We start from the raw sequence: 144,179 nt of genomic DNA on the forward strand, positions 1-144,179 counted from the left end.
TCTTCTTTCTCTCCCCGATATTCTTCTTCTTCTCATTACTCCTCATTCCTCTTGTATGTATTTCCTTTGCCTTGATCTTTTTTTCTCTCCCCGATCTTCTTCTTCTCATTACTCCTCATTCCTCTTGTATGTATTTCCTTTGCCTTGTGGCGGGCACAAGGGTCAATAATTCCGCGCACCAGTGGGTGGCACGAGCGTCCAGGCGGGGAACTGAAATACATGCCCCGCCTTTCGGCCGATCGGCCATGCCTGGGGGCAAGGCGTGACCTCGGGACATATATGCGGGCTCTAAGCTCGAGCCCGCCCAGTGCTGATATGCGAGCTTGTAATAAAGACTCTTGTTTGTATCCATGCGTTGTGGCCTACCTCTCTGGCAATCGAGTCGTGTGTGCACAGCACCACACTGGTGACCCCGATTGGTTCAGCCGTTGCTGACCCCTGAACGCGCCATGGCTACCAACACCGTCGCAATCAAACTCCCGGAGTTTTGGGAAGCGCAAGCCGACGTTTGGTTTGTGCAGGCCAAAGCTCAATTCCAACTCCGGGGCATCACGGCGGACGAGACCAGGTACTACCACGTGGTCGCCGTCCTCGGGCCCGGCACTGCCGCCCGCGTCGTGTCCATCCTTCGGTGCCCGCCGGGCGACCACAAGTACGAGGCACTCAAACGTCTCCTCCTTGCCACGTTCGGGCTCACTGAGGTCGAACGTGCCGACCGCCTCCTGGACCCTCCCGCCCTCGGCGACACACGACCATCCGTCCGGATGGACTTCATGCTGTCCCTGCTTGGAGACCAGTGCCCGGATTTCTTATTCCGAGCACTTTTCCTACGCCAGCTACCTGTACAGGTGCGCCTCACGCTGGCCGGTTCCAAAATAACAGAACCCAGTGCCCTGGCTGGAGAGGCCGACAAGTATTTCGCGGCCTGCGACACGCGGTCGGTGTACGGTGCTGCCATAGTGGATCCCAACGCGGAGGCTACAGCGCCCCCTGCTTCCCTCGTGGCCGCTGCTACGCCCTGCCCACTACCGCCGCCGCCACCACCACCGCCGCCACCACCACCGCCGCCAGCACGACCGCCACGGGGGCCACCGCCGCAAACCTGGTGCTACTACCATGCCAGGTTCGGCCGCAAGGCTAAAACGTGCCGCCCGCCGTGTTCTTTTGACGGGTCGGGAAACGACCGGGCCGGCGCTCACTTGCGGCCATGAGCATCGGCCATTCCGGCAGCCTCCTGTTCATCATGGACACCTCGTCCGGGCACCGTTTTCTTTGTGACACGGGAGCGCAGGTAAGCGTCCTCCCTGCCTCCGCGTCCGACAAGCAAGCCGCGGGCTGGGGCCCCGCTTTGCTTGCCGCCAACGGTACACCCATCCGCACATTCGAGAAGCGTTGCCTCTCACTGCGGTTCGGAAGGCAGCGCTTTCAATGGTCGTTCGTCACCGCCATCGTGCCAATGGCCCTGCTTGGCGCGGACTTCCTATGTGCGCATGGGCTGTTGGTCGACGTTAAGAGCAGACGTCTCGTCCAGGCCGAAACCTTCAGCTCGCTCGCTTGTTCGCTGAGCGGCTCGTTGAGCAGCTCGCTGAGCGGCTAGCGAGCGGCTTGCCAAGCGGCTTGCTGAAAGGTTCTGTCCCGGCGAGGTTAGTCTGTACGCTTCCGGCAGCGGACGAGTTTACCCGCCTCCTCGCCAGTTTCCCGGCCCTCACGCGGCCCACCTTTTCAGCGGTGGCCGTCAAACATGGGGTGGAGCACCATATCCCCATGATCGGGCCGCCGGTCTACGCCCGGGCACGCCGCCTCGACCCCACGAAGCTCGCCGTGGCGAAAGCGGAGTTCGCCACGCTGGAACGGCTGGGTATCGTACGGCGCTCCAATAGCGCTTGGGCCTCTCCTCTGCACATTGTGCCGAAGCCCGGCGGCGGATGGCGGCCGTGCGGTGACTACCGCCGGCTCAATGATGCCACCACCGCCGACCGCTAATCCAAGACCTTTCCGCCCGGTTGGCAAACACGACCGTGTTCTCCAAGGTGGACCTCATCCGGGGCTACCACCAGGTCCCCGTACAACCGGACGATGTCCCAAAGACGGCCGTCATCACCCCTTTCGGCCTCTTTGAGTTCCTGCGGATGCCTTTTGGGTTGAAGAATGTGGCCCAGGCGTTCCAGCGGCTCATGGACAGCGTCTTGCGCGATTTACCTTTCATCTATGTCTACCTGGACGACATCCTAGTCGCGAGCGCATCCCGGGAGGAGCACCTGCTCCACCTCCGCACGCTTTTCGAACGCCTGGGCCAGCATGGCCTGATCATCAACCCCGCAAAGTGCCGCTTCGGCGTCGCCGCCATTGACTTCTTGGGGCACCGCATCACCAGGCACAGGGCCGTCCCTTTACCGGCCAAGGTGGAGGCCGTCAAGAGTTTTCTGCGCCCCCGCACAATCAAGGGGCTCCAGGAATTCCTGGGCATGGTCCCCGCGTCGCCCAGCTCCTCCGCCCCCTGCACGAGGCCCTCTGGGGGAAGCCGGGCAAAGGTGACATCGCCTGGTCGGAGCCGAAGGCCGCGGCGTTTGCAGGCGCAGAGCTGGCCTTGGCCAACGCCACCATGCTGGCGCACCCGGCGCCCGATGCACCGATCGCCCTCACCACCGACGCGTCGGACTACGCGGTGGGCACGGTGCACGAGCAGTGGGTGCGTGGTGCTTGGCAGCCCCTGGCGTTTTTTAGCCGGCAGCTTCGCCCGCACGAACGCCGCTATAGCACCTTCGACCGCGACCTGCTCGGGCTCCACCTGGCGATCCGACACTTCCGCCATCTGCTCGAGGGCCGCCCGTCCACGGCTTTCGTTGATCACAAGCCCCTTGTGTTCGCGATGGCCAAGGTCGCCGAGCCATGGTCGGCCCGGCAGCAACGTCACCTCTCTGCCGTGTCCGAGTACACGACGGACATCCGTCACGTCGCGGGTAAAGACAACCCGGTGGCGGATTGCCTTTCCCGGTCCGTCGCACACGCGGTCCACCTCGGGATCGACTATGCCCGGATGGCGAAGGACCAGACCGCCGACCCCGGCGTCCACGCCTTGCGGACCGCCGTCACGGGCCTCCGCGTCACCGAGGTGCCGTTCGACGTCGCGGGCGCGGCCCTCCTGTGTGACGTCTCCCTCGGCCGGCCTCGCCTCATCGTGCCCGCTGGCTGGCAGCACCCGGTTTTCGACGCCATCCACGGCCTGTCCCACCCGGGCACGAAGGTCTCCCAGAAGCTCATCGCAGCGAAGTTCGTCTGGCATGGCCTCAGGAAGGACGTCCGTGACTGGGCTAGGACGTGCCTCGCGTGCCAGCGCGCAAAGGTCCATCGCCACACCCAGGCCCCGTTGGCCCCGTTTACGGTGCCCGAGCGTCGGTTCGACCACGTCCACGTCGACTTGGTGGGACCTCTGCCCCCCTCCCGGGGGTTCACCCACCTCCTCACCATGGTGGACCGCACCACACGGTGGCCGGAGGCCGTGCCATCGGCGGCGACGTCTGCAGCTGATGTGGCGCAAGCCTTCATCGCCACTTGGGTTGCCCGGTTCGGTGCCCCCTCGGACATCTCGTCCGACCGCGGCCCCCAGTTCACCTCGGAGCTCTGGGGCGCCATGGCGCAAGGGCTCGGCGTCAAACTGCACCGCACCACGGCCTACCACCCCCAGGCCAACGGCCTGTGCGAGCGCTTTCATCGCTCGATGAAGGCCGCGCTCCGGGCCAGCCTCCGCGACGGCAGCTGGGCCGACAGGCTCCCCTGGGTCCTGCTGGGCCTCAGGACGGCGCCCAAGGACGACCTGCGCGCGTCCTCGGCGGAGCTGGTCTTCGGACAACCGCTGCGGGTACCGGGGGAATTTATCCCCGACTCCACGGCTCCTTGGTCCGCGGCGCAACAGCGCTCCACCGTGCAGGAGACCGCGCGGAGGTTCGCCCCGGTGCCGACGGCACACCACGGTTGCCCGTCCTCCCACGTCGCCCTGGGGCTTCGCACGGCGGAGTACGTTTTCGTCCGGCACGACGCCCACCGGGCACCGCTAAGGCCCCCGTACGACGGGCCCTTCCGCGTGCTGGAGACCGGGGACAAACATTTCACCGTGGACATCAGCGGTGCCGCGGATCGTATCTCCGTGGACCGCCTCAAGCCGGCCCACCTCGATCTGGACCACCCCCCGCAAGCAGCTCTGCCTCCGCGTCGAGGCCGCCCCCCGGCGGTCAGATCCCCCAGCCCACCAGCCCCGCTACCCCCCAACCCTGCACGCATCGCCAGAGGGCGTTTCGGCCGGGTCATCCGGCTTCCCCGCAAGCTCACTCTTCAGGTGCGTGGGAATTCTGGGGGGGCGCGTGTGGCGGGCACAAGGGTCAATAATTCCGCGCACCAGTGGGTGGCGCGAGCGTCCAGGCGGGGAACTGAAATACATGCCCTGCCTTTCGGCCGATCGGCCACGCCCGGGGGCAAGGCGTGGCCTCGGGACATATATGCGGGCTCTAAGCTCGAGCCCGCCCAGTGCTGATATGCGAGCTTGTAATAAAGACTCTTGTTTGTATCCACGCGTTGTGGCCTACCTCTCTGGCAATTGAGTCGTGTGTGCGCAGCACCACAGCCTTGATTTTCTTCTCTCCTCGCTCTTCTTCTTCTTCTCATTACTCCTCACTCCTCTTATATGTATTTCCTTTGCCTTGATCTTCTTTCTCTCCCCGATCTTTTTCTTCTTCTCATTACTCCTCACTCCGCTTGTATGTATTTTCTTTGCCTTGATTTTCTTTCTCTCCCCGATCTTCTTCTTCTTCTGATTACCCCTCACTCCTCTTGTATGTATTTCCTTTACCTTGATCTTTTTTCTCTCCCCGATATTCTTCTTCTTCTCATTTCTCCTCACACCTCTTGTATGTATTTCCTTTGCCTTGATCGTCTTTTCTCTCCCCGCCCTTCTTCTTCTTCTTCTCATTACTCCTCACTCCTCTTGTATGTATTTCCTTTGCCTTGATCTTTTTTCTCTCCCCGATCTTCTTCTTCTTCTCATTACTCGTCACTCCTCTTGTATGTATATCCTTTGCCTTGATCTCTTTCTCTCCCCGATCTTCTTCTTCTTCTCATTACTCCTCACTCCTCTTGTATGTATTTCCTTTGCTTTGATTTTCTTTCCCTCCCCGATCTTCTTCTTCTTCTCATTACTCCTCACTCCTCTTGTATGTATTTCCTGTGCCTTGATCGTCTTTCTCTCCCCGATCTTCTTCTTCTTCTCATCACCCCTCAGCCCCTCTTGTATGTATTTCCTTTGCCTTGATCTTCTTTCCCTCCCAGATCTTCTTCTTCTTCTCATTACTCCTCACTCCTCTTGTATGTATTTCCTTTGCCTTGATCTTCTTTCCCTCCCAGATCTTCTTCTTCTTCTCATTACTCCTCACTCCTCTTGTATGTATTTCCTGTGCCTTGATCGTCTTTCTCTCCCCGATCTTCTTCTTCTTCTCATCACCCCTCAGCCCCTCTTGTCTGTATTTCCTTTGCCTTGATCTTCTTTCCCTCCCAGATCTTCTTCTTCTTCTCATTACTCCTCACTCCTCTTGTATGTATTTCCTTTGCCTTGATCTTTTTTTTCTCCCCGATCTTCTTCTTCTTCTCATTACTCGTCACTCCTCTTGTATGTAGTTCCTTTGTCTTGATCTTTTACCTCTCCCCGATCTTCTTCTTCGTCGAATTCCTCCTACAGTGCATTGCAGTCCAGGAATAACACTCGGTGACTCGTTGACGTCGTAAACCCTCCATTATCTCCATTTATATGGCGGAATGTTTTTATTGGTTTTTTTTTTCAATGAAATGCCCAAAAAGCAAAAACGAAATAGAAAACGAGATATGGGACAGCTATATATTATACAAAGCATTGATTCGTTGTACACTTGTGGGGAGGCTGTAAAAAATGTGCAAATTCGCCATGGTGACGGTTCAATGTTCACACGACAGACTCAAAGCCCGCCTCGTCGGAGCGACCGCGTGACGTCATGGCATCGCGCACAACCTCGGAAGGGGAAGCCGGAAAGGAGCGATTCTTATCGACGGGGTTACCTGCCGGGGTGGATGGTTCGGCATCACAAACGGGTCCTGCCTCCTGAGTGCCGACATCGAAAACGTCTCGATTCGAGACACGGAACGCCAGCGGACAGCAGAACACAAACAGCCGGCGAACGAGGCTGTGAATAAAGCGAGTAAGTGACGTCACGCCGTTACGGTGCAGACACAGCTCGGTCATTACGGCGCAAAAAATAAAATAATCGACGTAAACCGGGGATTTATGTCAAGAACGAATAGTCTTTATGGTGCAACACAGCTCGTGCGGTTACTGTTTGCTTCGTTGTCCTTCGTTTGACTCGTTTCATTGCAAATTGACTATTTGCTCGACACGAGGGTTCCCGCCTTTCATGGGGCTGGGCTCGTTGTCATGCGGCGCACGACGACAAACAGGAAAACACGTTCATTCGCTGCTCTGCCTGGTATTTTGATTCGACGTTCTTGCTGAGAACGTGACACGCATGGAACACCGCAAAGCGAACACACACACACACACACACACACACACACATACACACATACATACATACTTACATACATACATAATTATATATATATATATATTTATTTATTTTATATATACAGACTTGGCATTTAATATGGATTTTTTTTTTTTTCTTGACTTGGATTTACTTTCTTAACTCAGTATATCAATCTTGTGAGTTTCTTTTACGCTTCCGTGATTTCTTTGTTAAAAGAACCATGTCACTGATTGTCTGTCGCAGCAAGAAGTCAATAACAGGATTATATTACAGGTGGCGTGACAAAATGTACGGACAGGTACATTTGACGATTGGCTTCACAATCGGGTATATAAGGGTTGTTGCGTTCTGTATTAGTGGAAAACAACTGCTGCATGTCTACAAAAGTTATTGCCGCTTCCCCTGGAGATGGTCCGTCAACTCGACAATGCTGTTTGTCATTTAGTGGTGGCTTTATGAAATTCCGGCATGAAACAGCGTGCTATTGCTCGGTAGTATGGCATCACTCAAGGTCAGGTGTCAAAGATCCTGAAACGAAATGCTCAGAGGGGTGTCCCTACTCCAATACCGAGGTCAGGACGTCCCCGCAGAACCACAAGGAGGGATGATCGCCAGCTGCACCGGTTAGTCCGCAATGGCCGTACCAAGTCAGCTAATCGGCTTAGGGCTGAGTGGCAGCAACTGACAAATGTGCCTGTATCCAGAAGGCTAGTCGACCAACGACTGGTTCAAGCAGGCTATCGTGCCAGGCGTCCCCTGAGAAAGCCATGTCTGACCAACCAACACTGCCAGCGCTGATTGCAGTGGGCCAGAGAGCACTGTCAATGGCAGCCAGGACACTGGAATCACGTGATCTTCAGTGACAAGTCTATATTTCTGGTCTATCGTCAATATAGCCGCGTCCGAGTGCACAGACACGTGCATGAAGCCTACAACGAAGATTGTATAGTGCCAAGGGTCCAAGCTGGAGGTGGTGGGTTGACCGTTTGGGCTGCTTTTCATGCAGGGGGCAAAACTGACCTGGTGGTTCTGAATGGAAACCTGAACCAGTTCAAGCACAGGGCCATTCTGGAAGAAACATTGCTTCCATTTGTTCGTGCAGCCTTTCGAGGAAACTTTGTCTTCCAAGATGACAATGCACGGCCTCATCGTGCTCGCATGATCCAACAGTTTCTTGCTGACCGTGGTGTAGAGCATATGGAGTGGCCTGCCATGTCCCCGGATATGAATCCGATAGAGAACTTGTGGGCAGAATTAACGCGTCAAATCGACCACTTGGACCAGCAGCCGACCTCTGTGCGTGAATTGCAGCAGGCTATTGTCACTGCATGGCAAGCGATTCCTGTCCAAACCTTGGCAAATCTCGTGAACAGCATGCCTCAACATGTACGTGCTCTCCTGAATGCTCGTGGGGGTTACACGAAGTACTGAACTGTAATTTTACTGTCTGTAATCCCAGTCGTAATTTAACTTTTGTTTTTGTTAAAAAACATTTTTGGCTAATGTGCAAAATAAAGAGTTACTTCTGGAAAACGCACAGAAGTTTAACACAGTACTGTCCGTGAATTGAGTTCGATATCAGTTTACATCACTTTCAAGGATCAATTTATTTGTTTCGAAATGTCAAATGTGGTTTTTGTTTCTTTTAAAGGTCACATTAACAAAATCTAGAATAATTTCAACATAATTCCAATGAACTTTTGGTTCTAAGTCATCTTGAAAAATAAGTTCACCTCCACAAAAAAAAATATGCCATATTAAATGCCAAGTCTGTATATAAACCAGTAAACTTGAAACTTGACATATATATTATATATATATAAACTATAAACTCGTCACCAGTAAACTTGAGATTGTGGGGGTTGTTGCAGGAGGAGAGATGTTATTTGTGTGGAGGTGTGGGAACAGTGCAGCATGCACTGTGTGCATGTTCAGTAGCATTGGCAGAAGGACAATATAGGTGGCGACATGATCAGGTGCTGGCAGTGGTGGTGCAGATGGTGCAACAAGAGGTGCTGAGGTCAAGAGAAAGAAGAGTGGAGAAGGAGACTGATGGGGGAGAGGTGTGGTTTGTCAAAGAGGGCCAATTGGTAAGAGGTGGAAAGAGGAGGAGGTGGAAAGCAAGAGGGCTGTCAGATGCTTGTGATTGGCAGGTGGTGGCAGACCTAAAGCCACAATTGGTATTCCCAGAGGAGATCTGTGTGACAAGGTTGCGGCCTGACATTGTCATTTGGTCAGGTGCAACAAGACAGGTCATCTTAGGGGAATTGTCGGTACCTTGGGAAGAGAACATGGAGGAGGTTCATGAGAGGAAGAGAGGAAAGTACAGTGAGCTGGAGGCAGAGTGCCGGGAGAAGGGTTGGCGAGTTTTGCGTCAGCCATTTGAGGTGGGGTGTAAAGGGTATATTGGCAATTCCTTTTCTGCATTTCTTCCTAGGCTGGGAGTGTGTGGGACAGAAAGAAGGAGGATGTGTGACAAGGTGGCCCAGATTGCCTTGAAAGGCTCATTTTGGATATGGAGGAAGTTTATGGAGGCACGTCGAATGGTGTAGGTTGGTTGTGTGTGGTTTTTTTTTTGGTTTTTTTTGTTACTATTATTATTTCTTATTTTGTGTTTATGAGTGAGTGGGTGAGGGTGTGTGTTTTTGCATGAATTAATTTTTGCATGAGTGTGTGTTTTTGTATGTTGAGTGGTGTATGTTGTAAGGGTAGGTGGTTGGTTGGTTGGTGTGTGTGTGTGTGTGTGTGTGTGTGTGTGTGTGTGTGTGTGTGTGTGTGTGTGTGTGTGTGTGTGTGTGTGTGTGTGTGTGTGTGTGTGTATATGGGTGTGAATGAATGATCTGGTGTGTTTTGTTGGTGATGGTGAAGGGTATAAAGGTGGGTGTTTGAGTGTTCCAACATGTTTGTTTGGTGCTGTGGATTCTGGATGCGGAGGTGTTGTTGTTATAGTCTGCGTTCGCACTGGCTGGGGGTGGGGGTATGTATGCATCCAGGTGTAGTTGCTGCATGTGGATGTGTATGTGCCCCTGCTGGCCCACCTTAGCTGACCGTATCGAGGTTGAAGGGCCGAAACGGGATGATGCTGAGGACCTCGACTGAGGACCCGGTCAGTGCGGCACACTTGTGACCAGGTGTGTTTTGAACTTTTTTATATACATATATATATATATATATATATATATATATATATTATATATATATATATATATATATATATATATATATATATATATATATATATATATATATATATATATATACATACATACATATATACATATATATATATATATACATATATATACATATATACATATATATACATATATATATATATATATATATATATATATATATATATATATATTATATATATATTGCTACGGGTCGCGGACAAGATGTTATATTGACCGAGCGGTGGTGTATTACCGCGACCTAACAGTTCCCCCGATTCTTCCCCAACTCACCCGATTCACCCCAAACTTTGGCCGTATCGCACCGCAGCTGCCCAATCTGGAAAACTCTAAAACGACCGAATGCAAAGAGGAAAAGGAATAAGACGAGAAGACGGACAGAAGAGTAATTGGATTTATTATTTACACATATAAGTAGGAAGCAAGCAGTCACGTTTATTTACAGGGACATCAGACGCAGTTGACACAGTGCAATCTTTAGCTTATACAGACCTATTGTTACTACCCAGGACAGCACGAACAAAACAAACTCACGTACGCAAATGGATGGAAATTGCAGGCAGGAATGACAGGAGGTGGGTGGCTGGAGGAAGGCCCGGAGCTGGCTGGAGTTTGATCCCGCACGGGACGTCGGGCTGGACCTCGACGGCCGCCGATGCCACCGATCCTGTCGTGTGCGCGGGGTAGTGGGTCGGAGCTGCTTGGTGGAGCCAAGCCAACGCTGCTGGTGGGGGGTCTGGCGTGACGGGTTCTCTCGCGTGACGGGTTCTCTCCTCTCTCTTTTGTTTGTCCAACCACTCTTTCTCCAACGCAACCACTCAACGCAACCACTGACCACCCCTGACGACCAACTCAGCTCTTGTCATGGACCTCTCCACGCGCTCTTGCTCTGACGACCCAGCTCCTTCCCCTGTACTCGTCTCTCCTCTGTAAAAGCTCATCTCTCGTGGGGGCGTCTCTCATGGGTTATATATAGCCCCACCCTTGAACCTTTGCGAACCTCCCCGATCGCTCTTCCTCCGCCCTCTCAAACCAAACCCCTCGTGCTCGGTTGGTTGTTCGGGGCTGGCTCACTCCTCCCCTCTATGACGAGGTGGAGACACGCCTTTCTTCCCCAACCCTGCCTCGTGGTCAATGGCGGATGAAGGGAAAACTGCCCAACATGCAGTTGGCAATGCGAATTGCAATTGACGAAAAGGGGGGAATGGAAGTGTTGGGAGTGGGAATGAAGGGAATCTATCTCTTTCACTGGTGCAATGGAGTATTTCAATTAATGGGAGACACAGCCTTACCCTAAAACACAGAATAAGAGATAACTATCAACAGGGGTATTCTATTATTTGGCTGATGTGTATGCTTGTGGACTAATTATGGGATGCCCTTTCACCTTTACACAGCTCCGGAGGCAGGAGGCGCAGAATAACAATAATAATAATAATAAAGCACACAATCAAAAAAATATATACAGTCCTCACATCCGCAACAATATATATATATATATATATATATATATATATATATATATATATATATATATATATATATATATATATGTATATTGTTGTGGATATGAGGATTGTGGTTTTTTTTTATTGTCTTATTGTGGACCCTCCTGCCTCCAGTCTGTGTATAAAGGTCAAAGGTCGTTCCGTAGTTATTTCATAAACATCCACCAGCCAATCATAGATTTCCTTCTTGTTGGTAGTTATTTCCTTATTCTGTGTATTAGGCTAAGGATTTGTCTTCCATTAATTAATACTCCATTGCACCGAATTCAAATAGATAGATCCCCTTTCATTTTCATTTCACAAAGCCTCAATTGCCAACTGCATTCACCGCGACTCCATTAGCCATGAGGTAGGCTTGGAGAAGAAGGGGGAGGAGCTGCCGAATCCTGGGCGTGCCCGCCCATCGTCATCAAGGGTGGAGCTAGAGGGCCCGTGCCGACCAATCAGGGCCGAGGCGAGCTCACCGATGGGTCTGTTCTAGAGGCCGGCGGCTTGATCGCCCGCGGGCGTTATAAAAAGCGCGCGCGGAGGCCTTTGACAGGAGTGATGAGAAGGAGGCCAAGTGAGAAGTGCAAAGAAAGGGTTGCGAGAAGTGCGAAACCAGAAGTGCGCCAGAGACGGCAGAGGAGGCCAAGTCCAGAAGTGCGAAACCAGAAGTGCGCCAGAGACGGCAGAGGAGTCCAAGTCCAGAAGTGCGAAACCAGAGTTGCGCCAGGGACGGCAGATGAGCTTAGAGTCCACCACCACCACCACCAGCTTTGAGACCACGCAGTTTTGACCCGCTGCGACGCGGGGGCCAGATTGCGGTGGCATCGGTGGCCGTCGAGGTCCCGCCCGACGTCCCGTGCAGGATCAAGCTCCAGCTCCGGTTCCCATTGGACCTTCCTCTCCTACCAGTCCTTCCATTCCTGCCTGCCATTTCCCCATCCGTGTGAGTTTGATTGTCGTCCGTTTTGTGTGTCTTGTCCTGGGTTAATTAAGACTGTAGGTAAGCTAGCATTGCACTGTGTCTCCTTGATTTCTTCTGTAAATTATTTTATTATCCTTCCTCCTCCTTGGTTTCTTTCAATTGTGTAAATAGTAAATAAATAATAGTAGCATTTCCAACCTTTTGCCTTCGTCTTCCTCTTCTTCACATCCATGTCGCCTTTGTCTTTTCCCCATTGAAAACCTGTGGCACGATTTGGCCCACGTTTAAGGAATCGGGTCTTAGTCATTGTTAATAGTTCGGGCCGCGGCCGCCATCCGCTCGGCAAATCAACACCTTATCCGCGGTCCGCAACAATATATACACACATACATATATAGACATATACATACATATACATATATATACATATATACATACACACATACATATATGCATATATATACACATACATATATACATATATACACACATACATATATACATATATACACACAGACATATATACACACATACATATATAGACATACACATACATATACATATATACATATACACATACATATATAGACATATACATACATATCAATATATACATACACAGATACATATATACATACACACATACATATATACATATATATATACACATACATATATAGACATATACATAAATACATATATACATACACATACATATATAGACATATACATAAATACATATATACATACACACATACATATATACTGTTATGTCTGGCGGGTAGTGATATGTAGAGCAGAATAGAGCTGAATAGGTAACATGCTTCGAGATGTCGCGGTAAGGAAAACTACCTGTAATAAGTTCATGTGTCGGCGTTTGTCGGTTAAGATGTTTACTTGTGAATCTACCAGGAGGTTCGAGTGATAGGTAGTGTAGGGATTAAGAATAAGCCCCTGTGTGTCCTCACCTGGTTAGCCGTTCTTTGTCCCTTTTGGCACCGCACACCACATAGACATTCTGACGGGTCCTTAATGCAACACTAAATGACGCCCTCCCCCCTGACATGACTTAGGAAGAAATCAGGCCAGGACACCGCCGAATGGCCGCCGCCATTTACACCTCCGAGAGGCCTATCCACCTTGAGTACCACGCCCAGGAGGGCTGTGCTCGTTTGGCGCGAATGGGCGCGGGAGGAGCAAAGCGGGTCGACAGAGGGCGGGAAGTTACGAGGCTCTGATTGGTTGGCAGAGCGCCAAAGCGGATATCACCGGCCGGCAGATATTAATGAGGCCGGACGCCATTTCGGGCAGAAGAGTAGAGGGCCGTTCGTTTGAGAGTGCGTGCAGTCGAGTTGAGAAAGGAGTTCGTTTGGGCAGTTGGATCCCGAGTTGGACTTTTCGTGTGCAGAGTTGAGTCACGAGCGCCGAACGCCATCGGGGCAGTTGGTTTTGATCCAGCGAGTTGAGTTCGCAGAACCGAGGACTGTGGTTCAAGTGAGTGAGTTGCGCAGCACGAGTTTGGTTTTGAGAAGCGAGTTGGAAGGACGAGACGTGCAGTCACACCTGCGTTCTCTCCGTTCCTGTCTTCCCGTGCTTCGTGTGGAGATCGACCTCGTGTGGAGCCGCTGGCCTGCATTGGACTTGTGGCACTTGGAGCGAGGGACCTCGTCGTGTGCGGGCGGAGTGGGCGTTGGCTCGGGCCTTCGCGTTGCTGAGAGACTTGGAGCGAGGCCTGGTGGCGGCCGAGAGGGGCCGTGTTACAAGAAGAGGATGACGAGACCAGATAAGACCGAGCTCCGTGTTCACGATAACATAACGAACGTTTTTCTTTTGGTGATTCAGATTCCCTCGTTTGTATTTGATATCTGGTGTGCGGGATCCCGATTTAGGATATTTCATTACCGGCGCGTGCTTTTCCTGTCCTTGCTTTTCATTTAATAAACCCTTATGTTATTTTTGTACATATACCTGAACGCAGTTTTCCGGGTGGTTGATTTAATAGGTAAGTGCTTTCGCCACAGCCTCCATTTTCCTTCTTCCTCCCGCGCAGCCATAGCTGAATCCGTGTTTGGGTAGTTGCCTCCAAATAAGACCGTTTAGGCCATCCGCAACTCTGGTGTTAATCGGAGTTGCACGACAATACATATATACACACATACATACATAGACATATACATACATATACATATATACATACATACACACATACATATATACATATATACACACATGCATATATATATATATATATATATATTTGACTAAGGAAGCACACTAACCCTATGACATGAGGCTGAAATCATGTACATAAATTATACCAACACATCACCTCCAAACTAGGAGGCAACCACGTAGTACTCACGTCTTTGCAGACTGAGATTAAAGCTCTATGGTTATGTCATAGGGTTAGTGTGCTTCTTTAGTTAAATTTAATGTTCCTGACTGCAAACCTCCTGATTGTCGTGGAGCAGGGCAGAGACAATGTGTACGCATGGCAGGCGGCACTTGGTGCCAACAGGTTGTGCAGCAATTGCTGCGGTGACTCAATCTGTGCCTTGCTTCCCAGTCAAGTTAGGGGGTTCAACCTGTGTATATTAAGGGCTTAGATTGGTCACGAATAAACAATTTGCAGGATGTTGTCCTGATGAGGAAAAAAAATAAGCCCTCATCGGGACGACATGGTGTTGAAGTCGTGGGGACTAACTCATATGGAGGAGGGGTCCAATTGTATGACCATGCGTTCTGGCCCTCCAGGATCAGGATGCATGTGTTTTTATTGACCATGTGCTTCAGCCCTTGGGTTGAGGTGCATGTGTATGCCAATGGGACAATCTTGATAGACGGTGTGCCTTGGCCGTGGGTCAAGGTGCACGTCCAAGGCTGTTTAAATGTTTGATTTTTTTTACCTTCTTTATTATAAAAAGGGCATGTCCCATAAGGGTGAAATCTAGATCGACATCTCTGCCTTTGTCTATTTGTGACCACAGAGCTTCAATCTCAGTCTACAAAGACTTGAGTACCACACGGATGCCTCCTAGTTTGGAGGTGATGTGTTGGTATAATTTATGTGCATGACGTCAGTGTCATGTCATATGGTTAGTGTGCTTCTTTAGTTAGTTATATATATATATATATATATATATATATATATATATATATATATATATATATATATATATATATATATATATATATATATATATAACTGTATGTGTGTATGTATGTATATGTAAATGTGTATGTATGTCTGCATGTGTGTATATATGTATATGTATGTATATGTGAATGTGTATGTATGTATGTATGTATGTATATGTAAATGTGTCTGCATGTGTGTATATATGTATATATGTACATATGTATGTGTGTACGTATATACATATGTATATGTCTATGTATGTGTGTATATATGTATGTATATGTGTGCATGTATGTAAATATATCATGTATGTAAATGTATATTATGAGACTTAGTGCCCCACTAAAATGGAATGAAAGTGTGGTCGGGGTGGCGTCGGGGGTAAACTACAAGTTGACTAAAATCACGGTAAACTAAAAGGTAAACTAAAATCTAACTGATATAGATTTTAGTGTTTGGAAATTGTTTCGGGTTCTTGAAAAAAAAAAATCACCCGATGTAAAATAAACGAGGCACTCTGTAAACAGTATGTATATATATATTTAAGATGAAAATTGCACGCCCACATATTGTGTGTGTGTGTGTGTGTGTGTGTGTGTGTGTGTGTGTGTGTGTGTGTGTGTGTGTGTGTGTGTGTGTGTGTGTGTGTATATTAGCTTGGCTCGGCTCGGCTCGCTGCGCTCGCCTCACCACGCGTCGTTACTGAGGAACGGGCTTATTTTAGCTGAGAATAATGACTGTACCTGAGTTGCTGTGTTGTCATGATTTACACCAATCATAATACAAACAATTACTTTGCACAAAATTTATTTGTAGTGTTTGTGATATTACATTTTTATAAGCAATTTAGGTTGAAGATTTAGGTTGAAAAAATATATAAAATTCAAGAAAGAACCCCTCAGCACATACATAGGGGAGGGGTAGATGCAGACTGGAAGTTTGGGCCGATTACACCTCACCACCACGTAATTTAAAAACACCTCACCACCACGTAATTTAAAAACACCTCACCACCAAGTAATTCAAAAAACCTCACCACCAAGTAATTCAAAAAACCTCACCACCAAGTAATTCAAAAAACCTCACCACCAAGTAATTCAAAACACCTCACCACCAAGTAATTCAAAACACCTCACCACCACGTAATTCAAAACACCTCACCACCACGTAATTTAAAAACACCTCACCACCACGTAATTTAAAAACACCTCACCACCAAGTAATTCAAAAAACCTCACCACCAAGTAATTCAAAAAACCTCACCACCAAGTAATTCAAAACACCTCACCACCATGTAATTCAAAAAACCTCACCACCAAGTAATTCAAAACACCTCACCACCACGTAATTCAAAACACCTCACCACCACGTAATTCAAAACACCTCACCACCACGTAATTCAAAACACCTCACCACCATGTAATTCAAAACACCTCACCACCACGTAATTCAAAACACCTCACCACCATGTAATTCAAAACACCTCACCACCACGTAATTCAAAACACCTCACCACCATGTAATTCAAAACACCTCACCACCACGTGATTCAAAACACCTCACCACCACGTGATTCAAAACACCTCACCACCACGTAATTCAAAACACCTCACCCCCATGTAATTTTAAATACCTCACCCCCACATAATTTAAAGCACCTCACCCCCACCAAATTTTAAACACCTCACCGCCATGTAATCCAAAACACCTCACCACCAAGTAATTTAAAACACCTCACCACCACGTAATTAAAAACACCTCACCCCCATGTAATTTTAAATACCTCACCCCCACATAAATTAAAGCACCTCACCCCCACCAAATTTTAAACACCACCGCCATGTAATTCAAAACACCTCACCACCAAGTAATTCAAAACACCTCACCACCAAGTAATTCAAAACACCTCACCGCCACGTCATTCAAAACACCTCACCACAAAGTAATTCAAAACACCTCACCACCACGTAATTCAAAACGCCTCACCACCACGTGATTCAAAACACTTTACCCCCATGTAATTTTAAATACCTCACCCCCACATAATCTAAAACACCTCACCACCACGTGATTGAAAACACCTCACCACCACATGATTAAAAACACCTGACCACCAAGTAATTGAAAACACCTCACCACCACATAATTCAAAACACCTCACCCCCATGTAATTTTAAATACCTCACCCCCACATAATTTAAAACACCTCACCCCCACCAAATTTTTAACACCTCACCACCATGTAATCCAAAACACCTCACCCCCATGTAATTCAAAACACCTCACCCCCATGTAATTCAAAACACCTCACCACTATGTGATTCAAAACACCTCACCACCACGTAATTCAAAACACCTCCCCACCACGTAATTCAAAACACCTCACCACCACATAATTCAAAACACCTCACCATCACGTAATTCAAAACACCTCACCACCACGTGATTAAAAACACCTCACCATCATGTGATTAAAAACACCTCACCACCACGTGATTAAAAACACCTCACCACCACGTGATTAAAAACACCTCACCACCACGTGATTAAAAACACCTCACCACCATGTGATTAAAAACACCTCACCACCACGTGATTAAAAACATCTGACCACCACGTAATTCAAAACAACTCACCACCACGTAATTCAAAACGCCTCACCATCACGTAATTCAAAACACCTCCCCACCACGTAATTAAAAACACCTCACCACCACGTAATTAAAAACATCTCACCATCACTTCATTCAAAACACCTCACCACCACGTAATTAAAAACACCTCACCACCAAGCAATTAAAAACACCGCACCACCACGTAATTAAAAACAACTCACCATCATGTAATTAAAAACACATCACCACCACGTAATTTTTTAAAACCTCACCACCACATAATTCAAAACACCTCACCACCACGTAATTCAAAACACATCACCACCACGTAATTCAAAACACATCACCACCATGTCATTTTAAAAAACCTCACCACCACATAATTCAAAACACCTCACCACCATGTAATTAAAAACACCTCCCCACCATGTAATTAAAAACACCTCACCACCACGTAATTCAAAACACTTCACCACCATGTAATTAAAAACACCTCACCACCACATAATTAAAAACACCTCACCACCATGTAATTCAAAACACCTCACTACCACAGAATTAAAAACACCTCACAACCACATAATGAGAAACATCTCACCACCACATAATTTAAAACACCTCACCACAATGTAAATAAAAACACCTCACCACCACATAATTAAAAACGCCTCACCACCACATAATTAAAAACACCTCACCACGATGTAATTAAAAACACCTCACCACCACGTAATTAAAAACACCTCACCACCACATCATTAAAAACACCTCACCACCACGGAATTAAAAACACCTCACCACCACGTAATTCAAAACACCTCACCACCACATAATTCAAAACACCTCACAACCACGTAATTCAAAACACCTCACCACCACGTAATTCAAAACACCTCACCACCACGTAATTTTTAAAAACCTCACCACCATGTAATTCAAAACACCTCACCACCACGTAATTCAAAACACCTCACCACCACGTAATTTTAAAAAACCTCACCACCATGTAATTCAAAACGCCTCACCACCACAAAATTCAAAACATCTCACCACCACGTTATTCAAAACACCTCACCACCACGTGCTTCAAAACACCTCACCACCACGTGGTGCAAAACACCTCACCACCATGTAATTCAAAACACCTCACCACCACATATTTTCAAAACACCTCACCATGACGTAATTCAAAACACCTCACCACCACGTAATTCAAAACACCTCACCACCACATAATTCAAAACACTTCAGCACCACGTAATTAAAAACATCTCAGCACCATGTAATTAAAAACACCTGACCACCACGTAATTAGAAACACCTCACCACCACGTAATTAAAAACACCTCACCATCACATAATTAAAAACACCTCACCATCACATAATTAAAAACACCTCACCACCACATAATGAAAAACACCTCACTACCACGTAATTAAAAACACCTCACCACCACGGAATTCAAAACACCTCACCACCACGGAATTCAAAACACCTCACCACCATGTAATTCAAAACACCTCACCACCACATAATTAAATACACCTCACCACCATGTAATTAAAAACACCTCACCACTACGTAATTAAAAACACCTCACCACCACGTAATTAAAAACACCTCACCACCGCATAATTAAATGCAGCTCACCACCACATAATTAAAAACACCTCACCACCACATAATTAAAAACACCTCACCACCATGTAATTAAAAACACCTCACCACCACATAATTAAAAACACCTCACCACCATGTAATTCAAAACACCTCACTACCACGTAATTAAAAACACCTCACAACCACGTAATGAAAAACACCTCACCACCACGTAATCAAAAACAACTCATCACCATGTGGTTCAAAACACCTCACCACCACGTGGTTCAAAACACCTCACCACCATGTAATTCAAAACACCTTACCACCATGTAATTCAAAACACCTCACCACCATGTAATTCAAAACACCTCACCACCACATCTTACTATAATTCACCAAATGTCTGTCTGTCCATTGGAAGGTACCGTAAAAACTGCTGAACCGATCGCAAAGATATTTTGGGTGGATAATCCTGGGATCCCCAGGAGTAAAATAGGCTATTTAGTTTTCGCAATTTCAGCGTTGGTCTCCAGCATTCTCAGGTTTGGACTCCCGCATAACATTCGCGTTTGCATGACGTTCATTGTGACGTCTTCTTACGTCGAGCAACGGTACCCGCCCTATGGGCGGGACTTCAATTGAGAGGCCCAAATGAAAAGGCTAAATATTGGAAATTGAAGGCTTTTTTTTCTTTTCAACGATTTATATAAACATCCGTTAAATCTCGATCGGTGCAGCCGTTGTGCGGCACCCGGGAAAATAACGTCATGCGGGAGCAAGTATCAGCAGGATGTGGGAGTCCACGTTTGCACCGATCGCTGCACCGTGTGCCGCACAAACGACTGCACCGATCGCTGCACCGTGTTCCACACAAACGGTTGCACCGATCGCTGCACCGTGTGCCGCACAAACGACTGCACCGATCGCTGCACGGTGTGCCGCACAACGGCTGCACCGATCGCTGCACTGTGTGCCGCACAAACGACTGCACCGATCGCTGCACCGTGTGCCGCACAAACGACTGCACCGATCGCTGCACCGTGTGCCGCATGAACGCCTGCACAGATCGCTGCACCGTGTGCCGCACAAACGACTGCACAGATCGCTGCACAGTGTGCCGCACAAACGACTGCACCGATCGCTGCACCGTGTGCCGCACAAACGACTGCACCGATCGCTGCACCATGTGCCGCACAAACGGCTGCACCGATCGCTGCACCGTGTGCCGCACAAACGACTGCACCGATCGCTGCACCGTGTGCCGCACAAACGACTGCACCGATCGCTGCACCGTGTGCCGCACAAACGACTGCACCGATCGCTGCACCATGTGCCACACAAACGACTGCACCGATCGCTGCACAGTGTGCCGCACGAACGCCTGCACCGATCGCTGCACCATGTACCGCACAAACGACTGCACCGATCGCTGCACAAACGGCTGCACAGATCGCTGCACCGTGTGCCGCACAACGGCTGCACCGATCGCTGCACCGTGTGCAGCACAAACGACTGCACCGATCGCTGCACAGTGTGCCGCACGAACGCCTGCACCGATCGCTGCACCATGTGCCGCACAAACTACTGCACCGATCGCTGCACCGTGTGCCGCACAAACGGCTGCACCGATCGCTGCACCGTGTGCCGCACAAACGACTGCACCGATCGCTGCACCGTGTGCCGCATGAACGCCTGCACCGATCGCTGCACGGCTGCATCGATCGGATGTGGCATGAAGGAGGATCTGCACTTCGGCATGAAGGAGGATCAGATCTAACAGATCGCTGTCGCCATCGATCTTGCGAAGGCCGTCACACCTATGGGCTCAAAATCCTTTTAACTGTTGATTTGGTACAGTTAGGCTGCTGGGCCATAGACGTTCACGGTTCACGTTTCACGGTTCACGTTCACGTGAACAATCGGACCCTGGGCCATAGGATTTCACGCTTGGCTAGTTGGCTGTTCACGTGTTGCGCGCCAGTTCTGCTTTGGCCGAGTAACCGTCAACATGGACTCTTCGGATGAAGAAGATTGCCTCATTCTGCTTCTACTAAGACGGAGGAAGAGAAAAAGGCACAGAATTTGGAGCCGAGAGCACTTCCTTCTGAGAGAAACCCGTGGTGAATTCCACCGAACATTCCGTTATCTGCTTGACAATCCCGATGAAGAACTGTTTTTCAATTATACCAGGATGTCATACAGGACTTACGATGCCTTGAAGACCCTCGTCCTGGAACATCTACAGCCAGGTCAAACAAACTGGAGAAAATCGATCGAAGCAGAACAAAAGCTCATCATTACTCTCAGGTTGGTACCTATTAATTTGGATAATGTGGTGTTGGTCGTGATGATCTAGGCTAGGGTAATTTGTCTAGTAGTCTAGCGAGTCTACTTTTGAAAACGTTCAGACTGGGTGGTGAGACCTCTCTTCTCTTGCGCTTACAAAGTTATATTTGTTTTCATTAAATTCAATCTATAGATTTGTGTTGTCATAAACTCAGTCTTAATTTTTTTCCAAAAGACATAAAATGACGACTTAAAGAAGAAGAAGAAGAAGAAGAAGAAGTAGTATAAGCTGGAATGTAATTAATTTATACGCACATAAAATTTATTCAAACACACACACACAATTAAACAAACACACACGCGCACACACCCGAAAACAATAAACCTTAACCTGTCGGTGAATTCAGACGCCCATTCAAGTTCTCCCAAACTTGTGCCTTCTGGTCCTTGTCTTTGTAATCCGCCACACGCGGATCCCACAGCAGGGGCCTTGCTCTCACTAACTCGATCAACTGTTCTCGGTAGTCGTCCATTTTGTTTCGGAAGTTTTGCCCGGATGTCAGTCTAAAAATAATCAGGTCGACCGAGATCTCCGTGTTCACGCATAGAAAAAGTGTGCATGTTCATTCCGCCTTTCACGCGTGAAACGTGACACGTGAAACGTGAAACGTGAAACGTGAACCGTGAACCGTGAACTTCTATGGCCCAGCAGCCTTACACGTTTCGGGAATTTGGTACACGTATCGGGAGCACATACGACATAGCGATTGTGAACACGATTATCGATCACGATACACGATTATCGATCACGATTCACGAACACGATCATCACGATCATAGTGTATCGAACACGATTTGAAACACGATGGAACAATATTTACCGATATTCTAAAGATACTGTTTAGATTTTGATGATTTGCGTGTGATATGATTTAACGGATGTTTATATGAATCGTTTAACATAAAAAAAACCCTTCAATTTCTGATATTTTCCCATCGCCATATGCAGATTCGCTACGGACCCACGATTGATGTTTCTCTAAGTGAACGTACCCGTTTGTTTGCGAACGGGTACGTTTTTCATTGAAGTCCTTCACGAACTTGCTGTCCATGTCTGACGTGCGACTGAAGGTGCTACAGGAATGTGGAATTTATTGGTTTCATGCTTTCGCATTCACCGTATCTGCATTGCCTGCTTGCTTCTGGCCTCCTGTGTCTCATCTGTATCTCACTAGTAATTCAAAACACCTCACGACCACGTTATTAAAAACATTTCACAACCACGGAAACAAAAGTTTGAGGGAGTAGTTCAGTGACAAGACAAGACTTCACAGACTGCACAGACAAAATCTAAAGGTGGGATATGTTAAAGTTCTGTTTATTTGTGTGTGTGTGTGTGTGTGTGTGTGTGTGTGTGTGTGTGTGTGTGTGTGTGTGTGTGTGTGTGTGTGTGTGTGTGTTAATGGTTGCCTATGTTTTTGACAGAGCCTCCTTCACCACCCACAACTTCCTGAAATCATGGTGAGGCTAGTCGAAGCTGAAGACCGGACATTAAAGGCGAACGGACCCTGGTCTACCGAGGGGTTGCGCCAACGCCATCGCTTGTCGGACATCAAGGCCTTACCTTGTGAGAATGCGCATGGGACACGGACCAAAGACTGCAACACCGCAGGGTCTCCCCTTAACGAGAGGTCACAGGGTGAGCTCGCCGCACTCCCGCTGAGACACCGCTTGTATTGGTACGCGATGCAGGGCACCACCATCGACGTGCTGCTCTCGGCCGCAGAACACTTTCGATATACGGGAGACCGGCGCCTCCTGGGCTTTTCATCGCCATACCTGGCGCTTTGCCACGCATTCATCGGCTTCACCCTCGAGAAGACCTACCTGTTACAACGGCGGCTCTTCCCCGGAAGTCCGTTTTGGAGCAAGTTCGTCCTGTTCGCGCTCGTTTTCGCCGTGAGTCGCGTGTCCCTGTGCAAGCTGCCTCCAGGGAGGTTGTCCCATGGCGTCGAACGACCCTCCGGTCCGTCCGTCCCTCTGTGCCTCGCTCTGGCCCTATTCCACTCCTTCTTCCTCGATCGATTTCTACGGCTCCGGCTCGTACGGGACGCCCCGGGATGCGAACCTCGTCGGTCGGCCCTCAGGTACGCTCGGGGCTCCGTACCTCAACACCTGCACCTCCTCTTCTTCGGGGCCCACGGCCTGATGGACGAAGTCTTTTTTACGGCCTTCTTCAACCTCTTCGAGAAGGGCGAGTGGACCCTGGCGGGCCACACGTCCTTGTGGTCTTTCGCCATGTACGGCTCGTGTAGCATGGTGATCGAACGTCTGTACGTCGAGCTGGCGGCGCAACGTGGATGGAGCCTCCAACGTCGCCTGCCCGTGTACATCGCGTGTGTGTACATGTGGGAGTTGTCCTGCGGCCTAGTGCTGCGATCATTCGGGGCCTGCTCGTGGGACTACTCGCACTACCCTCTTAACTTCCAGGGACTCATCACGCTCATGTATTTCCCGGGATGGCTGGCGCTCAGCCTTTATCAAGACCTGCTGTCCGATGTCCTGCTGAGACTGAGAAACATGGAGGAGGCCGCCATGGTATATTAGAGCATCCATTCCATCTCCCCCTTCTAACCCTATCCTCATGTAGACGAGGTAATTTTGCATATTCGCACAACAAAAGATATCTCCTTGTTACGGATATTGTTGCTAAGATTTTCTGCAACTGTTATTTTATACCTCTAGACAAATCAGATTAATCCTTAAATTATATTACTATATGACATTTACACCGTGTACAAACTCCTGTCAAGGTATTATTACTCTTTAATGTACATGCCAATTTGTACTTGAAATCCAACGTTGTAGTGTAAACTTTCACACTTGTATATATGAATAAGGAAGAATCCATATTTGATGTGCTTTATGATATCTAGGGGAGATCGGGTGTTGGCAGGATCTTCTTCCTCTTCTTCCATAAGCAGCACGAGGCTGTGCGGTGGCATCATTGGTCGAGGGCTGTGCCGCTGATGCAATGCCCTCCATATAGGTTTCGGCAGGAATTTGTAATTCATTCGGGGTAGTAGGGATAGCTCGCCTACTCTTCGCGAAGGACACAGTGGCATCTTTAATGTCCGCTGACTAAATGCCGGTTTAACATCCATCCGAGAGACGGTGCACACATTGATGAATCTCCCCACCTGTGAAACACCGGGATGATGGTTTATGGCTGGGTCAGGATTCAAACCCAGGCTGGACAGTTTAGAGGTGAGTGTACCTACCTGTAGGTCATCCTGTCTGCAGCATAGCCTAGAACCTGGACGAAGGCACACTCGCCTCTGAGCTCTCTCGTCTTGGTTCATATCCCCACCGAGATATAAACGGTCATCCTCTTTTTTTTCTTCACAGGGCGACACATGAATGTCTGTGTGGTCCCTCAGATGGACGTTAACCGGGAGGACCCGTCTGCCAGTACCGGTAGCTGGTGGACATTGAAAACCCTCGGGTGTCTTTCGTGAAGAGGTCAGTTATCACCGGTACCCTGAACGGATTCCGCATTCTTGCCTTCATTTTCTCACAAACCCGGAATTGGCAAACATAAGGACTCGTTCGAAAACGAAAACGTCATCGCCAACACCAGATGAACGAGGCCTTCGTCCTGCAGTGAAGCAAAATCAGGCTCATTACGATGATGGCGATATCATGGGCTGGAGGTTCCATGTGATGTCGGTCATGTCGGTAGGTTTTGAAAGAAAGAGTTTCAAAACAAACGGTAGAATAGGTAATCATCAAATCCAATTTACTAATTACATACATAGTAGGCCTCATCATGCTGCTGGGATGCAAGAAGTGCTTTCGACATCTATGACAATGTTGATAATGTTTTGTATCCATAATGATGCTCATTCCTCATAATGTAGGAAAAACAATCGTCTTTTGGTTGCCATAACATACAACCATGTTTTCCAAAAGGTCGACTTAAAAAGAAGAAGAAGAAGCAGAACCACATCGGCATCACATCATAAATACAGTAGTTGTTTGCTTCATAAGCATTATCACTAGAACTTTGTAATACATCACGAACAACAATACTGTCGGAGAGAGGAGGTGTATATGTAGCAGTACGCTGGTCCAATTGCATATTCTTGCATGTCTATCGGGTTTAACAATCTGCCTCATTTAGACTCATCCTTGTCTGTAACCTTTCCATTTGTCCCCTTCTGACTTCATGAATGAGTCTTGCATGATGAGAGATCGAATCATAATGTTCATGTGAACTTGGTGGTAACTTGCGCATTTTGTCCGTATCTTCAAACAAGTGATAAAAGGACATTGTACAGAAAGAAAAAGAAGAAATCAATGATTGAGTGCGTTTTCCAGAATGAATGTTAATATTTTACAGTTTGAGCAACCAGCTGAGAACGTTTACTCCTGTACACTGAGCTTTGCAACTGAAAAAGTACCTTTGTGATGTGGTTGCCAGATGTTGTCTCGAAGAAAATGCTTGACCAGCCCAACAGGATGGTGCAGGTGTAACACACTTACCTTTGAGCCGTGTTTGACAATAAAATATCAGGATGGTTTTTCGAAGACTTCAACGGGCACGCCGTGCTCAAAATGTCACGTTATGCTCAAGCCCAATCTGCCAGCACAGCATCAATTGGTGCTGCACGTTAAACATCCCATGTTGTCCTTGGTAGGGAGAAGGCGATTGCTGTCACGAATCGAGCAGTGAAAAAAGTGTAAAACCCACAACTAGCTGTGAAAAAGGTATAAAACCCACAACTAGCTGTTAAAAAGGTATAAAACCCACAACTCGCTGTGAAAAAGTGTAAAACCCACAACTAGCTGTGAAAAAGTGTAAACCCACAACTAGCTGTGAAAAAAGTGTAAAACCCACAACTAGCTGTGAAAAAAGTGTAAACCCACAACTAGCCGTGAAAAAAGTGTAAACCCACAACTAGCTGTGAAAAAAGTGTAAAACCCACAACTAGCTGTGAAAAAAGTGTAAACCCACAACTAGCCGTGAAAAAAGTGTAAAACCCACAACTCGCTGTGAAAAAGTGTAAAACCCACAACTAGCTGTGAAAAAAGTGTAAAACCCACAACTAGCTGTGAAAAAAGTGTAAACCCACAACTAGCCGTGAAAAAAGTGTAAACGCACAACTAACTGTAAAAAAGGTGTAAAACCCACAACTAGGTGTGAAAAACGTGTAAAACAAACAACTAGGTGTGAAAAAAGTGTAAAACCCACAACTAGGTGTGAAAAAAGTGTAAAACCCACAACTAGCTGTGAAAAAAGTGTAAACGCACAACTAGCTGTGAAAAAAGTGTAAAACCCACAACTAGCTGTGAAAAAGTGTAAAACCCACAACTAGGTGTAAAAAAAGTGTAAAACCCACAACTAGCTGTGAAAAAAGTGTAAAACCCACAACTAGCTGTGAAAAAAGTGTAAAACCCACAACTAGCTGTGAAAAAAGTGTAAAACCCACAACTAGCTGTAAAAAAGGTGTAAAACCCACAACTAGGTGTGAAAAAAGTGTAAAACCCACAACTAGCTGTGAAAAAAGTGTAAAACCCACAACTAGCTGTGAAAAAAGTGTAAAACCCACAACTAGGTGTGAAAAAAGTGTAAAACCCACAACTAGCTGTAAAAAAAGTGTAAAACCCACAACTAGGTGTAAAAAAAGTGTAAAACCCACAACTAGGTGTAAAAAAAGTGTAAAACCCACAACTAGCTGTGAAAAAAGTGTAAAACCCACAACTAGCTGTGAAAAAAGTGTAAAACCCACAACTAGCTGTGAAAAAGTGTAAAACCCACAACTAGCTGTGAAAAAAGTGTAAAACCCACAACTAGCTGTGAAAAAAGTGTAAAACCCACAACTAGCTGTAAAAAAAGTGTAAAACCCACAACTAGGTGTAAAAAAAGTGTAAAACCCACAACTAGCTGTGAAAAAAGTGTAAAACCCACAACTAGCTGTGAAAAAAGTGTAAAACCCACAACTAGCTGTGAAAAAGTGTAAAACCCACAACTAGCTGTAAAAAAGGTGTAAAACCCACAACTAGGTGTGAAAAACGTGTAAAACAAACAACTAGGTGTGAAAAAAGTGTAAAACCCACAACTAGGTGTGAAAAAAGTGTAAAACCCACAACTAGGTGTAAAAAAAGTGTAAAACCCACAACTAGCGGTGAAAAAAGTGTAAACCCACAACTTGCTGTGAAAAAGGTATAAAACCCACAACTAGCTGTGAAAAAGGTATAAAACCCACAACTAGCTGTGAAAAAAGTGTAAACCCACAACTAGCTGTGAAAAAAGTGTAAACCCACAACTAGCTGTGAAAAAAATGTAAACCCACAACTAGCTGTGAAAAAAGTGTAAACCCACAACTAGCTGTGAAAAAAGTGTAAACCCACAACTAGCTGTGAAAAAAGTGTAAACCCACAACTAGCTGTGAAAAAAGTGTAAAACCCACAACTAGCTGTGAAAAAAGTGTAAAACCCACAACTAGCTGTGAAAAAAGTGTAAAACCCACAACTAGCTGTGAAAAAAGTGTAAAATCCACAACTAGCTGTGAAAAAAGTGTAAAACCCACAACTAGGTGTGAAAAAAGTGTAAAACCCACAACTAGCTGTGAAAAAAGTGTAAAACCCACAACTAGCTGTGAAAAAAGTGTAAAACCCACAACTAGCTGTGAAAAAGTGTAAAACCCACAACTAGCTGTGAAAAAAGTGTAAAACCCACAACTAGCTGTGAAAAAAGTGTAAAACCCACAACTAGCTGTAAAAAAAGTGTAAAACCCACAACTAGGTGTAAAAAAAGTGTAAAACCCACAACTAGCTGTGAAAAAAGTGTAAAACCCACAACTAGCTGTGAAAAAAGTGTAAAACCCACAACTAGCTGTGAAAAAGTGTAAAACCCACAACTAGCTGTAAAAAAGGTGTAAAACCCACAACTAGGTGTGAAAAACGTGTAAAACAAACAACTAGGTGTGAAAAAAGTGTAAAACCCACAACTAGGTGTGAAAAAAGTGTAAAACCCACAACTAGGTGTAAAAAAAGTGTAAAACCCACAACTAGCGGTGAAAAAAGTGTAAACCCACAACTTGCTGTGAAAAAGGTATAAAACCCACAACTAGCTGTGAAAAAGGTATAAAACCCACAACTAGCTGTGAAAAAAGTGTAAACCCACAACTAGCTGTGAAAAAAGTGTAAACCCACAACTAGCTGTGAAAAAAATGTAAACCCACAACTAGCTGTGAAAAAAGTGTAAACCCACAACTAGCTGTGAAAAAAGTGTAAACCCACAACTAGCTGTGAAAAAAGTGTAAACCCACAACTAGCTGTGAAAAAAGTGTAAAACCCACAACTAGCTGTGAAAAAAGTGTAAAACCCACAACTAGCTGTGAAAAAAGTGTAAAACCCACAACTAGCTGTGAAAAAAGTGTAAAATCCACAACTAGCTGTGAAAAAAGTGTAAAACCCACAACTAGGTGTGAAAAAAGTGTAAAACCCACAACTAGCTGTGAAAAAAGTGTAAAACCCACAACTAGCTGTGAAAAAAGTGTAAAACCCACAACTAGCTGTGAAAAAAGTGTAAAACCCACAACTAGCTGTGAAAAAAGTGGAAACCCACAACCAGCTGTGGAAAAAAAGTGTAAACCCACAACTCACTGTGAAAAAGTGTAAAACCCACAACTAGCCGTGAAAAAAGTGTAAGCCCACAACTCGCTGTGAAAAAGGTATAAAACCCACAACTAGCTGTGAAAAAAGTGTAAACCCACAACTAGCCGTGAAAAAAGTGCAAACCCACAACTAGCTGTGAAAAAAGTGTAAAACCCACAACTAGCTGTGAAAAAAGTGTAAAACCCACAACCAGCTGTGAAAAAAGTGTAAAACCCACAACTAGCTGTGAAAAAAGTGTAAAACCCACAACTAGCTGTGAAAAAAGTGTAAAACCCACAACTAGCTGTGAAAAAAGTGTAAACGCACAACTAACTGAAAAAAGTGTAAAACCCACAACTAGCTGTGAAAAAAGTGTAAACGCACAACTAGGTGTAAAAAAGTGTAAAACCCACAACTAGCTGTGAAAAAAGTGTAAACCCACAACTAGCCGTGAAAAAAGTGTAAACCCACAACTAGCTGTGAAAAAGTGTAAACCCACAACTAGCCGTGAAAAAAGTGTAAACCCACAACTAGCTGTGAAAAAGGTATAAAACCCACAACTAGCCGTGAAAAAAGTGCAAACCCACAACTAGCTGTGAAAAAGGTATAAAACCCACAACTAGCTGTCAAAAAAGTGTAAAACCCACAACTAGGTGTGAAAAAAGTGTAAAACCCACAACTAGCTGTGAAAAAAGTGTAAACGCACAACTAACTGAAAAAAGTGTAAAACCCACAACTAGCTGTGAAAAAAGTGTAAACGCACAACTAGGTGTAAAAAAGTGTAAAACCCACAACTAGCTGTGAAAAAAGTGTAAAACCCACAACTAGCTGTGAAAAAAGTGTAAAACCCACAACTAGCTGTGAAAAAAGTGTAAAACCCACAACTAGCTGTGAAAAAAGTGTAAAACCCACAACTAGCTGTGAAAAAAGTGTAAAACCCACAATTAGCTGTGAAAAAAGTGTAAAACCCACAACTAGCTGTGAAAAAAGTGTGAAACCCACAACTAGCTGTGAAAAAAGTGTAAAACCCAAAACTAGCTGTGAAAAAGTGTAAAACCCACAACTAGCTGTGAAAAAAGTGTAAAACCCACAACTAGCTGTGAAAAAAGTGTAAACGCACAACTAGCTGTAAAAAAAGTGTAAACCCACAACTAGCCATGAAAAAAGTGTAAACCCACAACTAGCTGTGAAAAAAGTGTAAACCCACAACTAGCTGTGAAAAAAGTGTAAAACCCACAACTAGCTGAGAAAAAGGTATAAAACTCACAACTAGCTGTGAAAAAAGTGTAAACCCACAACTAGCTGAGAAAAAGGTATAAAACTCACAACTAGCTGTGAAAAAAGTGTAAACCCACAACTAGCTGTGAAAAAAGTGTAAAACCCACAACGAGCTGTGAAAAAAAGTGTAAAACCCACAACGAGCTGTGAAAAAAGTGTAAAACCCACAACTAGTGTGAAAAAAGTGTAAAACCCACAACTAGCTGTGAAAAAAGTGTAAACCCACAACCAGCTGTGAAAAAAGTGTAAACCCACAACTCGCTGTGAAAAAGTGTAAAACCCACAACTAGCTGTGAAAAAGTGTAAAACCCACAACTTGGTGTGAAAAAGTGTAAACCCACAACTAGCTGTGAAAAAAGTGTAAAACCCACAACTAGCTGTGAAAAAAGTGTAAATGCACAACTAGCTGTGAAAAAAGTGTAAAACCCACAACTAGCTGTGAAAAAAGTGTAAAACCCACAACTAGCTGTGAAAAAAGTGTAAAACCCACAACTAGCTGTGAAAAAAGTGTAAACCCACAACTAGCTGTGAAAAAGTGTAAACCCACAACTAGCTGTGAAAAAAGTGTAAACCCACAACTAGCTGTGAAAAAAGTGTAAACCCACAACTAGCTGTGAAAAAAGTGTAAACCCACAACTAGCTGTGAAAAAAGTGTAAAACCCACAACTAGCTGTGAAAAAAGTGTAAAACCCACAACTAGCTGTGAAAAAAGTGTAAAACCCACAACTAGCTGTGAAAAAAGTGTAAAACCCACAACTAGCTGTGAAAAAAGTGTAAACCCACAACTAGCTGTGAAAAAGTGTAAACCCACAACTAGCTGTGAAAAAAGTGTAAACCCACAACTAGCTGTGAAAAAAGTGTAAACCCACAACTAGCTGTGAAAAAAGTGTAAACCCACAACTAGCTGTGAAAAAAGTGTAAAACCCACAACCAGCTGTGAAAAAAGTGTAAAACCCACAACTAGCTGTGAAAAAAGTGTAAAACCCACAACTAGCTGTGAAAAAAGTGTAAAACCCACAACTAGCTGTGAAAAAAGTGTAAAACCCACAACTAGCTGTGAAAAAAGTGTAAAACCCACAACTAGCTGTGAAAAAAGTGTAAAACCCACAACTAGCTGTGAAAAAAGTGTAAAACCCACAACTAGCTGTGAAAAAAGTGTGAAACCCACAACTAGCTGTGAAAAAAGTGTAAAACCCAAAACTAGCTGTGAAAAAGTGTAAAACCCACAACTAGCTGTGAAAAAAGTCTAAAACCCACAACTAGCTGTGAAAAAAGTGTAAACGCACAACTAGCTGTAAAAAAATTGTAAACCCACAACTAGCCGTGAAAAAAGTGTAAACCCACAACTAGCTGTGAAAAAAGTGTAAAACCCACAACTCGCTGTGAAAAAAGTGTAAACCCACAACTAGCCGTGAAAAAAGTGTAAACGCACAACTAACTGTAAAAAAGGTGTAAAACCCACAACTAGGTGTGAAAAACGTGTAAAACAAACAACTAGGTGTGAAAAAAGTGTAAAACCCACAACTAGGTGTGAAAAAAGTGTAAAACCCACAACTAGCTGTGAAAAAAGTGTAAACGCACAACTAGCTGTGAAAAAAGTGTAAAACCCACAACTAGCTGTGAAAAAGTGTAAAACCCACAACTAGGTGTAAAAAAAGTGTAAAACCCACAACTAGGTGTGAAAAAAGTGTAAAACCCACAACTAGCTGTGAAAAAAGTGTAAAACCCACAACTAGCTGTGAAAAAGTGTAAAACCCACAACTAGCTGTAAAAAAGGTGTAAAACCCACAACTAGGTGTGAAAAACGTGTAAAACAAACAACTAGGTGTGAAAAAAGTGTAAAACCCACAACTAGGTGTGAAAAAAGTGTAAAACCCACAACTAGCTGTGAAAAAAGTGTAAACGCACAACTAGCTGTGAAAAAAGTGTAAAACCCACAACTAGCTGTGAAAAAGTGTAAAACCCACAACTAGGTGTAAAAAAAGTGTAAAACCCACAACTAGCGGTGAAAAAAGTGTAAACCCACAACTAGCTGTGAAAAAGGTATAAAACCCACAACTAGCTGTGAAAAAGGTATAAAACCCACAACTAGCTGTGAAAAAAGTGTAAACCCACAACTAGCTGTGAAAAAAGTGTAAACCCACAACTAGCTGTGAAAAAAATGTAAACCCACAACTAGCTGTGAAAAAAGTGTAAACCCACAACTAGCTGTGAAAAAAGTGTAAACCCACAACTAGCTGTGAAAAAAGTGTAAACCCACAACTAGCTGTGAAAAAAGTGTAAAACCCACAACTAGCTGTGAAAAAAGTGTAAAACCCACAACTAGCTGTGAAAAAAGTGTAAAACCCACAACTAGCTGTGAAAAAAGTGTAAAACCCACAACTAGCTGTGAAAAAAGTGTAAAACCCACAACTAGCTGTGAAAAAAGTGTAAAATCCACAACTAGCTGTGAAAAAAGTGTAAAACCCACAACTAGGTGTGAAAAAAGTGTAAAACCCACAACTAGCTGTGAAAAAAGTGTAAAACCCACAACTAGCTGTGAAAAAAGTGTAAAACCCACAACCAGCTGTGAAAAAAGTGTAAAACCCACAACTAGCTGTGAAAAAAGTGGAAACCCACAACCAGCTGTGGAAAAAAAGTGTAAACCCACAACTCACTGTGAAAAAGTGTAAAACCCACAACTAGCCGTGAAAAAAGTGTAAGCCCACAACTCGCTGTGAAAAAGGTATAAAACCCACAACTAGCTGTGAAAAAAGTGTAAACCCACAACTAGCCGTGAAAAAAGTGCAAACCCACAACTAGCTGTGAAAAAAGTGTAAAACCCACAACTAGCTGTGAAAAAAGTGTAAAACCCACAACCAGCTGTGAAAAAAGTGTAAAACCCACAACTAGCTGTGAAAAAAGTGGAAACCCACAACCAGCTGTGGAAAAAAAGTGTAAACCCACAACTCACTGTGAAAAAGTGTAAAACCCACAACTAGCTGTGAAAAAGTGTAAACCCACAACTAGCCGTGAAAAAGTGTAAACCCACAACTAGCTGTGAAAAAGTGTAAACCCACAACTAGCCGTGAAAAAAGTGTAAACCCACAACTAGCTGTGAAAAAGGTATAAAACCCACAACTAGCCGTGAAAAAAGTGCAAACCCACAACTAGCTGTGAAAAAGGTATAAAACCCACAACTAGCTGTCAAAAAAGTGTAGAACCCACAACTAGGTGTGAAAAAAGTGTAAAACCCACAACTAGCTGTGAAAAAAGTGTAAACGCACAACTAACTGAAAAAAGTGTAAAACCCACAACTAGCTGTGAAAAAAGTGTAAACGCACAACTAGGTGTAAAAAAGTGTAAAACCCACAACTAGCTGTGAAAAAAGTGTAAAACCCACAACTAGCTGTGAAAAAAGTGTAAAACCCACAACTAGTTGTGAAAAAAGTGTAAAACCCACAACTAGGTGTGAAAAAAGTGTAAAACCCACAACTAGCTGTGAAAAAAGTGTAAAACCCACAACTAGCTGTGAAAAAAGTGTAAAACCCACAACTAGCTGTGAAAAAAGTGTAAACGCACAACAGCTGTGAAAAAAGTGTAAAACCCACAACTGGCTGTGAAAAAAGTGTAAAACCCACAACTAGCTGTGAAAAAAGTGTAAACGCACAACTAGCTGTGAAAAAAGTGTAAAACCCACAACTAGCTGTGAAAAAAGTGTAAAACCCACAACTGGCTGTGAAAAAAGTGTAAACGCACAACTAGGTGTGAAAAAAGTGTAAAACCCACAACTAGGTGTGAAAAAAGTGTAAAACCCACAACTAGGTGTGAAAAAAGTGTAAAACCCACAACAAGCTGTGAAAAAAGTGTAAAACCCACAACTAGCTGTGAAAAAAGTGTAAAACCCACAACTAGCTGTAAGAAAAAAGTGTAAAACCCACAACTAGCTGTAAGAAAAGTGTAAAACCCACAACTAGGTGTGAAAAAAGTGTAAAACCCACAACTAGGTGTGAAAAAAGTGTAAAACCCACAACTCGGTGTGAAAAAAGTGTAAAACAAACAACTAGGTGTGAAAAAAGAGTAAAACCCACAACTAGGTGTGAAAAAAGTGTAAAACAAGCAACTAGGTGTGAAAAAAGTGTAAAACCCACAACTAGGTGTGAAAAACGTGTAAAACCCACAACTAGCTGTGAAAAACGTGTAAAACCCACAACTAGCTGTGAAAAAAATGTAAAACCCACAACTAGCTGTGAAAAAAGTGTAAAACCCACAACTAGCTGTGAAAAAAGTGTAAAACCCACAACTAGCTGTGAAAAAAGTGTAAAACCCACAACTAGCTGTGAAAAAAGTGTAAACGCGCAACTAGCTGTGAAAAAAGTGTAAACCCACAACTAGCTGTGAAAAAAGTGTAAACGCACAACTAGGTGTGAAAAAAGTGTAAAACCCACAACTAGGTGTGAAAAAAGTGTAAAACCCACAACGAGCTGTGAAAAAAGTGTAAAACCCACAACTAGCTGTGAAAAAAGTGTAAAACCCACAACTAGCTGTGAAAAAAGTGTAAAACCCACAACTAGCTGTGAAAAAGTGTAAAACCCACAACTAGCTGTGAAAAAAGTGTAAAACCCACAACTAGCTGTGAAAAAAGTGTAAAACCCACAACTAGCTGTGAAAAAAGTGTAAAACCCACAACTAGCTGTGAAAAAGGTGTAAAACCCACAACTAGCTGTGAAAAAAGTGTAAAACCCACAACTAGCTGTGAAAAAAGTGTAAAACCCACAACTAGCTGTGAAAAAAGTGTAAAACCCACAACTAGGTGTGAAAAAGTGTAAAACCCACAACTAGCTGTGAAAAAAGTGTAAAATCCACAACTAGGTGTGAAAAAGTGTAAAACCCACAACTAGCGGTGAAAAAAGTGTAAACCCACAACTAGCTGTGAAAAGTCCAACCACTGAGTTGGGCCAACACCCCATCACCATGCGCTGTGGACTAATGGTCTAATGCAGAGTCTGCAACATGACAGGAAGAAATATTGAACCATTTTTTGAATAAAAGGTCATTAAATATCATCAATGAAAACTACTTTCAGCTTAAATGTTCATCATCATCATGGTCATCACGTACAATGCTCATCAATGCATCATCATGGTCATCACGTACTCAGGACAGAATGCTCATCAATGCATCATCATGGTCATCACGTACAATGCTCATCAATGTAGAGCATTGGTGCTGCCGAAGCAGTAACTTGGCTACAGTTTTGGTAGGGTCACCACTCTGACTCAGGAAGTCAGGGCAGGAAGTTTATAATTTGTTTAGGGTGTCGGTGTCACGAAACAGATCCGCCCCCGAAACAGATCCGCCCCCCGGCGATTCTGTACCGGTACATTACGGTATCAACAAATTTTTTTTTTTTTTTTTTGTATACTGAATCGAGGCTCGTGAAAGAGCTAACATTTACTTCACAAACAAATCAACCAGACAAACAAAATATATAAAAAGAGGGAGCGGAAAACAAGATGGGGAGAGAAGAGGAGCACACAAACACAACATTTGAGAGCAGGGAGATGTGTGGAAGGGAGAGGGCTTGGGGGGAGGAGGCGTGGGAAGGGGGGGGGGGGAGGGAGAAGTATAAAACACAAGGACACCAAGGACTTCCAGGACAGAAGTTGGTATTTCAAAAAAGTGGAATTGGGGTGAAATTAGCGGGGGTAGAAAAGATCAAGGTTTTGGATGGGGGAAGATAAGAGATGGTGGTGAACAGCTGTTTTAAAGACCTGGAGGGTGGAGTGGGATTGAAGAGAGTGAGGGAGTTTGATCCAGTGGTGGGAGAAAAGAGGAATGAAGGAGTGAAGGTGAGCAGAGAGTCTTGATTTTGGCAGTTTGACCATAAGAGGGTTGCAGGCAGATCTTGTGCGACCTGTAGGAATATTTGCGGGACAGAGCCCAGAGAGAGCTGGGGGGGGCAAGGCCAGAGAGGAGTCGGTAGAAGACGGAATTTGATAGATAAAGGTGATATAATATAACAAATATCATGAAACATTTACATTTTTTAGTCCATTGTATAATTTAAATAAACATAAATGCAAATTTCACATGTGGAAAAAGTAAGTACACCCTTGGCTCTAATAGGTGGTATTGCCCCCTTTGGCAGAAACAACCTTAAGTAGGCATTTTTTATAACTGTCTACCAGTCTCTGACATCGACTGGGAGAAATTTTTGCCCACTCCTCCATGCAGAATTCTTTCAGCTGTGAAATGTTTGAGGGGTTTCTTGCATGCACAGCTCGTTTCAAATCCCCCCACAACATCTCAATGGGATTTAGATCCGGGCTTCGTCTTGGCCATTCCAGAACCCTCCATTTCTTTCTTTTCAGCCATTCCTTGGTGGATTTACTGGTATGTTTAGGGTAATTGTCAGGTTGCAAGGTCCACCTTCGGTTGAGCTTCAACTTTCCGACAGATGGCCTCACATTATCCTCAAGCACCCTCTGGTACAATGAAGAATTCATAGTGGTTTCTATGATGGTGAGCTGCCCAGGCCCTGATGCAGCAAAGCTGCCCCAAACCATAATATTTCCACCACCATGCTTTACAGTTGGTATCAGGTTCTTGTGGTCAAATGCTGTCTTTGGTTTTCGTCAAACATGTCTTCTGGTACTGTGGCCAAATAGCTCTACCTTTGACTCATCTGTCCAGAGCACATTGTTCCAGAAGTGCTGGTCTTTGCCGAGGTGTTCATTGGCAAACTTTAGTCTTGCCTGGATGTTCTTTCTGGACAGCAAAGGTTTCCTCCTGGCACACCTCCCATGTTGATCAAATTTGTGCACCCTCTCTCTAATGGTAGACTCGTGCACTTTGACATCAACAGTGGCAAGAGCTACCTGTAGGTCCCGTGATGACATTCTGGGGTTCTTACAGATTTCTTTCAGCATCTTGCGGTCTGCTCTCGGGCTGAACTTGCTGGGCGGCCTGGCCTGAACAAGTTGGCAGTTGTTTGAAATCTTCTCCACTTGTAGATGATCTTCCGGACAGTCGAATGATTGATTTCAAATTGTTTGGAGATCTTTATAAATCCCTTCCCAGACTCGTAGGCATCTATAACCTTCTTTGTGAAGGCCTCAGAGAGCTCTTTTGATGGAGGCATGGTGACGCCGCACACTTTTTTTTTTCCTTTTTTCCCTTTTTTTTTGTATACTGAATCGAGGCTCGTGAAAGAGCTAACATTTACTTCACAAACAAATCAACCAGACAAAAATATATATATAAAAAGAGGGAGCGGAAGACAAAATTGGGAGAGAAGGGGAAGCACACAAACACTTGAGAGCACACAACATTTGAGAGCAGGGAGATGTGTGGGAGGGAGAGGGCTTGGGGGGAGGAGGCGTGGGAAGGGCGGGGGGGGGTGGGAGAAGTATAAAACACAAGGACATCAAGGACTTCCAGGACAGAAGTTGGTATTTCAAAAAAGTGGAATTGGGGTGAAATTAGCGGGGGTAGAAAAGATCAAGGTTTTGGATGGGGGAAGATAAGAGATGGTGGTGAACAGCTGTTTTAAAGACCTGGAGGGTGGAGTGGGATTGAAGACAGTGAGGGAGTTTGTTCCAGAGGCGGGGGAAAAGAGGAGTGAAGGTGAGCAGAGAGTCTTGATTTTGGCAGTTTAACCATAAGAGGGTTGCAGGCAGATCTTGTGCGACCTGTCGGAATATTTGCGGGACAGAGCCCAGAGAGAGCTGGGGGGGCAAGGCCAGAGAGGAGTCGGTAGAAGACGGAAAGACCACCAACCTGCCTGCAGTGAGTGAGTGAGAGGCCCTTGGAGTTAGCTTCATCGCGGGAGATTCCAATGATTCTGAATGCTTTGGTTTCAACAGCATGAAGACGAGCTAGGTGTGAGGCAGGAGCACCAGCCCAGAGGGGAGAGCAGTATTCCTTTGAGCTGCGGATGAAAGCCTTGTATGTGGTGAGGAGCTCAGGTGTGCCAAGGAAGGACTTCGCACGACGGAGGATGCCCTGTCGGCGACTGGCTTTGGAGGCCAGATTTGAAATGTGGTTTTCCCAGGAAAGATCATGGCAGATAGTGAGACCCAAACGCTTGAGTGACAGAACTTCTTGGAGAGGATTATTCAGAAAGTGGATGGGAGGGTTGTCCAGTCGGTCTTTTCGGAGAGACATCGTAAGAGTGTGAGATTTGTCAGGATTGAAAGACATGTTCCACTTGTTTGCCCAGTCTGTGATTTTGTCCAGGTCTGCAGAGAGTGAGGAGGCTGCAGACTGCCGATCTGAGGGATGAAGAATGGAGCGACAGAGAGTAGAGTCATCAGCAAAGAGATAGAGAGGATTTTCAAGAGAGTCAGAGAGATCATTGATGAAGACTAGAAAAAGCACAGGGCCCAGAACACTGCATTGGGGAACTCCAGCCTGAACAGGAGGAGGAGACGAGAGAAACCCATTCAGGGCCACACGTTGACTACGACTAGAGAGGAGATTTCCATGGATACCAAAAGAGGAGAGTTTGGTGAGCAGAGCGGAGTGCCAGACCGTATCGAAGGCACGTGATATGTCAAGGGAGACCGCTCTAATTTCCTGTTTGGCATTGAGGACCTCCATCCATTGTTGAGAAAGCAGAAGCAGCATGTCCAGAGTAGAGTGACCAGGTCTGAAACCAAATTGATGATCAGAGATCAAGCCATTGGAGAAGAGGAAAGATTTCATATCTGAAGCAATGATGGATTCCATGACTTTGCTGATAATTGGGAGAAGGCTGATTGGTCTGTAGTTGCTGGGATCTGTTTTTGCACCTTTTTTGTGCAAAGCGGTGATGTTGGCAGATTTCCAAGCAGATGGCAGATGACCTTGAGCAAAAGAGAGGGTGAAGAGAACAGAGAGAGGGAGTGAAAGAGCGGAAGAACAGGATTTTAGGACCCGTGGGCTGATGCCGTCAGGTCCAGTTGCAGAATCAGAGTCGAGGGTTGACAGAAACTTTTCCACCTTGTCAGGAGGAAAGGACACAGAATCCAGGAGCAGCTGGGTACGACTGGGTATGGTGGGTACAGAGAGGGATGGGTTTTGGACACAAGATTTAGAGGCAAACACAGAGTTGAGGCATTCAGCTTTTTCACGTGCGGAGTCAGCCGTGTGGCCGTTTGAGGTGAGGGAGGGGATGGAGGGGGAACAAACACCAGAAACAGATTTGACCAGATGCCACCAGGATTTGGAAGAGGGAGACAGATAAGAGAGTTCGGTCCTGAGAACGGAGAGATATTGTTTCCTAGCTCTCCTGAGGGTGGACACACACTTGCTTCGGGCTTTGTGAAAGGAAATGAGATTTCCTTCCGTTGGATTTGCTTTCCAGGAGACGAAAGCAAGTTGTTTCTGGGCAATAGCCTCACCACAAGATTCCGTGTACCATGGACGGGAGGAAGGGTATGACAACTGAAGACGAGATGGGATAAATCTGTGCATGAGAGAGAGCAATTTACTTTGGAAGAATTCCCAGGATGAGTTTATGTCAGAGGCGGTAGAGATGGGAGACCAGTCCAGATGATTGATGGCTGCTTGAAGACCGTGCCAGTTGGCCTGAGTGAAATGCCAGACTCGTCGACGCTGAGGAGGCTCTCTGAGAATTGTCAGAGAGATGTCCACTTTAACAAGCACATGATCAGATGAGCCAATTGGAGCAGAAGAAGAGCAGCAGACATTTTCAGCGAAGTCATAACCAAGTTAGTCATAACCAAGTCCAGAAGAGAAGATGCTCCGTTGACTGAGATCCGGGTCAGGAAATTGACAGATTGTGTCAGTCCCAGTGTGTCACAGAAGTCCTTTGCTGAAGAGTCATGGCTGGTGAGAGAGGTACCCACACCCAGCCAACTGGCATGGTGACAATTGAAATCACCACATACGAGGAAGAGAGAGTTGGGATGGGTAGATAGAAGTTGGTCCATATTATCAGACAGCGAGATGTAGATGGAGTCATCACTGTTTGGTGGATGGTACAACACACATATGAACAAAAGGTGGGAGCGAAGGGGGAGCCGTAGCCAAATGTATTCCAGGGGGTGAGGTGGAGAGAGGGCAGTGCAGGGCGAGTGAGTAAGAGAGTTTTTTATAAAGATAGCAACCCCCCCCCCCCCCCCCCCCCCCCTCCAGGACGAGGCTCAGTTCTATCATACCGGAGGAGGGAGAAACCTGGGAGAGATACCAAGGAATCAGAGACATCATGAAGGAGGAAAGTTTCTGTTCAGCAGATCACGTCTGGTTTGTCAGAAGCAACCTGTATGGAGAGATCAGTCAAGTTTGAGCAAAGGCCCCGGATGTTTGAGGTCCATACTGTTAAAGAAGAGGAAGGGGGAGCATCGGATACAGAACAGGGGGGGGGGAGCGGTAGGGTAAGATGTGGAAGAGGGGGAAGAGGTAGGGAGAGCTGTTGAAGGTGTGTCAGAGATTTCAGAATAGCTTGGAGAAAGGGAAGAATCGGGCGGACAAAAAGTTTGATGGTGATTGGGTGAGACGCAGTGAGGTGTTATTTGAGGAGGGGGAAGAGTGAGGCAGAAGGTTGAGGGAGATGAAGGTGAAAGTTGGAAGGGGGAAGAAGCGGGGAGGACGCTTTGAGGAGGAGGGGTGAGAGGGGAGTCTAGGAGGGGAGGAGTGAGGGAGAGTCTCGGAGGGGAGGGGTGTGGGGGGAGTTTAGGAGGGAAGGGGCAAGGGGGGAGATCTGAAAGGGATGGGTGATGGGGAAGATTTGGAGGGGAGGGGCAAGGGGGAAGATTTGAAAGAGATGGGTGATGGGGATGATTTGGAGGGGAGGGGCAAGGGGGTAGATTTTGAGGGGAGGGGTTATGGGGAAGTTTTGGAGAGGAGGGGTGATGGGGAAGTTTTGGAGGGAAGGGGTGATGGGGGAGATTTGGAGGGGAGGGGCAAGGGGGAAGATTTGAAAGGGATGGGTGATGGGGAATATTTGGAGGGGAGGGGCAAGGGGGAATATTTGAAAGAGATTGGTGATGGGGAAGATTTGGAGGGGAGGGGTGATGGGGAAGTTTTGAAGGGTAGGGGTGATGGGGAAGTTTTTGAGGGAAGGGGTGATGGGGAAGTTTTGGAGGGAAGGGGTGATGGGGAAGATTTGGAGGGGAGGGGTGAGATTGGATTTTGGAAAATGTACGATTAATGGGAAACGAACATTTATTGCAAAATGAGTTTCTTGAGACCTTTGAGTCAAAAATACGTTTGAGGACGCTGAAGGATGGGTGGAGTTCTGGAGAGTTTAGGGAATGTATGAAAGAGGCACTGTAACTGTAAGAGATGGAATTTTTTTTTGGAATCAATAGATTTGGTGAGCAAGTCGAAAGCATCCTTTTATAGAAGAAGAAAAAGGTGTTATAGTATATGACAGAATACAGTTCTTCAGGGGACAGTTGAAACATTTTTTAACGACGTGAACACGTGATCACGAACAACGTGGTCGAAGAACGAACGAACAAATAAGAACGAACAACGGATAAGAACAGAGAAGGGAATTTTTTATTTTTTTATTTTTTTTTGGAGTTGAGATTAAAACAGAGACAGAGACCGAACGTGAAACGTGAAAAATAGAGACCGAAAGTAATTGCGAGCGCAATCGAAGAACCACTGAGACAGAAACAAAGCCTCAAGCCAAGATCAGACACGGTAGCCTACTAGTACTACACTAGGCCTCAGAATACGCGACACAAACTAACCGACGATTCTGTACACAGGTATGAAAAACCAACACCAAGAATACTATTAAAGACACACCAATAGTTACACACACCGAAAGAAAGATACAGTTTCGACAAAAACACAATTGTGAAAAGTTACCTAACTTCGAAAGCGTGCGCACATGGACAGCTTTGAAGAGACGTGACCTCCAATCTTGCACATGCGCAGCAAAACATTTGTTATATTTGTTTGTGAAATACTTGGTGCAAAAACTTTCCCTGACCGATCCCACAAGAAGGTGGAAATAATTGTTGCCATTAAAGTAGTCGTCGACCTTAGTAAACAGGTGAGTTAATGTACTCTCCATGCACCTTCCTTTGTACCGTATCAATGATACCGAATCATACTTCCTTGATCAATTGATTAGTTGTTGCTGTCAGGCCACAGTGTCGTACGGTATATTTGGTGGTGTATAGCAACAACATCCTGCTTTAGTAAATTGCTTGTGCTGTTAAGTTTTTATTACTTTGAAATACCTGTCTAGAATTGCATCCCTCTGGTGAGGTATGACGAAAACAGAACGAGCACCAAGCAATATGGAGGTTCACTTGCACTACACTCAAGACAACAAACACAACTAAATCCGACTCCCGAAACCCCCTAACCCATGCCCCCAATTTGACTCCCCATGCGGCCTACACTATCCTTTAAGAGTTTGGTCATGATCAATTAAAGGGTTAAATAGATTACCCTTATCCCGAACCAAATTCCCCCATAAATCTCAAAATCTATAAAAGCAAATAACTTTCTATTTCCAAATCTATTAAAGCTAATGCTTTCTATTTCTTAAAGCTAAGATTTAGAATAACTTTATACGTCCCAAAATGTATTTCTACTTTCAGTTCCGGGTTTGCTGCACATGGACATTGGGTTGGCAGTTAGTTTCCCCTTCCAGTTCATCAAAGCTATGTCTTCTGGACCAGATCCGTCATTTATTCCTGTTATACGGTCGGCCGGACCCCGCTATTCGCGGTTGATAAAATGCGACATGTTTCTCTATTCGCGGGAAAATCTCCTGCAAATTGGCGGGGTTTTTTGTTTTCGCGGCTGCGTTCTGCAACTTCGCGGTTTTTGTTCTTTTCGCGACTGTGTTCCATGAAATCGCAGTTTTGTTTTCTTTTTGCGGCTGTGTTCCGTGAATTCGCGGGTTTTTTTTCTTTTTGTGGCTGTGTTCCGCGAATTCGCGGGGGGTTTTTTCTTTTGGCGGCTGTGTTCCGCAAATTAACCTTTTTTTCTTTATGCGGTGGTGTTCCGCGAATTCGCGGGTTTTTTTCTTTATGCGGCGGTGTTCAGCGAATGTGCGGGGGTTTTTTTCTTTTGGCGGCTGTGTTCCGCAAATTAGCAGGCTTTTTTCTTTACGCGGCGGTGTCCCGCGAATTCGCGTGTTTTTTTCTTTACGCGGCGGTGTTCCGCGAATTCGCGGGTTTTTTTCTTTACGCGGCGGTGTTCCGTGAATTCGCAGGGTTTTTTTTCATTTGGCGGCTGTGTTCCGCAAATTAGGAGGCTTTTTTCTTTACGCGGCGGTGTTCCGCAAATTTGTGGGGTTTTTTTCTTTTCGCAGCTGTGTTCCGTGAAATCGTGGTTTCTTTCCCCCCTATTCGTGACCATATTCCGCAAATTCGCGTGTTATTTTTCTTTTCGCAGCTGTGTTCCGTGAAATCGCGGTTTCTTTCCCCCCTATTCGTGGCCATGTTCCGTGAATTTGCGGGTTTTTTTCTTTACACGGCTGTGTTCCGTGAATTCGCCGGTTTTTTCCTTTACGCGGCTATGTTCCGTGAATTCATGTGTTTTTCTTTTCTCGATTGTGTTCCGTGAAATTGCGGGGTTTTTCCCCCCTATTTGCAGCCATTTTCCACGAATTCGTGGTTTTTCAAGGGCGCAAAAAAAAATTCACGAGCCGCTAGCTTGACACATTTAGAAAACCCATCTTTTACCAGCCATGCATAAAGCAGATGGACGTACGTACGCAAAACAACTTCTGCGAGCCGCAAGCATGACCTGCTGTGTGATATGAGTTTTCATGGCTTTTGCGGCCGCAAATTTTAGCCGCACTATAAGCGAGCTTTGTGGGATATTCCACAAGATGTGTAAACAAGTCAACTGCGCGAATTATACAATGCAAACGCTTCATTAAATCGATTGCAGTTTGCAAATTTCGGTAAAGCATCATCAGAGATGTTACACAATGAAAACGCTTCCGCGGATGTTCCAACAGCTACGAAAACATATCAACCCTGCGAATTATAAAATGCAAATACTTCATTAAATCTATTATTGAAATTAGCAGATAGGTTCAATACCCACAATGCTCGCAATCCTTCATATACAGACTGTCCTCAATTTCGATCATTGTTCTCGTCTCGTTGCATTGACCTGTGTTTTTGACTGGCTCTGCTCTTCGTTCAATAATGGCTCCCAAGCAAGAGCAGTGCCGGAGATGCGTCGACTACCAAGCAGCAGAAGAAAGTCATGAATCAGCCTTAGCCATAAAGTGGAGCTGCTTGACCGGCTTAAGAGAGGAGAGAGTGAGGCCTCTATGGCCAGGCATTATGGCATTAACGAATCCACCGTTCGCTACATATGGAAGAACGAGAAGGCGATTTGTGACAGTATCTCAGTGAGCGCTGTGTCAAGTATGCAGATGGTAGAGGATGGAGAAGGCTCTCAGCATATGGATCGAGGGCAATGTGCAGTAAAGTATGCCTTTGAGTGGACCTATCATTCGCGAAAAGGCCAAACAAATTTACGATCATCTGCCTGGCGCGGGTGGTGCCAGCACGAATGATGCGCCGAGCGATGATGGTACAAGCAGCGCGCCTTCATTCACTGTAAGCAGAGGATGGTTCCATCGTTTCAAGGAGCGGTACTGTCTCAAAAATGTGAAGCTCTCAGGGGAGCGTGCCTCCACGGACCATGAGGCGGCAAAAGCGTTCCCTGCTCAACTCGCGAGGCTGATCGAAGAGAAGGGATACCTCCCACAGCAAGTGTTCAATGTGGACGAAACCGGCCTCTTCTGTAAAAAGATGCCCACGAGAACTTTCATCTCGAAGGGCGAGGAGACAGCATCGGAATTCAAGGCTGCCAAGGACCAGGTATCTCTTCTCCTCTGTGAAAACGCAAAAGTGGACCTCATGTTGAAACCCATGATGTTGTACCGTTCCCTGAACCCACGTGCTGTCAAAGGTAAGAATAAGCAAACTATGCCCATGTTTTGGAGGGCCAACAGGAAAGCCTGGGTGACGGCAGCAATCTTCCTGGACTGGTTGCATAATTGTTTCGTCCCTCATGTGAAGAGGTACATGGTGGGCAAAAACCTTGCGTTCAAGGTTCTCTTGCTCCTGGACAACGTTCCTGGCTACCCCGTGAACATAGACGTGGCTCACCCAAATGTTGAGGTGATCTCCCTGCCGCCCAACACCAATGACCAACACCAATGTGATTTCAACGTTTAAAACATATTACACCCGTCGCACCTTTCGCCGCATTTTGGATGCAATGGACCCAGGGCTCACCGTCGGGCAGTGTTGGAAGGATTTCAACATTGTCCACTCCATCGGCGCCATCAATAAGTCGCTGGATGAGGTGAGAGCCTCCACCGTCAATGCGTGCTGGCACAACCTGTGGCCACAGACAGTCAAAAACTTTACTGGCTTTCCCGATAACACTGACGAGAGGCATGTGATTGTCGGGTTGGCACGGCAGTTGGGAGGGGAAGGATTTTATGACATGCAGCCTCAGGAGTTGGAGGATCTCATTGCCTCACATGGCGACAACCTCACTGAGGAGGAGTTGGAGGCCATTATAACGGTTTCCGTGGAGGTGGAGGCGGGCAATGATGAGGAAGAGGTGCCGAGTTCTAACCTAACAGTCCAGTTCCTGGGTGAGTTGCTGCATGGCATGTGGGTGCTTGTCGACAAGTTGGAAGATGCTGACCCAGTCATGGAGAGGTGCCTCAAGTTCAAATGGGGCTTAGATGATTTGCTTCTCCCCTACAAAGAGCTGCATCGAAACCTGCGGCAATCTGCCAGGCAGCTCTCCATTACCAATTTCTTTCACCCTGCTTCCTCCACCTCAACACCACCAGCATCCTCCTCTCCTGCTGCCCTCTCAGTGTCCTCACCAGCGGCCTCACCAACACCCTCAACTGCTGCCTCTCCTGCCTCTCCCTCAGTGCACGACGTTGCAGGACTATCATTTGGGTCATCCTCCGAGTTCGAGGAATTCATGGGATTTTAATTAATCACCATCATCATAATCATTTGAAAGTTGCGTGTTTTTTTTTATTTATTTTTTTATACTGAATCGAGGCTCGTGAAAGAGCTGACAACCACGAGGGAAAGACAGCACAGGGGGAAACATTCATTAAAACACATTCAACAAAAAGACATCCAGGAACACAGCACAGGGGGACCGTGAGGGAAAGACAGTACAGGGGGAAACATTCATTAAACACATTCAACAAAAAGACATCCAGGAACACAGTACAGGGGGACCGCGAGGGAAAGACAGTACAGGGGGACCGCGAGGGAAAGACAGTACAGGGGGAAACATTCATTAAAACACATTCAACAAAAAGACATCCAGGAACACAGTACAGGGGGACCGCGAGGGAAAGACAGTACAGGGGGAAACATTCATTAAAACATAACATAAAACATTAAAACATTCATTAAAAAGTGTGTTTGTAAAATAAAAATTTTGAACGTTACATGATGGTGTTGTGGGAGGTTTTTTTTTTCCACGGACGGTATGATTGAGCACTTTTAATAAACTGGAAATGGTACCTGGTGTTGTTTTTTTATTATTTTTTTTAGCATTTTTTGTGAAACTAATCATGTGCATTTGCGGGCAAAAACATTTTGAACTTTAAAAATTTTCCTCCATGAATCAGGAACCGCCGGGACCCTATAACGTATCCCCCTTTTCCCCATTGAAACAATGCCGCGGTATGCATTCACGGGATTTTCATCGACCTCCACGGATTTTCATCGACCTTCGTGGATTTTCATCGACCTTTGTGGATTTTCATCGACCGTGGATTTTCATCGACCTTCATGGATTTTCATCAACCTTCATGGATTTTCATCGACCTTCATGGATTTTCATCGACCTTCGTGGATTTTCATCGACCTTCGTGAATTTTCATAGACCTTCGTGGATTTTCATAGACCTTCGTGGATTTTCATCAACATTCATGGATTTTCATCGATATATTCGTGGGTTTTCATCGACATTCGCGGGTTTTGTGTCACCATTTTCGGGACTTTCATAGACCTTCGTGGATTATCTTTGACATTCTCAGGATTTGCGTCACCATTCGCGGATTTTGCCTCGCCGTTCGCGGTTTGGTCCTCTCTATTCACGACTCGGGAACCTATCCCCCCCTTTTTCCATTGAAACAATGCCCCGCTATTCGTGGATTTTCGAGGAACATATACCCCACAAATAGCGGGGTCCGACTGTATTTTCATCCCAGTGTTGCTGTTTGTGTTTTTGTCCAATTTACCGTGTTAAACCGCACCTTGTTCTGTGCTGTATTGTCGAATTAGTTTCCATGTAAACCAGTCCTAGTTCTCAGCTGATTGGCCTGAAATTCTGTCCCTGTTCCGACGCCATGTGCCTCGTTTCACTTCTTTTCTCCCAAGTATTGCCCCTCCAGCCTCCTCAACTTTATCCTATTTCACTTTCTCACTTCAAAAAAAAACTAGAACGACACTCTTTGACGTCACGACATCGACTGATATGCCTCCGCCCACATTATTACATCATTATACATACCTGTACCAAGTTTAATTCAAATCTATTCAGCTGTTCTCGAGGATCACATTTTTACCTGACATGACCTCTGACCTCACCAAAAAATCACAAAATGACCTCACTCCTCACCTTTGATGCCAAAATATAATCAGTTCATCTTTGCATCATAATATATACTTATACCAAGTTTGGGTAAAATCCCATCACTGTTTCACAAGTTATCAGGGTAACAGGATGTTTACCGAACATGTCCTTTGACCTCTTAACGCAAAAATGTAATCAGTTCATGCTTATGTACATCATTATACATACTTGTACCATGTTTGATTTAAATCCCTTTAGCTGCTCTCAAGTTATCACATTTTTACCTGACATGACCTCTGACCTTTGATCTGTTTATGCCATAATCCAATCAGTTCATATTTTCATCATACATGCCTTTTGCAAGTTTGTTCAAAATCCCATCACTTGTTCACAAGTTGGCATGGCAACATAAATTTTACTTAACATGATCCCTGACTGTTGACCAATTGACTCCAAAATCTAATCAGTTCATCTTTGCATCATATACATTATATTTATACCAAGTTTGTTCAAAATCCCATCACTGGTTCACGAGTTGGAGCGGTGACATAATTTTTACTTAACATGACCTCTGCCTTTTGACCTCTTGACCCCAAAATCTAATCGGTTAATATTTACATCATTCTACATACCTGTGCCAACTTTGAATTAGATCACTTCAGCCATTCTCAAGTTACGGACCTATTACAGACTTTGACTTTTGACCTCGTGACCCAAAAATCTAATCAGTTCATCTTTACCTCATTATACATACCTGTACCAAGTTTGACTCAGATACCTTCAGCCGTTCTCAAGTTATCGCGGCAACTAAAACCTATCACGGACGGACGACAGACAACCAGCCAGATGGACAACCTGAAAACAATGCCTCCGGCGACCTCGTCGGCGGAGGCATAAAAGTTTCATCTCAGATCCCGCTTCTACAACCCCTACCCACACCTATACAAAACCATGATCTTCCTTACCTCCATTAACGCTTTAAGGACGAAGCGATACACTTGTCTCTAAACTTTAAAGTGGTGTATCTCCGACATTTTCCCTGCAATTTTTGGTTACTTTATTTTTGCACATTACAAACATTGTAGCTAACACTGGGTAAGAGCTTATGTCGTTTCACAAAAAAATATTTGTTGTTGTTGATGAGAAAACCTGTATTTTTCACTGAGATGGGAGTATTGTGTGGAGAGGGTTATCAGTAAGGTGGGAGGGGGTGGGGGGCGGGGAGTGGTTGGAGAGTGGAGGTGGTTGGAGAGTGAAGAGAGTTGGCTGAGGACAGAAGGGAGTGGAGGGGTGTTGTGATCAAGGCAGGGCAGGAGCTTGTAGCGTAGGATCCCCTCTCTCCTCCACACAGGTGTCCCTGGCAGGTAATAAAATAAAATCAAAATACGGTGTAAAATAAAATCAAACTAGTTCAGATACATTCAAAGTACACCTCCCCCATGCCAAATAAATAAACAACATCCTCCGGCGCCCGGCGATACTGCTGTGCAGCACATAGAGAGGGTATTGGGAGGGAGAGGTGTGCAATAATTGATTGATTAATTGCAAAATTAAAATCAATAAATGGTAATTGTAAAATAATTTATTGATCAGATGGCTAATAGCATACCTCAACCACCAGTGTTTCATCCGAAGCTGTAACTTTCCAAGAATTACTTAAATATCATTAATCGAAAAAAAATAAACAATTAATTGATTAATTGACTAATCAATAAATAATAATTAATGTATTACTTGATTAATCAATAAATCAAAATATTCTTTATAGCCACATCACTTGGTCACTGTCGTGTCCAATTAGCTTCCGCGCTCAAAAAGTGCCTGAGATATTGCCCAGATGAGAAAGAAAATAAATAAGCGATTAATAGCAAAAATAAATAAATAATAATCGTGAAATAATTGAATTATTAAGCAACTGGCTAAACTAATATGTAAACCACCCCCTTTGATCCAAATCTGTAATTTTGAAAAAATATATGAAGTCATTAAATAATTACTCGATTAATTGATTAATTAATAAATCAAAAATATCCTTTATATCCACACCACTTGGTCACTGTCGTGTCCAAATATCAGCTTCCTTGCTCAAATGGTGCCTGAGATATTGCTCAGATGAGAAAGAAAATAAATAAATGATTAATAATGAAAATAAATAAATAATAATCATAAAATAATTAATGAATTGGCTCATAGAATACCTAAACCCTCACCGTTTAATCCAAATCTGTAACTTTAAAACAAGACCAAAAGTCTAACAGCGGCGAAGCCGGGCTTGTAAGATATTATAAACCACAAGCACACATGATTAGCTTTTTAAACAGTCGCTAATGCTGTTTGTAACATTAAACAAAGAAATTTGGAGGAATCCCGACATCAGTGAGGTAAGTTTTACTTACAGAACTGAGGGAAGATCTACTGTAATATATGTACCCCACAAGGGTTGGGGGTGTGTTCATTTACCAAGCAGCTAGCTAGCGCTTGCCAAGCCAGCCGTTCCTTAACGGTTTTCAATGGAGTGCTTGCTCGAATGCTTAAACCACTTGGCGATCTCTCCACAAGAAACTTGCTAAATGAAAACACACCCAATGTTCTGGAGACCCGACCATAGATAAACTGTAATCTATATACCCCAAAGATGAATGGCCCTTCCTGCCCCCCCCCCCCCCCCCATCGTGACCGGGTGTATGCCTACTAGTAAATTAATATGTTGGTCGGTGCAGTCAGCCATCGTAATGACATCACAGACGTAATGACGTAACAGACACAAAACTGCCGCTACTTTAATATGTAGAAGATGATGTATTTTAACTTCCAGTAAGTTTGCAGTCACTACGAAGGGATTAGTGTTATGATTAGATTTACTATAATATTAACGTTACGTTATCATTATTTCGAAAATGTTATTACTATCAAAAAAACCGAGGCTAATTCCTTACTTCCGTGGTTATTAATATTAGTGCCGAACAATGTTCATCATTGATCATGAACCATACACCGCTTCAATCCATAAACCTTCCATTCACGACATTGGGATTAAAGTATTATGGTTATATTTACGATATTATTATTATTATTATTATTATTATTACGAAAATGATACACGATACTACTGAAACAATACACTACTTGACTACTGTATCAACAAACCTGGGCTTAATTTGTCCGAGGTGGTCTGAAGGCGAGGCATGAAGCCTAAGGCCTATACGTACCGTATTGTTGGAAGAGACGTAACGCCGATGCTTTCGATATTTGATGGTCATTTTAACAATCGGTTTGTTTGTGTTTCACACTGAATGAAAAACGTGAAGGTAGAGCATGGCGATTGTGATATATGACAGGTTCGACGATATGTTCGGCCTGAACGAAATTGGAATCAAAATGGTGGAGTGTGGGGAGTCAGCGGCCGTGCCGCCGTAATGACATCAGACTTAATCACATCACCCTGTCATGTGACCAAATCCTCAGCTCTGATTGGTATACGTTTGAGGGGACATACATACATACATACATACATACATACATACATACATACGGATGGACAAACACTGATCTCGACGGCTTTGCCCGATGGGCTAAGCCGTAAAAACCAACGTCAAGTGGTTAAGCCATTTGGCTTCATGGTGATTCGGCGGCTCGCTACTCCATAAGCACATGGCAGGAATTATAAGGCAAAATAAATTAGAGGACAAAAGCAACGGGATAGCATGATGTCCAAGAGGTATGCACACTCACCTCTAAGCCGTCTAGCCTGGATTTGAATCCCGACACAGCTATAAACGGTCCTTCAGGTGATTCACAATCAGGGTGATTCATCACTGGGTGTGCCACACCTCTGATGGACGTTAAACTATATGCCGTGTCTGAGGGCATTATTTGGTGGATGTTAAATATCCCAATGTGTCCTTTGCAAACAGTAGGCGAGCTCTCGCTGGCACTCTGGCAGAATTCCAAATCACTACCCTAACTGCTGGGAAGGTAATGGCAAACAACCCACGATAACCCTTGCCAAGAAACTGCTTCAGCAGCGCTAACGCTCTGTAACAAAGTATGTTTGGTACATCAGAATCAGAAATTCCATGATTCGTGTGCATTACATTTATTGCGACACCATCTCAAAGAAATAAGGTGAACAGCCCTCAATCTTTCAGGTTAAAAACATTGATTTTCATCTTATTTGAATAAGCACAAAATAAAGCTCATCTCGGTGCAAAACCTTCTTGCAAAAAGAGGGAATTAAACAAAGTGGAATGCAAATGCAAGGTTTTGAAGTAAGACATTGACTGTAGCTCTCATATCAGTATATTTAACATTAATAGGTTTTTCTAAGGGAATGAGGTACAGAGTAAGGAAGTATTGGGATTTCCACTAACCCCTTAAACATAGTCTTCCTATTGTCCTTTCCATCCCAGATTCCTGCTTTGCATACTTGGGCATTTCAAAAAGGCTGGTCAAGGCAATATAGGCACCAGATTTCAAGATCAGAGGATTTCAGAACAAAAAAATGAATCTAACCTTTTGGGATGAGGGGTGAAGGATTTAGTGGGGTTGTAAAAACGGGTAATTTTAGAGAAAAAAAAGAAAACACCTATGCATGTCATTATGGACATGCTACAAGCCATACATTATGGACAGCCAAGTGAGGTCATCGAACCTTCGAGAAGCTTTATCATCGCATGCCAAACAGACCGACCGACCGACTCTTGGGTGCTTCGGTCAGATACAATCAATTTCTTCGTGAAGTTTATCACATGTTGCAATGTGTCCATCTCGTAAACTCAAAAAGAAAGCAGGCCACCATACAGCTGCGACTCATCTTCGGCTGTCAGGGCAATGCTGGAGTAGCCACTGCAGAGTGATATCTGTCAAAACATTAAACAAATAAAAACTGTGAGCAGTGATGTTCCGGGGACTACTAGGCCCCATTCTGATTGGACAAGTGTGCGACAAGGTCCTTGACAATGGCAGACCAGACCCGATAATGTAAAGTTTGAACTGAATCGATAGAAAAATGAAGGAGGTGCATTATAGAGGTTTTTCATGAAATCAAATATGGCCACCATGTCATGTGACCTATGACGTCATCCTTAGGATATACATTAACTCAATTGGCATACTATAAGTGGTCCAGGTTTCAACTCAATAGATCGAAAAATGAAGGAGCAATGTGTTTCAAAGATTTTCATAAATCCAATATGGCCGCCATGTCACGTGACCTATGATGTCATCCAGAGGATATACATCAGGTTAAGTGGCATACGAGAAGTGGTCCAAGTTTCAACTCAATCGATCGATAAATGAAGGCGGATATGCATTTTAAAGGTTTTCATGAAATCCATTTGCTCGAGAGCAAATATTGCTCGCGAGATCTCGGAGACGGTGGGAGGGATTTTCGAAGCTCCACACGGTCTCCACGTTTTTCGAAGTTAAGTCTGTTCACAATTGTATTTTGTCGAAACTGTATTTATCTTTCGGTGTGTGAAGTTATTGTGTGCAACTTTGGTTGTTTCTCGGTGTTTATCTTTCATAAATTGATCGTCTGTTTGCCGTGTCGCGAGCAAGGCCTTTGCCGCGTCGCGAACGATTTGAAATCGAAGTTAAGTGATTGTTCCCATTTGTATTTTCGTTAAAACTGTATTTATTTTATGGTGTGTGTACGTATATTGTGTCCCAAGGAAGATTTTTCGGTGCAAATCTTTCATACCTGTATTGAAAATCGTGTTAATTCGTGTCGTGTCTTGAGGCCTTGTACAGTGTACACTGTACAACCTTGAGGCTTTGTTTTTCTCTCAGCGGTCCATCGTTTGTGATCCAATAACTTTCGTTCTCTGTATTCCCAGTCTTTTCACCCATAGCCTACTTCCTTGTGTAAATCTCAACTCAAAAAAAACAAAAAAAAAAACATTTCCTTCTCTGTTCTCATTCGTTTATTCATTCTTATTCGTTCGTTCGTTCTTTGACCACGTGTTTCTCCCCCATTTCCCCAGATAGTTTTCACTGTTATTAACCTTCAATGTTTACACTTTCCCCTCAAGTTATGTATTCCGTCATATTTTATAACACCTTTTTCTTCTTCTTCTTTAAAAGGCTGCTTTCGACTTGCTCACCAAATCACCAAAAAGGTACACTGAATCTTGTGGTGAGGCTGTTGCCCTGAAACAACTTGCCTTTGCCTCTTGGAAGGCTAATCCAACTGAAGGAAATCTCAGTTCCTTCCACCAAGCTCGGAACAAGTGTGTGTCTACCCTCAGGAGTGCCAGGAAGCACTATCTCTCCTCACTCAAGAATGAACTCTCAAACCTGTCTCCTTCCTCCAAATCCTGGTGGCGTCTGGTCAAATCCGTTTCTGGTGTTTGTTCCCCCTCCATCCCCTCCCTCACCTCAAATGGCCACACAGTTGACATCGCACGTGACAAAGCCGAATGCCTCAACTCTGTGTTCGCCTCGAAATCCTTAGTCCCAAACCCATCTCTCTCTGTTCCCACCTTTCCCAGTCGAACCCAAATGCTCCTGGACTCTGTGTCCTTCTCTCCTGACAAGGTGGAGGAGTTTTTGTCAAACCTCGACTCTGATTCTGCAACTGGACCAGACGGCATCAGCCCACGGGTCCTAAAATCCTGCTCTGCCGCTCTATCTCACCCTCTCTCTGTTCTTTTCACCCTATCTTTTGCTCAAGGTCATCTGCCAGCATCCTGGAAATCAGCTAACATTACCGCTTTACACAAAAAAGGTGCAAAAACAGATCCTTGCAACTACAGACCAATCAGCCTGCTCCCAATTATCAGCAAAGTCATGGAATCCATCATTGCTTCGGATATGAAATCTTTCCTCTTCTCCAATGGCTTGATCTCTGATCATCAATTTGGTTTCAGACCAGGTCACTCTACTCTGGACATGCTGCTTCTGCTGTCTCAACAATGGATGGAGGTCCTGAATGCCAAACAGGAAATCAGAGCTGTCTCCCTTGACATATCAAGGGCCTTTGATACGGTCTGGCACCCAGCTCTGCTCACCAAACTCTCCTCCTATGGTATCCATGGAAATCTCCATGCATGGCTTGCGGACTTCCTCTCTGGTCGTAGTCAACGTGTGGCCCTGAATGGATTTCTCTCATCTCCCCTTCCTGTTCAGGCTGGAGTTCCCCAAGGAAGTGTGCTGGGCCCTGTGCTTTTTCTGGTCTTTATCAATGATCTCTCTGACTCTCTGGAAAATCCTCTCTATCTCTTTGCTGATGACTCCACTCTCTGCCGCTCCATTCCTCTTCCCTCAGATAGGCAGTCTGCAGCCTCCTCACTCTCTGAAGACCTGGACAAAATCACAGACTGGTCAAACAAGTGGAACATGTCTTTCAATCCTGCCAAATCTCACTCTCTTACTATGTCTCTCCGGAAAGATCGACTGGACAACCCTCCCATCTACTTTCTCAACAATCCTCTCCAAGAAGTTCTGTCACTCAAGCTTTTGGGTCTCACTATCTGCCATGATCTTTCTTGGGAAAACCACATTTCCAAGCTGGCCTCCAAAGCCAGTCGCCGACTGGGCATCCTCCGTCGTGCGAAGTCCTTCCTCGGCACACCTGAGCTCCTCACCACATACAAGGCTTTCATCCGCAGCTCAATGGAATACTGTTCTCCCCTATGGGCTGGTGCTCCTGCCTCACACCTGGCTCGGCTTCACGCTGTTGAATCCAAAGCTTTCAAAATCATTGGAATCTCCCGCGATGAAGCTATCTCTGAGGGCCTTTCACTCACTCACCGCAGGCAGGTAGGTGGTCTTTCTGTCTTCTACCGACTCCTCTCCGGCCTTGCTCCCCCAGCTCTCTCCGTGCTCTGTCCCCCAAATATTCCTACAGGTCGCACAAGATCTGCCAGCAACCCTCTGATGGTTAAACTGCCGAAATCTCGGCTCTCTGCTCACCTTCACTCTTTCATTCCTCTTTTCTCCCGCCTGTGGAACAAACTCCCACACTCCCTTCAATCCCTCTCCTCCCTCCAGGTCTTTAAAACAGCTGTTCACCACCATCTCTTATCTTCCCCCATCCATAACCTTGATCTTTTCTACCCCCACTAATTCACCCCAGATCCACCTTGTTTGAAATTCCAACTTATTTCCTGGAAATCCTGGCAGTGTCCATATGTTTATACCTCTCCCACCCCCCCCCCTTCACATGCCTCCCCCCCTTCACATGCCTCCCCCCTTCACATGCCTCCCCCCCAAAGCCCTCTCCCTCCCACAGATCTCTCGATGTCTCCATGTCTCTCGGTCCCTGCTCTCAAATGTTGTGTTTGTGTCCTTCCCCCTCTCTCCCCATCTTGTCTACCGCTCCCGATGTTATTTGTTTTATGTGTCTGTTTGTCTTTCTGTGTGATTAATTTTCGCTCTTTCACGAGCCTCGATCTTGTATACAAAAAAAAAAAAAAAAAAAAAAAAAAAAAATCAATTCATCCCCAAAAAAATATCCATCTCCTATAGTGCCTTTTTTCTACATTCCCTAAACTCTCCTGCACTCCATCCTCCATCCAGCGTCCTTAAACGTATTTTTAACTCGAAGGTCACAAGAAACTCATTTTGCAATAAATGTTCGTTTCCCATAAATCGTACACTTTCTAAAATCCAATCTCACCCCTCCCCTGCAAATCTTCCCCATAACCCCTCCCCTCCAAATCTTCCCCATCACCCCTCCCCTCCAAATCTTCCCCATCACCCATCCCTTTCAAATCTCCCCCCTTGCCCCCTCCCTCCTAAACTACCCCCTCACCCCTCCCCGCCAAGACGCCCCCTCCCCCTCCCCTCCTAGACTCCTCCCTCACCCCTCCCCTCAAAATCTCCCCCATATCCCATCCCTTTCAAATCCCTCCCCTTGTCCCTTCCCTCCCAAACTCCCCCCTCACCCCTCCCCTTCAAATCTCCCCACCCTCATTGCTTCTCAATTTCCCCCCTCTCACTCCCCCTCCTCAAAGCGTCCTCCCCGCTTCTTCCCCCTTCCAACTCTCACCTCCATCTCCCCCAACCTTCTGCCTCGCTCTTCCCCCTCCTCAAATAACACCTCATTGTGCCTCACCCAATCACCATCAAACCTTTTGTCCGCCCCATCCTTCCCTTTCTCCGAGCTATTCTGAAATCTCTGACACACCTTCAACAGCTCTCCCTACCTCTTCCACCTCTTCCACATCTTACCCTACCCCTCCTCCCCCCTGTTCTGTATCTGATGCTCCCCCTTCCTCTTCATTAACGGTATGGACCTCAAACATCCGGGGCCTTCGTTCAAACTTAACTAATCTCTCCATACAGGTTGCTTCTGTCAAACCAGACGTGATCTGCTTAACAGAAACTTTCCTCCTTTATGATGTCTCTGATTCCTTAGTATCTCTCCCGGGCTACTCCCTCCTCCGGTATGATAGACCTGAGCCTCGTCCTGGAGGTGGGGTTGCTATCTTTATCAAAAACTCTCTTCCTCACTCGCCCTGCACTGCACTCTCTCCACCTCACCCCCAGGAATACCTCTGGCTACGGCTTCCCCTTCGCTCCCACCTCTTGTTCATATGTGTGTTGTACCGTCCACCAAACAGTGATGACTCCATCTACATCTCGCTGTCTGATAATATGGACCAACTTCTATCTACTCATCCCAACTCTCTCTTCCTCATATGTGGTGATTTCAACTGTCATCATGCCAGTTGGCTGGGTGTGGGTACCTCTCTCACCAGCCATGGCTCCTCAGCAAAGGACTTCTGCGACTCACTGGGACTGACACAATCTGTCAATTTCCCGACCCGGATCTCAGTCAACGGAACATCTTCTCTTCTGGACTTGGTTATGACTAACTTCCCTGAAAATGTCTGCTGCTCTTCTTCTGCTCCAATCGGATCATCTGATCATGTCCTTGTTAAAGTGGACATCTCTCTGACCATCCTCAGGGAGCCTGCTCAGCGTCGACGAGTCTGGCATTTCACTCAGGCCAACTGGCACGGTCTTCAAGCAGCCATCAATCATCTGGACTGGTCTCCCATCTCTACCACCTCTGACATCAACTCATCCTGGGAATTCTTCCAAAGTAAATTGCTCTCTCTCATGCACAGATTTATCCCATCTCGTCTTCAGTTGTCATACCCTTCCTCCCGTCCATGGTACATGGATTCTTGAGGTGAGGCTGTTGCCCAGAAACAACTTGCCTTCGTCTCCTGGAAAGCAAATCCAACGGAAGGAAATCTCATTTCCTTTCACAAAGCCCGAAACAAGTGTGTGTCCACCCTCAGGAGAGCCAGGAAACAATATCTCTCCGTTCTCAAGACCGAACTCTCTTATCTGTCTCCCTCTTCCAAATCCTGGTGGCGTCTGGTCAAATCCGTTTCTGGTGTTTGTTCCCCCTCCATCCCCACCCTTACCTCAAACGGCTACACAGCTGACTCCGCACGTGAAAAAGCCTCAACTCTGTGTTTGCCTCTAAATCTTGTGTCCCAAACCCATCCCTCTCTGTACCCACCATACCCAGTCGTACCCTGCTGCTCCTGGACTCCGTGTCCTTTCCTCCTGACATGGTGGAAAGGTTTCTGTCAACCCTCGACTCTGATTCTGCAACTGGACCCGACGGCATCAGCCCACGGGTCCTAAAATCCTGCTCTGCCGCTCTATCTCACCCTCTCTCTGTTCTCTTCACCCTCTCTTTTGCTCAAGGTCAACTGCCATCTGCTTGGAAATCAGCCAACATCACCGCTATGCACAAAAAAGTTGCAAAAACAGATCCTAGCAACTACAGACCAATCAGCCTTCTCCCAATTATCAGCAAAGTCATGGAATCCATCATTGCTTCGGATATGAAATCTTTCCTCTTCTCCAATGGCTTGATCTCTGATCATCAATTTGGTTTCAGACCAGGTCACTCTACTCTGGACATGCTGCTTCTGCTGTCTCAACAATGGATGGAGGTCCTCAATGCCAAACAGGAAATTAGAGCTGTCTCCCTCGACATATCACGTGCCTTCGACACGGTCTGGCACCCCGCTCTGCTCACCAAACTCTCCTCCTTTGGTATCCATGGAAATCTCCACGCATGGCTGGCGGACTTCCTCTCTAGGCGTCGTCAACGTGTGGCCCTGAATGGGTTTCTCTCATCTCCTCTTCCTGTTCAGGCTGGAGTTCCCCAAGGCAGTGTTCTGGGCCCCGTGCTTTTTCTGGTCTTCATCAATGATCTCTCTGACTCTCTTGAAAATCCTCTCTATCTCTTTGCTGATGACTCCACTCTCTGCCGCTCCATTCCTCTTCCCTCAGATCGGCAGTCTGCAGCCTCCTCACTCTCTGAAGACTTGGACAAAATCACAGACTGGTCAAACAAGTGGAACATGTCTTTCAATCCCGACAAATCTCACACTCTTACTATGTCTCTCCGAAAAGATCGACTGGACAACCCTCCCATCTACTTTCTCAACAATCCTCTCCAAGAAGTTCTGTCGCTCAAGCTTTTGGGTCTCATTATCTGCCATGATCTTTCTTGGGAAAACCATATTTCCAAGCTGGCCTCCAAAGCCAGTCGCCGACTGGGCATCCTCCGTCGTGCGAAGTCCTTCCTCGGCACACCTGAGCTCCTCACCACATACAAGGCTTTCATCCGCAGCTCAATGGAATACTGTTCTCCCCTATGGGCCGGTGCTCCTGCCTCACACCTAGCTCGGCTTCACGCTGTTGAAACCAAAGCTTTCAGAATTATTGGAATCTCCCGCGATGAAGCTATCTCTGAGGGCCTTTCACTCACTCACCGCAGGCAGGTAGGTGGTCTTTCTGTCTTCTAGCGACTCCTCTCCGGCCTTGCACCCCCAGCTCTCTCTGTGCTCTGTCCCCCAAATATTCCTACAGGTCGCACAATAGCTGCCAGCAACCCTCTGATGGTTAAACTGCCGAAATCTCGGCTCTCTGCTCACCTTCACTCTTTCATTCCTCTTTTCTCCCGCCTCTGGAACAAACTCCCTCACTCTCTTCAATCCCACTCATCCGTCCAGGTCTTTAAAACAGCTGTTCACCACCATCTCTTATCTTCCCCCATCCAAAACCTTGATCTTTTCTACCCCCGCTAATTCACCCCAGATCCACCTTGTTTGAAATTCCAACTTCTTTCCTGGAAGTCCTGGCAGTGTCCATATGTTTTATACCTCTCCCACCGCCCCCTTCCAATGCCCCCCCCCCCCCAAAGCCCTCGCCCTCTCTCAGATCTCTCGATGTCTCCATGTCTCTCGGTCCCTGCTCTCAAATGTTGTGTTTGTGTCCTTCCCCCTCTCTCCCCATCTTGTCTACCGCTCCCGATGTTATATGTTTTATGTGTCGGTTTGTCTTTTTGTGTGATTAATGTTCGCTCTTTCACGAGCCTCGATCTTGTATATACACAAAGAATTAAGTTAAGCACCCCTACACAACGAATTAAGGTAAGCACCCCCTAATATATATTCTTTGTGTATATGTATACATTGGCATATATTCTAAGGTATGTGAGATCAAATAATGATTGGTATGACATTAGCAATTATCCATTGATGAAATTGAGTGATCAAAGTGAAAAAAAGTGATTGGTTGAGTCAGTGATCCGATCACGTGGGTCCTACACACGTTATTGACGCAAAGATCGCTAGAGGTCTTCTCAGAACAATGACTGTACGTTAGAAAACATAAACGTCATCCACACTGTCCGTGATGGACCTATAGCTCCATACTTAAATTGAGGTGAAAATATGCCTAAAATTCCCAAAAAATTTCACCTTAAATTATTCAGAATAAAATATTGAAAACGGCATGATTGTTATGTTTTTATGTGACCATAATATCACTTCTCCAGAAAATATAGCAATATCATGGGTATATTACACTGTTTTGACGACAACAAACTTGTAATGTGCGAGGTTGTAAAAAAACGGGGGGGTGCTTAACTTAATTCTTTGTGTATACAAAAAAAAAAAAAAAAAAAAAAAAAAAAAAAATCCAATATAGCCGCCTTGTCATGTGACCTGACATTATCAATTTTTTTTTTTTTTCATTGCCAGACCCAATCAAAAAAAACATTCTTATTCAAGTTCTTATTGATGCGTCGATGCCACAAAAATGTTGTGTTAATCGGAGAATTTTTTTTTTACCTCAACGTAGCCCACCAAACCACTTCACCGATGACGTCATCTTATACAACTTTTTTGTACCATGTGTAGTCGATCATAACCTGACAATAATCAAATCGATAGCATTTGCGGCTTCAGAGAAGAAGATTTTTAAATTTTCGCTTTAATCCAAACCTGGTTGCCATGGTGATTGCAAACTCAAAATTCGAGAAAAAAAATACAGCATCAATTCCCATTGGCCCCAACATTCATGGAAAGTTTCAACTTGATCAGAGGAACAGTGCCGACGCTACAGCTTACATAAATTTCGGTGGAAAGAATAATAATAATAATAATAATAATAATAATAAGTCCAATAACAAAAGGAGACCCAGTCTCTTATAGACTTGGTCCCTGAAGAAGTCTAATAGCAATAGGAGGGAGACCCAGTCTCTTATGGACTTGGTCCCCTACTAACAACATTACATATATATCATTGTTGGATGCCATTACTTTGGCAACGAAACAGAGCACATCTGAATGTATATTGTTACAGACGTGGCTTGGATGTTATTTACCGAGCGGTTTTATGGTATGACCACGTCTGCACAAGTTACCCGATTGTGCCCGAACGTTGACTAGTCGCGCGATGCTGGCTCAATAAGAAAAAGAAGACACCCGGCTGGATTACAATAACACAATACGACACCAATGTTTCGATTCTCAATTATATTCGTACGGAAAGGTTAGATTACAGGGGCTAGAGGTATATTACAGGAAGACAGGCACTTAGACACACTCTTATATTAACCCCGGACAGACGACAGACAAACGGGACAACGGCTGACTCACACGGGGGTTTGATGGCTAGGAAAGGCAGATAGCGATGGCTCAAGGTGCACTCTTGGCTCAAAGCAGGGTACTGTACGGTCCGGTCCGGTCCAAAGATGCGGGGAGGTATCGTCGCGCTGGGGGTGGCGGTGGATTCTCTCTCCAAGCTGAGGCGCATCTGACGTCACATCCGGCGCGGGGCCGCGTATATCCGGCGGGGAGTGACACGCCCTCGGCTCGTTAGCTCCGCCCCAGATGGAATCGGCACGTTGCTTCTCATTGGGTGCGTGGGGGGGTTACTGGCTCCGCCCCTGACGAGGAGCTGACAGCCAGCCCCTTCGGGGTAACGCCGTGGAGCGCATGATCATGGCGGGTAACCGAGCCGGTGTGAGGACGCACACTCCCCGCCCCTCTGTTGTTGTAGTCGTAGTTGTAGTTGTAATTGTTGTTGTAGTTGTTGTTATTGTTGTTGTTTGGGGAAGAAGATGGGAGGAGGTATGGGAAAGGTCCTAAACTCACTACTGATGCCATATAATCACATTCTGGTGCAACGAAGAGTCATAATTAATGGAAACGAGGCCTTAACTGACATAGATTAAGAATAACTAGGAAGATGTCCGAAAGTTGTCTACGTGTGGTGCGGTGGACCTGGGCACGACATTTAATGGGGGAATAAGGGGAAGGTCGGCTCTACTGATTGTTATTTACATGCAATGGGACTAGGGAATGGGGGATTGGGGAAAGTTGGGGAGTATTGGAGAAAATAGGGGAATATTTACAAGCGGATATGGAGGCCAAATTCCATATTCGCAACATTGCACCCTTCTCTACCCTCGGGGCGTCCCGACCCGATAAATTTTTACCTACTTTAGTGTGGCACGCAATGTAGTTCCCTCTACTATTAACTCTACCCTGAGTGCGACAGTTTTACAGATATTCACAAATGAGTAAATATGTCCCCCTGCGACGTTGCACCCTTCTCCTCACAGAAACACACCCACAGGATAACCGAATCCGGAAAGAATTCTCAAACTAAACATACAGCCGGTAGGGAGCATTATTTACAAGATTACGCTGATATCTACACTACGATCCAGGACCTGTCTTTGGAGGAACACATGCAGATGTTATGCATAGAGAGAGCGCGCTTGCCAACATCGATACACCAACCCACGAGTGCTCTGTGGCCGACGGCCTTTAATAACGTGCAGAGCACCCTTTCCCAGCATCAAAAGCACCACCCCACCACCAATCGGTGCAGTCACCATTGTTCATTGGAATAAAAATAAATTCGACAACCCCTAACCCTGCAGGTGTCTCTTGCTCTTCTTGTGGTGCACTTGGTGGTGTTAACTATTAGTGGTTCACCTGTATGGCATAGGTGCCACGTTGATCCATAGGTCCATCCCCGGGTGGTGCTTGGCCGCAAACGAACTGCGGTCCATTGTGGGTGGCCACAAACATTGCGGTCCATATGGTGTATCGATCCCGGCAGCAAACAGCGAAAGTGCAGGCCCACAACTGCGCAGCCAGCACCTCTCTCTCCTCTCTCTCTACCCCAAAGCCAGATCCTCGGAGGTGGGAGACAAAAGAAGAAACAAGTGAGTAAGGTGGTAAGGGCGCAAAAGTGCACGCAATGTAAGGTGATGCACACTGGGGGCACATGGGAACCAGGTGAGACAGGTACGTTCCTATCGTACGCCCCCCCCCCCCCCCCACCAGGTAACCTACATGGCCCCTCCCTTACCCCTTACTGTGTCCACACAACACAACACTACCCATAAACATCTACTTTACAAATCAACAAACATCCCTACTGTCTTCCCCGTTCCTCCCATATACCAAATTCGTCTTCTCTCCCTCCTAACCAATCAAATTTGCCATTTTCAACTCTCATCAAAATTTGCCATCTCCAACTCAACATCAAAATTTGCCATCACCAATTCATCATCAGTCCCTCCTAGGGAGGGAGAGATGGAATCACCCCAATGTCTCATCCACGTCGTGATGCGTCTCACAAATCCAACAGCAATTCTCATTTCTGCAACACAACAAAGAAAACACAGGTGTGGAGTCATCATCATCACCTCAGGTAAGTGGCTGCGTATGGTGCGACAGGTTCATCAATCCTAACTATTTCCTAAATGACTTTAACAACTTTACACTACCCGGGGTCTTTCTCCGGCCAACCCATTGGCCCTCTTACACTATGGGTTCTAAAAACCAACTCCCATTGGCCAAACTGTGGTGCTTTTCAATTTGGGGTCTCACTCCCCCGATTCATCTCCCGGTGCCCTCGCACAATTTCTGGGCTGTGGCGTGTACCTCTCCCAGTGGGTCTACCCACCTGCACACCTCCACCACTGCAGTTGCCTCCGAGCTTACCTGCTCCTCACCCTAACCTAACTACCTGGGGAAGGCCCTCTGGCACTCTCCCCACTCGGTGCCCTCTCTGGCACTGGGCTACCCGGGTCCGTCCTCCGGATCCTCGGGCTCCATCCACAACTCTACCGGCTCCCAGAGCCCACCTGCGGCCTCACCTGGCCGACATCCTCACAGTGGTGGAGTGCCCAACCAACTACACGCACTAACAGGCTACACGCCCAGCCATTTCCACAACACTAATGCACCCATTCACAACACCATTCTGCAACCGCACCACAAATGCCAATATCCAACCACAATTTACCTGCACCCTCTACCTAACACTTACACTACCCGCCCCGGGTACTCGTGAAAGGGGGTCCACTCTTCCCCCATCCACACCTTCGCACCATGCACACCACTCCGTACCACTCACTCCAACTCTCTCCACACACCTGTACCTGCACACCTGTGCTCTCACACCTGGTGCCACCTGCACCCTTCTCTCCCCAAGCGCATTCGCGCTGATCCACAACACTCACTACTCATACACTGCTCCACACACCTGTCCAGTTGCACACCTGTGCAATCACACTTGTTCAATCCTCACACACACAGCATCATCTCAGCTAACTACTCCCTTCTGAAACTTGCGCTTCCCAGTCGTCCCTTTAAACTATTGCGCTCCCACGTCATTATCATCCACACTAATCTACCTGCGTCCCCACTACAGGTATCAGTCACTAACTAAACTTAACGTTACCTAATGTCAATCTCTTCTAGATCCCTACTAATAACCTAACCCACCCGGGCTAGTTTCCACTGCCATCAACCCCATAAGCTATTGCTCCTTTGCCCCCACTGGGCAGGGTGGCAGGGATGCCACTCTTACCCACCGGGCACATCGCTCCTCAATCCCCCAGTCCTCTGGCACTAATAAGCCCCCCTTATTCAGAGGTACTGGGTCCCGCCTCGGCATCTAAAGCCGAGGCAATCCACGGGGGCGCCTGCTCGCCGGTGTAAGGTCTTATCCGGTCGGCGTGGACGATCCGAGGGAGGGCTCGTGGCCCCATTTTGATCTTAATGACCACGTCACAGATTTGCGACAGGACGACTCCTGGGCCTTGCCAGGGGGAGGTGAGTTTTGGGCACCTTCCCTTCCGCCTCCGGGGATTAAAGAACCAAATCTTCATCCCCGGAGCGTATTGACTCCCCTGGCTCCGGTCGTCGTACCTGCGCTTCATCTTTTCCCCCGCCAGATGGAGTTGGCGGCGAGCGAAGGCATGGACTAGCTCCATGCCTTCCTCTAGGTGACGTGCGTACCCCTCCCTCGGCGGGTTAACCACTGTGTCTGGCACGGGACCGCATAGCAAGTCGGCGGGAGCCCGTAACTCCCGCCCATACATAAGCAACGCTGGACTGCATGCGGTGGCCCCGTGCTGGCTGGTTCGGTAGGCCATGAGCAGATAAGGGAGATGTTCGTCCCAGTCATCCTGACGGGTGGTGGTGAACAGTGCCAGTTGTTGGATTAGAGTTCGGTTGAATCTTTCCACCATCCCGTCAGATTGAGGTCTTAAAGGCGTTGTCCTGGTTTTTCGAATTGACAGGAGACTGCACACATCTTTTAGCAATTTGCTCTCAAAATTTCGTCCCTGGTCGGTGTGCAACTCCTGTGGAATCCCATGCCGGCACACAAATCCTTCCACGAAGGCCTGCGCTACCACCCCTGCTTCTTGGTTGGGGAGGGCGTAGGCCTCCGGCCACTTGGTGAAATAGTCCATTACAACGAGGATGTACTTATTACCTTGGCGGGTGCGGGGCAGCGGTCCTAGAATATCCATAGCCACCCGCTCAAGGGGGGCCCCCACCTGATGTAATTGAAGGGGGGCCCTCATCCTCCGTGCTGGTCCCTTTTTGGCAGAACAGGCGTCGCATCTCCGACACCAGTCCTGTATGTCGCGCCCCATATTCACCCAATAGAACCTCCGGCGGACCCGAGATATTGTCTTTGTCCTGCCCAAATGGCCGCCGGAGCGGGTACCATGCACCTGTTGCAATATGACGTTCTTGAATTTGTCAGGGACTATCACCAGCCAGGAAGTTCTATCAGAGGGAACCTCCACCCACTTGCGATACAAGATGTTGCCTTTCAATTCCAGGGTCTGCCACTGAGCCCAATATGCCTTTGTCTGCGCCCCGAGGGGGGTGACCTCTTCCCCCTTTGGTCTTTGCCCCAATTTGACCCATTGGAACACCGGCCCCAGAACAGGATCCTCCTGCTGGGCCGTGCTCCAAGCCAACTCTCCAAATTCCTCGTCCGCGGTTAGTGGCAAAATTGGCCCTCTCACCCGGGTTGCCCGGACAACGAGGGTCGGGTCCGAATCGCCCAATTGTTCCCTCTCCTCGTGTCTCGCACAAAATTTGCAGTTTTCTCCCAGACAAGGACGCCGAGAGAGTGCGTCCGCATTACCATGGGCCTTCCCGGCCCTATGGGCCACATCAAAATCGTACTGCTGCAACTTTTCCAACCACCTTGCAATTTGGCCCTCCGGTTCCTTGAACCGAAGGAGCCATTGCAAGGAGGAATGGTCAGTTCTAACCAAAAATTTCCGCCCGTACAAGTACGGGTGGAAATGGTTCATGGCAGCCAGCATAGCCAATAACTCTTTGCGAGTGACGCAATAATTTCTCTCGGGCCTACTTAAGGCCCGACTATAATAACCAATCACTCTCTCCACGCCCTCCTGTGTCTGAGACAAAACTGCGCCCAATCCTTCCTGGCTCGCATCCGTGTCCAGGGTAAATGTCCCGTCACTAGTGGGGTAAGCTAGAAGGGGTGCGGATGTTAGACACCCCTTCAATTTTTGGAAGGCCTCGTGGCACTCCCGTGTCCAATTAAATCGCGTCCCCTTCTCCGTAAGCCGGTGGAGGGGACGGGCCAACTCCGCAAATTTCGCCACAAAGCGCCGGTAGTAGGAGCAGAGTCCCAAAAATCCCCGCACCTCTTTGATGGTACGTGGTGCGGGCCACTCCTCTACCGCTTTAATTTTGTCTGGGTCTGTTTTTACCCCCTCGCGGCCAATCACGTGACCTAGATAGGCCACCTCTCTTGCAAACAAAGTGCACTTACTCGGGTTCAGCTTCAACCCTGCCTGTCTGAGGCACCCGAACACCTGGTCCAAATTAGCTACTGCCTGGGGGAACGTTTGGGCATGTACCAGGACGTCATCCAGGTACACCAGGCATGATTGCCATGGCATGCCGCCTAGTACATGCTCCATTAATCTCTCAAAGGTGGCGGGGGCGTTACACAAACCAAACGGCATCACAGTAAACTGATACAGTCCCTTACCTGTGGAAAATGCCGTTTTCTCCTTCCCTGCCCTATCCATCTCCACCTGCCAATACCCACTCTTGAGGTCCAAAGTTGTGAACCAATTTGAGCCCGCAACGGCATCGAGGGTGTCATCAATCCTTGGCAGGGGATATGAGTCCTTGAGTGTCACGTTGTTTAGCTGGCGATAGTCCACGCAGAACCGCGTGGTCCCATCCTTCTTTTTGACCAGCACAACAGGTGACATCCAAGGACTTCCCGAGGGCTCGATCACACCTGCGTCGAGCATTTTTGCAACCTGCTCGTCAGCTTCCGCCCTCTTGCTCCAAGGGAGCCGTCGGGCGGCCTGACGAATAGGCCGGGCCTCACCGGTGTGGATCTGATGTTTCACCAGGCCCGTACGTCCAATATCCTCGGTGGACAGGGAGAAGAGGTCCAAATGGGACCCAACCAGTTTGTGTAAGGCCTCCCTCTGGGTACCTCCCAACTCTACGCTGCTACGATTTACCATCTCGCAAATGGGATCGGGCCAATTCCTACTTGTTATTGAAGGCTCCCCCCGGGGTCGGCTCGGCTGGACGTTCTCGCCCCTCACTGTCGCGACTTCCTCAACTGGGGTGCAGCCAGCTACCCTCGTGCCCCTTACTATAGTGCGTGGTTCTGTACTCATATTTATTACTCGGACGGCCACTACCGGTCCGTCCGTTTTCACAAGGGTGCGGCCCACGATTAAACCCGGTATGGACTGCGCTGCCACCGGTTCGACCAGGCCGCAGGACTCCTGCCATGTTGGGCGAGCTGCCCACCGGGCCGGCACTATCGCCTCGGCCCTTGGGGGGATGGTCACGGCCTCGGAAGCCTCCAGCTCCGCTCTCTCGGCCGTGCTCACTCCCCCTAACGGCAGCTCTTCTACTCCCACCTGCAGGATCCCCCGGCACAAGTCGATTTTACAACCGCTGGCAGTCAACAGGTCCAACCCTATTAAACATGGGTCGCACACCTCCGCCACCCAAACATCTATCTCCCTCCTTACCGACCCTAACTTGAGGGTCACAGAACCACGCCCTATGATCGGGGCCGTTACCCCGGTAGCAAGCTGCAAACTATAATTTTGCAGGCGCTGGATCTTATCCCAGCCACCTGCGCTCGAATCAAGGACCACAGGGCTGATGATCGTGGCGCTAGCTCCTGTGTCCACTACGGCATCTACCCCCACGCCGGCAATTTTGCATCTAATTGTCAGGCTACCGGTTCCAATTTGGCCACAATAAATGACCTGTCACGTCAATGAGGGCTCTCCTCCATCCTCTGCTGCCGAACACCGCCCTACGTGCCCGACACCTTCTAGTTTCCCGGGGTCTGGCGGGGGGGTGTCTGGGGTCGGCTAACCCGCTCCCCCCTGGGCGGAGTTGAGGACCTCAACTGCCGGGGATCATCCCGGCGCGCGTTTCGACAGTGCCGCGCCAGGTGACCCAGGCGGTTGCAGGTATAGCACCTCACCTGATAAGGTGCTTGCCTCCGGAATTCCAAATTCCCCCCCCTGTAGGTCCGAATTGGATTACCCGCTCGTGGTCCACCGCGGGCCACCTCCGGGGCCGCCTGCCATGGTCCAGGTCCCGCCAGGCGCTGGTCCACCAGCCTCCGGACCATGCCCGCCAGGTCAGGACCCACGTCGGGGGCGGGTCCCCTAAGGGGTCCGCCCTCCATCGGGGGTCCCACCTGGCGGACCGCCATTGCGAGACGCTCGCCCCCTCGGGCTAGGGGCCTCGCTGCTTCCCAACGGGCCGCAGCGTCAGCCGCCTGGCTCAGAGTCTGCGGGCGCCACATGGCGAGCTGTTGCCGGAGCTCAATATCCGGGAGGGCCTGGATAAAATGGTCCAGCGCCAGGCTTTCCCGGGAATCCGCTGCCATGCTAGCATGTGCGATCCCCACTGCGCGGCGAATGTCGTGGGCAAGTTCCCCGATGGCTTCCTGGGGCTTGCGTTTTCGCAGCGCGAGCTGAGCTTTAACAAGCTCGCTCTGCTGTTCTATGCCGAATCGATTAATTAGGGCGTCGCGGAGGGCTGGCAGGGTGAGAGCACCCGCTGGTAATGCCGTCAGCACCTCCGCCGCCGCGCCGTGCAATGCGGCCACCAGGTGTACTCCACCTTCGTCCTCACCCCAACCGTTGCCCTTACACACACAGTCGAACTGCGCCAGGTACGCGCGTAGATCACTCTTGCCGTCATACGGCGCGAGTGGGACCTTGTGGGACCACCTCGTATGTGAGTCGTTGCCCGCCTGCCGGACCCCGTGCGTCGCCCCTTGCGGGGTCAGCGCGGGGCCGAACCGGCCGGGCCCCCACAGTACACTACCCCCAAGGGGCTCTCGTGCCTCCCCGGTCCCTCCAACAACTACCCCTGTTGGTGTCGATGCATGGGTCACACCTCCGCAACCCGCTACCCATTCCATACCACCACAACCTTGCTCACCCACACCTCGCACCTCTCGTTCCATACCCTCCGGACCAGCCATACACCTCACTCTTGGCCTCTCACGAACATCCGGGTCTATCTCGACCCCCAAGCTTATTAAATCACCTGGCGCATCATACGCACGACCATATTGGTCACCACTTACACCGGGTCCTCTTTCTCTTCGCTTCTCCTCCATCACCTGCGAATCCCTCATCCGGTTAATGAGCACATCATCACGATCCGAACACAGACTCTGGACCAATTCTTTTACCTCCTCTTTTATCTCTTTCTTATCCTCTCTCCGTCGCTTTTTAATTTCGCTCACCCCCTCTTCCACTTCTTCTAATTTCTGCTTCACCTCCTTCATTTCCTCGTGCGCCCCTTTAAGTTCTTCCTCTAACTCCACTTTATTTTTTTCTATGTGCTCCCGCACCTCCCGCTCTTTAACCTCCATTACCTCTACCACCTTGTCCATTTTCCTCGTCAGGTCCTCATGTACCGTCTGACACTCTTTTTTAATTACCCCTACGTCCTTTTTCATCTCCTTCTGTGTCGATTTTAAACCCTCTATTACCGCTGTGTTCTTCTTTACCTGGTCCCCCAACTCCTTTTGTCCCACTGTCAGTTGTTCTACTCCCAGCGTCAACTCCTCTATACCACCTTGCAATTTTACAGTCCCCTTTCTCACCTCTTTCTCCATGCGCTCCTTACAGTGCCTCACCTCCTCGCGCACTCCTCCGACCTCCTCACTCACTCCTCTTCTGATCTCCTCTCCCATCACTTGCATCTCCTGCCCAGATGCCACCCTCATCTGCTCCATTTCCTCCCTGTGAGCATCCAGTTTGGTTTCTACCCCCATTCTGACCCCCTCTATCTGCTGCTCCATTTGTTTAACTTCCCTTTCCGCTTGGTCCCTCATGTCCCTCAATTTGCCTTCCATACTGTTTTCTAACCCCTCTAACCCATTTTTCACTCCCTCTATCTGATTCTCCTGGGCAGCCATTCTATTTTCTACCCCCTCTAACCCCTTTTGCATCCCTTCCATTTGATTCTCTTGAGCGGCCATTCTGTTTTCTACCCCCGTTAACCCATTTTTCACTTCTTTTATCCCGTTGTCTAACCCCTCAAAATTATTGTCTAACTTCCCAAATTTCTTGTCTAACTCCTCAAAATTATTGTCTAACCCCTCACTGGTACCCCTCGCTTCGTCCCTCATTACCCCCATTTGGCCCTCTAATCGCCCACTATCAACCCTCATTTGCTCACTCTGAGCATCCATCCGGTTCCCCATTACCCCCATACTGCTTTTCAAACCTCTAATTTGGTCTCCCAATTGCTCACTATTCTTTTCCATTCGCTCGTTAGTCTGGGCCATAAGGGCCTTTATTTGCAAAAAAAACAAGTCCAAATCCACCAGGGGCGCTGTCACGGTCGCCGGCGCGGTGACCAGCGAGGCGCCATTTCGCGCGTCTGCTACTTCGTGCGTGACGGCGCTATTTTGCGAACCTGCCGCCCTCACTGCTTCGCTCTCCTCTTGTCCCTCAATTTGGTCCTGGATCGACCCTACCTCACTCTCCTTTACCGGACCCCAGCCGTCTTGACCCGCCATAGCGCGACTTTCAAAATTCGGTTTTTATTTTTATTTTCGTAAAACAAATTCAAATTTCGCCGTTATAATTTCGCGCGGGAAACGCGCTCCGAATCGATTCTACTTGTTACCAATTTGGGCCTAATAAATTTAGTCCCGGGTTCGAATCCCACTCCTGACACCAATTGTTACAGACGTGGCTTGGATGTTATTTACCGAGCGGTTTTATGGTATGACCACGTCTGCACAAGTTACCCGATTGTGCCCGAACGTTGACTAGTCGCGCGATGCTGGCTCAATAAGAAAAAGAAGACACCCGGCTGGATTACAATAACACAATACGACACCAATGTTTCGATTCTCAATTATATTCGTACGGAAAGGTTAGATTACAGGGGCTAGAGGTATATTACAGGAAGACAGGCACTTAGACACACTCTTATATTAACCCCGGACAGACGACAGACAAACGGGACAACGGCTGACTCACACGGGGGTTTGATGGCTAGGAAAGGCAGATAGCGATGGCTCAAGGTGCACTCTTGGCTCAAAGCAGGGTACTGTACGGTCCGGTCCGGTCCAAAGATGCGGGGAGGTATCGTCGCGCTGGGGGTGGCGGTGGCTTCTCTCTCCAAGCTGAGGCGCATCTGACGTCACATCCGGCGCGGGGCCGCGTATATCCGGCGGGGAGTGACACGCCCTCGGCTCGTTAGCTCCGCCCCAGATGGAATCGGCACGTTGCTTCTCATTGGGTGCGTGGGGGGGTTACTGGCTCCGCCCCTGACGAGGAGCTGACAGCCAGCCCCTTCGGGGTAACGCCGTGGAGCGCATGGTCATGGCGGGTAACCGAGCCGGTGTGAGGACGCACACTCCCCGCCCCTCTGTTGTTGTAGTCGTAGTTGTAGTTGTAATTGTTGTTGTAGTTGTTGTTATTGTTGTTGTTTGGGGAAGAAGATGGGAGGAGGTATGGGAAAGGTCCTAAACTCACTACTGATGCCATATAATCACATTCTGGTGCAACGAAGAGTCATAATTAATGGAAACGAGGCCTTAACTGACATAGATTAAGAATAACTAGGAAGATGTCCGAAAGTTGTCTACGTGTGGTGCGGTGGACCTGGGCACGACATTTAATGGGGAAATAAGGGGAAGGTCGGCTCTACTGATTGTTATTTACATGCAATGGGACTAGGGAATGGGGGATTGGGGAAAGTTGGGGAGTATTGGAGAAAATAGGGGAATATTTACAAGCGGATATGGAGGCCAAATTCCATATTCGCAACAATATTATATAATCAACACATTACAAAGCTTTCCCTCGTGGTCCCCCTGTGCTGTGTCCCTGGATGTTTTTTTGTTGAATGTGTTTTAATGAATGTTTCCCCCTGTACTGTCTTTCCCTCGTGGTCCCCCTGTACTGTGTTCCTGGATGTCTTTTTGTTGAATGTGTTTTAATGAATGTTTCCCCCTGTGCTGTCTTTCCCTCGCGGTCCCCCTGTGCTGTCTTTCCCTCGTGGTCCCCCTGTACTTTGTTCCTGGATGTCTTTTTGTTGAATGTGTTTTAATGAATGTTTCCCCCTGTACTGTCTTTCCCTCGCGGTCCCCCTGTGCTGTCTTTCCCTCGCGGTTGTCAGCTCTTTCACGAGCCTCGATTCAGTATTTAAAAAAAAAAAAACAAAAAAAAAAAAACACGTGTCTCTTTAAAAAGTAAGAAAGGGGTTACGGAGAAAACAACAAAACAACCTTCTTATTCTACCTTTTCTCATACTAGGGGACCTGTTGGACCAAATTTTCATTGGTCTTCACCGCCTTGTAGCATACCTGCCTGCCGGACTCAAGGGTCTTTTGGGTCCTCGGAGTCTTTTGATTCGTCTGGATCTTTTGGGTTCTCTGGGTCTTTTGGGACTTCGGGGACTTTGATAGGAATAAACTCAAAGTGCAGCATGAGCTTTTTAGTGTGTATCAGCAACACGTAGTGGACACTCAGGATTCGTTTCTTTCAAAATAAGACATTTCTGAATTTTAGAGGCACCAACTCATCTCTCCCTCAGTTCAGGTATCCTCAATTGGTCAGGTCAGGTAGTCAGGTCTCACCACTAAACTCATTATATTTCCAATATTATACTGAGAAGTGTCAAGGAAGTGAAAACTACATGCATCATAGCGTAGGCAAGTGTCAAAATCCCCTTTATAGACCTTGCCCAAACAAGTCTGCCTTTAATTTGCCATAGATCAGGCGATGGAGAACTTGCCTTGGGTGATGAACAACCAAAACACAATGCATGCTATACATACAGAACAGAACAGAACGTTGACAGGGGCATTGTAACCGCCGTGGGAAGCAGGAAGCCGTTTCGGGCGTTAACCCTTCATCGGAACAAAAGTGAGCACAATAGTTCTTCCTAGCAAAGGTGTACAGGAGCTGAATCCAGAGGTGGACAGCAATCTTACCAATGTTGTCTTTCTCTTTGCAAGAGATCGAATAGCAACATATATCTCGGTCTTGAACGGCAGCCAGGTTCCTGAAAAGAAAACTATTAAAAATAGCAAATCGACAAAAATCCATAATCCATTCATATTTTATTTTACTACACCACTCTCCGACAATTGCCAACTCTTCTGCTTTTTGTATACATAAACAGCCTACCAATTTTATTGCCAATATTAGCGAAATAAATACCGCTTTTACAAAATAATGTATTGCATTTCATTTGAGACAGCCTACCAAATAGTGCGACAGCCTACCAAATAGTGCGACAGCCCACCAAATAGTGTGACAGCCCACCAAATAGTGTGACAGCCTACCAAATAGCGCGACAGCCTACCAAATAGCGCGACAGCCTACCAAATAGTGTGACAGCCTCCCAAATAGCGCGACAGCCTACCAAATAGTGCGACAGCCTCCCAAATAGTGTGACAGCCTACCAAATAATGCGACAGCCCATCAAATAGTGTGACAACCTACCAAATAGTGTGACAGCCCACCAAATAGTGCGACAGCCTACCAAATAATGCGACAGCCTACCAAATAGTGCGACAGCCTCCCAAATAGTGTGACAGCCTACCAAATAATGCGACAGCCTACCAAATAGTGTGACAGCCCACCAAATACTGTGACAGCCCACCAAATACTGCGACAGCCTACCAAATAGTGTGACAGCCCACCAAATACTGCGACAGCCTACCAAATAGTGCGACAGCCTACCAAATAATGCGACAGCCTACCAAATAGTGCGACAGCCTCCCAAATAGTGTGACAGCCTACCAAATAGTGTGACAGCCTACCAAATAGTGTGACAGCCTACCAAATAGTGTGACAGCCTACCAAATAGTGTGACAGCCCACCAAATACTGCGACAGCCCACCAAATAGTGCGACAGCCCACCAAATAATGCGACAGCCTACCAAATAGTGTGACAGCCTCCCAAATAGTGTGACAGCCTACCAAATAGTGTGACAGCCTACCAAATAGTGTGACAGCCTACCAAATAGTGCGACAGCCTACCAAATAGTGCGACAGCCTACCAAATAGTGTGACAGCCCACCAAATACTGCGACAGCCCACCAAATAATGTGACAACCTACCAAATAGTGTGACAGTCTACCAAATAGTGTGACAGCCTACTAAATAGTGCAACAGCCTACCAAATAGCGTGACAACCTACCATATGTGACAGTGATATAAACAGCCTACCAAATAGTGTGACAGCCTACTAAATAGTGCAACAGCCTACCAAATAGCGTGACAACCTACCATATGCGACAGTGACATAAACAGCCTACCAAATAGTGTGACAGCCTACCAAATAGTGCGACAGCCTACCAAATAGTGCGACAGCCTACCAAATAGTGCGACAGCCTACCAAATAGTGCGACAGCCTACCAAATAGCATGACAACCTACCATATGCGACAGTGACATAAACAGCCTACCAAATAGTGTGACAGCCTACCAAATAGTGCGACAGCCTACCATATAGCGTGACAACCTACCATATGCGACAGTGACATAAACAGCCTACCAAATAATGTGACAGCCTACCAAATAGTGCGACAGCCTACCAAATAGTGCAACAGTCTACCAAATAGTGCGACAGCCTACCAAATAGTGTGACAGCCTACCAAATAGTGTGACAGCCTACCATATAGCATGACAACCTACCATATGCGACAGTGACATAAACAGCCTACCAAATAGTGTGACAGCCTACCAAATAGTGCGACAGCCTACCAAATAGTGCGACCGCCTACCAAATAGTGCAACAGTCTACCAAATAGTGCAACAGCCTACCAAATAGTGCGACAGCCTACCAAATAGTGTGACCGCCTACCAAATAGTGTGACAGCCTACCACATAGTGCGACAGCCTACCAAGTAGTGTGACAGCCTGCCAAATAGTGCGACAGCCTGCCAAATGGTGCGACAGCCTACCAAATAGTGCGACTGCCTACCAAATAGTGCGACAGCCTACCAAATAGTGTGACAGCCTACCAAATAGTGCGACAGCCTACCAAATAGTGCGACAGCCTACCAAATAGTGCGACAGCCTACCAAATAGTGCGACAGCCTACCAAATAGTGCGACAGCCTACCAAATAGTGCGACAGTCTACCAAATAGTGCGACAGCCTACCAAATAGTGTGACAGCCTACCAAATAGTGTGACAGCCTACCAAATAGTGTGACAGCCTACCAAATAGTGTGACAGCCTACCAAATAGTGTGACAGCCTGCCAAATAGTGCGACAGCCTGCCAAATAGTGCGACAGCCTGCCAAATAGTGCGACAGCCTACCAAATAGTGCGACAGCCTACCAAATAGTGCGACAGCCTACCAAATAGTGTGACAGCCTACCAAATAGTGTGACAGCCTACCAAATAGTGTGACAGCCTACCAAATAGTGTGACAGCCTACCAAATAGTGTGACAGCCTACCAAATAGTGTGACAGCCTACCAAATAGTGTGACAGCCTACCAAATAGTGCGACAGCCTACCAAATAGTGCGACAGCCTACCAAATAGTGCAACAGCTTACCAAATAGTGCGACAGCCTACCAAATAGTGCAACAGCTTACCAAATAGTGTGACAGCCTACCACATAGTGCGACAGCCTACCAAATAGTGCGACAGCCTACCAAATAGTGCGACAGCCTACCAAATAGTGCGACAGCCTACCAAATAGTGTGACAGCCTACCAAATAGTGTGACAGCCTACCAAATAGTGTGACAACCTACCAAATAGTGTGACAGCCTACCAAATAGTGCGACAGCCTACCAAATAGTGCGACAGCCTACCACATAGTGCGACAGCCTACCAAATAGTGCGACAGCCTACCAAATAGTGCGACAGCCTACCAAATAGTGCGACAGCCTACCAAATAGTGCGACAGCCTACCAAATAGTGCGACAGCCTACCAAATAGTGCGACAGCCTACCAAATAGTGCGACAGCCTACCAAATAGTGCGACAGCCTACCAAATAGTGCGACAGCCTACCAAATAGTGCGACAGCCTACCAAATAGTGCGACAGCCTACCAAATAGTGCCACAGCCTACCAAATAGTGCGACAGCCTACCAAATAGCATGACAACCTACCATATGCGACAGTGACATAAACAGCCTACCAAATAATGTGACAGCCTACCAAATAGTGCGACAGCCTACCAAATAGTGCAACAGTCTACCAAATAGTGCGACAGCCTACCAAATAGTGTGACAGCCTACCAAATAGTGCGACAGCCTACCATATAGCATGACAACCTACCATATGCGACAGTGACATAAACAGCCTACCAAATAGTGTGACAGCCTACCAAATAGTGCGACAGCCTACCAAATAGTGCGACCGCCTACCAAATAGTGCAACAGTCTACCAAATAGTGCGACAGCCTACCAAATAGTGCGACAGCCTACCAAATAGTGTGACAGCCTACCAAATAGTGTGACAGCCTACCACATAGTGCGACAGCCTACCAAATAGTGTGACAGCCTGCCAAATAGTGCGACAGCCTGCCAAATGGTGCGACAGCCTTCCAAATAGTGTGACAGCCTACAAAATAGTGCGACTGCCTACCAAATAGTGCGACAGCCTACCAAATAGTGCGACAGCCTACCAAATAGTGCGACAGCCTACCAAATAGTGCGACAGCCTACCAAATAGTGCGACAGCCTACCAAATAGTGCGACAGTCTACCAAATAGTGCGACAGCCTACCAAATAGTGTGACAGCCTACCAAATAGTGTGACAGCCTACCAAATAGTGTGACAGCCTACCAAATAGTGTGACAGCCTACCAAATAGTGTGACAGCCTGCCAAATAGTGCGACAGCCTGCCAAATAGTGCGACAGCCTGCCAAATAGTGCGACAGCCTACCAAATAGTGCGACAGCCTACCAAATAGTGCGACAGCCTACCAAATAGTGTGACAGCCTACCAAATAGTGTGACAGCCTACCAAATAGTGTGACAGCCTACCAAATAGTGTGACAGCCTACCAAATAGTGTGACAGCCTACCAAATAGTGTGACAGCCTACCAAATAGTGTGACAGCCTACCAAATAGTGTGACAGCCTACCAAATAGTGTGACAGCCTACCAAATAGTGTGACAGCCTACCAAATAGTGTGACAGCCTACCAAATAGTGCGACAGCCTACCAAATAGTGCGACAGCCTACCAAATAGTGCGACAGCTTACCAAATAGTGCGACAGCCTACCACATAGTGCGACAGCCTACCAAATAGTGCGACAGCCTACCAAATAGTGCGACAGCCTACCAAATAGTGTGACAGCCTACCAAATAGTGCGACAGCCTACCAAATAGTGCGACAGCCTACCAAATAGTGCGACAGCCTACCAAATAGTGCGACAGCCTACCAAATAGTGCGACAGCCTACCAAATAGTGCGACAGCCTACCACATAGTGTGACAGCCTGCCAAATAGTGTGACAGCCTACCAAATAGTGCGACAGTCTACCAAATAGTGCGACAGCCTACCAAATAGTGCGACAGCCTACCAAATAGTGTGACAGCCTACCAAATAGTGCGACAGCCTACCAAATAGTGCGACAGCCTACCAAATAGTGCGACAGCCTACCAAATAGTGCGACAGCCTACCAAATAGTGCGACAGCCTGCCAAATAGTGCGACAGCCTACCAAATAGTGTGACAGCCTACCAAATAGTGCGACAGCCTACCAAATAGTGTGACAGCCTACCAAATAGTGTGACAGCCTACCAAATAGTGTGACAGCCTACCAAATAGTGCGACAGCCTACCAAATAGTGTGACAGCCTACCAAATAGTGTGACAGCCTACCAAATAGTGCGACAGCCAACCAAATAGTGCGACAGCCAACCAAATAGTGCGACAGCCTACCAAATAGTGCGACAGCCTACCATGAGCGACAGCGACATAAACAGCCTACCAAATATATTTGCAAGATTGCAAATACAACAACATTGGGCCATGCCCCGATGGACAGGGGACACCTCAACACCACCAAACCCTCCGTGTGCCCTGGCCATACCACACCCGTAGTCGAATCCCATGTCCAGATCCTGCCATGGCAGCTCCCCAGCTGCCTGGTGTTTCCCAATTTTCCAGGAAACGATATGATATGCGGCCTATCCCATTAATCACTCTTAAATTGTTTTTAACATTAATATTATGCTATTATCATAAGTGCTATTACTTACTCCTGTTATTAAAAGCAACCTTGGAAAAATGCCATGAAAAATACCACGTTAGCGGCAGGAAGGGTCATATAATTAATCCTTATAGGGTATATAGATTACAGTAGATCTTCGCTCAGTTCCATAAGTAAAATTTACCTCACGGATGTTGGGGATTCCTCCAAATGTATTTCAGTTTCGTGTTAAACAGCATTAGCGACTGTTTCAAAAGGTAATCATACGTGTTTATGGTTTATAATAGTTTTACCTCTGGTAGGGGTGCTCGCACAAAAACGGCATGATAAGCTACCGGTATTAATAAACATTAACACAGCGTTTGTTCAAGGAGGAAACAACCCTTGGAGAGGTGGGATATTATTATTATTATTAGTATTAATATTGTTTTGTAATATTAACACTAATATTATGCTTTTGTTACTAAAAGCGTCCTCGGAAAAAAAACGTCACGGTAAAGCTATCTTAATGCGGAAATACACCTCAACATGCATCACCCTCCCCACCCCCCCCCCCCCCCCTTGGTGGAGAAAATCCCCCTTGAGGAGGGTGTAAAATGAATTCGCTACAACCTTCATTTTGTTACCCTTCGTCCTCCTGTCAAGGTTGGTCGAGAATGGACAAGCATTGACCGAATGTATCGTGGTCAAAAATCATCAGACAGACAGACAGACACCAAATTGCATATCTTATTATTACTAGTACACCCACTCACTTCAGGAGGGGCAGGAAGGGTCATTCCTCTTTGGGGTATATAGATTACAGTTGATCTATGGCGGGTCTCAAGAACATCGGGTGTGTGTTCATTTACCAAGTTTCTTGTGGAGAGATCGCCAAGTGGTTTATGCATTCGTGCAAACACTCCATTCAAAACCATAAAGGAACGGCTGGCTTGGCAAGCGCCAGCTATCAGCTTGGTAAATGAGCACAACCCGGGCTTCCTCCCTTTCAGTTTCATGTCAAACAGCAGGAGCGAGTTTCAAAAGTTGACGACGAAAAACGCCACGGTAGCGGCAGGAAGGGCCATGTTATTTACCCATTCCTTGTGGGATATATAGAGTACAGTAGATCTTCGCTCAGTTCTGTAAGTAAAACTTACCTCACTGATGTTGGGATTCCTCCAAATGTCTTTATTAAGTGTTATAAAGAGCATTAGCGACTGTTTGAAAAACTAATCGTGTGTGTTTGTGGTTTATGATTTTTCCTTCCGGAAGAGGCCATTTCTCCCACGGAAACACCATGAAAAGCTATTTATAAACATCGACTCGACATTTATTCAAGGAGGAAAAACATCTTGGGGAGGTGGGACATTATTAGTATTAATATTGTTTTGTAATAACACTAATATTATGCTATTTTCGTTCGTTTTGTTATTAAAAGCGGCCTTGGAAAAATTCCACGATAAAGCTAATATTGATATACACCTCAATACGCAACCCCATTGACGGCAATGGCGGGGGGGAAATTGCTCTGGGGGGAGAGAACCCCCTTAGGGAGGGCGGAAAATGAATGCGCTACAACCTTCATTGTGTAACCCTTAGTCATCCTGTCACGTTTGGTTGAGATTGGATAAGTATCAACGGAATATATCGCGATAGAAAAACCATCAGACGACAGACAGACACCAAATTGCGTATTTTAATATGATTATGTCAGGTCATATTAACAAGAAGCTTCCTCTAATATGAAATATGTTTCATTTTTAACACCACACACCATAGGAAAAGATGCAATGATGGGAAGATAGGATAGATCTAGCCTTTTGTGTGTACATCCTAGGAAGAGCCACCCAACCTTTCCCCTCCTCTTCCCTCTGCTTTGTTTTCCCAAGAATTTCAAATGACTTACATCGTTTCAATAAGAGCTTTCTCATCCATCGAACCTAAAAGGTCACGTTTGTTCCCAAGAACAAGCACCTGCAATCAGACAGACATGTTACATGTGTTATACAAAATGCAAAATGCTCATCGTGTTTGGTGAAACAATGTTCTTAAGAGAAGAAGCCAGTCTACTATGTGATTATATTGCTGTACTGTATTATAGTTTTACAAGTGTTTGCTTCTCAATATTCATGCTGAGGCTGAGGCCCACAAAACAATTACCTTTTCCTTTCCAATTTCCTGACGTAGGGGACGCAACAGGGATAATCGTAGGGAATAGTAAAAGGTTGCCATGCCTATGACCCACTAGGAAACCAACTGATGCACTAGAACACACCAAGCGACACACCAGGACACCCCAAACGATGCACCAGGACACACCAAGCGATGCACCAGGACACACCAAGCGATGCACCAGGACAAACCAAGCGATGCACCAGGACACCCCAAACAATGCACCAGGACACACCAAGCGATGCACCAGGACACCCCAAACAATGCACCAGGACACACCAAGCGATGCACCAGGACACACCAAGCGATGCACCAGGACACACCAAGCGATGCACTAGGTCTAGGACACCCCAAGCGACCCTCCAGGACAACAAATGACACACCAGGACACCCCAAGTGATGCACCAGGACAACAAATGGTGCACAAGGACACCAAGCGACGCACAAGGACACCAAGCCAATAATGAATGAATGCGAATGAATGAAATGATTCAAGAATGTGATCGATCATTGATTGGTTCCTCGACCACGTAATAAAAACCAAGAATGCGATCGATCAATGATTGGTTCTTCAGCCAGGTGTCAAAACCAAGAATGCGATTGATCACTGATTGGTTCCTCAACCACGTGTCAAAACCAAGAATGCGATCGATCATTGATTGGTTCCTCTACCACATGTCAAAACCAAGAATGCGATCGATCATTGATTGGTTCCTCTACCACATGTCAAAAACCAAGAACACGATTGATCAATGATTGGTTCCTCTACCACGTGTCAAAACCAAGAACACGATCGATCACTGATTGGTTCCTCTACCACATGTCAAAACCAAGAACACGATCGATCACTGATTGGTTCCTCTACCACATGTCAAAACCAAGAATACGATCGATCAATGATTGGTTCCTCTACCACGTGTCAAAACCAAGAACACGATCGATCACTGATTGGTTCCTCTACCACATGTCAAAACCAAGAATACGATCGATCAATGATTGGTTCCTCTACCACGTGTCAAAACCAAGAACACGATCGATCACTGATTGGTTCCTCTACCACATGTCAAAACCAAGAACACGATCGATCACTGATTGGTTCTTCTACCACATGTCAAAACCAAGAACACGATCGATCAATGATTGGTTCCTCTACCACGTGTCAAAACCAAGAATACGATCGATCAATGATTGGTTCCTCGACCACGTGTCAAAACCAAGAATACGATCGATCAATGATTGGTTCCTCTACCACGTGTCAAAACCAAGAATACGATCGGTCAATGATTGGTTCCTCAACCACGTGTCAAAACCAAGAATACGATCGATCAATGATTGGTTCCTCTACCACGTGTCAAAACCAAGAATACGATCGGTCAATGATTGGTTCCTCTACCACGTGTCAAAACCAAGAATACGATCGGTCAATGATTGGTTCCTCAACCACGTGTCAAAACCAAGAATACGATCGGTCAATGATTGGTTCCTCTACCACGTGTCAAAACCAAGAATATGATCGGTCAATGATTGGTTCCTCTACCACGTGTCAAAACCAAGAATACGATCGGTCAATGATTGGTTCCTCTACCACGTGTCAAAACCAAGAATACGATCGGTCAATGATTGGTTCCTCAACCACGTGTCAAAACCAAGAATACGATCGGTCAATGATTGGTTCCTCTACCACGTGTCAAAACCAAGAATACGATCGGTCAATGATTGGTTCCTCTACGTGTCAAAACCAAGAATACGATCGGTCAATGATTGGTTCCTCTACCACATGTCAAAAACCAAGAATACGATCGGTCAATGATTGGTTCCTCAACCACGTGTCAAAACCAAGAATACGATCGATCAATGATTGGTTCCTCAACCACGTGTCAAAACCAAGAATACGATCGGTCAATGATTGGTTCCTCAACCACGTGTCAAAACCAAGAATACGATCGATCAATGATTGGTTCCTCTACCACATGTCAAAAACCAAGAATACGATCGGTCAATGATTGGTTCCTCAACCACGTGTCAAAACCAAGAATACGATCGGTCAATGATTGGTTCCTCTACGTGTCAAAACCAAGAATACGATCGGTCAATGATTGGTTCCTCAACCACGTGTCAAAACCAAGAATACGATCGGTCAATGATTGGTTCCTCTACCACGTGTCAAAACCAAGAATACGATCGGTCAATGATTGGTTCCTCTACGTGTCAAAACCAAGAATACGATCGGTCAATGATTGGTTCCTCTACCACGTGTCAAAACCAAGAATACGATCGGTCAATGATTGGTTCCTCAACCACGTGTCAAAACCAAGAATACGATCGGTCAATGATTGGTTCCTCTACGTGTCAAAACCAAGAATACGATCGGTCAATGATTGGTTCCTCAACCACGTGTCAAAACCAAGAATACGATCGGTCAATGATTGGTTCCTCAACCACGTGTCAAAACCAAGAATACGATCGATCAATGATTGGTTCCTCAACCACGTGTCAAAACCAAGAATACGATCGGTCAATGATTGGTTCCTCAACCACGTGTCAAAACCAAGAATACGATCGATCACTGATTGGTTCCTCTACCACATGTCAAAAACCAAGAATACGATTGATCAATGATTGGTTCCTCTACCACATGTCAAAACCAAGATTACGATCGATCACTGATTGGTTCCTCAACCACGAATCAAAACCAAGAATACGATCGATCACCGATTGGTTCCTCTAGCACATGTCATAAACCAAGAATACCATCGATCAATGATTGGTTCTACTGTCGCACATCAAAAGCCAAGAAGGTGATAAATTTGGTAGTTTGGTAGTTACTTCACAACTCACTGGGATACTTTGTAGTTGTGGTTTATCCAGAAGGTTGTGCAGCTCATTCTGAGATGCTTCCAACTTGGAGACATCCGCGGCATCGACCATGTAACTGTAAGATGTTAAAAAACAAATTCAAAATGGAACACAAAAACGTGTTTGAATATGTACATTATAAGAGGTAAAATACTTCTAAGGTTTCCATTTTGCTCTTCGGCATTTAATAGGCACGATCCAATTTCTCACCTTTATATTGGGTAGCGGATAGAAAATGAGTCTCCCAAAAATCATGTTGGATGTCATCGTTGATTTTAAAATTGGACAGCATAATATACAGTCGTGGCCAAAAAATTTGGCATCCTTGCACTTTTTTAAAATAATGCACAATATCTTCCAGAAAATTGTCGAAATTAAAAAATATTTTGGTATCCACATATGTATTTCTTTGGTTTGCAGTGGAACAAAACAAACTAGAACAATGCGACTGTGTCGCCAATATGCCTCCGCATAGTCCCACAATGGGTAGATGCCATCACTCTGCATATGTATGGGTAGGGGATCACGCTTGTGAAGTTTTGTGTTGCTTGGATAAGGTTCGTTTTTCTATCCAAGATGGCTGCCAAACCACGTGACATATGACATCATCATTTTAAAACTATAGGCAACAGTGCTGTTAGATGATATTTTTAAAATTTCGCATCGATATGGTGAGCGGTTTCAGAGATATAATTATTTAATATTTTCCTTCAATCCAATATGGCTGCCAAACCATGCGACCTATGATGTCATAAATTTAATATTTCAATATAAATGGGTCATCGATCATGTGCATGCAATTTCAGATTTTTAGGATAAGGAATTTGATTTAAAAAACATTTTTGGCTGGTATACCACTTCACCTATGATGGCATCATTATCATGCTTTTTCCCCTCATTGGGAATACTTGACATGACAATGTGGCAAGTTTCAAATTTTTCCATTCAGCGGTTTCAGAGAAATGATTTTTTATTATCTGCTTTTAATCCAAGATGGCTGCCATACCACGTGACCTATGACGTCACAATCATCATATAATCATTCTAAATGGGTGTCACTCCTACCCTGAAAGTTTCATCTCAATCGGACATATGGTTGCTGAGAAAAACGAGGTTTAGCCCGTACGGACGAATGGACGGACGGACGGAGAACCCGAAAACAAAATGCCTCCTGCGACTTTGTCGGCGGAGGCATAAAAAAGCTGAAAGAAAATCACTAAATCTTAGCTTATTCCACACAGAAATCCAAAAATGGCCCAGACAATATTATTGGCACCTTTTCGAAGTTGTTAGAAATAATTAGATTTGAAGCAGGTGATTTTTTGGGGGGGTGGGATACAAAATCGAGGCTCGTGTAAGAGCTAACACATTAAACATTACCACAGACACACAAAACATGCAATGAAGGGAGCGGGAGACAAGAGGGGGAGAGAGAGAAGCACACAAGCACAACAAAAGTAGAGAACAGGGATGTCGGTAGATCTGTGGAAGGGGGAGGGCTGGGGGAGAATGGAGAGGTACACGGTATAAAGCAAATGAATACTACTAGGAATTTCAGGAAAGAAGTTGAGGATTGAAAGAGGCGGATTTGGGGTGTTTTAACGGGGGTAGAAAAGATCAAGGTTTTGGATGGGGGAAGATAAGAGATGGTGGTGAATAGCTGTTTTAAAGACCTGGAGGGAGGAGTGAGATTGAAGAGAGTGGGGGAGTTTGTTCCAGAGGCATGAGAAAACAGGATTGAAGGAGTGAAGGTGAGCAGAGAGTCTTGGTTTTCGCAGTTTCACCAGAGGATGGTTGCAAGCAGGTGATTCTCCTTTGCTTTGGAATTGAACTCACCTGTGGTGAGTTGCAGGTGCCTGCAATATAAAAATTACTCATTCAACCAGTTTGAATGGAGAAAATGAGTCACTCTGCTGTTTTGTGTCACTGTGTGTACCGCAATGAGCATGAAGAAAAGAAAGAAAACCAGTGAATTGTCTGAGGAGGTCAGACACAAAATTGTAGCCAAGCATGGACAATCTCAAGGCTACAAGTCCATCTCCAGAGACGTTGATGTTCCTATGTCCACCGTACGCAATGGTATCGGGAAGTTTAAGGTCCATGGCACTGTAGCCAACCTCCCTGGATGAAGCCGCAAGAGAAAACTTGATCGAAGATTGCAGCGAGGGATTGTTCAATTGGTGGGGAAAGCACCTCGATCAACTGCATAATAGATTCAAGCTGACCTTCAGACACAAGGTACGATAGTTTCAACTCACACCACCCGTCGCCAACTCAATGAAAGGGTGTTCTTTGGTAGGAGACCCAGGAGGACCCCACTGCTGAGAAAGCCTGACTGGAGTTTGCAAAAACACACCTGAACAATCCAAAATCTTTCTGGGAGAATGTCCTGTGGACAGATGAGACCAAATTAGAGCTTTTTGGTAAAGCACATCATCTCTATGTTTACAGAAAACAAAATGAAGCCTTCAAAGAAAAGAACACCTTCCCTGCAGTCAAACATGGAGGAGGTTCAGTGATGTTTTGGGGGTTTCTGTGCTGCCTCTGGCATTGGGTACCTTGAATCTGTGCATGGAATCATGAAATCAGGAGATTACCTAGGCATTTTGGAGCGCAATGTTCAATCCATTGTCAGAAAGCTGGGTCGCCGTCGAAGGTCATGGGTCTTGCAGCAGGACAATGACCCCAAACAAACATAAAAAAACACCCAGGAATGGTTCAAGACAAAACGATGGATTGTTCTGAAGTGGCCAGCAATGAGTGCAGATCTAAATCCCATTGAACACCTGTGGGGAGATCAGAAAACAGCAGTTGGGAGAAGGCACCCTTCAAATCTTGGAGAACTGGAGCAGTTTGCACAAGAAGAATGGGACAAACTGCCAGTAGAGAGGTGGAGGAAGCTCATTCATGGCTATAGGAAGTACTTGACTGCAGTTATTTTGTCCAAAGTCTGTGCTACCAAATATTAAGTCTCGGGTGTCAATAATTTTGTCAATGCCATTTCTTTTTATTTTCTGATTGAAAAGGATTTATTAAGTTCTGAATCAAAAACAAAGGTTCTGTAATATTGGAGCTTGGAGCTATTACAGAACAAAGGTTCTGTAATAAAATCTGTAAATAAAGAATTGTGGAGATCAAATACTTTTGTCAATTTCAACTAATTGCTCGAAAAAATTGTGAGTTATTTGAAAAAATGGCAAAGGTGCCAATATTTTTGGCCACGACTAAGTGTAATAATTATTCCTTCCATACAAAATTAAGCTCCAACTCTACAACCTTATTATCTTGTTTAAGTTCAAAACAGATACGTTCAAAGTTATTAGTTTTGGCTCCTTTAAAAGAGTCCTGATGCATCATGGGAAAAATTCATGGTCCTTGGGAAATTTACGTTGTGAGTATTCCCTGCAGTGAAAAACTCGATGCATAATTCAATCTTAGTGGTGGCTGATGGACGTGGCATATCATTCATTTCATTCATGTACACACAGGATACTCAACTAAGGGTGCAAGAATTTTCAAATTTGTTCAGGATGCCGGTCATAACTTTTCTCCTCATCACAAAAGGACACCGAGAGATCTATATCATTCATCTAGTAATACTAGGAGACGGGGCGCTCAGTTTAACGTCCTTCCAAGGAACGGAGTACGCAATGTATCGCCCTGTCTGCGAAACACTGAAGAGGTTATAGCTGGCCCAAGATTAAAACTCAGGCTACACAGATCAGAGATGAGTGTGCACACCTCTAGTCTATTATTCAGTCCTCTGGAGGGTATTAACTAATGGCAGCTGGCCAATGCCTGGACACGCACAACAAGCAAGGGGAAGAATGGACAGGAAAAGAGATAAAGGATGGGAGGAAGCACTGTGACCTGCAAATAAGAGGATTAGGTTAAGAAGAGCTTTTGGGGGTTATAAAGATCCTGATTATGGGTTAGGAAGAAGAGGGGTGACTTAAGATGCGGTGTACTATCTGATTGAAGCTCTGAGGGTAAGAGTGGGATAACAGCCTCTGTAAGGTGGTTCGACATACAGGAGAAGTGAGGAGCAAAATATGCACTTGGACAATAGTTTATCCAAGTAGTTCATTCATAAACGTGCAGCCATGAAATTCTCCCTCTTATGGGTACAAAAGTATGGTGCTGCATTTACATGGTTTCGTCTCCTGTTCTCTTCCATAATTAACCATGACGTTTCCTTTTCCCACTGACTATTTTCCTTTGGTCCACTTTCAAATTTCCAACTTCCTGTGCGATAATCCTCTTTATTGGCTGCCATTCATCCATTTGTCCTCTTCCGCCTTATTGTTTGTTCTGCGTGTCTTTGCCCTTTCTTGTTGTCCTGCTTTTGCTCCCACTTGTCTCCACCCAGCAATTGTATTTTTGTCAAAGTTTGTTGATATAATTTTGACGTTTAGCACAAGAAAGAATGCAATTATACATTCAACGAAACAATCAGCCAACGCTATGTTTAGAGTGCAAAGGTATTTCCTTTTTAGCTGCGTCGCAGACGCTGCTCATAGAGTGCCCTCTGCTGTTGTTGTTGTTGTTGTTCTTCTTGTTCTTCTTCTTGTTCTTGCAGGGAAGACAAAACCTCAAAGCTCCACCCATTCTGGGAACCATAGCTCCACCCATTCTGGGAGAGCCTTCATATAAACAAATATCCACCATTTTATTAACTCGCATAGCTTTGAGGCCTGTTTTGTAGGCCCGTGGTGTCTTCCTCTCTCACACAGTTTTATTTCAAATCAAATTCGATATATCATTTCATTTTTCACAGTCGCTAACATAGTTTTAGACTCGGTTGAAAAAAAACGGGAAGAAAATCCGATGAAAGTTGCCCTTTATAGAACGAAATGAATTCTCAAAGGCCTGTAACTTCAAGTCCATTGAGATTTTTTTTTTTTTAATTGCGGCATGGTCAGTCATACACCGCCCGAAATAAGAGACGGGAAAATGCCGAGATATATATATTTTGTTTAAATCGCGGCATGGTCAGTCATACACCGCCCGAAATAACAGACGGGGAAAATGCCGAGATATATTAAAAAATTCGTCCATTTGATGACAATCGTCACGATGAAATATTTAATTTATACGTCGTCACAATAATGTGGAGAGAGGAGCATAGCTTCGTTCACGTGTCGCCACACACGGGAAATTGCCGAGATTTTTTTTTTTTAACTCGCGGCATGGTCAGTCATACACCGCCTGAAATAACAGACGGGAAAATGCCGAGATATATTAAAAATTCGTCGCCACACACGGGAAATTGCCGAGATATATTTTCACTTTGCACAAAAATAACATCAAGTAATCGAATCAATAGGAATGTCCTGTGCCTATAACATCGACGTTATAGGCACAGCTGCATCTAGGCATTGTGTAACATCGACGTGGCTTTTGTTTTAATTAAAACTTTTTGTACTTGTTTTAAACTAGGACACATGACGCACAATTTCTTTAAGAAGTGTTTCTGGTCAGGAAATGTTCTACAAACTGTCGGTAAAATGTGTAGAGGAAATAAATAAAAACTTTTACTAAGTTTGAACTAAGTGTCCTGAGTCCTCACACTTCAATCAACATGACCAAATTTGACAAGTGTTTTTATTTTTTAGGAGATTTTAGGAGATTTTATTCTTTATAGATTAATTTTATTCTTTACAGTTTTTATTCTTTTATTACCTTCGCAAAAGCGGAAGGTTATGTTTTGATCGCTGTGTATTTATTTGTATGTCTGTGTGTGTGTGTGTGTGTGTATGTTATTCGCATAACTCAAAAAGTATTCAACCGAATTGCATGAAATTTGGTGGGATGATTGGTTATTATACGGGACACATTTGATTAGATTTTGGGAGCAATCGGGTCAAAGGTCAAGGTCAAGGTCACGAAAAGGTCAAAATCGTATTTTTGTTGTTCTGTTCCCTACACTCCCATGCCAAGTACAGAACAGTAGCTGCGGCGAAGGTATGCGCTCTACCGAGTGCCCGTTCTAGTTCTCTTTAAATTTAGAGATTTAGAAAAGGAGATTTTAGCTCTTACACGAGCCTCGATCTTGTATACAAAAAAAAAGTGCTTTTTATAAACAATGCATTATTAACACACAAAGTTTAACACACTAACACACAAGGAGACAGATAAAGTCATGAATGATCAGAAATGTGCAAATTTTTTGCTCCAAATATTGTAAATGCCCAAACTATTTTTATTCCGATCGATTACGCTTTCTCATGAGAGATGTGGATGCACTCGCTAACCAGAAACACTTCCCTTCCGTACTGAAGATTTTTTAGTTTAGGGATGTTTGAAAGTATAATCTAAACAATGCACACCCACACAATGGCGTCCACATTGCGGCAGTAACGTTCCCAGCCACCACGGAAGCGTGGTTGTCCTCCAATGTCCCAAACCTAAGAATGCAAGACAAATACCAGCACTTAATAGGTCGAGTTATATGAAAAATCCAAGAATGTAGTATGTGAGTAGTTCTTTTATGATTTCCATTTTTACAAGAGATATTAAAATCTCTATTAATTTTCTTCCTTAGATGAAAAATGCAAAAAACTGCATTAAAATAAATACCGTATTTCCTCCAATAAATGCTCCCACTCCTCCTTCTCCCAATAATCACTCAGCTAGGATGTGTTAAGACTTGTATGCATCATGTGTTCCAGTACGTTACATTTACCCTTGCATTAGATATATATATATATATATACATATATATATATATGTATATATATATATATATATATATATATATATATATATATATATATATATATATATATATATATATTATATATATATATATATATATATATCAGAGGTAGGTCATGTGGTAAAACGTACCCAGAGGAGACGATGATTGTAAACCTTAGAGCAGATTAGGGCAGATTGTGTTGTATGAAACTTCCTGCACAGACGAGGCCAAGTGGAGGACTTAGGCACAAAGCACATACGAAAGCCCGATGATGCATTTTTAATGGAAAACATCATGAGCCATCCGTTTGGCCAGATACTGTAGGCCACGGCACTGCAGTGAGCTGTGGATCCCTGGAGAGGGGCGTAACACTTTTGTGAAGGGACGCCCCGCAGGGTGGAGTGGCCGAGAAGATTTGGCATTGAGGTCCTCAATGCCAAACAGGAAATTAGAGCTGTCTCCCTTGACATATCACGTGCCTTCGATACGGTCTGGCACCCCGCTCTGCTCACCAAACTCTCCTCCTTTGGTATCCATGGAAATCTCCACACATGGCTGGCGGACTTCCTCTCTAGTCGTAGTCAACGTGTGGCCCTGAATGGGTTTCTCTCATCTCCCCTTCCTGTTCAGGCTGGAGTTCCCCAAGGCAGTGTTCTGGGCCCTGTGCTTTTTCTGGTCTTCATCAATGATCTCTCCAACTCTCTTGAAAATCCTCTCTAACTCTTTGCTGATGACTCTACTCCCTGTCGCTCCATTCCTCATCCCTCAGATCGGCAGTCTGCAGCCTCCTCACTCTCTGCAGACCTGGACAAAATCACAGACTGGGCAAACAAGTGGAACATGTCTTTCAATCCTTCTTCTGTCCTGGAAGTCCTTGGTGTCCTTGTGTTTTATACTTCTCCCACCCCCCCCCCCCTTCCCACGTCTCCTCCCCCCAAGCCCTCTCCCTCCCACACATCTCCCTGCTCTCAAATGTTGTGTGCTCTCAAGTGTTTGTGTGCTTCCCCTTCTCTCCCCATCTTGTCATCCGCTCCCTCTTTTTATATATTTTGTTTGTCTGGTTGATTTGTTTGTGAAGTAAATGTCAGCTCTTTCACGAGCCTCGATTCAGTATACAAAAAAAAATCCTGAAAAATCTCGCACTCTTACGATGTCTCTCCGAAAAGACCGACTGGACAACCCTCCCATCCACTTTCTGAATAATCCTCTCCAAGAAGTTCTGTCACTCAAGCTTTTGGGTCTCACTATCTGCCATGATCTTTCCTGGGAAAACCACATTTCAAATCTGGCCTCCAAAGCCAGTCCCCGACTGGGCATCCTCCGTCGTGCGAAGTCCTTCCTTGGCACACCTGAGCTCCTCACCACATACAAGGCTTTCATCCGCAGCTCAATGGAATACTGCTCTCCCCTCTGGGCTGGTGCTCCTGCCTCACACTTAGCTCGTCTTCACGCTGTTGAAACCAAAGCGTTCAGAATCATTCGAATCTCCCGCGATGAAGCTAACTCCAAGGGCCTTTCACTCACTCACCGCAGGCAGGTTGGTGGTCTTTCCGTCTTCTACCGACTCCTCTCTGGCCTTGCCCCCCCCCCCCCCCCCCAGCTCTCTCTGGGCTCTGTCCCCCAAATATTCCTACAGGTCGCACAAGATCTGCCTGCAAACCTCTTATGGTTAAACTGCCAAAATCAAGACTCTCTGCTCACCTTCACTCCTTCATTCCTCTTTTCTCCCGCCTCAGGAACAAACTCCCTCACTCTCTTCAATCCCACTCCACCCTCCAGGTCTTTAAAACAGCTGTCCACCACCATCTCTTATCTTCCCCCATCCAAAACCTTGATCTTTTCTACCCCCGCTAATTTCACCCCAAATCCACTTTTTTGAAATACTAACTTCTGTCCTGGAAGTCGTTGGTGTCCTTGTGTTTTATACTTCTCCCGCCCCCCTCCCCCTTCCCACGCCTCCTCCCGCCAAGCCCTCTCCCTCCCACACATCTCCCTGCTCTCAAATGTTGTGTTTGTGTGCTTCCCCTTCTCTCCCCATCTTGTCTTCCGCTCCCTCTTTTTATATATTTTGTTTGTCTGGTTGATTTGTTTGTGAAATAAATGTTAGCTCTTTCACGAGCCTCGATTCAGTATACAAAAAAAAGAAAAAAAAAAGATGGAGCCACCCACAAACACCAGCGGCCAATGATGGGACACGCTGCATGCTAGAAAGACAGTCCCTGTGGAGTGGAACGGCCGTGTCTGTGCATGTGCGCAGCAGTTGGAGTTGGACCTTTGTGAGAACAACATCTCTCTCATTCACTCTCTGTCTCTGTCTCTGTCTCATCGCTCCCCACAAAAGGATTGTTTTGGAGAGTCGTGGAGACATTTCTTCTCATTGTTATCCCCTCATCTCCTGCCTTCCTCATCAGCATTCTCCCACCTGAGCCGCACTTCACCCTGAGCCACACCAATCTGCACAAGACCAGAACCAGCTTGTGCCAGTCTAAAGTCCTCGCCTGTTCCATTCATTGTGTGGATCTGGTATTGCCGGTGCAATAGCAGGGAATAGTTCTTATTGCATATAAGATCGTGTTGCTTTAGCCCTTTCATTACCTCCCACACCTAAGGTGGACGGCACTTGCTAGAGCACATACCTCTGCCAGGCTGAACAGTTTATGATTTGTAGCCCACTTATAGGCCGGATCTGCATCCAGACCTTAACCAAAATTTAATCAGCTTGCTCTTGTCACCTATCCACCAAGTTTTGTCATAATCCTTCAGAAATATGATATAACAGAAATATCAAGCTCTGTCAAGTTGCATGGGGAGCATTGGTGAATAGTTATCTTCAGGTCTTTCTATAGATTCTCAAAAGGGATTCAAGTCTGGGCTTTGGCTGGGCCTCTCAAGGACTTTCATGTTCTTGTTCTAACGCCATTCCAGGGTTGCTTTGGCTGCATGCTTGGTGTCATCGTCCTAGTGGACTTTAAATCTTCACCGCAGTCTAAGATATTTTGTACTCTGAAGCAGGTTCTCCTCAAGGATTTGCCTGTATTTGACTCCATTCATTATTCCCTCTATCCCTACAAGTCTCCCAGTCCTTGTCACTGAAAAGCATCCCCATAGCATGATTCTGCCACCACCATGCTTCATGGTAGGGATGGTGTTGGATGGGTGATGAGCTGTGCTTGGTTTCTGTCAGATGTAGTGCTTTGCATTCAGGCCAAATAGTTCAATTTTCGTCTCATCAGACCAATAATCTTTTGCCTCATTCTCTCTGAGTCTTTCACATGACATTTTACAAACATCAGGTGTGCTGTCATGTACCTTTTTTCTCAGGAGTGGCTTCCATCTCCCATAAAGCCTAGATTTGTGAAGTGCTGCAGAGACTGTTGTCCTTCCGGTAGGTTCTCCCATCTCAGCCAAGGAACTCTATAGTTCTGTCAGAGTGGTCAATGGGTTCTTCATCACCTCCCCGACCAATGTCCTCCCTGCCTGATTGCTTAGTTTGGTCGGATGGCCAGCTCTAGGAAGCGTCTGGGTAGTTCCATATTCTTTCCATTTCCTAATGATGGAGCTCACTGTGCTTTTGGGAACTTTCAACAACGGAAATTGTTTTATACCCCTCCCCCAGATCTATTCCTCCTCACTATTCTATCTCAGAGTTCTGCAGGCAGTTCCTTGGACTTCATGGGAGAGTTTCTGCTCTGACATGCACTTTCAACTGTGGGACCTTATATACTGTGGGACAAAGGGGTTGAATACTTATTGGCTCAAGATATTTGAACTTTTCATTTTTAATTATTTTGTAAAATTTTCAGACAGACAGACAGACAGGGATGAAAACATAAATTCCACCATCTTCGGTGGGCAAAAGTAATAAAACTTTGATTCACCTATTGCTGAACACCTAACGAGGCATACCTTCATGGTCACATTGCCCTTGCACACTTTCCACATGTTAAAGCCAACAGTGGGGATTGTATCTTCAGTGTACTCTCCAGACTGGGGAGACAAAAATGAAAGCAAATATTGTCAGAAAAGTATACATGAGGTAGGACTGAGTGGAAAAAGTGGTGTTCACACTCAGCACAAACCACAAATGCGTAGATCTTAATTAATGATTATTCTTCTTTCAGGTAACAAATAAATAGTTCAGCAACGAGGAAAAGAAACTAGAAAACCGGATTGCAATATACATATTTTTTACAAACAGCTGACTGTGCCACACCCACCACCAGATAAACGTTGCAACAATAAATATATGAGAATGTTCAGATGACTAACCAATTTGCACACGTGATTTGAGCCCTTCGGTAACGATGTTGGAACCCATCTGTGGATCGGTCCCATCGGCCGATGGGTCTGACCCATCTGTGGATGCACGAGAAATGACAATGCAGACCCATCGGCCGATGGGTCTGCGCCATCTGCGGATGTGTTGTTCACCTTGAAGGAACCCAACAGTTGTTGGAACCCACAGATGGGTCAGACCCATCGACCGATGGGACCGATCCACAGATGGGTTCCAACAACGATACACATGGAAAAGAGAAAGTGGAGCACACCTACATCAGACCAATAAAGTGGAGCACACCTACATCAGACCAATAAAGTGGAGCACACCTACATCAGACCAATAAAGTGGAGCACACCTACATCAGACCAATAATTGTGTTGTTGGCGAAAAATTTTTAAATCAGATTTGCAAATTTACAAATGTCGTGTACATCAAGTGGCAGACAATGCTATTGTGGTCATTATAAGACTTGGTGGAGCACGAGGGTGGCAAATTTGTCTGAGCGATGCTGCGATGTCCTATACAGAGAAAATGGACATCAGTTTGTCCTCCATTTGACCGTTAGATCAGTGGACTTGTCCGAAAACATCAACAAACCAATGTTGCCAACGACAGCTAGGCCTCCATCTGTACAACCATGGATTACCTTTAACAGAGAAGATGCAACTCTGTTCAGGCTTGCCAGACGTATTCCTTTTGCCACAAACACAGCGTTGCGGCACGAATGGAATCTCCCTTGATCGGAAGTTATCCATGAGAACTGCCCGGGAGCGGCTTCATACTGCAGGTTGCAACGCCAGAATTCCAGCAAGACGACCTCTTCTCAAACTGGAACACAGAACAGCCTGCTTGGCATGGTGTCAGGGATATCTACAATGGAATATCGCATCCTGTAGGAAGATTCATTGGTCTGACGAGAGTCCATTTCTCTTGCATATAACTGACACACATGCGAGCTGCACCTCTGCTGATGCTGCACCCACACACCACCGCATTCCCTACCTTCCCTTCCCTCCACTTTGGACCAAAGCAAGCCTGACTGCTTGCGTTGGGTGAATGAGAGGCTGCACCCAAGCCTCATTCTTTTTTTTTTCTCTCTGTCTCTGTCTCTCTCTGTCTCTCTATGTCTCTCTCTGTCTCTGTCTCTGTCTGTCTCTGTCTGTATCTGTCTGTCTCTGTGTCTGTCTATATCTGTCTCTGTGTCTGTCTATATCTGTCTCTGTGTGTCTATATCTGTCTCTGTGTCTGTCTATATCTGTCTCTGTGTCTGTCTATATCTGTCTCTGTGTCTGTCTATATCTGTCTCTGTGTCTGTCTATATCTGTCTCTGTGTCTGTCTATATCTGTCTCTGTGTCTGTCTATATCTGTCTCTGTGTCTGTCTATATCTGTCTCTGTGTCTGTCTATATCTGTCTCTGTGTCTGTCTATATCTGTCTCTGTGTCTGTCTCTGTCTGTACGTATCTCTCTCTCTCTCTCTCTCTTTCTCCATTTCTCTCTCGCCCCCTGCTGGCTGTTGTGATTTGGGTGTGGCGTCATGGCCACCGTCATGGCTCTGTTTTATGCTGAGCCCTTTTTCGCCCCTCCTGCCCCCCCCCCCCCTGCCTCCTCCCTCTCCATTTCCATCCTGTGTACTTTGGCGTTTGTTTTTCAACCTTTTCTGCACCTTTGTCTTCGAGAGAGAGAGGATTGAGAGCGGGCCCATTTTGGGGGCGGCCTACCAGCTTTGGTGGCGCTTTGTAAACCCTTTTTGCTTATAATGCACGTTTATTATTTATTTTAGTTCGATTAATTTAGGTGTGATACCTTATTGTCCGGTTCGGACAAGTGGGGGGTGGGGGGGGAGGCGTAAATTCGCTGGTATGGCGAATACACGCTCTCGGTACGAGGCGTTCGAAAATCTAACACGTAAGCATGCGTTCCGCCTGAAGGAGCTCCTACTGAGGACATTATCCTCGCCATGGCAGGGGCGGATCCAAGTGGGGGTGCAGGGGGTGCGCACCCCCCCCCCCTTCGATCCAGGCGGAGGGTGCAGGGGGTGTGCACCCCCTCCCCCCCTGCAACGCAATGGCATGGATGTGCTGGAGGCACACTCTATATGGATGTGCTGGAGGCACACTCTATATGGATGTGCTGGAGGCACACTCTATATGGATGTGCTGGAGGCACACTCTATATGGATGTGCTGGAGGCACACTCTATATGGATGTGCTGGAGGCACACTCTATATGGATGTGCTGGAGGCACACTCTATATGGATGTGCTGGAGGCACACTCTATATGGATGTGCTGGAGGCACACTCTATATGGATGTGCTGGAGGCACACTCTATATGGATGTGCTGGAGGCATACTCTATATGGATGTGCTGGAGGCACACTCTATATGGATGTGCTGGAGGCACACTCTATATGGATGTGCTGGAGGCACACTCTATATGGATGTGCTGGAGGCACACTATATGGATGTGCTGGAGGCACACTCTATATGGATGTGCTGGAGGCACACTCTATATGGATGTGCTGGAGGCATACTCTATATGGATGTGCTGGACGCATACTCTATATGGATGTGCTGGAGGCATACTCTATATGGATGTGCTGTAGGCACACTCTATATGGATGTGCTGGAGGCATACTCTATATGGATGTGCTGGAGGCATACTCCATATGGATGTGCTGTAGGCAAACTCTATATGGATGTGCTGGAGGCATACTCTATATGGATGTGCTGGAGGCATACTCTATATGGATGTGCTGGAGGCATACTCTATATGGATGTGCTGGAGGCATACTCTATATGGATGTGCTGGAGGCACACTCTATATGGATGTGCTGGAGGCACACTCTATATGGATGTGCTGGAGGCATACTCTATATGGATGTGCTGGAGGCATACTCTATATGGATGTGCTGGAGGCATACTCTATATGGATGTGCTGGAGGCATACTCTATATGGATGTGCTGGAGGCATACTCTATATGGATGTGCTGGAGGCATACTCTATATGGATGTGCTGTAGGCACACTCTATATGGATGTGCTGGAGGCACACTCTATATGGATGTGCTGGAGGCACACTCTATATGGATGTGCTGGAGGCATACTCCATGACTGACAACAAGAAGGACGCGCTCACTCAACTACGGTCAAATGCTGAAACTGAATTCTCTCTGTGGTTCAATCACGCTAAGCCCATGATATCATCTGTACGAGGTGACGTCACAATGCCGAGAGTTGTAAAACGACAAATCCATCGTCCAAACACCGCCGCCAATACTTCCTTGCTCTTCTACCTCAGAAACGTGCATTCCATTTCTCGACCACCTCAGCCAGGAAATGGACACCGATTCTGTGCTGAAAATCGAGAAGGTAGTGCTCTGTTTGTGCTGATGCCATCTGCGATAATCGCCGATACCTGCGACATTCCAGCCCGACATCAGAAGGTGTTGCGTTGGAAAAACGACATGGAACATCCCGCAGGACTGATAAATGAGCTTAGAGACTGCAGGTGTTTTGGAGAAGGAATCCCAACAACGCGCTTCCAAGTAAGTACATTCATGGATTGTTTCTGCGCAGTTGATGGAGACGAATTTCCATCCATCAAAGTCCTACTCCATATTGGATGCACCCTCCCTGTCGGCTCCTGTGAGGCCGAACGCTCATTTTCTTACCCGCGTCGTCTGAAGACCTACCTGAGATATTCCATGGGAGAAAGTCCGATGGCATCTCTGGCCCTCATGAACATACACCATGACGTCACCATATCCCCACATGATGTGTGTGACGTTAAAGCGCGGCGTTACGCGCGCTGCTTGTGAGCAAGGAGGAAGCGGACAAGCGGTAACATATAAACGTCTTTATTGTAAGACTACACTGTAACACTGAAAAGCTCCGGGCTGGTCGCCCGGTGTATATCATGAGGCCACGCCTACCCCTCGGGCGTGGCCACCGCCCACTTGGTGCGTGGAATGATGTCACCACGCCAGTGGGCTTTTGTGTCCGCCACACGCGCCCCCCCAGAATTCCCGTGCACCTGGACGGCCAGTTTGCGGGGCAGACGAATGACCCGGCCGAAGCGCCCCCTGGCGATCGGCGGCGTCCGGGGTGCAGGGATGCCAGGTGGGATGCCCCTGGCTGCCCCTGGGATGGGTGCAGGACCGGGGGGCGGCGGGGCGGCGGGGCTGGGCGGTGCCGGGGGTCCGCCCGCAGGAGGGCGGCCCCGACGTGGGGGTCGGGCCACTGGCGGTGGATGGTCCACATCGAGGTGGGCCGGCTTGAGGCGGTCTACCGAAACGCGGTCAGGAGTACCGCCGATGTCCAGGGTGAAGTGCTTCGCCCCGGTCTCCAGCACGCGGAAAGGCCCGTCGTACGGGGGCCGCAGTGGTGTCCGATGGGCATCGTGGCGGACGAAGACGTACTCCGCCGTGCGAAGCTCCGGGGCGACGTGCGTCGGTGGGTGCCCGTGGCATGCCGTTGGCACCGGGGCGAACCTCTGGGCGGTCTCTTGCAGAGCGGAGCGCTGCTGTGCCGCGGACCATGGTGCCGTGGAGTCGGGGAGGAACTCGCCCGGCACCCGCAGCGGTTGCCCGAAGACCAACTCCGCCGCGGATGCGCGCAGGTCCTCCTTGGGCGCCGTCCGGAGGCCCAGCAGGACCCAGGGGAGCCTGTCGACCCAGCCGCCGTCGCGGAGGGTGGCCCGGAGCGCGGCCTTCAATGAGCGGTGAAATCGCTCACACAGGCCGTTAGCCTGGGGGTGGTAGGCCGTGGTTCGGTGCAGCCGGACCCCGAGCCCCTGCGCAACCGCCCCCCAGAGCTCCGAGGTGAACTGGGGGCCGCGGTCGGATGAGATGTCTGAGGGGGCGCCGAACCGGGCGACCCAGGTGGCGATGAAAGCCTGCGCGACATCGGCCGCCGTTGTCGACGCCAAGGGCACGGCCTCCGGCCACCGGGTGGTGCGGTCCACCATGGTGAGGACGTAGGTGAAACCCCGCGAGGGGGGCAGAGGTCCCACCAGGTCCACGTGGACGTGGTCAAACCGGCGTTCCGGCACCGTGAACGGGGCCAACGGGGCCTGGGTGTGCCGGTGCACCTTGGCGCGCTGGCACGCGAGGCACGTCCTGGCCCAGCCGCGGACGGCCTTCCGGAGGCCATGCCAGACGAACTTGTCGGCGATCAGCCTTTGGGAGGCCCTCGCGCCCGGGTGGGACAGGCCGTGGATGGCGTCAAACACCTGGCGCTGCCAGCCCGCGGGCACGATGGGGCGAGGACGCCGGAGGGAGACGTCGCACAAGAGGGCCACGCCCGCACCGTCGAACGGCACCTCGGTGATGCGGAGGCCCGTGACGGCGGTCCGCAAGGCCTGGACGTCGGGGTCAGCGGCCTGGTCCGCTGCCATCCGGGCATAGTCGATGCCGAGGTGGACTGCGTGGGCGACGGCCCGGGAAAGGCAATCCGCCACCGGGTTGTCCTTCCCCGCGACGTGCTGGATGTCCGTCGTGTACTCGGACACGGCCGAGAGGTGACGCTGCTGCCGGGCCGACCACGGCTAGGTGACCTTGCCCATCGCGAAGATCAGTGGCTTGTGATCAACGAAGGCAGTGAACGCCCGGCCCTCGAGCAGATGGCGGAAGTGCCTGACCGCCAAGTGAAGTCCGAGCAACTCGCGGTCGAAGGTACTGTAACGGCGTTCGGGCGGGCGAAGCTGCCGGCTAAAGAACGCCAGCGGTTGCCAAGCTCCACGCACCCATTGCTCGTGCACCGCGCCCACCGCGTAGTCCGAGGCATCGGTGGTGAGGGCGATCGGTGCATCGGGCGCCGGGTGCGCGAGCATGGTGGCGTCAGCCAAGGCGAGCTTCGCGCCCGTGAACGCCGTGTCCATCTGCTCGGTCCAGGTAACGTCGCCTTTGCCCGGCTTACCTCGGAGAGCTTTGTGCAGGGGGCGCAGGAGCTGGGCGATACGGGGCAGGAACCGATGGTAAAAGTTCACCATGCCCAGGAACTCCTGCAGCCCTCTGATCGTGCAGGGGCGCGGAAACCCCTTCACCGCCTCCACCTTGGCCGGCAGGGGGACGGCTCCGTGCCTGGTGACACGGTGCCCCAGAAAATCGATTGTGGCGGCGCCGAACCGGCACTTTGCGGGGTTCACAATCAGGCCATGCTGGCCCAGGCGTTCGAAGAGCGTGCGGAGGTGGCGTAGGTGCTCTTCGCGGGACGCGCTGGCGACGAGGATGTCATCCAGGTAGACGTAGACAAAATCCAAGTCGCGCAGGACGCTGTCCATCAGTCGCTGGAACGCCTGAGCCGCATTCTTCAGACCGAAGGGCATGCGCAGGAACTCGAAGAGTCCGAATGGCGTGATGACCGCCGTCTTCGGGACGTCCTCCGGCCTGACGGGGACCTGATGGTAGCCGCGTATGAGGTCCACCTTCGAGAAGAAGGACCTGCCCGCCAAACGGGCGGAAAAGTCCTGAATGTGGGGGACGGGGTAGCGGTCGGGAGTCGTGGCGTCATTGAGACAGCGATAGTCCCCGCACGGTCGCCATCCCCCGCCGGGCTTCGGCACGATGTGCAGCGGCGACGCCCAAGCGCTCTCTGAGCGCCGAACGATGCCGAGTCGCTCCAGGGTAGCGAACGCCGCTTTTGCCACCGCCAGCTTCGTCTGCTCGAGGCGGCGTGCCCGGGCGTAGACCGGTGGCCCGACGGTGGGGATGTGATGGGCCACCCCGTGCTTGACGGCCCCCGCCGAGAAGGTGGGCCGCGTGAGGGCCGGGAAGCCGGCGAGGAGGCGGGTGAATGCGTCCGCTGCCGGAAGCGTACAGACCAACGTGGCCGGAACCGAATCGTTCGGCAAGCCGCTTGGCAAGCCGCTCGTTGAGCTGGGCAACGCACAAGCGAGCGAGCTGAACGTCTCGGCCTGGACAAGCCGTCTGCGCTTGACGTCGACCAGGAGCCCATTAGCGCACAGGAAGTCCGCGCCAAGCAGTGCCATGGGCACGTCGGCGGTGACGAACGTCCATCGGAAAACCTGCCCTCCAAACCGCAGAGAGAGGCAGCGTTTTCCGTACGTACGGATGGGCGTCCCGTTCGCGGCAAGCAGCGCGGGGCCCCCACCCGCGGCGTGCTTGTCTGACGTGCCGGCGGGAATGACACTCACCTGCGCTCCCGTGTCGCACAGGTAACGGCGCCCGGAGAAGGTGTCCGTTATGAACAGCAGGCTGCTCGAACGGCCGGCGCTCATCGCCACTATTGAGCGCCGGCCCGGGCGTTTCCCGACCCGTTGAAGGAGCACGGCGGATGACACCGCCGAGCTTCGTGGCCGAACTTGGCGTGGAACCAGCACCAGGTGGTGGAGCTGGAGGAGCGCAGCCGGCTCCGCCCGGCCGGTGGAGTTGGCGGGTTTCCCCGCGGTGGCGGTTTTCGCCACGGCGGTGGGCGGGGCGTGGCGGCGTTCACGAGGTGCGTATCAGCATGCTGCTGAACATCAGCGCGCTGTAGAAGCTGATGCTGTGGAACATGCTGCTGAACATCAGCATCGAGGGCCGTGACGGCCACGCCGACGCTCGCCCGCGTGTCCGAAGCGGCGAAGTACCTGTCCGCCTTGGCGGCCAATGCTCGGGGTTCCGTTAGCTCGGTCCCGGCCAACGCGAGGCGAACCTGCGCTGGAAGTTGGCGCCGGAAAAGCGCCCGGAATAGCGAACCGGGGGCTTCGTCGCCCAACAGTGACAGCATATGGTCCATTCGGACCAACGGGCGCGTCTCACCGAGCTCGGGGAGATCCAGGAGGCGATCGGCCCGTGCGTCGTCCGTGAGGCCGAACGTGGCTAGGAGTAGCCGCTTGAGTGCCTCGTACTTGTGGCCGTCCGGTGGGTGGCGAAGGACGGACACAACTCGAGCGGCCGTGCCGGGCCCGAGGGAGGCGACGACATGGCAGTAGCGCAGGTCGTCGTTGGTGAGGCGCCGAAGCTGAAATTGGGCTTCGGCTTGAACGAACCAGACTTCGGCCTGGGCCTCCCAAAATTCGGGAAGTTTAATCGCCATTGCCTTGTCGTTGGCCATTGCAATGGCATCGTGTTCGGAAGGATCGCTACGGCAGATCCAACGTCGAGGGTCACCAGTAAAGCGCGGCGTTACGCGCGCTGCTTGTGAGCAAGGAGGAAGCGGACAAGCGGTAACATATAAACGTCTTTATTGTAAGACTACACTGTAACACTGAAAAGCTCCGGGCTGGTCGCCCGGTGTATATCATGAGGCCACGCCTACCCCTCGGGCATGGCCACCGCCCACTTGGTGCGTGGAATGATGTCACCACGCCAGTGGGCTTTTGTGTCCGCCACAACGTTTTCATTCAGAAACACAAGCGCCGTCTATTCCAAAATAGCATAATTTACGATTAATAAAATAATTCACCTTCCGCTGTCCTATCTGATCTCTTTTGTGGGGAGAACCCCCTGCCTTGAGCTTCACAACCTCGGCGCATGGCGGTGCCAGGCTTTGTGGGGAGAACCCCCTGCCTTGAGCTTCACGACCTCGGCGCATGGCGGTGCCGGGCTTTGTGGGGAGAACCCCCTGCCTTGAGCTTCACGACCTCGGCGCATGGCGGTGCCGGGCTTTGTGGGGAGAACCCCCTGCCTTGAGCTTCACGACCTCGGCGCATGGCGGTGCCGGGCTTTGTGGGGAGAACCCCCTGCCTTGAGCTTCACAACCTCGGCGCATGGCGGTGCCGGGCTTTGTGGGGAGAACCCCCTGCCTTGAGCTTCACAACCTCGGCGCATGGCGGTGCCGGGCTTTGTGGGGAGAACCCCCTGCCTTGAGCTTCACAACCTCGGCGCATGGCGGTGCCGTGATTTGTGGAGAGAAACCCCCTGCCTTGAGCTTCACAACCTCGGCGCATGGCGGTGCCGGGCTTTGTGGGGAGAACCCCCTGCCTTGAGCTCCACAACCTCGGAACATGGCGGTGCCGGGCTTTGTGGGGAGAACCCCATGCCTTGAGCTTCACAACCTCGGCGCATGGCGGTGCCGGGCTTTGTGGGGAGAACCCCCTGCCTTGAGCTTCACGACCTCGGCGCATGGCGGTGCCGGGCTTTGTGGGGAGAACCCCCTGCCTTGAGCTTCACAACCTCGGCGCATGGTGGTGCCGGGCTTTGTGGGGAGAACCCCCTGCCTTGAGCTTCACAACCTCGGCGCATGGCGGTGCCGGGCTTTGTGGGGAGAACCCCCTGCCTTGAGCTTCACAACCTCGGCGCATGGCGGTGCCGGGCTTTGTGGGGAGAACCCCCTGCCTTGAGCTTCACAACCTCGGCGCATGGCGGTGCCGGGCTTTGACCAGCGCACAGTCTGTCATCGCCATCATTTCACACTATGGGAGTGCACAGGTCTTTGTTTTTTTTAACAACGAGTGAGCCCGTTGGTCCAAATGGACCAAATTTTCATGGCCTTGCAGCACACCTGCCTGCTATACTGCTTGAGTTGGAATAAATGCTTTGTAAAATATTATCATTGTTTTTGTTATTTATTGTCCCCCGTCGCACCGCGGAGCGAAAGGGGGACGATGGTTTTCCCCTCCGTCCGTCCGTCCATCCGTCCGTCCGTCCGTGCGGGCGTGCGTGCCTGCGTGCGTAAGCGAAGGACCGCATTCGAATTTGGTGTGTGGGTGCAACCCACGTCAAAATCCAAGATGGCCGCCGCCATGTATGTCTGATGCCATGTGTCTGAACATTGTGAGCGGAATATCTTGAAAAATAAGCGAAGTACCAACTTCTAATCTGGTGTGTGGGTGTATCTAGGCATACGGAAGAAGGCTATTGAAAATTGGGTCGCCACGTCAAAATCCAAGATGGCCGCCACCATATATATGTCTGAACCTTGTGAGCGAAATATCTTGAAAAATAAACGAACTACTAACTTCTAATCTGGTGTGTGGGTGTATCTAGGCATAAGGAAGAACTCTATTGAAAATTGGGTCGCCACGTCAAAATCCAAGATGGCCGCCTCCATGTATGTCTGAACCTTGAGGGCGAAATATCATATCATAGCATGTTTTCTGCGTCTTCCACTTTGTCAACTCATCACTTCCCCGACGGGGGATAGGCGTAATGCTTGTTTAGTAATGAGAATGGCATGCCATGGAAGGATCTGTTAATCGGCTCTATACACCTTCACATGGTGTGCGTTTAGAAACATGGGAATTCTTGTGGATTCTTTGTAGTTAATGAGCTTAATTAACTCAGGAGATCATACCAATCATTTCACGAGAACGACACAAATCAGAAATTCCATATCAGAAAGCTCCAGTAGAACTACACAAAAAAACATGCCGCACGCATGCACAAACACACACACACACACACACACACACGCACACACACACACAATTCATCAATTTATAGCAGAAGGAACAGCTGGGCAATTCATTTCCCCAGTTCCTCTATCTGACCATTCGTCATCGCGAATTTGTTGAACTGTTAGACCAGGGAAGAACACAAGGAACTGCAGAAACTTCCAAGAACGCACGAAATGCCGTTTCTGGCGATCAATTTTTAAAAATTTCCTGGGGGAGGACCCCCACACCCCCCCCCTTGACCCCCACCGCCCACAGCACTATCGTTTCATGCACCCCCCGTTTGGAAATTCCTGGATCCGCCCCTGCCTCCCTCGTGATGCAGTGGCCGAGAAAGTCAATTGAGGCCACCCCGAAACAAGCACTTGACCGGGTTAATTATCAGGCCGTGCTGATTGAGGCGTTCAAAGAGTGCTCGGAGATGAAGCATGTGCTCCATCCTGGAAGTGCTGGCGATGAGGATATCGTCCAGGTAGACGAACAGAAATGGCAAATCCCACAACACGCTGTCCATCAGGCGCTGGAAAGCCTGGGCCGCGTTCTCGAGCCCAAAAGGCATACGGAGGAATTCGAAAAGCCCGAACGGTGTAATCACCACGGTCTTAGGAATGTCCTGCGGCCGGACGGGGACCTGGTGGTAACCACAAACGAGGTCCACTCTAGAAAAAAAAAACTACCGGCCAAGCGGGCAGAAAAATCCTGGATGTGTGGGATTGGGTAGCGGTCGGGGGTAGTGGCGTCGTTAAGGCGGTGATAATCCCCGCACGGGCGCCAACCGCCACCCGGCTTTGGTGCAATGTGGAGAGGCGAGGCCCACGGGCTTTCGGAACGTCGCAGGATGTCAAGACGCTCCAACGTGTCGAACTCCTTTGCGATAGCGAGTTTCGCCGGGTCGAGGCGTCGAGCCCGGGCATATAAAGGCGGGCTGGTGGTCGGAATGTGATGCTCCACACTGTACTTGACGGCAACGGCCGAAAAGGTGGGCCGTGTAAGGGCCGGGAACTCGGTGAGGAGGCGGACGAACTCATCAGAAGTAGAGAGCGTGCATGCAAGCCGCGTCGAGGCAGACCCGCTCGGCGAGCATGGAAGAGAACTGAATGTCTCCGCATTAATGAGCCGCCGATTTTTACCATCCACCAATAGGCCGTTGGCGCAGAGGAAATCAGCGCCCAGCAAGGGGGTGGACACCCTCGCCGTGACAAAATCCCATGTAAACCGCTGCCCGCCAAAGCACAGTGCCACGGTCCGTTTGCCGAAGGTCTGAATAGCACTGCCGTTGGCGGTTTTCAGGGTGGGGTTGTGACTCCCGGCCACCCGGGCCGATACCGACGCAGGTAGAATGCTCACCTGGGCACCTGTGTCGCAGAGGAAACGACGTCCGGAGTTGGTGTCCGAAATGAACAGCAAACTGCCCGAACGGCCGATGCTCATGGCAGTTAACGAGCGCCGGCCAGCCCGTTTCCCGACTCGCTGAAGCTGCAGGGTGGCCGGCATGCCTTGGCCTTGGGCCCAAACTTTGCGTGGAAACGGCACAAGCCTGGGACCTTCCACCACTGGGCCATAATGGCGGCCGCCACGGTGTCCGCCAACGGCGCAGGCTCGACGGGGCCGGGGTCCCATGCGGCCACACTACATTGCTGGCTGGCGGAGAAAACTTGTCTGCTTCCCTAGCCAGGGCGCGGAAATCCTTAACGGGCGAGTTGGCCAAGGCTGACCATATCTGTCCTGGCTGCTGCTGCAGGAACAGCTCCCTGAAGAAGAAACATGACCGGTGGCCGCCCAGGAGAGACAGCATGTGGTCCATCAGCTCTGACGGCTTTGAGTCGCCCAGCCCAGGTAGAGACAGAAGCTGGCGGGTGCGCTCGGCCTCAGTGAGGTCGAAGGTTTCGAGCAGCAGCGCCTTTAGCGTCTTGTACTTGCCGCCCTCCGGAGGATCCTGGAGAAGGCTCACCACCCTGGTCGCAGTGGAGCCGCTGAGCGCAGACACGACATAATAATACTTCGTGTCGTCGGCAGAAATGCTCCGAATGGCGAACTGGGCCTCAGCTTGTGCGAACCAAACGGCAGCTTGTCGTTCCCAAAACTCCGGCAGCTTAATCGAAACTGCGCTTGTCGCCATGTTCGTTTGAAGCCCCCGACAATGTTCGGGAGCAGCCGGGGTCACGAATGTAGGAGTTGTGGACAACGAGAGGGCGAGACACTTCTTAGCTTGTTCAAGCTCCTTTATTCCAACAGAACTCTCTCACGACCGGAACTCATGCATCTTTTATAACAGTTAACACGCAAAACCCTCTTAAGGGGGCGTGGCTCCAACCACCGAGCACACGCCACGCCCATACCATCAATAGCCCCACTGGTCCCGTGCCTGTGGATTATGTCCCAATGGGGTAACCCCCACAGAGACATTTAATCAGTTATTGTTCTTCTTTCAGTTGGAGAGTGGTTAATGCATGAAAGGATCTCCCTGGAATGGTAGTGGCAGTAGAGGTGGTGGATAGGTTTACATAGGTACCCAGATGCATTTGAGATAGAGGGGTATGGAGACATTGGCAGGACTTGTAGATAGCTTGTGGGTGAATGGTGATGTATAAGTTACTGGGGTTGGTGTAGCGCAGGAATGATGGACCGAATGGCCTTTGGGTGGCGAGGGGGTGGGGAGGGGGGTGACATTTCTAAAGGGACCTATCGATCGATTTATAAATAAATTAATATATACACTGCATTTGAACCTGAATCAGAACTGTACTTGGATGTCCTGAAAATCTGAAACACATCAATTGTCTTTTCCAAAGAGTGAATTTACCTGGTGTACACTTGGGGCAGTACTATTGGTTAATATTCAAACCAATAACAGGTGTAGCTGCTTGCTAAAGGCAAATGAAGGGGCGCCATAATATTTATTGTGAGTGAGCCATGACCACAAAATCTGCTTCCAAATCACTAAAGAGCAATAAAATATTTTCAAAAGATAAGCAACAAACAAATGTCCTGACACAAAGTAAACATTCGTGGATAGGAAGAAACCATTTGGCTCATCACACCTGTCAAATCCACACACAATTAGCCATCTAAATCAATCAATTTAAATCGATCAATCCATTTACTTAACACTTGTTTTCCACATCATTCTTACATTTTACTTACAATTACGACAGAGCCCCATTTAATCGATTGAAATGGCCACCTCGAGTCTTTGCAATATCACATTACATGTTATCCTATAAAATGTGATCAATCATCTCATCTTATCATCCCATATTCAAATTTCTGAGCTTTCCTCATCTCAACGACTTTCATCTCTTGCCTAACCCAACTTTTCCACGTTAAACCTGTTTTTGAGGTTTACCTGTCTGCCAGGATGGTCCACACAGGATGGTGCACAGGTAGCACATTTACATTTGAGCTGTCGAGTCTGGGTTTGAATTTGAACCCAAACCCAACTATAGACTGTCAGATCAGTACTTCGCAGACTGGACAAGACAGGCTAGACAAGACAGGCTAGACAAGACAGGCTGACAAGACAGGCTGACAAGACAGGCTAGACAAGACAGGCTAGACAAGACAGGCTAGACAAGACAGGCTAGACAAGACAGGCGAGACAACACAGACGAGACAAGACAGACTAGACAAGACAGACTAGACAAGACAGACTAGACAAGACAGACTAGACAGACGAGACAATATATATACATACATACATACATACATACAATCACGTGAAAAAGTAAGTACACCCCACATAAAGTTTTGACTTTTTCAACATATTTCAACATACAGCTATTTGATCTTCATTTCAACAATATTGATAGATAAAGGTGATATAATATAACAAATATCATGAAACATTTACATTTTGTAGTCCATTGTATAATTTAAATAAACATAAATGCAAATTTCGCATGTGGAAAAAGTAAGTACACCCCGACATTTATCACTACTTCAAATACCTAAAATTAGAACCAGGTGCACCAGCTCAGGTGCAAATGATTAGAACATCATTAGAGAGGATCTTGGAGGAACCTGTCTTATTTAAACCTCAGACATTTAGTTTGGTTTGCTCTTTGTTGTTGAAGTGTACGGCGGCGCCATGCCTCGATCAAAAGAGCTCTCTGAGGCCTTCATAAAGAAGGTTATAGATGCCTACGAGTCTGGGAAGGGATTAAAAAAGATCTCCAAACAATTTGAAATCAATCATTCGACTGTCCGGAAGATCATCTACAAGTGGAGAAGATTCCAAACAACTGCCAACTTGTTCAGGCCAGGCCGCTCCAGCAAGTTCAGCCCGAGAGCAGACCGCAAGATGCTGAAAGAAGTATCTAAGGACCCCAGAATGTCATCACAGGACCTACAGGTAGCTCTTGCCCCTGTTGATGTCAAAGTGCACGAGTCTACCATGAGAAAGAGGCTGCACAAATTTGATCTACATGGGAGGTGTGCCAGGAGGAAACCTTTGCTGTCCATCAAGAACATCAGGGCAAGACTAAAGTTTGCCAATGAACACCTAGGCAAAGACCAGCACTTCTGGAACAATGTGCTCTGGACAGATGCGTCAAAGGTAGAGCTATTTGGCCACAGTACCAGAAGACATGTTTGGCGAAAACCAAAGACAGCATTTGACCACAGGAACCTGATACCAACTGTAAAGCATGGTGGTGGAAATATTATGGTTTGGGGCAGCTTTGCTGCATCAGGGCCTGGGGAGCTCACCATCATAGAATCCACGATGAATTCTTCATTGTACCAGAGGGTGCTTGAGGATAATGCGAGGCCATCTGTCGGAAAGTTGAAGCTCAACCGAAGGTGGACCTTGCAACATGACAATGACCCTAAACATACCAGTAAATCCACCAAGGAATGGCTGAAAAGAAAGAAATGGAGGGTTCTGGAATGGCCAAGTCAAAGCCCGGATCTAAATCCCATCGAGATGTTGTGGGGGGATTTGAAACGAGCTGTGCATGCAAGAAACCCCTCAAACATCGCACAGCTGAAAACATTCTGCATGGAGGAGTGGGCAAAATTTCTCCCAGTCGATGTCAGAGACTGGTAGACAGTTATAAGAAACGCCTACTTGAGGTTGTTTCTGACAAAGGGGGCAATACCACCTATTAGAGCCAAGGGTGTACTTACTTTTTCCACATGCGAAATTTGTATTTATGTTTATTTAAATTATACAATGGACTACAAAATGTAAATGTTTCATGATATTTGTTAGATTATATCACCTTTATCTATCAATATTGTTGAAATGAAGATCAAATAGCTGTATGTTGAAATATGTTGAAAAAGTCAAAACTTTACATGGGGTGTACTTACTTTTTCACGTGACTGTAAATATATATATATATATTTTTCGTCACAGTCTAACGGGAAAACTTGGCAAGTCAAAAGACCGGCGACCGGTACCTTAATCTATCCATTGCAGCAATAATGCTATCCCAGACAACCAAACAACTGCGGCCTGGTCTCCAAGGTCCTTTGTTATCCCGGCCACCAACCATGTCACTTGGACAACTCAAATGATCAAACACAAAAAAGAATTTCCGAATAAACTTGAAGCCAACAAGACATTAGGTGAGGTTTCACAATGATCTAATTTTAGGAATATATATATATATATATATCAATTACACACTAAAGTACATTCCCATTCTTGGAAGCTTTGCTCATCTGACAGTTCTCACTTCACAGAAATCTCACTTCACAGAAATCTCACTCTCAAATCTCACTCTCAAATCTCACTCATACATGGACAGAATGAAACTTGGATGGAATATTTAGTTGTACTGCAGAGCTAGGATTCCAGCCTGGAATGCAAGTTTTTACCATGTAATTATACATTCCATGAGGGAATAAAACACTAACGTGGCGTAATGCTTCGTAAATTGTTTAAAGGATTCCCCATTCATGCCTCAGGTATTTATAGTTGAAGCTTGCTGTGTAAATGGGTTGAATCATCTACTTGGTAATGGTACTTGGGTTCATATACAAAAATACTTGGAGGTAACACAGGAAATCTTATTAAAAGAAAAAAAAAAGAAAAAAGTGAACAGACCAGATTTCTCCCCAAAGGCGACACAGGAAAACTACGTCATAATGACGACGGTGGATTCAACAACTCCGAGTATTGTGGGTGTATTACAGTCGATCTGAGAACCAGTGTGGACTCACTCATCCACTGACAAACAGCACGGACATAATGCACTTTCAAGGTATGAAATGAACTTGTGGATTAGACATTAAAATGTTCGTGTTACACGTGATGCCTTTGGCGAACTGTGCCAGGGACTCCATATTAAAGTAGTCACCCAGGTCTGACATCAGGTTGATCTGCAAGCACACACCCATAGTCTCACAAATCGTTTCAATTTAATTGGCGAGCCGAATTACCATTTAAAAATTAAATTAAAAAAATAATGAGCACTGACTGCTGCATCCCCCAACACATCAATATGTGTCGGTAACACAACAGGTATGCCATACCTCCAGCTATTTGTCCAAATGTCTCCTCTGGCTATGTATGTTGAAATATGGGGAAATATTTGATAAATTCAAGGCACAATTGTTGGATAACCGTGCCATGTTTTCTGAGAAAGGTGAATTTTTGACATTCTCTAACCAACCAGCTCCCCCAGCTCTCTCTGTGCTCTGCCCCCCAATATTCCTTCAGGTCGCACAAGATCTGCCAGCAACCCTCTTATGGTTAAACTGCCAAAATTAAGACTCTCTGCTCACCTTCACTCTTTCATTCCTCTTTTCTCCCGCCTCTGGAACAAACTCCCTCACTCCCTTCAATCCCACACCTCCCTCCAGCTCTTTAAAACAGCTGTTCACCACCATGTCTTGTCTTCCCCCATCCAAAACCTTGATCTTTTCGACCCCCGTTAATTCACCCCAGATCCACTTTTTTTGAAATCCCGACTTCTTTCTTTCCTGGAGGTTCTAGCATTGTTCATGTGTTTTATACCTTTCCCCCCGCCCCCAATTCCCATGCCTCTTCCCCCCCAAGCCCTCTCCCTCCCACAGATCTCCCGATGTCCCTGTTCTCTGCTGTTGTACCTGTGTGCCTCCCTCTATCTCCCCATCTTGTCTCCCGCTCCATTTATTGTATGTTTTGTGTGTCCGTGTGTGTGTTTTTTCTTTCTTTCTGTGATTGATGTTAGCTCTTGCACGAGCCTCGATCTTGTACTCAAAAAACCCAGAAGAAAAAACAAAACAAAAAACACCTGTTAAGTCCTCCTAAGACCATGTTCATTGAACAATTAGGAACTACAACGGGAATGTGCAGAGCGCACACCTCCGGAAGGCAGGACAGTTTACAGATATGCCAGATGTGGATCCAGACCTGTAAAATCTAATGGTCTTGGTCTTGTAGTCAAAGTGTTGTTGATTTTGATGTGCATAATAATAGAGTGCAAGTTCAAGTTGTCACCTACCCAACTCATCCACCTAGTTTCGTCCAAATCTGTCCATAACTTTTTCAAATATCATGCGATACTGTATATCGTTTATGGCCGCATCTTTAAATGCAGAATCGTTAACATTTATTGTTTCCCAAACGGCATCTTCACCAAAATTGAACCAATTTTTCATTGTCACTGACCTAACACCTCCACCAAGTTTTGTCCGAACCCGCCCATAACGTTTTGAGATATCCTGTTCACAAGCAAAAAAAAAAAAAACAGACAGACAGGTGTGGAAACAATGTCGTCCACCTCCCGTGACAGAGGTAACTCGAAGGGCATTCGGTGGAGTGCATACCTCCGCCAGGCTGAACAGTTTATGTTTTGTATCCCACTGACAGGCCGGATCTGGATTCGGACCTGAACCAAAATCTAATCGGCTTGTTCTTGTCACCAAACCAACTCATCCACCTAGTTTAGTCATAACTCGTCCATAACTTTTTTTAAATATCATGTTATATATCACTTTTCACCCGATCTCTCAATGGTGAAGAATCACTTAAAAATTAAATAACTCTCGTATCCGAATCCATATTCAGATCTTCACCAAAATGGAATGTATTTGGCCTTGTCAGACACGCAACCTGTCCAACAAGTTTCGTCCAAATCCGTCCACAACCTTTTGAGATATCCTGCTATGTATCATTTTTGGCCCCATCTCCCAATGTTGAAGAATCACTTTAAAAATTACACAGGCCGGATCGGAATCCGGATCTTCACCAAAATCTAATCATTTCGTCCTTGTCACAAATGCTACATCTCTGTCAAATTTCGTACGAATCCGTCCACAACTTTTTGAGATATCTTGCTCACAGACAGACAGACAGACAGACAAATGAAAAATCGGTCAGAGACCGAGGACTTGCCGGAATGTACTTTTTATCGGCCATTTAGGACTAATATGGCGGCCGAACCACGTGATAGATGACGTCATCATTAACATATATTATTCCCCATGGAGAGTTCTTTACAAAGAGCCATGTCTCAACTTTTTCTATTCAGCACTTTTGGAGATATGGAGGTGCTACGTTTTTCGGTTTTTCCAAGATGGCGGCCGAACCACGTGACCTCTGATATCATTAACATATTTTATTCCCCATGGAGAGTTCTTTACAATGAGCCATGTCTCAATTTTTTATATTCAGCACTTTCAGATATATGGAGGTGCAAAATTTTTCGGTTTTTCCAAGATGGCGGCCGAACCACGTGACATATGACGTCATCATTAACATATTTTATTCCCCATGGAGAGTTCTTTACAATGAGCCATGTTTCAATTTTTTCTGTTCAGCACTTTTGGAGATATAGTGGTGCAAAGTTTTGCCGTTTTTCCAAGATGGCGGCCGACCACATGACATATGACGTCATCATTAACATATTTTATTCCCCATGGAGAGTTCTTTACAATGAGCCATGTCTCAATTTTTTCTGTTCAGCACTTTTGGAGATATCGTGGTGCAAAGTTTTGCCGTTTTTCCAAGATGGCGGCCGACCACGTGACTGATGACGTCATCATTCACATATTTTATTCCCCATGGAGAGTTCTTTACAATGAGCCATGTCTCAATTTTTTCTATTCAGTACTTTCAGAGATATGGAGGTGCAAAGTTTTGCCGTTTTTCCAAGATGGCGGCCGACCACGTGACTGATGACGTCATCATTAACATCTTCTATTCCCCATGGAGAGTTCTTTACAATGAGCCATGTCTCAATTTTTTCTGTTCAGCACTTTTGGAGATATAGAGGTGCTAAGTTTTTCCGTTTTACCAAGATGACGGCCGAACCACGTGACTGATGACGTCATCATTAACATATTTTATTCCCCATGGAGAGTTCTTTACAATGAGCCATGTCTCAATTTTTTCTATTCAGCACTTTTGGAGATATAGAGGTGCTAAGTTTTTGGGTTTTTCCAAGATGGCGGCCGAACAACGTGACCGATGACGTCATCATTAACATATTTTATTCCCAATGGAGAGTTCTTTACAATGAGCCATGTCTCAATTTTTTCTGTTCAGCAGTTTCGGAGATATGGAGGTGCAAATTATTTCGGTTTTTCCAAGATGGCCGCCGAAACACGTGACCGATGACGTCATAACTTGGGCACAGTCTATTCCAGGGCAAGACGAATATGTGTGCAAAGTTTGGTGATTCTCCGTGCAACGGTGTAGACGCAGTGCTGCAAAAAGACAGACAAACAGACAGACAGACAGACAAACGAACAGATCAACATACTTGCCAGAAAAAAATTTCCGGCAAGTAACAAACAGACAGACAGACAGACAGACAAACGAACAGATCAACATACTTGCCGGAATCTTTTCCGGCAAATAACAAAAGACAGCCAGGGGTGAAAACATCACCTCCATCCACCTTTGGTGGTGGAGGTAATAAAACAGAGGAAAACCAAGCCGATGGAGGTGGTCTTCCATTCATCGTTTTTGTGATACCAAACAAAGTGCAAGACACTTTAGAAAATTATTGCAGTGTTTCTACCATTTAACAAAGGAAAAAACACCCAAAATCTTTTTACTAACTGTATAAATATTGTATTTCAAACAAGGAAGGTTGTTGAGCTTTCCATGTTTAATGCAGGAAGCAATATAGGATGGATGGATACGCCTACAGTATATAAGGATGAAAATTAAAGCTCACAATCATTAATTTGTTCAATATGTTAACCCCTTTTTAAAGCCCCCCCTTTAATTTACCCCCTCTCCCTATGCCCCACTTCCCCTTGCCACACCCTTCCCCTTGCCCCCACTTCCCCTTGCCCCACCCTTCCCTTGCCCTGTTTTCCTTTTCCGCTCTCCCTATGCCCCACTTCCCCTTGCCCCCCTTGCCCCCCTTCCCCTTGCCCCACCCTTCCCTTGCCCTCTTTTCCTTTTCCGCTCTCCCTATGCCCCACTTCCCCTTGCCCCCCCTTCCCCCACCCTTCCCCTGCCCTCTTTTCCTTTTCCGCTCTCCCTATGCCCCACTTCCCCTTGCCCCGCCCTTCCCCTTGCCCCACTTCCCGTTGCCCCACTTCCCCTTGCCCCACTTCCCCTTGCTCCACCCTTCCCCTTGCCCCCACTTCCCCTTGCCCCACCCTTTCCCTTGCCCCACCCTTTCCCTTGCCCCACCCTTCCCCTTGCCCCACCCTTCCCCTATCCCCACGCCTTCCCCATTTGCAGAGCAAAAACAAGGATATGTGCCACAGGGATGATTATTCCGTCCCTCGACCACCCACCATTGGCTCTCGAAATTGAGCATGACTCACATCCTTACCGAAATGACGTTCATGAAGGTAGATTTCCCCGAATTCTGAAGTCCCACCAGTGCCAACTCCATCTCTTTCTTCCAGAATAGTGAAATGAGCCAGTCGAGAAGACGTCTGATGACACCGAGCATGGTATCGGACGGAGTAGGAGGCCGATCGCCCCACGCGAATTGATCTCCGGTGAGTGTCGATGTGCCAAGTGCCCACGTCATGGGAAACACACCTCCTCCTGTCATTAAAACAGCTTGCTTTGTGATTCGGTGGTTCATGCCATATGTGTATACAGGTACACAATACAAATGAAACATTACCTCTCACAATAACAGGCGTTTACAGCATATTATTAGGCTTTCAATGAGGTTCCCCACCGGAAACCTATTGTTCTTGTACGGATTATTATTATTCTCACACATTTTGCGGAGACGATTCCGACAAAACCGTTATAGCTGCAGCTCTCGGAAACTTTAACTCATTATACATAGTAATGTAACTTCGTGCATCATGAATTTTGTCTTTGCAATTTTGACTTACATTGGCTGCCATTGCTTCGGATGTCATACATTTTAAACAACATCTTCTCCAGAACCGCTGAACGGATCAAAGCGAAATTCTACAAATACTCGTATGATCGCCCAGCCAGAGGGATAAAAGTTTGCGAACAAAAGAACCTCAGCGGTCACGTGATTTGGCGGCCATATTGGATTTAGAGATAAATCGTTTAAAATCCACTTCTCCGAAACCGCTTATCCGATCGATACGAAATTTGAAGCATATGTTTTCATACTAATGGGGGAAAATACTTTGCTGACTATGACCTCATAAGTCACGCAGTATGGCTGCCATCTTGGATTTAAGCAAAAAAAAAAAACCCTTTCTCCAGAAAAGCTCAACAGATCAATCCTATACTTTATTGATGTGATCAACTTCCCATGTGGAATACCTTTTCTGAATTATGACATCATTAGTCACGTGGTATTGTGGCCATCTATATATATAAAACACAGTTTGTGTGTGTGTGTGTGTGTGTGTGTGTGTGTGTGTGTGTGTGTGTGTGTGTGTGTGTGTGTGTGTGTGTGTGTGTAATGTTACCGATAGACTCCTAAACGGAGAGGCTTACGTGCTTGATATTTGGCATAGACATGGCCATTGAGCGTGGGACGAACATGGCCGAACTCAAAATATTTGACGATCCATATTTTTTATTCATATTTACCTCAGCGCATTTCAGCGCACGGAATCAACGGAATCAGAGCAGGTGGGCGCTGATTCGCTCAGAGCGATCACGTGATGACGCTACGAACGCTATGACGCTATGATGCTATGAAACGCTATGACGCTATGAAAAAAAAATCGCTATGACGCTATGAACGCGATGAACGCTATGAAAAAAAAAATCGCTATGAAACGCTAGGAAACGCGATGACCGCTATGACGCTATGAAAAAAAAATCGCTATGACGCTATGAACGCTATGAAAAAAAAAATCGCTATGAAACGCTATGAACGCTATGACGCAATGACGCTATGAAAAAAAAAATCGCTCGCTTTGCCAAGGGGCTCGCTCCCCCCCCCCCCCCCCCGTTCCCCGTTCCCCTCCCCTCCCCCTCCCCTCCCCCACCCGGCAATGCCGGGTACTTCTGCTAGTCTTGAATACAAGCAAAAAAAAAATTATATTTTTTCTCCAGAACTGCTCAACAAATCAATCCGATACTTCATATGTGTGATAGATTACCCATGGGGAAAAACAATTCTGAACTGTGACATCATCAGTCACATGGTATGTCGGCCATCTTGGATTTTAAAAAACATTAAATAACCTTTTCTCCAGAACAGCTCAACAGATCAATCTGATACTTTATTGGTGTGATCTACTCCCCATGTTCAATAACTTTTCTGAACTATGACGTCATCAGTCACGTGGTATGGCAGCCGTCTTGAATTTAAGCAAAATAAATAAATAATATTTTCTCCAGAACCGCTCAACAGATCAATCCGATACTTCATATGTGTGATTGACTACCGATGGGGAAAAACGATTCTCAACTGTGACATCATCAGTCACATGGTATGTCGGCCATCTTGGATTTTAAAAAACATTAAATAACCTTTTCTCCAGAACAGCTCAACAGATCAATCTGATACTTTATTGGTGTGATCTACTCCCCATGTTCAATAACTTTTCTGAACTATGACGTCATCAGTCACGTGGTATGGCAGCCATCTTGAATTTAAGCAAAATAAATAAATAATATTTTCTCCAGAACCGCTCAACAGATCAATCCGATACTTCATATGTGTGATTGACTACCGATGGGGAAAAACGATTCTGAACTGTGACATCATCAGTCACATGGTATGTCGGCCATCTTGGATTTTAAAAAACATTAAATAACCTTTTCTCCAGAACAGCTCAACAGATCAATATGATACTTTATTGGTGTGATCTACTCCCCATGTTCAATAACTTTTCTGAACTATGACGTCATCAGTCACGTGGTATGGCAGCCATCTTGAATTTAAGCTAAATAAATAAATAATATTTTCTCCAGGACCGCTCAACAGATCAATCCGATACTTCATATGTGTGATTGACTACCGATGGGGAAAAACGATTCTGAACTGTGACATCATCAATCACATGGTATGGCAGATATCTTGGATTTAAGGAAAATATATTTGAAAATCTATATATCCAGAATCACTTACCGAATCGATCTGAAACATTGTCGGTATGATTGACTGCACATGAGGAATTGTTTTTGCAAACTATGACGTCATCAGTCATGTGGTTTGGCCGCCATCTTGAATTTAAGGGAAAAAATTAAAAAACTTTACCGGAATACCTCTTAATTGATCAACACTAAATGTCAAACATATGATCAACAACAGATGTGGGAAAAACACTTGTGAATTATGACGGCATCAGTCACGTGATATGGCGGCCATCTTGGATTGAAGAAAACCTTTAAACATATTTTTCTCCAGAACTGTTGAATGATTCAATACGAAATTTCATATGTACGATAAACCAAAACACTAACGAGGAAAAACGTTTCTGAACTATGACATCATCAGTCACGTGGTATGGTGGCCATCTTGGATTGAAGGAAAAAATATTTCAAAATCCATATATACAGAACCACTCAACGGATCAATCCTAAACTTCATACGTATGATTGACGACACATGACGAATATTTTTTGCAAACTATGACATCATCAGTCACATGGTATGGCGGCCATCTTGGATTTAAGGAAAATAAATAGAAAATCCATATCTTCAGAACCGCTTAAACGATCCAAAACAAAATTTACATATATGATCAACTACCAATGAAGAAAATTTCTTGAAATGATGATGTCATCAGTCACAAGGTATGGCAGCCATTTTTCCTGGAAGCCAATCATCACTGCCCGCAGTTCTAGTTGTTATTGTAATTTATGGGAGTCACAATGATTCCAGGTAAATCTTATTCTAATCACCGATCATTGATGAATCACTTCCTTGGTGATCTATAAACCCTTTCATTTATAATTAATGACATAATTATACAATGTCAATGTGTGAGGAAGCTATTTGGCCCATACAGCTCTGCCACATCAAAAACATGAATTATATCCAACGTTTATCAATTTAAATTAATGGAGGGTGGGGGGAGGGGCTAAGAACATCACCAGGTTGTTCTATACACATATAAACAATATGACAACATTATATATATAAATTGAAAACACCTCACCACCACGAAATTGAAAACACCTCACAGCCATAAAACACGTAATAAAAACACCTCACAGCCATCAAGCACGTAATAAAAACACCTCACAGCCATAAAACACGTAATAAAAACACCTCACAGCCATAAAACACGTAATAAAAACACCTCACAGCCATAAAACACGTAATAAAAACACCTCACCACAACGAAATTAAAAACACCTCACAGCCATAAAACACGTAATAAAAACACCTCACAGCCATCAAACACGTAATAAAAACACCTCACAGCCATAAAACACGTAATAAAAACACCTCACAGCCATCAAGCACGTAATAAAAACACCTCACAGCCATAAAACACGTAATAAAAACACCTCACAGCCATCAAACACGTAATAAAAACACCTCACAGCCATAAAACACGTAATAAAAACACCTCACAGCCATCAAACACGCAATAAAAACACCTCACAGCCATAAAACACGTAATAAAAACACCTCACAGCCATAAAACACGTAATAAAAACACCTCACAGCCATCAAGCACGTAATAAAAACACCTCACAGCCATAAAACACATAACAAAAACACCTCACAGCCATCAAACACGTAATAAAAACACCTCACAGCCATAAAACACGTAATAAAAACACCTCACAGCCATAAAACGTAATAAAAACACCTCACAGCCATAAAACACGTAATAAAAACACCTCACAGCCATAAAACACGTAATAAAAACACCTCACAGCCATCAAGCACGTAATAAAAACACCTCACAGCCATAAAACACGTAATAAAAACACCTCACCACAACAAAATTAAAAACACCTCACAGCCATAAAACAGGTAATAAAAACACCTCACAGCCATAAAACACGTAATAAAAACACCTCACAGCCATAAAACACGTAATAAAAACACCTCACAGCCATAAAACACGTAATAAAAACACCTCACAGCCATAAAACACGTAATAAAAACACCTCACAGCCATAAAACACGTAATAAAAACACCTCACAGCCATAAAACACGTAATAAAAACACCTCACCACAACAAAATTAAAAACACCTCACAGCCATAAAACAGGTAATAAAAACACCTCACAGCCATAAAACACGTAATAAAAACACCTCACAGCCATAAAACACGTAATAAAAACACCTCACAGCCATAAAACACGTAATAAAAACACCTCACAGCCATAAAACACGTAATAAAAACACCTCACAGCCATCAAGCACGTAATAAAAACACCTCACAGCCATAAAACACGTAATAAAAACACCTCACAGCCATAAAACACGTAATAAAAACACCTCACCACAACGAAATTAAAAACACCTCACAGCCATAAAACACGTAATAAAAACACCTCACAGCCATAAAACACGTAATAAAAACACCTCACAGCCATAAAACACGTAATAAAAACACCTCACAGCCATCAAGCACGTAATAAAAACACCTCACAGCCATAAAACACGTAATAAAAACACCTCACAGCCATAAAACACGTAATAAAAACACCTCACAGCCATAAAACACGTAATAAAAACAGCTCACAGCCATAAAACACGTTATAAAAACACCTCACAGCCATAAAACACGTAATAAAAACACCTCACCACAACGAAATTAAAAACACCTCACAGCCATAAAACACGGAATAAAAACACCTCACAGCCATAAAACACGTAATAAAAACACCTCACAGCCATCAAGCATGTAATAAAAACACCTCACAGCCATAAAACACATAATAAAAACACCTCACAGCCATAAAACACGTAATAAAAACACCTCACAGCCATAAAACACGTAATAAAAACACCTCACAGCCATAAAACACATAATAAAAACACCTCACAGCCATAAAACACGTAATAAAAACACCTCACAGCCATAAAACACATAATAAAAACACCTCACAGCCATAAAACACGTAATAAAAACACCTCACAGCCATAAAACACATAATAAAAACACCTCACAGCCATAAAACACGTAATAAAAACACCTCACAGCCATAAAACACATAATAAAAACACCTCACAGCCATAAAACACATAATAAAAACACCTCACAGCCATAAAACACGTAATAAAAACACCTCACAGCCATAAAACACATAATAAAAACACCTCACAGCCATAAAACACGTAATAAAAACACCTCACAGCCATCAAGCACGTAATAAAAACACCTCACAGCCATAAAACACGTAATAAAAACACCTCACAGCCATAAAACACGTAATAAAAACACCTCACAGCCATAAAACACGTAATAAAAACACCTCACCACAACGAAATTAAAAACACCTCACAGCCATAAAACACGTAATAAAAACACCTCACAGCCATAAAACACGTAATAAAAACACCTCACAGCCATCAAGCATGTAATAAAAACACCTCACAGCCATAAAACACATAATAAAAACACCTCACAGCCATAAAACACGTAATAAAAACACCTCACAGCCATCAAGCATGTAATAAAAACACCTCACAGCCATAAAACACATTATAAAAACACCTCACAGCCATAAAACACGTAATAAAAACACCTCACAGCCATCAAGCACGTAATAAAAACACCTCACAGCCATAAAACACGTAATAAAAACACCTCACAGCCATAAAACACGTAATAAAAACACCTCACAGCCATCAAGCACGTAATAAAAACACCTCACAGCCATAAAACACGTAATAAAAACACCTCACAGCCATCAAGCACGTAATAAAAACACCTCACAGCCATAAAACACGTAATAAAAACACCTCACAGCCATAAAACACGTAATAAAAACACCTCACCACAACGAAATTAAAAACACCTCACAGCCATAAAACACGTAATAAAAACACCTCACAGCCATAAAACACGTAATAAAAACACCTCACAGCCATCAAGCATGTAATAAAAACACCTCACAGCCATAAAACACATAATAAAAACACCTCACAGCCATAAAACACGTAATAAAAACACCTCACAGCCATAAAACACGTAATAAAAACACCTCACAGCCATAAAACACATAATAAAAACACCTCACCACAACGAAATTAAAAACACCTCACAGCCATAAAACACGTAATAAAAACACCTCACAGCCATAAAACACGTAATAAAAACACCTCACAGCCATCAAGCATGTAATAAAAACACCTCACAGCCATAAAACACATAATAAAAACACCTCACAGCCATAAAACACGTAATAAAAACACCTCACAGCCATCAAGCACGTAATAAAAACACCTCACAGCCATAAAACACGTAATAAAAACACCTCACAGCCATAAAACACGTAATAAAAACACCTCACAGCCATCAAGCACGTAATAAAAACACCTCACAGCCATAAAACACGTAATAAAAACACCTCACAGCCATCAAGCACGTAATAAAAACACCTCACAGCCATAAAACACGTAAAAAAACACCTCACAGCCATAAAACACGTAATAAAAACACCTCACAGCCATCAAACACGTAATAAAAACACCTCACAGCCATAAAACACGTAATAAAAACACCTCACAGCCATAAAACACGTAATAAAAACACCTCACAGCCATAAAACACGTAATAAAAACACCTCACAGCCATAAAACACGTTATAAAAACATCTCACAGCCATAAAACACGTAATAAAAACACCTCACCACAACGAAATTAAAAACACCTCACAGCCATAAAACACGTAATAAAAACACCTCACCACAACGAAAATAAAAACACCTCACAGCCATAAAACACGTAATAAAAACACCTCACAGCCATAAAACACGTAATAAAAACACCCCACAGCCATAAAACACGTAATAAAAACACCTCACCACCACGAAAATAAAAACACCTCACAGCCATAAAACACGTAATAAAAACACCTCACAGCCATAAAACACGTAATAAAAACACCACACAGTCATAAAACACGTAATAAAAACACCTCACAGCCATAAAACACGAAATAAAAACACCTCACAGCCATAAAACACGTAATAAAAACACCTCACAGCCATAAAACACGTAATAAAAACACCACACAGTCATAAAACACGTAATAAAAACACCTCACAACCATAAAACACGTAATAAAAACCCCTCACAGCCATAAAACACGAAATAAAAACACCTCACAGCCATAAAACACGTAATAAAAACACCTCACAGCCATAAAACACGTAATAAAAACACCTCACCACCACGAAAATAAAAACACCTCACAGCCATAAAACACGTAATAAAAACACCTCACAGCCATAAAACACGTAATAAAAACACCTCACCACCACGAAAATAAAAACACCTCACAGCCATAAAACACGTAATAAAAACACCTCACAGCCATAAAACACGTAATAAAAACACCTCACAGCCATAAAACACGTAATAAAAACACCTCACAGCCATAAAACACGTAATAAAAACACCACACAGTCATAAAACACGTAATAAAAACACCTCACAGCCATAAAACACATAATAAAAACACCACACAGTCATAAAACACGTAATAAAAACACCTCACAACCATAAAACACGTAATAAAAACCCCTCACAGCCATAAAACACGAAATAAAAACACCTCACAGCCATAAAACACGTAATAAAAACACCTCACCACCACGAAAATAAAAACACCTCACAGCCATAAAACACATAATAAAAACACCTCACAGCCATAAAACACGTAATAAAAACACCTCACAGCCATAAAACACGTAATAAAAACACCTCACCACCACCTAATTAAAAACACCTCAGCCATAAAACACGTAATAAAAATACCTCACCACCACAAAATTAAAAACACCTCACCACCAACTAATTCAAAACACCTCACCACCACCTAATTAAAAACACCTCACCACCACGTAATTATAAATACCTCACCACCACGTAATTCAAAACACCTCACCACCATGTGATTTAAAAACACCTCACCACCATGTGATACTAAAACACCTCACCACCAACTAATTCAAAACACCTCACCACCACCTCATTAAAAACACCTCACCACCACGTAATTATAAATACCTCACCACCACGTCATTTAAAAAAACCTCACCACCATATAATTCAAAATACCTCACCACCACGTGATTCAAAACCACCACAACGTTATTAAAAACACTTCACAACCACGGAAACAAAAGTTTGAGGGAGTCGTTAAGTGACAACACAGACACTGCCCAGATGTGTCGATATATAGATAAATGACTGTGACCCGAGTTGCCGTTTTGTCATGGTTTAAACCAATCATAATTCAAACAATTATTTTGCACAAATGTATTTGTAATATACGTGATATCACATTTTATAAACAATTGAGGTTGAAAAAAAAACAAATTTTCCAAAAAAATTCCAAAAAAAAAAATTTGCATTTTTTTTTAATTTAAATACCCTTAGGACATACCGACGGGAGAGATATGTGCATACCAGAAGTTTGGTACGATTTCACAAAAGTTTGAGAAAGTAGTTCAGTGACAACACAAGACAACACAACACAGGACAGGACAGACGCTGCACAAATATATTGTTGCGGATATGGCATTTTGGCCTCCATATCCGCTTGTAAATATTCCCCTATTTCCCCAATACTCCCCAACTATCCCCAATCCCCCATTCCCTAGTCCCATTGCCTGTAAATAACACTCTGTAGAACCGACCTTCCCCTTTTTCCCCCATTAAATGTCGTGCCCAGGTCCACCGCATCTCACGTAGACAACTTTCGGACATCTTGCTAGTTATTCTTAGTCTATGTCAGTTAAGGACTCGTTTCCATTAATTCTGACTCTTCGTTGCACCAGAATGTGATCGTATGGCACCAGTAGTGAGTTTAGGACCTCCCCTTACCTCCTCCCATCTTCCCCATGAAACAACAACTACAACAACAACAACAACTACAACTACAACAACAACTACAACAACAACTACAACAACAGAGGGGCGCGGCGCGGCGTGCGGGGAGTGTGCGTCCTCACTCCGGCTCGGTTAGCCGCCATTACCCATGTGCGCCGACGGGGTTACCAAGAAGGGGCTGCCTGTCGGCCCCTCGTCAAGGGCGGAGCCGGTAACCCCCCCGCACGCACCCAATGAGAAGCAACGGGCCGATTCCATCTGGGGCGGAGCTAACGTGCCGAGGGCGTGTCACTCCCCGCCGGATATACGCAGCGACTTACCGGACGTGACGTCAGATGCGCCCCCGACTGAAGAAGACAAGTCGCGACCTTCGAGCGCTGTGACCTTCCCGCATCTTTGGACTGGACCGGGTCGATTTTGCCCCTGAGCCAAGGTGCACCTTGAGCCATCGAAGACCTGCCCCTCCTTGCCATCAATCCCCGTGTGAGTCAGTTTTTGTCCCGTTTATCTGTCGTCTGTCGGGGTTAATATAAGAGTGTGTCTAAGTGCCTGCCTTTCTATGCTGTCCCTCTTGTAGTTGTAATCTGACCTTCCGCCCTAATATAACCTCCTCCGGAGGTCTTGAGAACTGAACCCTTGGTGTCGTGTCATTTTAACCCAGCCGTTGTGTCCTTTTCCTCAATTGATTTAGCGTAGCGCGACTCGGCAACGTTCGAGCATAATCGGGTAAACGTGCAGGCGCGGTCATACCAAACCGCTCGGTGAACCAACATCCACAACCGCGTCTGTAACAATTGGTGTCGAGGAGTGGAATTCGGACCTGGGACTAAATTTATTAGGCCCAAATTTTGGAACACCAATTGTACCACTCGGGTAACAATTGGTGTTGGGGAGGTAGAATTCGATCCGGAGCGCGTTTCCCGCGCTCGAAATTATAACGGCGAAATTTGAATTTGTTTTACGAAAATAAAAACCCGAATTTTGAAAGTCGCGCTATGGCGGATCAAGACAGCTGGGGTCCGGTAGGGGAGAGTGAGGCAGGGTCGGTCCAGGACCAAATTGAGGGACGTGAGGAGAGTGAAGCAGCGAGGGTAGCAGACGCGCAAAATGGCGCCTCGCTGGTCACCGCGCCCGCGACCGTGGCAGCGCCCCTGGTGGATCCGAACCTTTTTATGTTGCAAATGAGGGCCCTTATGGAACGAATGGGAGACCAAATTGTGGGAATGAGGGCTCAGGGTGAGCGATTAGAGGGCCAAATGGGGGTAATGAGGGACGAAGCGAGGGGTACCGGTGAGGGGTTAGACAATAATTTTAAGGAGTTAGACAAGAAATTTGGGAAGTTAGACAATAATTTTGAGGGGTTAGACAATAATTTTAAGGAGTTAGACAAGAAATTTGGGAAGTTAGACAATAATTTTGAGGGGTTAGACAACGGGATAAAAGAGGTGAGAAATGGGTTAACGGGGGTAGAAAATAGAATGGCTGCCCAGGAGAATCAAATGGAAGGGATGCAAAAGGGGTTAGAGGGGTTAGAAAACAGGATGGAAGGCAAATTGAGGGACATGAGGGACCAAGCGGAAAGGGAAGTTAACCAAATGGGGCAGCAGATAGAGGGGGTCAGAATGGGGGTAGAAACCAAACTGGATGCTCACAGGGAGGAAATGGAGCAGATGAGGGTGGCATCTGGGCAGGAGATGCAAGTGATGGGAGAGGAGATCAGAAGAGGTGTGAGTGAGGAGGTCGGAGGAGTGCGCGAGGAGGTGAGGCACTGTAAGGAGCGCATGGAGAAGGAGGTGAGAAAGGGGACTGTAAAATTGCAAAGTGGTATAGAGGAGTTGACGCTGGGAGTAGAACAACTGACAGTGGGACAAAAGGAGTTGGGGGAACAGGTAAAGAAGAACACAGCGGAAATAGAGGGGTTAAAATCGACGCAGAAGGAGATGAAAAAGGACGTAGGGGTAATTAAAAAAGAGTGTCAGACGGTACATGAGGACTTGACGAGAAAAATGAACAAAGTGGTAGAGGTGATGGAGGTTAAAGAGCGGGAGGTGCGGGAGCACATATAAAAAAATAAAGTGGAGTTAGAGGAAGAACTTAAAGGGGCGCACGAAGAGATGAAGGAGGTGAAACAGAAATTAGAAGAAGTGGAAGAAGGGGTGAGCGAAATTAAGAAGCGACGGAGAGAGGATAAGAAAGAGATAAAGGAGGAAGTAAAAGAATTGGTCCAAAGTCTGTGTTCGGATCGTGATGATGTGCTCATTAACCAGATGAGGGATTCGCAGGTGATGGAGGAGAAGCGAAGAGAAAGAGGACCCGGTGTAAGTGGTGACCAATATGGTCGTGCGTATGATGCGCCAGGGGATTTAAGAAGCTTGGGGGTCGAGATGGACCCGGGTGTTCGTGAGAGGCCGTTGGTGAAGTGTGCGACAGCTCTGGTGTGCGAAAAAGGAGGTGTGCGAGAAAGTCCGACTCTGGGGTGTGTGAGGAAAAAGTGTGTGCCAAGGAGTGAGGGTGCTGGCGAGAGTGAGTCGGTCGTAGCGCGTGTGCGAGGGAGCACATGGAAGCGCGGTGTGGTGAGTGTTACAGAGGGTGTGACGGGAGAGTGTGCGCGAGAAAGGCGTGTAACGGACAGGTGCATGAGTAAAGAGTGCGCTGTCGGGAGTAAGGGTGAGTGCGCTGTCAATAATGGAGGTGAGAGTAGTGAGAGTGACAAGGAGAGTGAGTTTGTTGTGACAGGTGAGCGAGGATGTACACCTGGGATGGAAGGATGCACACCTGGAATGGTAGAGCGTGAGTGGGAATGCACGCTGGAGTTGGTGGTGAGGCACGTGGTTGGGTGTGCGAATGAGAGCACACCTGTGATTGTCACTGAGGAGGTGACAGAGGAGGGAGCGCGAAGAGGTGTGTTGGTGAGGTGTGCTACCAACGAATGTGTGCCAAGGTGTTCGGTGGCCAGGTGTGTGACCAAGGCTGTGAGTGGAATGAGGGTACCTGGGTGTGTAAGGAAAGGTACGAGGAGCATGGAAACGGCTGGATGTGTGAGCAAGGAACGGGCTGCGGGGTGTAAGCATGCAGGTGAGGCATCGAAGGTAACCGGGTTAGAGGTTAGGTCGACTTTTAGCCGAATCGGGCCCTCGGTGCGTGCCGGGCCTCGCTTGGAACGGCCGCGTCCGTGCTCCACTAGGCGGAGCGGGCAGCCCGATAGAAAGGGTCGTCATGGCGACCACTTTTTGTTGAGGCAGTCCGGCAGGTCGAGATCGGGACATTGGATGGCTCCACGCCGAGATGGTGCGTGGGATCTCGGCCCGGGTAAGCCCCCGTCCCTGCACCGAGTGCCGGACGTATCCAGCCGCTGGCACCAAACAACCCGCATTCATGGCTTGGCTTTACGAAGCCGGGCTTTGGACAGGAATTGGCGCACCGAGAGGCATTAGTGAGTAGACTGGGTGATGAGGATAGTGTTTTGGCCCCAAAATTGGAGAAAAACAAAATTTGATGATTGGCAAGGGATTGGCAGTAGTGATTGGCAGATGATGGGTAGTGATTGGCAAATTTTTGATTTGTGGAAATTTGATGTGCAAAATTGGTAGTGAGCGATGGGCCCGGTGGGTAAGGGTGGCATCCCTGCCACCCTTCCCATGGGGGGCAAATGCGCAATAGCTTATGGGGTGTATGGCAGTGAAAACTAGCCCGGGTGGGTTAGGTTATATTGATAGGGCCCTAGAAGATGACATTAGGTGACGTTAAGTTTAGTTAGTGACTGATACCTGTAGTGGGGACGCAGGTAGATTAGTGTGGATGATAATGACGTGGGAGCGCAATAGTTTAAAGGGACGGCTGGGAAGCGCAAGTTTCAGAAGGGAGTAGTTAGATGAGATGATGCCGTGTGTGTGAGAATTGAACAGGTGTGATTGCACAGGTGTGCAACTGGACAGGTGTGTGGAGTAGTGTGTGAGTAGTGAGTGTGTGGATCAGCGCGAATGCGCTTGGGGAGAGAAGGGTGCAGGTGGCACCAGGTGTGAGAGCACAGGTGTGCAGGTACAGGTGTGTGGAGAGAGTTGGAGTAAGTGGTACGGAGTGGTGTGCATGGTGCGAAGGTGTGGATGGGGGAAGAGTGGACCCCTTTCACGAGTACCCGGGGCGGGTAGTGTAAGTGTTAGGTAGAGGGTATAGGTAAATTGTGGTTGGATATTGGCATTTGTGGTGCGGTTGCAGAATGGTATCGTGGATGGGTGCATTAGTGTTGTGGAAATGGCTGGGCGTGTAGCCTGTTAGTGTGTGTAGTTGGTTGGGCACTCCACCACTGTGAGGATGTCGGCCAGGTGAGGCCGCAGGTGGGCTCTGGGAGCCGGTAGTTGTGAGTGGGTGCCTGAGGATCCCGGGTGTGGATCGGGCAGCCCAGTGCCAGAGAGGGCACCGAGTGGGGAGAGCGCCAGAGGGCCTTCCCCAGGTAGTTAGGTTAGGGTAAGGAGCAGGTAAGCTCGGAGGCAACTGCAGTGGTGGGGGTGTGCAGGTGGGTAGACCCGCTGGGAGAGGTACACGTCGCGGCCCAGAAATTGTGCGAGGGCACCGGGAGATGAATCGGGGGAGTGAGACCCCAAATTGAAAAGCACCACAGTTTGGCCAATGGGAATTGGTTTTTAGAACCCATAGTGTAAGAGGGCCAATGGTTTGGCCGGAGAAAGACCCCGGGTAGTGTAAAGTTGTTAAAGTCATTTAGGGAATAGTTAGGATTGATGAACCTGTCGCACCATACGCAGCCACTTACCTGTGGTGATGATGATGACTCCACACCTGTGTTTTCTTTGTTTGTGTTGCAGAAATGAGAATTGCTGTGAGGATTTGTGAGACGCATCACGACGTGGATGAGACATTGGGGTGATTCCATCTCTCCCTCCCTAGGAGGGACTGATGATGAATTGGTGATAGCAAATTTTGATGAAAGTTGAAAATGGCAAATTTGATTGGTTAGGAGGGAGAGAAGACGAATTTGGTTTATGGGAGGAACGGGGAAGACAGTAGGGATGTTTGTTGATTTGTAAAGTAGATGTTTATGGGTAGTGTTGTGTTTTGTGGATCCAGTAAGGGGTAAGGGAGGGGCCATGTAGGTTACCTGGTGGGGGGGGGGGGCATACGGTAGGAACGTACCTGTCTCACCTGGTTCCCATGTGCCCCCAGTGTGCATTACCTTGCATTGCGTGCACTTTTGCGCCCTTACCACCTTACTCACTTGTCTGCTTCTTTTGTCTCCCACCTCCGAGGATCTGGCTTTGGGGTAGAGAGAGAGGCGAGAGAGGTGCTGGCTACGCAGTTGTGGGCCTGCACTTTCGCTGCTTGCTGCCTGGATCGATACACCATATGGACCGCAATTTTGGTGGCCACCCACAATGGACCGCAGTTCTTTTGCGGGCAAGCACCACCCGTTGATGGACCTATGGGTCAACGTGGCACCTATGCCATACAAGGTGAACCACTTATAGTTGGCCCCCTGACGGCCACAATACAGAAATGGACGCGGTTGGCGCCTTTCTTTATTTTTTTGAAAGAGGCAAGAACACCAAGTACACCACACGAAGGCAAGACCAGCGGCAGAACATCGGCCGGCTGCGACACCACCGGTGATTTATAAACACTTTATTGGTGCACCGGATGGTGCTGACTGTGTTATGGGGTGGTGCTTTTGATGCTTGGAAGGGGTGCTCTGCACATTATTAAAGGCCATAAGGCCACAGAGCACTCGTGGGTTGGTGTATCGATGCTGGCATGCGTGCTCTCTCTATGCATAACATCTGCATGTGTTCCTCCAAAAACAGGTCCTGGATCGTAGTGTAAATATCAGCGTAGTCTTGTAAATAATGCTCCCTACCGGCTGTATGTTTAGTTTGCGAATTCTTTCCGCAATTCGGTTATCCTGTGGGTGTGTTTCTGTGAGGAGAAGGGTGCAACGTCGCAGGGGGACATATTTACTCATTTGTGAACATCTGTAAAACTGTCGCACTCAGGGTAGAGTTAATAGTAGAGGGAACTACATCTGAGTGCCACACTAAAATAGGTAAAAATTTATCGGGTCGGGACGCCCCGAGGGTAGAGAAGGGTGCAATGTTGCGGATATGGCATTTTGGCCTCCATATCCGCTTGTAAATATTCCCCTATTTCCCCAATACTCCCCAACTATCCCCAATCCCCCATTCCCTAGTCCCATTGCCTGTAAATAACACTCTGTAGAACCGACCTTCCCCTTTTTCCCCCATTAAATGTCGTGCCCAGGTCCACCGCATCTCACGTAGACAACTTTCGGACATCTTGTTAGTTATTCTTAGTCTATGTCAGTTAAGGACTCATTTCCATTAATTCTGACTCTTCGTTGCACCAGAATGTGATCGTATGGCACCAGTAGTGAGTTTAGGACCTCCCCTTACCTCCTCCCATCTTCCCCATGAAACAACAACTACAACAACAACAACAACAACTACAACTACAACAACAACTACAACAACAACTACAACAACAGAGGGGCGCGGCGCGGCGTGCGGGGAGTGTGCGTCCTCACTCCGGCTCGGTTAGCCGCCATTACCCATGTGCGCCGACGGGGTTACCAAGAAGGGGCTGCCTGTCGGCCCCTCGTCAAGGGCGGAGCCGGTAACCCCCCCGCACGCACCCAATGAGAAGCAACAGGCCGATTCCATCTGGGGCGGAGCTAACGAGCCGAGGGCGTGTCACTCCCCGCCGGATATACGCAGCGACTTACCGGACGTGACGTCAGATGCGCCCCCGACTGAAGAAGACAAGTCGCGACCTTCGAGCGCTGTGACCTTCCCGCATCTTTGGACTGGACCGGGTCGATTTTGCCCCTGAGCCAAGGTGCACCTTGAGCCATCGAAGACCTGCCCCTCCTTGCCATCAATCCCCGTGTGAGTCAGTTTTTGTCCCGTTTATCTGTCGTCTGTCGGGGTTAATATAAGAGTGTGTCTAAGTGCCTGCCTTTCTATGCTGTCCCTCTTGTAGTTGTAATCTGACCTTCCGCCCTAATATAACCTCCTCCGGAGGTCTTGAGAACTGAACCCTTGGTGTCGTGTCATTTTAACCCAGCCGTTGTGTCCTTTTCCTCAATTGATTTAGCGTAGCGCGACTCGGCAACGTTCGAGCATAATCGGGTAAACGTGCAGGCGCGGTCATACCAAACCGCTCGGTGAACCAACATCCACAACCGCGTCTGTAACAATATATATACTAGCTTGGCTCGGCTCGCTGCGCTCGCCTCACCGAGCGTCGATACTGAGGAACGGGCTTATTTTAACTGAGGCCAATGACTGTACCTGAGTTGCTGTGTTGTCATGATTTTCACCAATTCATAATACCAACAATTATTTTGCACAAATGTATTTGTAATATACGTGATATTACATTTTATAAACAATTAAAGTTGAAAAAAAAAAATTCCCCAAAAGCTTCCCCCCCAAAAAAAAAAATTGGAAAATTTTTCAAAAAATACCCTTAGGACATACCGACGGGAGAGATATGTGCATTCCAGAAGTTTGGTACGATTTCACAAAAGTTTGAGAAAGTAGTTCAGTGACAACACAGGACAGGACAGACGCTGCACAAATATATATATATATATTGTTACAGACACGACTTTGATGTTAAGGTGGGCCGAGCGGAATGGCCGTCGTGTCCGCACAAATTACCCGACTATACTCGACGTTGACGAAGTCGCGCTACGCTGGCTCAATAAGAAAAAGAAGACACCCGGCTGGATTACAATAACACAATACGACACCAAGGGTTCAGTTCTCAAGACCTCCGGAGGAGATTATATTCGTACGGAAAGGTCAGATTACAGGGGCTAGAGTTATAATCACAGAAAGACAGGCACTTAGACACACTCTTATATTAACCCCGGACAGACGACAGACAAACGGGACAAGGCTGACTCACACGGGGGTTGATGAAAAGGACAGCGGGTATCGATGGCTCAAGGTGCACTCTTGGCTCAAAGCAGAATCGACTCGGTCCGGTCCAGAGATGCAGGGAGGTCACAGCGCTCGGAAGGCGACGTTCTTTCTCCAAGCTGAGGCGCATCTGACGTCACATCCGGCGCGGGGCCGCGTATATCCGGCGGGGAGTGACACGCCCTCGGCTCGTTAGCTCCGCCTCGTGGAATCGGCACGTTGCTTCTCATTGGGTGCGTGCGGGGGGGGTTACTGGCTCCGCCCCTGACGAGGAGCTGACAGCCAGCCCCTTCGGGGTAACCCCGTGGAGCGCATGGTCTGGAGCTAATCGAGCCGGTGTGAGGACGCATCCTCCCCCGCTCCGCCGCCATCTCCTCTGTTGTTGTTGTAATTGTTGTTGTAGTTGTTGTTATTGTTGTTGTTTGGGGAAGAAGATGGGAGGAGGTATGGGAAAGGTCCTAAACTCACTACTGATGCCATATAATCACATTCTGGTGCAACGAAGAGTCATAATTAATGGAGACGAGGCCTTAACTGACATAGAATAAGAATAACTAGGAAGATGTCCGAAAGTTGTCTACCTGTGGTGCGGTGGACCTGGGCACGACATTTAATGGGGGAATAAGGGGAAGGTCGGCTCTACTGATTGTTATTTACATGCAATGGGACTAGGGAATGGGGGATCGGGGAAAGTTGGGGAGTATTGGAGAAAATAGGGGAATATTTACAAGCGGATATGGAGGCCAAATTCCATATTCGCAACAATATATATATATATATATATATATATATATATATATATATATATATATATATATATATATATATATATATATATATATATAGATATATACAGTCACGTGAAAAAGTAAGTACACCCCATGTAAAGTTTTGAGTTTTTCAACATATTTCAACATACAGCTATTTGATCTTCATTTCAACAATATTGATAGATAAAGGTGATATAATATATCAAATATCATGAAACATTTACATTTTGTAGTCCATTGTATAATTTAAATAAACATAAATGCAAATTTCGCATGTGGAAAAAGTAAGTACACCCCTACATTTATCACTACTTCAAATACCTAAAATTAGAATCAGGTGCACCAGCTCAGGTGCAAATGATTAGAACATCATTGGAGAGGATCTTGGAGGAACCTGTCTTATTTAAACCTCAGACATTTAGTTTGGTTTGCTCTTTGTTGTTGAAGTGTGCGGCATCACCATGCCTAGATCAAAAGAGCTCTCTGAGGCCTTCAGAAAGAAGGTTATAGATGCCTACGAGTCTGGGAAGGGATTTGAAAAGATCTCCAAACAATTTGAAATCAATCATTCGACTGTCCCGAAGATCATCTACAAGTGGAGAAGATTCCAAACAACTGCCAACTTGTTCAGGCCAAGCCGCCCCAGTAAGTTCAGCCCAAGAGCAGACCGCAAGATGCTGGAAGAAGTCTCGAAGAACCCCAGAATGTCATCACGGGACCTACAGGTAGCTCTTGCCACTGTTGATGGCAAAGTGCACGAGTCTACCATTAGAAAGAGGCTGCACAAATTTGATCTGCATGGAAGGTGTGCCAGGAGGAAACCTTTGCTGTCCAGAAAGAACATCAGGGCAAGACTAAAGTTTGCCAATGAACACCGAGACAAAGACCAGCACTTCTGGAACAATGTGCTCTGGACAGATGAGTCAAAGGTAGAGCTATTTGGCCACAGTACCAGAAGACATGTTTGGCAAAAACCAAAGACAGCATTTGACCACAAGAACCTGATACCAACTGTAAAGCATGGTGGTGGAAATATTATGGTTTGGGGCAGCTTTGCTGCATCAGGGCCTGGGCAGCTCACCATCATAGAATCCACTATGAATTCTTCATTGTACCAGAGGGTGCTTGAGGATAATGTGAGGCCATCTGTCGGAAAGTTGAAGCTCAACCGAAGGTGGACCTTGCATCATGAGAATGACCCTAAACATACCAGTAAATCCACCAAGGAATGGCTGAAAAGAAAGAAATGGAGGGTTCTGGAATGGCCAAGTCAAAGCCCGGATCTAAATCCCATCGAGATGTTGTGGGGGGATTTGAAACGAGCTGTGTATGCAAGAAACCCCTCAAACATCGCACAGCTGAAAGAATTCTGCATGGAGGAGTGGGCAAAAATTTCTCCCAGTCGATGTCAGAAACTGGTAGACAGTTATAAGAAACGCCTACTTGAGGTTGTTTCTGCCAAAGGGGGCAATACCACCTATTAGAGCCAAAGGTGTACTTACTTTTTCACGTGACTGTATATACGCCGTGATGTCACCGCCACTTAAGTCCGCCTTGCCTGCCAAGCTCCGGAGGAGCAGTGCGTCATAATTTAGATCTTAGTTCAGATACTATCACAAGTGTCCACAAAACTCACAGTGACTGGGTGAACACCGTTGTCGGGTGCTGACTGAAGAACCACAGACAACCCATTGTAGGATAGCAGACCAACCGATGTGGATGGTTGGCTTGTATGTGCGTATCGTGTTAGTGTGTGCACATTGAGGAGGTGGCTTCAGGACGAAAATTGCAAGGTTCGTTACATGGTGGACAAAGGCACAATATTTTTTTCACCAAATCGCCACAGCGGCTTAAGTATTGGAAAAAGGTCATGCTCCAAAAAAAAACAAATGGACGCCAATTTGATTCATACAGCTTTTTAAAACTTTACTTAATGACGGATTTTAACCTACATATGTCGGGCGCCCATTTATATGAACTTTTCTAGAGCATTATTGGTTCCTCCTAAGAAGACAAGTGTAGACCAGCATGCATACAATATATTTTTGAATGTCCCTTCCTTTCTATTGTTTGGCATTTTCTCCAAGCTATGGAATGTCCCTTCCTTTTTTATTTAGAGTTTGACACCATATAAAGGGACCTTTCCCATGCCCCTGGCATTTTCCCCAAGAATGTCTCTCTTTTCTTTGGTTTTCCACATGGTACATACCATATAGAGGAGCCTTTTATATGCCCCTTGCATTTTTTCCAAGAATTACTACATGAGTCCAAATTTTTTGATGTCCAACGATAAGCCAAGCAAAAATTGGACCCGGGTCCTGAAGCTCATATCACCTGGATCAGCAGCAACAGTCACTCAAACCCCGCACAGACTCCCTCAGACCCTGATATTTTAATGCCATAAACAAACTTTGGTACATCACGGGCGATGAAGATTGTGATCAAGTTTCATTGAAAGTGTGTGTGTAATTTCGGAGAAGAGAGCAAATACCATTTGGGGGGGGGGGGGTCAACCCTTTCTCTCCCCTGTATACCCCTTTAATGTGCTCAAATTTTGATGCGGTCAATATACCTTCGTTAGGTATCAGATATGAACTTTGTAGCCAAGATTCATCAAAATTGGGTGTGTAGTTTCAGAGAAAAGAGCAAATACCTATTTGGGGGGGGGGGGTCAAAAACACCCCCTTGTCCCCCTTATTGAGTGCAGATTTGGATGCTGTCAATATAATTATGCAGGTATCAGATATGAAGGTTGTCGGCAAGTTTCATCAAAATCATGTGTGTAGTTTCGGAGAAGAGAGCAAATAGCTATTTTGGGGGGTTAAACCCCCGCTGTAGACCCCCTTAATGAGCGCAGATTTTGAATTTGTTTTGACAGCCATTAATTACACATATTCACCGATGTATATTCCAAGTCTCAGCAAGTTTCAATGTAAAGCCTTTGAGATGCGAGCGTCAACACATTTTGGGTTTTCTTAATAAAACTGAAGAATTCGGAAACGGACGTTGGTGAAATTTGGAACACTAGGGCGTGCCCGTACGTGCGTGCAAAAGGAAAAAAGTTTTGAAACCACGTGCCAGAATTACGATTATTCGCAATTTAGTTTTAATGGCCAATTATTCAATTATCGCAAACGTATTTTGTCTTTTCGCAAGGACAAACAAAGAAAAGAGAAGAGAACAACAACAACAATAACAACAACAACAACAAAAAAAAATTTTTACACCACGTGTCAGAAACGACCACAGAATACGGAGCAAGAAAATATAGGCGAATGTGAGAGACCATAACTTGGGAAGCACAAATTCTCAATATTAAATTATTAACCTATCATCTTTAATAGAACTATAATACACCAATTAAACTAACGGTTGTTTTTATTTTCTTGTTTTTGGCAAAGTTAACATCCAGAGAGGCTGTGTATAGGCCAATCCCCCCCCCTCTATTTACATGAAATGGTTTGGTCCATTCGCAAAGCCAAAGCGAACGGCTTGCGAGTACGGTGACCATACCTTGGGAACCACTTGTCCGATTAATTTCAAACCTTGAAAAGGCACATCCTCGGGTCCCCAGCAATATACCTGGCAAGTTTCAAGTATATCGGACCGGTAGTTGTCGAGAAACAGCGGTCGCATACAGACAGACACACACACACACACACACACAGAGATTGCTGGAATTATATAGAGATATCACCTCAACGTACAAAGCATTTACTTCTGAAATTTGCAGCTGATTTCGTCAAGTAGAAGCCGAGAAACGAATTTCCGTCCCTATGTTAAAGATGCACACAGAGAAACGATCCAAAATATAAAGGGAGGGGCACTTTGCGCTTCCCTTGATTATATATACTAGGACGTGCCCGTACGTGCGTGCAAAAAAGCGTGCGTGCAAACAACAACAACAAAAAAAAACTTTGAAACCACGTGGCAGTAACGACCACAGAACCCCCCCCCCCCTCTATTTACATGAAATGGTTTGGTCCATTCGCAACGACCACAGAACCCCCCCCCCCCCCCCCCTCTATTTACATGAAATGGTTTGGTCCATTCGCAAAGCCAAAGCGAACGGCGAACGGCTAAATCGCCATAGCTCGGTAACTACTTCTCCGATTAATTTCAAACCTTGAAAAGGCACATCCTCGGGTCCCCAGCAATATACCTGGCAAGTTTCAAGTATATCGGACCGGTAGTTGTCGAGAAACAGCGGTCACAGACAAACACACAGACACACAGACATTCACACAGAGATTACTGGAATTATAGATAGATATACACACTGCCGGTCAAAAGTTTTAGAACACCTCAATTTTTCCAGTTTTTGTTGAAATTTACGCAGTTTAATGTCTCAATGTACTCTGAAATTCAGCATAGAACAAATAAACAATTGGAGATAAAAAGAAATCATAAAATCATTTTGTTTAACAAAATTTAATTTTAATTTTTGACTCAGCAAAGTAGCCACCTTTTGCAGATATAACCGCCGAACACACTCGTGGCATTCTTTCTACAATGGAAATCAAATATTGTTCGGGAAGTTCTTCCCAACACTGTTGCAGAAGTTCCCACAAATGTGTTGCACTTGTAGGTTGCTTTGCTTTCACCCTTCTGTCCAGTTCATCCCAAACCAGCTCGATGGGGTTTAAGTCTGGAGACTGTGCTGGCCATTCCATGATTTGAAGCCTTCCGTCTTGTTCTTTTCCTCGAAGGTAGTTTTGACATAGTCTGGAGGTGTGTTTAGGGTCATTATCTTGCTGTAGGATGAACCCCTGACCAACTGGGCGTATACCAGAGGGTATTGCATGGCGCTGCAAAATGCTGTGGTAGCCCTTTTGGTTCAGGGTGCCAGTCACTCTGTGCAAGTCGCCGACTCTGGATCCAGCAAAAGAGCCCCAGACCATCACGCTTCCTCCTCCAGGTTTGACAGTTGGTGTCATACACTGAGGAACCATCCTTTCGCCGACTCGACGGCATACAAAAAACCTGCGTGATGAACCAAAGATTTCAAATTTTGATTCATCGGTCCATAAGACCTTCTTCCAGTCTTCAGTAGTCCACTGGAGGTGCTTCATGGCCCAGGCAAGCCTCTTTTTCTTATTTTGCCATCTTATCAATGGCTTTCTTACTGCCACTCGACCTATCAAACCTGCAGCTCGAAGTCTTCTCTTCACAGTTGAAACTGAGACTTGCTTACTTCGACCAGTGTTAAGCTGTGCTTGAAGCTGTTGTCCTGTGAGCCACCTATCACGCAAGCAGTTGACTCTCAGAAACTTGTCTTCTGATTCTGTTGTGGCTTTGGGTCTGCCAGACCTCTTCCTCTCAGAGTTTCCTCCAGTTTCCAATATACTACTTCCTGCAGTGCAATATTGTCCAAATCATGCTTCAGAGGGTGTAATAACAGTCTGTTCCAATACTGCTTTTATACAGACAGGGGGTTTGTAATCAAGTAATCAGCAGAGGTTGGGACACCTGTCGGAATTGTTTGCATCAACTTTCAAGGCTTAATTTACTTACATTGCTGCAGAACAGCTGTAAGTTGTTAACCCATTACTTGTTCCCTGGAGAAGGCCTTTTTTTTACAATATAACTGTGCAATTTACATTATTTTCCCCTTTTTTGCTAACCTAAACTTTTTTTTTTTTACCTCGAGCAGTTTACTGCTTACCTTTGTACCATTTCAGGTTATTCACTGGACTTGAAATGCTTAAATTTCAATAAAAACTGGAAAAATTGATGTGTTCTAAAACTTTTGACCGGTAGTGTATATATAAAATATATATCAACAGTTCTTAATAAGCTGCTTGGCGAGCACTCTATAAGCAGCCTGGTAATGGAACTTTCCTTCCTTTAAAAGGTTAAAGGTTCATATAGCGACGAATGAAGGCAGTCCCTCCCCCCCCCCCCCCCCCCCACCTCCCCAATCAACTCACCCCCTCCTGGTGCCTCGGGCAGTGCCTCACCTTTGTTATGCTATTTTATTTTCTCCCATTCCGTGCCACCTGCTTTCATTATACGACCCATCACTTCCACATATATACAAATATAACACGAAAGAGCAATCAGAGATTTTAGACCCTCGCCAGGTCATCTTTTTAGTGTTTTTTAAGGCTTTTGTTTTAAAACAAATATGGCGGCCAAACCACGTGACCGATGATATCATTTTTTTCCTCCAACAATTTATCCCGAGATGATGCTCAAGAAATTCATCTTCATCGGATGAAGTTTTGTACTTGTCGAATTATTACATCATAATGGAGGCACCTATGACATCATCATTAACATATGTTATTCCCCTTGGAGAGTTATTTACAATGAGCCATGTCTCACTTTTTTCTATGCAGCGCTTTCGGAGATATAGAGGTGCAAAAATTTTCAGTTTTTCCAAGATGACGCCCGTACCACGTGACCTATGACGTGATAATTATCATTTTTTAAATTATACAGGAGGTGCATCTATGTCAATGTATGTCATGGTGAAAATTTTCACATATATGGTGAAATATTCCTGTCAATCGGAGCAACGGTTGCAGAGAAAATCATATTTATTCCATGCGGATACACAAGCAAAAGACAAACAAACAACCAGACAGACAAACAAACAGACAAACAAACAAACAGACAAACAAATGAAAAATTGGTCAGAGACTGAGGACTTGCCAGAATGTACTTTTTTATCGGCCATTTTGGATCAAAATGGCGGGAAATCTATACATCTATATACGCTAAGCATTGGAAGGTAACTGATTAAGTGTATGCATATATCTTGTCCTTTCAGAGTTATAGTAGTTTGAAATATATTTTCAATGAAAATTTGGCCCCCTGACCTTTGACCCCAAAAACTTGGCCCCCTGAACATGTTATTTTTCGGGAATTGAATAATGAACATTTTGGTGTTGGTTCGAAGGGAATCGGATAATGTTTGACAGAGTTATTAGTAAAAAAAACAATATTTGACCTTGAGTTTGACCTTTCAAGGTCACTCAAGGTCAAAGATCATGGTGCCAAATGAAATGTCGTATGTGACTTCTGTTACGTGCTTTCTTCCCAAAACCCTGGCCACGGTGTACCTCCGAGCTTCGAAAGGAGTCACGGCAGAAAGATGTGCTATTATGTGTATGTCCCAATGACCAATGGTAGAACCACAACAAGCAATTGATACAAAACAAATTATTGTATTCAAAACTCACACAATAATAACACTTAACACAAGTACAAGGAAACTCTCACTTGAACATCATAAACCACGCAATTCCGATGATGGTACCACCAATATTTTCCTTAATCAATAACTCACAGTACTCCAACGTGAGTGAACTGTAACATTCCCCAAAGTTCATGCAGAACGACGGCAGCGCGACGTGCAGAGCGATGAGCAGAGCGACGATTGTCACGACACAAGGTCAAAGTCGATCCCCGCTCTGGTGATCAACACGAAAAGGTCGTACTGGGACCTGAAACCAGGCCGGTCGACAGTCAAAGCCGCAGAAGAGGCGAGAGGTCAGGCCGAAGTCGGTCCAGTAATGATTCACCCAAAAGGTGAGTGGAAACTCACACCTTCCGATCACTGACATTGAAGCCGACATGAACAATCGGCGGTTCCCACGCTGAGGTCACTCATGGGAAAACCCACGACACACACGTGGAACAGGGCGAATGGCCCGTGCAAGGTGAAATGGCAGACCGGCCGATAATGGAGGCGTCAGCTTGCTCTCCAGTGATGATTCACTCTCAGAACCAAAACTCGTCAAGCAGGTTTAATTGCAACCGCAATAACGACACTGTCATGGGAATCCCTTTACCGGGAAACCAACATTCGCTCGTGACCAATGTCCAAAAGGTCCACTCGCGACCACAAAGCAGAGAAGCCCTTCCTCTCCGATCTCTCTCGATTCCCCTCGCCCACCTCTTTTTTCTTTTTCCGGTTTCTTCTTCACCCATTTCGTTTTTTTTCTGAAACACTATTTTTACCTTTGAAGACAGTTATCTCCATTTCACACCGAAACCGTAACAATAATAGTACCTGAAACTAAAAATTCTTCAAGTAGATGAAAACCACAAAGACAGAAGTGATGAATCCGTAACACTTCCTATATGTCAGTAACAGTAAGTGTATGCATATCTCTTGTACTTTTAGAGTTATAGTGGTTTGAAATATATTTTAAATGAAAACTTGCCCCACCCCCCTGATTTCACGTTTTGGGTGACCGTGGGCTTGACCTTGGGCCTTGAGAGTTAAAAATTGGGCACAGCCTATTCCAGGGCAAGGCAAATACAGTGCATTCAGAAAGTATTCAGACCCCTTCACTTTTTTCACATTTTGTTATGTTGTAGCCTTATGCTGAAATCGTTTAAATTCATTTTTTCCCTCATCAATCCACACTCAATACCCCATAATGACAAAGAGAAAACAGGATTTTAGAAAGTTTTGCAAATTTATTAAAAAGAAAAAACTGAACTATCACATTGACATAAGTATTCAGACCCTTTGCTTTGACACTTGAAATTTGGCTCAGGTGCCTCCCATTTCTCTTGATCATCTTTGAGATGTTTCTACACCTTGATTGGAGTCCACATGAGGTAAATTCAATTGATTGGACATGATTTGGAAAGGCACACACCTGTCTATATAAGGTCTCACAGCTGACAATGCATGTCAGAGCAAAAACCAAGCCATGAGGTCGAAGGAACTGCCTGCAGAGCTCAGAGACAGGATTGTGTCGAGGCACAGATCTGGGGAAGCCTACAAAAAAAATGTCTGCTACATTGAAGGTTCCCAAGAGCACAGTGGCCTCCATAATTCTTAAATGGAAGAAGTTTGGAACAACCAGGACTCTTCCTAGAACTGGCCGCCCGGCCAAACTGAACAATCGGGGAGAAGGGCCTTGGTAAGAGAGGTGGCCAAGAACCCGATGGTCACTCTGACTGAGCTCCAGAGATCCTGTGTGGAGATGGGAGAAACTTCCAGAAGGACAACCATCACTGCAACACTCCACCGATCTGGGCTTTATGGCAGAGTGGCCAGAGGGAAGCCAAACAGTTCAATCTTGGTTTCATCAGACCACAGAATCTTGTTTCTCACAGTCTGAGAGTCCTTTAGGTGCTTTTTTGAAAACTCCAAGCGGGCTTTCATGTGTCTTTCACTGAGAGAGGAGAGGCACACACACACTTGCACATGTATGTATACATCACATGCACACACTCATATGTACACAC

At 46.4% G+C, this 144,179-nt stretch overlaps 2 protein-coding genes across 7 annotated transcripts; one reads left to right on the plus strand and one right to left on the minus strand.

Moving 5' to 3' along the window:
* Positions 1 to 6,000: 6,000 nt before the first annotated feature.
* TMEM229A (transmembrane protein 229A) lies at positions 6,001 to 26,401 on the plus strand. Of its 6 annotated transcripts, XM_078786864.1 has the most exons (4): positions 6,024 to 6,218; positions 22,828 to 22,949; positions 23,304 to 24,416; positions 25,227 to 26,401. In XM_078786864.1, exons 2-4 carry the CDS (start codon positions 22,929 to 22,931, stop codon positions 25,236 to 25,238), a joined length of 1,146 nt encoding a protein of 381 aa, XP_078642990.1. In that variant the 5' UTR covers positions 6,024 to 6,218; positions 22,828 to 22,928; the 3' UTR covers positions 25,239 to 26,401. The 6 variants fall into 6 exon arrangements, with proteins under 6 accessions (XP_078642992.1, XP_078642990.1, XP_067987562.2 ...); XM_078786866.1 differs by lacking the exon at positions 22,828 to 22,949 and having other exon boundaries at positions 6,001 to 6,218; positions 23,304 to 24,473; XM_068131461.2 differs by lacking the exon at positions 22,828 to 22,949.
* A 25,985-nt stretch (positions 26,402 to 52,386) lies between these two features.
* On the minus strand, positions 52,387 to 116,832 carry LOC137437093 (ADP-ribosylation factor-like protein 8B-A). The gene is made up of 7 exons (XM_068131458.2): positions 116,646 to 116,832; positions 95,207 to 95,287; positions 90,934 to 91,007; positions 84,583 to 84,676; positions 81,479 to 81,546; positions 74,403 to 74,473; positions 52,387 to 53,167 (listed from the first exon to the last, which is right to left on the minus strand). Exons 1-7 carry the CDS (start codon positions 116,766 to 116,768, stop codon positions 53,118 to 53,120), a joined length of 561 nt encoding a protein of 186 aa, XP_067987559.1. The 5' UTR covers positions 116,769 to 116,832; the 3' UTR covers positions 52,387 to 53,117.
* Positions 116,833 to 144,179: the final 27,347 nt, after the last annotated feature.

This window comes from Myxine glutinosa, chromosome 11 (assembly GCF_964187855.1).
Source record: "Myxine glutinosa chromosome 11, kmMyxGlut1.1, whole genome shotgun sequence".
Lineage (NCBI taxonomy): Eukaryota > Metazoa > Chordata > Myxini > Myxiniformes > Myxinidae > Myxine > Myxine glutinosa.

What these genes read in the sequence shown, in the direction of transcription:
- TMEM229A (XM_068131459.2), top strand. Translation starts at nt 9,079, where the DNA reads ATGGAGGAAGTTTATGGAGGCACGTCGAATGGT. An exon ending in ATGGAGGCACGTCGAATGGT is followed by an intron (nt 9,112 to 23,303) that starts GTAGGTTGGTTG and finishes TGTTTTTGACAG; the next exon opens with AGCCTCCTTCACCACCCACA.
- LOC137437093 (XM_068131458.2), bottom strand. Translation starts at nt 116,768, where the DNA reads ATGCTCGGTGTCATCAGACGTCTTCTCGACTGGCTCATTTCACTATTC. An exon ending in CACAACTACAAAGTATCCCA is followed by an intron (nt 81,547 to 84,582) that starts GTGAGTTGTGAA and finishes GTCTGATTGCAG; the next exon opens with GTGCTTGTTCTTGGGAACAA. An exon ending in AAAGCTCTTATTGAAACGAT is followed by an intron (nt 74,474 to 81,478) that starts GTAAGTCATTTG and finishes TTTTCTTTTCAG; the next exon opens with GAACCTGGCTGCCGTTCAAG.